The 143,233-nt window shown below is 43.4% G+C and overlaps 5 protein-coding genes, 1 long non-coding RNA gene and 2 pseudogenes across 6 annotated transcripts; 5 read left to right on the top strand and 3 right to left on the bottom strand.

Annotated features, from left to right (window-relative positions):
- Positions 1–4,887: 4,887 nt before the first annotated feature.
- Positions 4,888–5,871, bottom strand: LOC100356521 (upstream-binding factor 1-like protein 1). Its single transcript, XM_008267538.2, has one exon. The coding sequence runs from the start codon at positions 5,869–5,871 to the stop codon at positions 4,888–4,890; it is 984 nt and encodes a 327-aa protein (XP_008265760.2).
- A 9,593-nt stretch (positions 5,872–15,464) lies between these two features.
- LOC138846062 (tripartite motif-containing protein 64-like) lies at positions 15,465–24,098 on the bottom strand. Its single transcript, XM_070060622.1, has 6 exons — positions 23,688–24,098; positions 22,621–22,716; positions 20,791–21,021; positions 19,852–19,874; positions 18,851–18,948; positions 15,465–16,253 (listed from the first exon to the last, which is right to left on the bottom strand). Exons 1-6 carry the CDS (start codon positions 24,096–24,098, stop codon positions 15,760–15,762), a joined length of 1,353 nt encoding a protein of 450 aa, XP_069916723.1. The 3' UTR covers positions 15,465–15,759.
- A 13,477-nt stretch (positions 24,099–37,575) lies between these two features.
- Positions 37,576–46,209, top strand: LOC100356259 (tripartite motif-containing protein 64). Its single transcript, XM_008267532.4, has 6 exons — positions 37,576–37,986; positions 38,958–39,053; positions 40,653–40,883; positions 41,800–41,822; positions 42,726–42,823; positions 45,421–46,209. The coding sequence occupies exons 1-6, from the start codon at positions 37,576–37,578 to the stop codon at positions 45,912–45,914; spliced, it is 1,353 nt and encodes a 450-aa protein (XP_008265754.3). The 3' UTR covers positions 45,915–46,209.
- A 9,747-nt stretch (positions 46,210–55,956) lies between these two features.
- Positions 55,957–63,266, top strand: LOC138846063 (tripartite motif-containing protein 64-like). The gene is made up of 6 exons (XM_070060627.1): positions 55,957–56,367; positions 57,351–57,446; positions 58,428–58,658; positions 59,577–59,599; positions 60,503–60,600; positions 62,645–63,266. Exons 1-6 carry the CDS (start codon positions 55,957–55,959, stop codon positions 63,136–63,138), a joined length of 1,353 nt encoding a protein of 450 aa, XP_069916728.1. The 3' UTR covers positions 63,139–63,266.
- A 10,479-nt stretch (positions 63,267–73,745) lies between these two features.
- On the top strand, positions 73,746–81,513 carry LOC138846065 (tripartite motif-containing protein 64-like). Its single transcript, XM_070060631.1, has 6 exons — positions 73,746–74,117; positions 75,374–75,469; positions 76,451–76,681; positions 77,601–77,623; positions 78,527–78,624; positions 80,670–81,513. Exons 1-6 carry the CDS (start codon positions 73,746–73,748, stop codon positions 81,161–81,163), a joined length of 1,314 nt encoding a protein of 437 aa, XP_069916732.1. The 3' UTR covers positions 81,164–81,513.
- Positions 81,514–90,581: 9,068 nt separating this feature from the next.
- Positions 90,582–92,061, top strand: LOC138846066 (upstream-binding factor 1-like protein 1; annotated as a pseudogene).
- A 12,646-nt stretch (positions 92,062–104,707) lies between these two features.
- LOC138846575 (tripartite motif-containing protein 51-like) lies at positions 104,708–110,042 on the top strand (annotated as a pseudogene).
- Positions 110,043–128,650: 18,608 nt separating this feature from the next.
- LOC127484149 (uncharacterized) lies at positions 128,651–142,916 on the bottom strand. The gene is made up of 3 exons (XR_011390018.1): positions 141,255–142,916; positions 137,791–137,893; positions 128,651–137,544 (listed from the first exon to the last, which is right to left on the bottom strand). It is a non-coding gene; the product is annotated as an uncharacterized lncRNA (long non-coding RNA).
- Positions 142,917–143,233: the final 317 nt, after the last annotated feature.

Here is a 143,233-nt window from a genome sequence, read left to right on the forward strand (position 1 = left end):
TCAGATCAGGCACATTGGGAGGCTCGCATGCCATGGCTATCTCCAAGGCCCCTGGGAGCCTGGTGTCCTATTTGTTGCCAGCAAACTTGCCTTGGCATTTCCCTGGAAGCTTGGAACCACCGCTGCCGCTGAGTTTGAAAACACAGGGTTTTTTCACGGGGGATAGCAGCTTTCTTTGAAGGAGGCTTCTTCATCTCCAGATCCCTAAACCCAGAAGGGGAGCTGCTGCCAGTCTTATCTCAGAGCCTGGAGCAGCCTAGGAGTCTCATTTACATATCTCTTTGGTCTCTGTCGCTCCCGCTCTTCATGGAGGAACAACACTAAACCCTGCCTAGGCTTCATATCCAAGTCACGGCACCATTATGTCGCTCCCCGTCTTTGTGGAGGAACGACACAGGACCCTGCGCTGTTCTTTTGTCTGCTCGGCCCTCCCCAGGTTTGCTGCTGGTTCTTCCTGGGTTGGCTACCAACCCTTCCACCTCTGTGGAAGGGCGGTTCCCCCTGCCACTTTCCCCACTTCCGTAGGGGAGCGGCACACCGCCGGCCGGCTCTCTTGGGGGCTGCTCAGGTGTTCCTTCAGATAGATGTTCCTGGTGCATGTTGTCTCTCTCCTCCTTTATAGTCCTCTTCCACCAATCCCAACTCTGCTACCCACACGCCGAGTACGCTGCTCTCCTCCAATCAGGAGCAGGATCAGCTCCTGCAGATCATCACTCAAGTTGGCGAGAGGCACTGCGTAGAAGTTGTTACTCCCTTCTCAGCGCCATATTGTGGGAGAGAAGATGCATAGAATAAGTCTTAATTCCAGTAACAGTCTAGTCCGAGTTGCTCCCCACAGTCTCTAACCAGCACCTGGAGCTGCAGGAGTCCCTGGCTGGAGTCTGTATAGCTACCAGGTCCCAGGGTCTGTGGGAGCCCTCAGACCTTGGCTCCACCCCTGGTGGCATGGACTTCAGGGTTAAGCCAGAACCCAGGATCAGAATCTTTTATGCTCTGTCTCTATTGATTCAGTGTTTTCTTCATAGATGGATTTAGTACTTTGTATTGGATACATTTAATTTATTCAAAATGACAAGAACAGCTGTGCCTTGTGCTACAGCATCATTGAGAGTTATTGGTTTCATAACTAATGGGGTCCCCAATGCTTTCTGTGTAATGTTTTTGGATTGTGTCTTTCTTTTTCTCTCTCTTAGAAACAGGTAGAAAAGAGGATGTCAGCCATCAAGGATTTTAATCCGTGTCTTAGGAAACTTATAAATCCTTTTGACAAGGTTATATTTATATTTTGTCATGTCTACAATGGTTGGCTTTATTCATTGGTGTATGTTTATATAGTGGTGTAAGAACTTGGCCAGAACAGCCTTGGCTCTCATCCCAGAATGGAGATTTCTCCTGCCCAGCACACTCCACGTCAAGCCTCCAGAGCTGTCCCAGAACACACTGGTCAAGTGCACTGGTGCTGGGACCTCCCCTGGGCCAATTGGAAACCTGCTCCTGGCAAGCACTCAGTTGGGACTTCCCTGCTGCATAGCTCTTCCCTCTGGACACTCCTCCCAGGCTGGGGAGGGGAATGGAAATCCTGTGGCTCAGACCAGTGGGAGGCAGAGCCATGAGACTTTAGACTCCGCCCCAGTCAGGAAAGGAAGCATCAGGACAGCAGAGAAGGTCTGTGGAATCCTTGCCATTAATTTCCTCCAGGTTTGGTTCACTTTTTTTATGATTTTATTTATTTATTAGAGAGGTAGAGGCACAGAGAGGGAGAGCTAGAAAGGTTTTCCATCCCCTGGTTCACTCCCTAAATGGCTGCAACAGCCAGAGCTGGACTGGCCAGAAGCCAGGCATCAGGAGATTCTTCCAGATCTCCTACAGGTACAGGGGCCTAAGCATTTGGGCCAACTTCTACTGCTTTCCCAGGCCATAACAGAGAGCTGGATCAGAAGAGGAGCATCCAGGACAAGTACCGGTGCCTATGTGGGATGCCAGCACCACAAGCAGAGTCTTAGGGCACTAAGCCACAGTGTGGCCCCATGGTCTACTTCTTGTCTCTGGGCTGAGCCTCATTGCCTGTGGGAAGGTGGGGACAGATTCTGCCGCTGCTCTGAAGCTCTTCTATGGAAAACAACAGATGGAGAAAATGGAAAGAAGAGATAGCAGCTATTGTGTGGATTTGGAGTTTTTTCCTCATTCTGGCTGTCCACAGTGTCTGCATTCCTGAAGAAATGTGTGTGGTTCTCGAGTTGTGAGGAGCCAGTATAACCACCATAGAGGGCACCTGTTTGAGTCCAGGTTGCTCCACTTCTAATGCAGCCCCCGTTAACGACCCTGGGAAAGCAGCCAAGGATGGTTCAAGTCCTTGGGCCGCTGCACCTATGTGGGAGACCCAGAAAGAAACTTCTGACTCCTGGCTTCAGCTTGGCACAGCTATGGCCATTGAAGTCATTAGGGGAGTTAATAGGCAGGTGGGAGATCTCTCTTTGTCTCTGCTTCTCTCTCTCTAACTTTGCCTTTCCAAGAAATAAATAAATCTTAAACTAAAACAGGCATGTGAGGGCGAATTGGAACTATGTGTGTCTCATGTCCCTGCCCCCATCTTGCAAACAAATTAGTAAATGAATTAACTTTGTATTTATACCAAAGTGAATGCCCGCTATCCGCATGTTCAGGGACAAGAAGAGCAATTAGGCAAGTTTTATTGTAGGAGAATCCCTGCCTCTGAAAATGTCCTGCAGTCTAGGCAGAGTCGTGAGAAGAAACTGAATTATTTTCCTCCTGCTGATTTATTGCTTTCCTCCTTTCTCTCTCTGAATTCCCTTTGTAAGAGTGTCACCAGTTGCTGAAAGTGAGGGAAATTCCCTGTGATAAAGCAGTGTTGTCAAATGCTGGACCCCAGAATGCAAATGTTTCCCCAACAGTGAGTATTCCAGAAGTATGAAAGGTTTACATCTAAGTGAATAGGTGACTGGTATCAAAATTCCAAAGTAATAACAAGGCTATGTTAGGGACCAACTGAATGTGTCTCTGGGAACCACTGGTTGAAACTGAATGCAAGACACAGCATTCCTCTCCATGCAGCTTGTCCCAGGAGCTCTCATTCCATGGCCCTGCCCTTGGAGCAGCTGTTCCCAGGGACACTGTCCTCACCTGCTGAATGCATGTCTGTCCTAGCTTCACCACACACTGCACCCACCCCAGCCTGTGGCCATTGTACTTTAGAATTCATTATTTTGGAGGGTACACAAGTCTGTGTTCTGGCAACCCACAATTCATTCTGCCTCTTTTAATGGCCCTGTCTGCTCTCCCCTCTGATGTAGATAAACAAGGTCCTGCTATTTCTGGTTGTGTCTGTGAAGGTGGTATAAGTTGAGATGAGCATTTGAATGACTGTATTCATTTAGAATTCTCCTCCCCAAAACCTATGGATCTCATCCAATCCATTGACTTCCTGAAGAGAGCAAAAGACAGGAGAAAGGAATGCCCTCAGCCACTGTAGTCTTCTGGGGCGTGAGCCCCTCTCTCTCTTTCAGGCCCCTCTTTATTTTGCTGTCAAATAAATAAATATTTTAAAAAACAGCTCATGCTTATAGATAGAAATATTGCTGGTATTTTATTATTTGTTTCAAATAAATTTCATGGTGGAAAATAATGTAGACCTTAACTTCAAAGTGATAAGCAAGAACAAATCATTTCTAGTATTTAGCACTGCTTGCAAAATTCCCAAAGAACATATTTAAATGCAAGCTATAAAAGTTGCAAATATTCCAATTGTATTCTGAAACAAATTTTGACCTAGACAAAGATAAATAACATTTTACTAAGATTTCCAGGAATAAAATAAACATTCAAAAATGGCTTTCATCTGTGAAGCCTACACTACTACTGTGACACAAATATTCTTTTAACAAAATGTAGAAATAGTCAAAAGCAAAGTAGAATGAGATGGGAGGGACTTAAATAGGTTTCCAAAAATGCATTAACCAAAGAGTTTAAAGCAGTATCATCCAGTTGAACTGGCAAGAGTAGAAGTTTGTACCTTTTCAGGATATCCAAATGTGCACGAATCTCTCTATGTCAAATGCTAAGCGGGAGACTCACTGGTACTGAGAGAAGGAAGGATTAGGAGCTTCTGCTCAGGGTAAATGAGGGCTCCACACAGAACAGCAGAACCCAAACTAATAACGTACTGATTCTATGGAGGAGCTCATTTAATTGAAATAGAAATATTTGTTTTTTGTTTTAAAACTTTTACTCTTTGAAATTAGTAAAAAGAGACCCAGGGAGAGCTAAGAAGTAAAGACACACATCAAAGGAAGCGTGATGATGCCCACTGCTCTCCTGGCAACATCAATCCTTACATCAGCAAGAGGGAACACTATGTAGAATCTGACAACTTTCCTAGGTCACCTCTCCTGCTGCCCATCAAACACTCTGGACCCTGGATTCAATGCAGGAGTTGAGGAGCAGCTCCCCAGGCAAGTCAGTGGTCATCCACTCAACCATGTCCCCAACAGAAGATAAGATGACCAACACATCTACCACCGTGTGCCCCACAGCCCAAGCAGTTCCTTGTTTACCAAGAGCTTCAATTACTTGGAATTTCCCAGGGATGGAATTGGGGATGATGATGGGCGGTACCAGCTAGCATTTACATGCATTCCTCAGAAAAGCCATCCCTCCAGATTTACCGACTTGATACAGAGATACAGCACCACCTTCCCCTCATACTAGCGTGGTCTATGTTTATTGAGATAGAAGGTGGGAAGAAGGAAAGGAAAAAAGCAAGAAAATACAAAGAGCAGGGACAAGGGAGTCCTCTCGGTGACATTTGGTCATGAACACTTTTTGTGGAGATCACTGTCACTGTCCAGGCTTCTAGACTGTGAGCAGAGCTCAGTCAGAGTCTGAGGAAGATGAGCTACACACAGCATCCTCGCTCATCCCCATCTTCCCTGCAGCCTCATCTTCATCCTCACTGACAGAGTCTGAAGAGTTACTGCCTTCATCCTCTTCTCCATCTTCCTCCACATCCACGTCTGCTCGCTGTGAGGGAGGAGAATCGACCTCAATATGCTCTGAGTGATCTTTCCCGAGAGCCTGCATCATCTGCTTCTCTATAGGTGCTTCTTGGGAACTCCTTATTGATGTGGGCTGCAGATACCCCTGTCTGAAGTTGGGGTTTGGGCCTCCGGTCATGAGCATATTCCTCCCCTTGCCATAGTTGGCTTCTTTGTAGACAGCATATTCCTCAGGTGACAGACTCTGCAGCCAGAGGTCCAGGTTCACCTTGTACTGTCTCTGCAGCTCCTCCGCCTGTCTGGTAAAGTGCTCCCTCTGGCTTTGTGGAACACGCTGCCAGCGCCTGCTGACCTCCACCATGCGCTCCCTCGGGTGCAGGCTTCGCAGCTCTGGACTGCCCCACAAATCTTGGTGGAATTTGTGGTATGCGTTCATAGGGGGCTTCTTGGGCTCTCCAAGGAAGACCAGCTTCCTGGACAAGCCATACCTCTCTGGAGGAGACCTCACATGTTTCCCATTTCCCGGAGACTTCCTGGAGGCCTGGGCTTGGCCCTTCTTGAAGAAATCCGATTTCTTGGAGTCCTGGACCAGATCAGGGTGATCTTCCCTGAACCGAGCCAGTTTTTCCTCATATTCCTGCTTCTCCCTCTGGAAATCCTGGAAGTATTTCTGCTTCATGTGCTCTGGGAGCTGCTTGTATTTCCCAGATAGGATTTTGGTGAGCTCTTGGTTGCTGAGTTTGGGGTACTTTTGGGAGTAGTGGGGCCGCATCTCCTTGAAATAGCAGATGTAAGCAGTCAGGGGCTTCTTTGGGAAGTCTGGATGTTTCTTGTGGCTTTTCTGTCTGATGTGTTCCATAGTTCCCAGGACAGTTCTGTCAAGTTGTAGAACTTCCTGAAGTGAGAAGAGATCTGTAATTATCTCAGTAGGAGAGCTTCCCCTGCAAATCCTCTCAAATCTAATTTCCCCAGGGCAGATGTGACTGGGTTGTTCTCTGTTTCCGTGGAGTCCGGTGGATGGGAGATTATTCTCTATGCATTCCAGGATGTTCTTTTTTGGAACAGAAAGCGTAGTCTAAATCAGTGCTGTGGACCACTCTTAAAGTCCTTGTTGTGTACCATCCTTGACATGTCTCAAAGTTTTTCTCCCACAAGACTCCAAGAATGTATTTGTGGGCATCCTATCGTCATTCAGCAGGTCAGAGGAGAAAGGGCAGGAACATTATTCTCCTTCACTAAAATTAGTGGGAAAACCACAACTCACGCAGGGTACATCCTTCATACATTTCATGGGCTCTGCAGTGTAACTGGAAAACTGCCACGTCTGAAATGAAATCTAGGCTTGCCTTTGACATGCTGCATTTGTGCTTTTCACAATCTCCACCACACCAGCCTCACCAGCTTTTTACCGAATCTCACCGGAGCTTATTTAAAGGGAACTCAATAAGACAAGCAGCAGACCACACACTCAAGAAGCTGAAGTGTCTAAGCATCCTGAGATCAAAGTAAAAAACACAAAAAGGAAGGAGGCATAATTTATAAAGGAAGGACAATCCCTGTAGTGACTGAATGTGGCCACAGTCTGTGTCGAGTTCAGATACCCTTGACTGAAGGTATGACCGAGGATCAGAAAATGCACACCATGAGTGCTGGCAGGTGATTGCCCAAGTACTAGGATCCCTACCACCCATGTGTGAGGCCCAGAATGAGCTTTAGCCCGACCCAGCCCGAGCCATGCCAGGTATATGGGTAGTAAACCAGCAGATGGAAGAGCTCTCTCTCCTCTTTTCATTCTTCCTTTCTAAAGTATAATTTGAAATATTTTGCATGTTCCCTGATTCACTTTACAGTCTTTTGTAATCTCACGATATCTCAGGTTCCTTTTTGTCCAGATTCTCTCTGTTCTCCGTTACTTCTCTGAAAAGCTGAGCAAGTAAAGCCAGAGACTCTGTCCCAATAGATGCTGGTAGATGCTGTGAAGGAATGTTTCTTCATTGGGTTTGATGTCATATCTGCAGAGGCAGCTGGTACCTTTGTAGAGGTAGCTGCTATGACAACCTGGTTACTGGTCACCAGGGTTCTCTCTCAGTGGTTACCCTGTAGAGCACTGTGTCAGTCACCAGCAGGGTGGTAGCTCTTCTGGTCATGGCTCTGCTCTCTCCATCCTGGGACACCAGCAGTATCATTCCCAGTCAGTTCTGAAGTTCTTCATCAGCAAATGAATACACACACACACACACACCACACAATGCCTAGTAACATTTTTTAGAGATTTTTCAAAATTTATTGGACAGAAAGCATTACAGAGAGAGGGATAGACAGAGAGAAAGATCGTCCATCTGCTGGTTCACTCCCCAAATGGCCACAATGGCAGGAGCAGTGCTCTCCTGTAGCCATCAGCCAGGAGCTTCTTCTGTGTCTCCCATGTGGGTGCAAGTGTCCAAGCACTTGGATCATTCACTGCTGCTTTTCCATGCACATTAGCAATGACTTGGATCAGAAGTGGGGCAGCAGTGACATGAACTAGTGTCTGTATGAGATGCTGGAGCAGTAGGTGGAGGCTTAGCCTAGTATGCCACAGTGCAGGCCCCTTGCTAATATCTTGATCAATTGGAGCTAGTACCATTCCTGAAGCAAGGGAAGATGCCGTTACCCTCTGTTTGGGCATTTCTTTAAATCTTGCCAGTCCAGAGATACTTAAGGAAACACCATTTAATGCTATCCTATGAAAGCACTCAATTGTTGAGAATCAAAACTCTGGTCCTGTATTCTGTAAAATTGGACAATTTGCACTTATGATGATTTGATTTCCAGGTAAAAAAAACAAAAGCTTTGAATTTTTATACTAGAGCTACTCTGCACGACTTAATCAAAATCTTAAAACTGCTAGTATAAAAACAGAATATTATTTTTACTTGGATTCATCAATACATGGATTCCAGGAGTTTATTTGGAGATGGGAACCATCAGTTAGTGTGATAAATGTGCTTGAGCCAGTTTATGCCAATATTTTCTTTTCAGTTACCAAAGAGGGTAGATTCAGACCTAACTCTTCCCTAAAGTATCAGAAGACTAAGGGAAGCTGACTCCATAGAGCAAATGATAATTAAGGAGGTCGGCATCTTCGAAAAAAAAGCCACCAACTGGATCGCAGACACCACTAGATGCAGCCATTATAGACCATGAAGAGCCAAAGAAGACATGAATACCTGTTAGAATTTCCAGACAAAGTGGTCGGTGCTGCGACATAGCGGGTCAAAGCTGCATCCTGCGGTGCTGGCAGACCATATGGGCATTGGATCAAGTCCCAGCTGCTCCACTTCTGATCCAGTTCTCTGCTATGACCTGGGAAAGCAGGTGAAAATGGCCAAAGTCCTTGGGCCCCCGCAACTGTGTGGGAGACCCAGAAGAATCTCGTAGCTCCTGGCTTCTGATCAGTGCAGCTCCAGCCATTGTGACCAACTGGGGAGTGAACCAGCACATGGAAGACCTCTCTCTCTCTCTCTTTCTCTCTCTCTCTCTCTCCTTCTCTCTGTATTTAACTCTCACTTTCATATTAATAAATAAATCCTTAAAAAAAGGAAATAACAAATACATTACCCTAGGCCTGGAGTGATGTAAGACTGCTGTTGGTTCAATACTAAGAAGAAAATTCCTCTATTTTCAAGTTTTAAGGTAAAAAACTTCAATTCATTTCTTTGGACACAGTACTCACCTGGCGATTGGAATTGGTCCTTTGCAACTTCTTGGATTGGATCCTGGGTCAGGTAGGTGGTTCTGAGTTCCCTGGGCTCTGGAGGATCAGAAGGTCTCCACAGCCCAGTCAACACCAAGCCTCAGAACTGAATAAACCTTGACTGGGTGAGACCTTTATACAAGAGGAGCAAGCCCCGCCCTGATGGGGTTACTGTAGCAGAGAGGACTAGGGGGAGGGGCACTATTTCCCATCATTCTTTGGGTGAACTGCTTTCCAGCTGATTTAGTTACAAGCAATCAGATCAATCTCAAATTACACAAAAGTTCTCTTGATTGAAATGAATAATTATTTGAGAGGTGATATTTGTAAATTTTTGAATTCCAGATAGATATTCTCTGAATACACGCATCGAGAGTTTGTATAACTAGGGAAGGCCTTTCTTTCTGTCTCTCTCTTTCTCTTCTTCTCAAATAAGTTAAAAAAAATTTTTTTTTAAAAGGAATGTGCTTGGAATGACAGAGATCATCACAACTTAAACTGGGGGTTGATCACATATGGAAGTGCCTGTTCAATCCTTGCTGCTCCACTTCAGATTCCTGCTAATGCAACTGAGAAAGCTGTTGAAGATGGTCCAAACATTTGGACACCTGCATCCAAATGGGATTCCCTGATGAAACTTCTGGGTCAGCCTGACCCAGCCCAAACTGTCTGGCAGTTTGGAGAGTGAAACAGCTAGTGGAAGATCTCTTTCTCTCCCTCTCTCCTTCACTCTGCCATCTTCTACTGCTTGCCCAGGCCATAGCAGAGAGCTGGACGGGGAGGGGAGCAGCCGAAATGAAACCGGCAATATTTGTTAATTTTAGAAATCCAGATAGATATTCTCTGAATAAACCCATCGAGATAGTGTGTATAAAAGCCTAAATTAATAGATGGGTGAGTTACATTTTTACACTCACAAATCAATACAAGTCAGTAATGTATAGGGTTAGACATATCAATAAGTATCAAAGGAAGAATATCTGGAAATATAATTCTTAGAATTAATAGCAGTAAAACCTGCTGGGATAATTTTTGAAATTCTGATAGATATTTTCTGAATGCACTCATCAAGGGGATATTATGCATAAAAGCCTAAATTAATAGAATGTTGAAGTACATTTTTACATTCACAAATTGATACATGATGCAGAATATAATTGTGTTGAAGTTATAACTTTAGTGATAACTTTCAAATTAAAACTTTAATATGTTGAAGTTATATATAGGACTGGCCATATCAATAAATACCAATTGAAGTATACCTGGAGACATGATTCTCAGAATTAATATTTGAAATTTGAAAACCTGCTGGTTAATTTTACCATTTCCTGTTTTATTTCTTTAAGTGTTTTGATTATCCGGAAAAGAGAATTAACCACTGTTTCAAGACAGTTGTAGTAAGGCATGTATATCTCATAGAAGTTTCAAAAGAAGACAGGCCCAGCCAGTGCTGTGGCAATGTAGGCTAAGCTTCCTCTTGCAGTGCTGCCATATGTTTGCCACTTCGTGGCACAGCTGCTCCTCCTTGGATGTGGATTTCTGCATTGTCCCGGGAAAGAAGTAGAAGATGACCCAACTGCTTGGACCTCTGCACCCAGCTGGGAGAGCTGGAAGAAATTCCTGGCTTCATAATGGACTCAGCTCTGGTCATTGCAGCCATTTCAGGAGTGAAGCAGCAGATCTAAGACCCTTTTCTCTGGCTCTCCTTCTGTCTGTAATTCCAACTCTCAAGTAATAAACTCTCAAAAAATAGGTTCACAAAGAAAAGGCTACTTAGTTATATTGTTTCAATAACAGGAACATTCTATGAATTGTCTTTTGTCAGCTATAATTTGTTTAAAATTCAATGAATGTTAATATTATTGCTGATAATAACGATGAACCTAGGAAACACAGTTATGTGAAAGAAAAATAGAAAATGCCGTATATTCTGTAATTTCAGTTCCATGAACCTATAGATGAAAGGATTAGGAGAATTAGAGTGGCTCATTTGTCTGGTGCCTGAGGAGTGATGATTGGCAGATCACATACAGGTGAGGAGTCACACAATAAGCCAGGAAGCCCAGAGAACTCACACATGCCCCACCCTAATTCTATCTCCCAGCCCCCAAAGAACAAAACTTTTAGTGCAGGGTTTGAGAAATGTTCCTCTGTTATATAGGAGAGATACAAAACTAGAAGAGAATGAAACATTTTTCCACCGTGATTCAGGTTGTTTTAGAAATCAAAGGTACATATTCGAACTGGTGTCCCTCATCTCTACAGCACAGTGTACATTTCCCCTGCACGTCACCCCACTGTTTGTAAGCAAACACTATGTCCCAGGACCTCTTCCTCGCCTAAATGAGACAATGCAACTCATTACTGAACACCAATAAACAACACCAACAGCTTTCACAAGAATTATCTTGTTCTCGGTTCTATTAGTCAGAGCCTCCGATGACATTTAATATATGCAGATGTATTTTTATAAATGCAGAGAAGATGCCACAAATGATGTTATAAACAGCCAGAAAGAAAATTCCCTATCCCTGGGTAGAGTGTGCCACTCTGTAATCTGCACCATACTTTACACTGTATGCCGATTCTTCACTGATTTGCAGGCATGTTTCCAAAGAGTGCAGAGAAACAGAGAAGAAGAGCAAAAGAACTTGAATCAACAAGTGACTAAAAGAGAATGTGTATTGCCAGGGATGGTTGAGGTGTAAAATGTGCATTGCACACAAAATTAGCATATAAATATGTAAAATACATTAGTAATATTTATAAAAATAGCTATTTAAAATGTTTAGTGTGTAAGAAATTTAATAATATCATTAATGTTAATTTTATTTGTTTATTTTTTTGTGTTCACTAGAAAATTTAAAATTAGATATGTGACTCTTATTGCTATTTGGTATTTAACATTTTTTAAACTTTTATTTAATGAATATAAATTTCCAAAGTACAGCTTATGGATTACAATGGCTTTTCCCCCCCATAACTTCCCTCCCACCTGCAACCCTCCCCTCTCCCGCTCTCTCTCCCCTTCCATTCACATCAAGATTGTATTAATGGTTTAAGAAGTCAGGCTGGTGCTGCGGCTTGCTAGGCTAATCCTCCGCCTGCTGCATCAGCACTCCAGGATCTACTCCCAGTTGGGGAGCCGGAATCTGTCCTGGTTGCTCCTCTTTCAGTTCAGGTTTCTGCTGTGGCCCGGGCAGGCAGTGGAGGATGGCCCAGGTGCTTGGGACCTGCCAAAGCATGTTAGGCCAGGAGGAAGCACCTGGCTCCTGGCTTCAGATTGGCACAGTGTACGGCTGTGGCAGTCATTTGGTGGGGGTGTTGGTAAACCAACAGAAGGAAGACCTTTCTCTCTCTCTCTCTCGCTGTCTCTGTTAAAAAAAAAAAAAAAGTCTGTTACTAAGTCCTATGATTATTATAGGTATACCTCCAAAATTATTTTATTTGTCTTATTGTCGCCATTATTGACAAATGTCCTTAGGAAAAAGCTTGGTTTTCCTGTTTGAATTCTTCCCAGACAACTAAAATTGTAGAAAAGATGAAGAAAGTGTCCATAGAATTGGATGATGATTGGTGAAGACAAGTGGTAGAATGTAGTACCCATGAATTTTTAAAATCTTCAAATTGTAGCTAACCCTGTTTCTTTCTTTCTTTCTTTCTTTCTTTCTTTCTTTCTTTCTTTCTTTCTTTCTTTCTTTCTATAGACTGAGAGAGAGAGAGAGCTCCCATAGGGGCATTTCCTGCCAGGTATTTGATATGGGAGTGAAGGAAGACTTGAAAAACCAAACATGAGACAGTGAAACAACCCAGAAAGTAACATCTGAAAGAGCCGTGACCACCCTAACTATGGGTGAAGGAGGTTTGTGATATAAACTACAACAGGACCAGAGTTCTGCAAGGAGGGTGGCAGCGGGGAAGAGGTGGTTCCTCTAAGGCAGAGGAGAGGCACAGAGACTTCTGCCATCCTCCTGCCCTCTAACGTCCTGCCAGTGTCAGCTTGTGCAAAAGCCTGGCACTCTCAGCCCTCAGTGTAAAATAAAGTTTTAAGGTTCTAAGGCATTATCATGGACATCTGAGCACAGTGTAGGGCTTGGATTTGTACACAACAATCGATGTGCTGGTAATCTGTAGTCGAGATTCAACTGCACAGATTTGGGATGTGAGAACAAGCACCAGTGTACACACATTTTCTGGACATACAAATGCAGCTGCTACAGTGAAGTGTTAAGCTGCAGAACCACAAATTATTACAGGAAGCCATGACACTACAATACGATTATGGGATCCGGTGGCTGGGAAGATGAGAGTGCCATTAACAAATCATAAAGGATCAGTGACAGCTGGAGTGTTACATCCCAGACATTATACATTTGCTCTGGTTCGCCACAGAACATCAAACAGTGGAAATTCCCTGATGGATGTTTCATTCAAATTGTGTCTGGACATAAAGCTATTATTAACACATTGACTGCAAATTCTGATGGAGTACTTGTATGTGGAGCTGACAAGGGCACTATGCACCTTTGGGACTGGAGAACTGGCTCCAATTTTCAGAGTCCACGCAGGGGTGCAGCCTGGGTCATTGGACAGTGAATCTGGAATATTCGTTTGTGCTTTTGATCAATCTGAAAGTTAATTACTAACAGCTTCAGCTGATAAAACCATTCACGTGCACAGAAAGGATGATACAGTGAGAGAAGAAATTCATCAAGGGGCTGGCGCTGGGGGAAGCAGGTAAAACTGCCACCTACAGTGCCAGCATCCTATATGAGCGCTAGTTCGAGTCCCGACTACTCCACTTCTGATGCAACTCTCTGCTATGGCTTGGGAAAACAGTGAAGATTGCCCAAGTGCTTGGACCCCTGTGCCCTGTGTGGGGGATCCGGAAGAAGTTCCTGCCTCCTAGCTTGGGAGCTCTGACCTTGGCGGCCAATTAGGAAGTGAACCAGTTGATGGAAATCTCCTTCTCTCTGCCTCTCCACTCTGTGTAACTCTGACTTTCAAATAAATAATAAAATGAATCTCTTTTAAAACAGAAGAAGAACAACCTATCTGGTCAGCTGGAAACCAGAAATTATCAAGAGAAAGAGTTTGTAATGTGATGCTGTCTCCATGGTGGTTCTTTTTTGTTTGTGTGTGAGTATTTATTTATTCTGAGCTTGGCATTGATGAGGAAATCCTGTCGTCTTGTGTTCTGGCTGGGAGTATAAAGCAGAAACTCACTTTTGGTATGATTGCTGCTTTGTATTTTCAACAAACTGCCCCCCCACACCCACACACACGCACACACTTCTCACGGTGTTTTTATTTCTAAAACAAAGAGTTTGTGCTGTTGGGGAAAGATAAAACTAGTTTCATCTTCTAACACTTTGAGAGACTCACCCAGAAATAGTGTTGATTTTGGACATTTGAGACAGAATTGACCATCACAGTTAGTTGAATTAGTAGTGACTTGAGTTAGTAGATTACATAATATTAAGCCTACAGAGTTTCCACCTGCCAATTCACTACCCAAAATAGCTAGGATTGGGCAAGGACAAAGCTAGGATCCAGAAATGTATTTCTGGGTCTTGCATGAGGGTGGGAGAAACCAAGTACTTGAGCCATCACCTGTGGTTGCCCACAGTGCCCGTTGTTACCCTGAAGCTAGAATATGCAGAGGAGCAGGACATGTCCCCAAGTGCTCCAGAAAGAGATGTGGCCATTCCAAGTGGATCTGAAACCACTGAGCCAAACATGAATGTTCTTGATGTTAGAATAACTTTGCTAATACTAACTCTCTCTCTCTCTCTTTTTTTTTTGGGGGGGGGTGAGGGGGCAGGTAGAGTTGTAGACAGTGAGAGAGAGAGACAGAGACAAAGCATTTCCTTCCATTGGTTCATTCCCCCAGTGGTCGCTAGGGTTGACGATGCACTGATCTGAAGCCAGGAGCCAGGTGCTTCCTCCTGGTCTCCCATGCGGGTGCAGGGCCCAAGCACTTGGGTCATCCTCCACTGCCCTCCTGGGCCACAGCAGAGAGCTGGACTGGAAGAGGAGCGAGGAGCAACAGGGACAGAACCAGCGCTGGTGGCGGAGGATTAACCAAGTGAGCCACGGCGCCGGCCCCAATACTAACCTCTTATTTGTTCTTTAGTCCACTCATTGACTACATTTGTTTTGCCTGATATGTCCAAAACAGTGCTCTGGGTAATAGCAATACAGCACCAGGAAAGATTTTCCATTTGGAAAATTGGGAATTTGTACTGAGCAGTTATCATTAACTACCAGTTGGTTGAATTTATGTTGGATGTTATTGGTGATGTTGGATGTTATGCTTAGAGTGTGTGATCTCTGCAGTCGTGAAGGGCTTCCTGAAAAAAAACTGAGCTGAAATGTAATGAATGACCAGGACTTGATGAAGTGATTGGTTGTCAGGCATTTGCATCTACCCCAAAAGGCCAGATTTGAGGAAAAACCTTTGCAAACTTCATTTTCTTTAGTAAAGTGAGAGAAGAGACTTCACTCCACTACCCAAGACATAGTCAACTATGGGAATAAAAGGCTGTTTGCATGATGATGTGCCTTGGTGGCATTCAGCTAAATGGGAAAACAAGATGCCACAGCCACATATTTCATCATTTTATTAGCACATGATGCTTAGAATATACAACCCCACAAATGTCAAAGTAGAAAAGGATTTTTCAGGTGTTGGAGTTAGGAGGTATGCCCACGGGGAGTGTACACTAATAGACACTGAATTTCTTTACAGCATGATGAAAAAGTACTGGGGTCAGATAACTGTGAAAGTTTCAAAGTTCTTTACTAAAATAAATTTTAATAGAAAACGTTCATATATTCATTGCAGTTGTATGCTGTGTGGTTTCTAACCAAGCTCTAATTATGACTACACTGTGCTCATGAAGTTACAACGTGCTCCAAAACAATCCTGCTGTCTCACATAAAAATATCCCAGGGTGGCGAGCTCCTCCATATGGGAGTTCACAAAGAATCATCCTCAAACCTGACATGTCATGGGGGACCAAGCCAAAACAAGGGATTCAGAGGAGAAGTAAACTGGGTTGGAACGTTACAATGTATGAGGGCACCTTTGTCAACATCATAGAAACCCACTGTTCCATGGTCACAATCCAGAAACACCCCAACCATACTCAGGGGCCTCTTCACATAGTGAGTTAAGGGTGGAACACTGGTGTAGAGGATGTAATGGTTGTTACTCTTCAGGGAGGCCAGGAGAAATGCTTCTTCAAAATGAATAATGTTGCTGGTATCACTTGTGCTGGAATCATAACAGACTCCCAAAATCCAGTTGGAAGAGGATGACACATCCACCTCCCAGTAATGTTGGCCAGAGGTGAAGGTCTGAGCACCCCACACAGCAAAGCTCTCTGCTCTCTGGGAATGGTTGGGAGCACTGCGATGTTCTTCTCCAAATATTGTTCTTCTGAGATCTTCAGAGAAGCTTACATAGCGGCGGGCCACTTCCCTCCTCAGACCATTATCCACTGTAGAAAGAGAACAATCTGATCAATGAATGTTGTTTCCATGGCCTGAAGACAAAACTTTGCTGCCCGTGGATTCACTTCACTCGACTTTGCAAGGAAAACTAACAGAAGAAAGGTAGCATAATGAATTGAGATTCACTCAACTGAGAAAATCAAAGGTTCAAGTGCATTTCCAGGAAAAAAAAATAATCAAACAACAGAGAAAAATAAGAAAAGGAGCTTAAACATATCACACACTGTGTGAAGTAGGGTTATGGTTGATCTAGAGTGTTAATTATTTCAATAGTTTTGAATATATATGTTTAATTATATGTCTTTGAATAGAGACACAGAGACAGAGAAATGTTACATCTGCTCGCTCACTCTCCATATACCCACGACCAAGGCTGGGCCCGGCCTGTGCCAGGAGCCAGCATCCAAACATGGTCTCCCACATGGATGGCAGGGATCCAGACATTGGGGATAACATCTGCTGCCCCCCAAGGTGTGCATTAGCAGGAAGCTGGATGGAAGCTGAGGTGGGACTGATTCCCAGGCACTGTGCTATGGGGTAAGGATGCCCAAGACACTTTACTGCTGAGCCAAATGCCTACCACTCGATAGCATGTATTGAGACAACGATGCAACTTCTACTTTCTTGGCTAGGAAAGTATCCTTTAGTGTTTTACTTAATTCCATTTGTAAATACAATACTTTGAAATGTGATAGATCTTAAATGGGAAATCAGCTACACATCTGAATATTTCCAAAATAAAACTCATGCTCCAGTAAGTAGTATACTTAAAGAATGTTCTGACTTCAGCTTATCTGTTCAGGATGTGGATTTAGCCCAATCTGGGTTTCAACCGTCTGTCCCTGAACTCTCTCTACTGCAGGCCTAACATCATTGCACTGTGTTCACAGATCTCTCATCATTTAATTGTTTTCAGAATCATTGATAGTATTGGAATGGTTCTGCTCTTTTTTTACAGGCAGAGTTAGACAGTGAGAGAGAGAGAAACAGAGAGAAAGGTCTTCCTTTCCATTGGTTCACCCATCAAATGGCCACTACGGGTGGTACGCTGTGGCTGGTGCACTCCGTCGATCCCAAGCCAAGAGCCAGGTGCTTCCTCAGGTCTCCTATGTGGGTGTAGGGCCCAAGCACTTGGGCCATCCTCCACTGCCTTCCTGGGCCACAGCAGAAAGCTGGCCTGGAAGAGGAGCAATCAGGACAGAATCCAGAGCCCCAACCGGACTGGAACCCGGGGTGCTGGGGCCGCAGGCAGAGGATTAGCCAAGTGAGCCGCGGTGCCAGCCGGAATGGTTCTGCTTGTGAGAATTTCTCCTTTTTTGGGTTGGTCAAATACTTCTGAGTTTATCAATGATAATAGCTATATTAGCAGTGCAGCATAAATGTACTTGGCATATAGAACAAATTAAAAACCACAAGTTGTGGGGAGCAACTCGGACTAGACTAAGTTACTGGAATTAAGACTTATTCTATGCATCTGCTCTCCCACAATATGGCGCTGGGAGAGGAAGAAACAGCTTCTACACAGCTGCCTCCAGTTCAACCAATAAGCAGCAGGAGCTGCTCCTGATTGGAGGAGAGCAGCATACTCGGCGTGTGGGTAGCAGAGTTGGGATTGCTGGAAAAGGACTATAAAGGAGGAGCGAGACAACATGCACCAGGAACATCTAAGGGGAACATCTATCTGAAGGAACACCTGTGCAGCCCCCGAGAGAGCCGGCCGGCGGTGTGCCGCTCCCCCGCAGAAGTGGGGATAGTGGCTAGGAGGAACCGCCCTTCCACGGAGGTGTAAGGGACGGTGGCCAACCCGGGAAGAACCAGCAGCAAACCCAGGGAGGGCGGAGCAGACAAAAAGAACAGCGCAGGGTCCTGTGTCATTCCTCCACGAAGAGGGGGAGCGACATAATGGTGCCGTGACTCGGATAGGAAGCTTAGGCAGGGTTTAGTGTCGTTCCTCCACGAAGAGGGGGAGCGACACAAGTGCCAAATTTAAACTTTAAGATCTGGCCAGTATTACAGCATAGTGGTTAAGGCTGATGGCTCTGACACGGGCATCCCATATGGTAGCTGCTTCATGTCCCAGTTGTTCCACTTCCAATCCAGCTCCCTGAGAATGGCCTGGGGAAGCAGCAGCAGATGACCCAAATATTTGAGCCTCTGCTACCCTTGTGGGAGTAGCAGAAGAAGCTCCTGGCTCCTGGCTTTGGCCTGTGCTAGCCATGGCCATTGCGGCCTTCTGGGGAGTAAAGCAGCAGGTGGAAGAGCTCCCTTTCTCTCTATTTCTCCCTAAAAACCTGCAGTGGATGGAGTAAACACACAGTTTTGACTGCTGCTCTAAGAAGTGAGCATTGTACCCCTTCTTAATCAAATGACCTGGATACTCTTCCTGTAGTTTGCTTACATCAGCATGCTCATTACAAATTTCAGTTTCGATCATTGCAATGTGATGAAACAAAGTGAGAAGGCACAGTTTCAAAAAATCCTATAACATTTTCAGGGACACAAAATGAAATAAAATAGGAAATGGCTCAGGCACAAAAGCCGTGAAGAAGGAAATTAGGGCTGGAAGGATGGAGGCTGAGCTCACCTCTGAAGTTGTTTAGCATCTCTCTGAGTCCAGTGATGTTCCGCAATGTCAGCTCTGGGTTCACCCCCTGGAGACGGAGCGTCTGCACCAGCTCTGCTCTGTAAGGAATCACACGAGTGACACTCCAGGTCAAAGGGCAATAGCAGGGTCAAATCAAAAGTACCAGCTGTAAATCCAAGATATTTCATTGGGAATTTTCCCATTATCATCTAATAAGAATAAATGTATTCACTACCTTAGGTGAGATAAAATTAGTACTTCTCTCTAAATTTCACATCACATCCATTTGCCTCTTTCTTCTCAGACATTATTCAACCTCTCAAATGACAGTGGCTGCCCCCTGTATCCCTCACTTGACTTCAGGTAAAACAGAAATCCTGAGTAGCTACAGAGAGCAGGGCTTTTAGGTAGAATCTATGGGAATTCAGTCAACAGACATCCCCAACAGTACAGTCAGGAGGATCTGCACTGAGCCAGGAGGCTGTGAGCTTTTCTGCCAAGCAAGGGAATGGAAATCCAAACTGGCAGCCATGGTCCTGAGGGAGCTGAGGTGGCTGATGCCCCTGATCCAGCCAGCAACTGGGACAGACTCAGAGGGCAGGACCTGCTCACTGCTGCTCCCAGGAGTGAATCCTCCCTCCTCCTTCCCTGCTGTGGGAATTGCTCTTTCCTGTGTGTTTTTCACTTTCCCTCTTTCAAGGGTGGGGCCTCCTCTGGGATTTCTCAGAATAATATGAACATAAGGGTTGGTTGGGATAGTTTCAAAGGAAGGGGAGGAGAGAAAAGGTGAAATAAAGCCCAGAAAGTCAAATCTTTTTTTGTATATTTTGGTTCACCCACACCTCATCTGGCACCAAAGAGTAGAAGACCTCAGAATCCCTTATCCAACAACTTGGTAAATAGTCAGGAAGATCAAAGGAAATCATGCAAAACAGAAGCATCTGCTGCATCAGCAAGAACACAACTTTCTTACACATTGCAGATTCTCATTGTAAACTTACCTTTCTAATACACTCTGCATATCCTGCAAAAAAAAAAAACCATTCAGTTATGATAATTCTCTCCTCTGATCTCTATGAAATACTTGCATTGTTAATTTGTAGTAATATATTTTCTCCTTATGATTTTGTAAAGAGGGATCAGAGTCTGTTAATAACAGACTATGACCTGATCCATGAGGAACTTCCTCTGTGTGAATTAAGAAGGTGGTACTCAGGATGAAGATGTGCAGCTGTAAAAAGATTAGGTTGTAGGTTCCCTCATGCCCACTCACATTCCAGAGAGAGGTCTGACTGCTGCTAACATTATTGCAAAGCAGGGAAACCTCCGAACATCGGAGTTCACTGCAAATGATTATCAAAGCTTTCTTAGGCAAAGGCAAGGCCTCAATGTCATCAGATAATTGTTCTCAGTTTTGTACCCCAGTGACGATGGAGGCAAGAGTAGGGAATATTATTTCTGTGAAAGGCAATTGGATAGTTACAACATCATTCATGGACACAACAAATTATCACCAAAAATAAATATCCTTCAGATTTATTGAATATTCTGGGGTTGCCTAGGCAGGGCCAAACCGATTGATATCACAGGCCTTATATAACCCTCTGGACAATCAGCACCCCTGGAGGGGAGAATAAATTGAGAATTAATCGAAGATGTAACCCTTGTGTGGTCGTTGAGTTCCTGGATAATTTTCTCTAGAGTAGTTTTCCTGCTTACAATGCAGGGACTTTTATCTTATCTGAATTGTGACAAAGAAAAGCACCCAAAAGATTATCAGACTATGCAGAACCAAGCGATCGGGCAAAAATAAAGATACAGGGCAGTAGACCTGAATCATGCAGCTTAAAGTAGTGATAGGTGCAGGTATCATTTTTTGGTTCTTACGCCCTTGCCCAGAAAAGCACTTCTTTCCCATAACATGGACTCTCCCTGCTCACCTGGAGTAACTCCATGTCAGGCTTGTGACACACCTCAGCCAGCTCTCTGTACGTGTTTATCACCTGGTGTTTCTGTTGGGTCATTCTCATTTCACTACCCTGGAGCTGTTGGGAAATCTCCTGTGCTTCTCTGTGCAGGGCCTGCAGCTGCAGTTGCTCCTCCTCATGGAGAAATATACGCAACTTCTGGTACTGAGCTTTGATCATCAGCTCCCTTAAGGACACATATTCCTGCAGAGATATTAGGTAAAAAGTTTACATATCTCATGCTGAACAGAACATTGAAATGGCCAATATTATTTCCAGAGTTGCCTGAGACACTGACATCCCATAGGAGTGCCTCTTCAAGTCCCTGCTGTTCCACTTCCCATCCATCTGCTTGCTAACATGCCTGGGAAGGAGGCAGATGAAGGCCCAAGTGTTTGGACCCTTACTTTCCACAATGGAGACCCTGATGATGTTTCAACCTCCTCTTCTCAGCCTGGTCCAGCCATTATAAGCTGGGGAACATACAAGTACATGGATGCTCCCCTCACCTCATCACTCTATCTTTCAACTAAATAAAACATTTCAAAACGTACTTTGCAGACTTTCTGCCTCACCCATGCAACACCTCTTGAGTATATGCAAGTCTTTTCTGTGCGTGCCTCCTGTAGGTTCTTAGTCTTTTTCTATGTTTAAATCAAGATTCACCAAATGATCTCAGGTGATTCTCCCCCTTCCCCCCCTCTGCCACCACCTCTCTGAAGCTTCTTCAGTATTTGTACCCCATCAACTCTTTTGACTGTAATGTAAGCCTACTTAAGTTTGTTCTGTTCCTTTGCCTGATTCTTCTAAATAATTAGAACTATTTAGGTAGAGTCTGTTGGGAGCAACCCGGACTGGACTGAGTTACTGGAATTAAGACTTATTCTATGCATCTGCTCTCCCACAATATGGCGCTGGGAGAGGAGGCAACAGCTTCTACCCAGCTGCCTCTCACCAACTTGACAAGCTGCAGGACCTGCTCCTGATTGGAGGAGAGCAGCGTACTCGGCATGTGGGCAGCCCAGTTAGGATTGGTGGAGGAGGACTATAAAGGAGGAGAGAGACGGCATGCACCAGGAACATCTAAGGGGAACACCTGTGCAGCCCCCGAGAGAGCCGGCCGGCGGTGTGCCGCTCCCCCGCGGAAGTGGGGAATGTGGCAGGGGGAACCGCCCTTCCACGGAGGTGGAAGGACCAGCAGCCAACCCGGGAAGGACCAGCAGCAAACCCGGGGAGGGCCGAGCAGACAGAAGAACAGCGCAGGGTCCTGTGTCGTTCCTCCACGAAGACGGGGAGCGACATAATGGTGCTGTGACTCGGATAGGAAACCTATGCAGGGTTTAGTGTCGTTCCTCCACGAAGAGGGGGAGCGACATAATGGTGTGGTGACTCGGATATGAAGCCTAGGCAGGGTTCAGTGTTGCTCCTCCACGGAGACGGGGAGCGACAGAGTCCACGTCACACAGTTTTCTTTAATGACTTCATTTTCTTAATTGATACGATTCTACTTTTCACTGCTTCTTCATAGCCATACTTAATGCTATCTTTAGTGTTGGATAAGGTTTGTGTAAACCTTCAGGGTTGGACTTGGAGTATCTGGGGTGACCTGTTTTCCATACACCAGGGTATGCTTCTCACTAGGTGTCTTGGCTGGCACAGGATTTGTGATCACTGAGTTACCATTTGAAACCACCACTGCTTCTGGGAGGAAATCACAAACTCTTCATGGTAAACGGAATTTGCCAAAGCAGTATAGTGATTGTAAGCATTATAGTAATTGAAGAACATCTTTTTCATTCTTACCTTGAATGAATGAGTCTTTTTAATTTCCTCTGTCACATTGTTTTTCAATTCCTGGATCAGTTCCCATAAAGTATTCATTTCCTTTAAAAGCTTTTCCTGCAGAATAATGATAAGATTTAGCAACATGGAATATATTCTTGTATATTTTACCTCCGTACTTATTAGAAATGGTGGTGGTTGAGAGAATGGTATTGAGACTACTAATTGTTGTATTCTGACTTCTTTTTCTGATGTAAGTGATTGTGACTAAAGTGGAGTGGTCATATTTTCACAAGTTGACCTAATTTGAGTCTTAGATTTGGGATACTGAGTGTGGTAGAAAATTACAAGGATGTCATTGCAGTGTAATGAGTTCATTGGCCTCCTGCTAAACCAGTATGCCATGTGGGCTGCAGTTCATGTCCTGCCCCCCCCACCTCTGCTCCATCTCCCTTCTGATGGTCTGTGAAAGCAACGGAAGATGTCCCAAGTGCTTTGGCCTTTGACACCCACAGGAAAGTTCCAAAAGAATATCCTGACTCCCAGCTACAGCCTGGCCCAGCCCTGGTCATGTGAGCATTTGTGGTGGAACCCACAAACTGTATGGCACATCTCTCTCTCTCTCTCTCTCTCTCTTTTGCTTTCTGTGTTTGCATATAAAACTACCTTTGAAATAAGTAAATCTTAAAAATAAAAGATGAAACTTACAATAGAAAATGTGAATAAAGTCAATAAAATTTGCTTCCTTAGAAACGGTGTTTATGTTACTTGGCTGTGAAGCAGTCACAGTTGCAGCACAAGCCCAAGTTTCTGCTGATGACCACTTGCACTGCACCTTACCAACTGGCCTTGCATGGACAGTGCTTCTAAGCTGGCTCCCCCTCATGACAACTCAACCCAATTGTGAATATGGGGTCCATTGAGTAACAACATGGAAGGACACATTTACATCTTGGGATTCACAGGGAAAAATCACTACCATCACAGTCTCCATTCTCACCCACTTCCACTGCATTTCCACAAATCCCCACCTTTCTCTCTAGTTCAGGATCCCAGAGAATCCACATGGCTCTGGAGGCATTACTCACCCGGGACTCCTCAGCAGCACATTCCATCATGGTGTGGTCATGTATCTCGGGCTGTGGGCATCCAGAGAGAGGCTGATAGTGCAGGCTCTTGTCCACCTCTGTGAGGAGCCCTGCTGCTTCTGTCTGCTCACCAGGAACCTGCTCCTGCAACCTGGTGACCTGGTTCAATTGGTACTTTCTGGCAGCAGAAGCCAGCTTCTTGAGCACGACATTGGTTTTGAAGTTTGTCTTCTCTGACATCTCCTTACACATTGGGCAGCACATGGGAGTCTCGGCTTCCTCCCAGCTCAGAGAAAGGCAGGATCTACAAAAGTTGTGTCCACAGTCTATCCTAACTGGGTCTAGGAAGAAGTTCATGCAAATTGGGCATGTGAGTTCCTGCTGGAAGACTTGCAACGTGGCTGGATCCATGTCTCGATGAAGATCCTTTAAAAACAGAGAGAAATAAAGTGGTCTTCCCTGAAGAGAGAAAGCATGCACTGTGTACCGTTTTCTTCCCCTACTTGCCTGCATACAAACCTACACATCATGAGTATAAACATGCTGGGTCTACAATCTAACAGAAATAAGAAAGTAATACATGTATTATGGTTGTTTAAAGGAAGTAACCTGGGTCGGTGCTGTAGTGCAACAGATTAAAACCATGGGCTGCAGGGCCCACATCCTGGCTGCTCTACTTCTGAACAGCTCCCTGCTGATGTGCCTGAGAAGCTAGCAGAGGATGACCAATGTCCTTGGGCCACTGAGCATACCCATGGGGAGTCCCAGAAGAAGATCCTGGCTCCTGGCTTCTGATTGGGTCAGTGCTGGCCTTTGGGAACATTTGGAGAGTGATCTAGAGAATCAAAGACCTGTCTCTCTCTCTGTCTCTACCTCTAAGAATTTCTCTTTCAAATAAATAAATAAATAAACCTTTCAACTACATAATAAACAGTACGTAACAAATTTATTTGGAGAAATTTAAGGTGATGGTAAAAGATGAGATGATTCCAAGGTTTGTTTTCATTTTCTTATTGGCCTAGAAGCAACACAAGATCAGTATTTCTTTCTGCATCTCCCCTCCTCCTCATCCTCTTCCTCTCTCTCTCTTCTCTGAGTTCCTACGCTATTCATTTCCTGCAGGACTGCTCAGCTTTAACACACACCAAAACAGTGGAACTCCATACTATGGGTCTATCCTCTCTGCCTTGCAACTCAGAGGTACTTTTCTGAAATCAGTTATGAGACCAGGCTTAATCGAAGATTATTTGATTTAATCAGTGTTAAGTTGAATGCTCAGCTTCTAAAACAATAAGCAGGTGAGTTTCCTTTTCAACCTCAACCTGAACATTTTCTTCAAGTAATAAACTACACAAATCATTTCCAGTTTGAGAAAATATCATTTTCCCAGAGTTAGTTCATGTCATCAGAGGGATGGTCACATTCTGAAAAGGTGAACAGTCAACCACAGCAATGGGCAACAACTGGCCAATTGTCCTTTAAATCAAGTAGAAGATGGCTCAAGTGCTTGGGCAACTGCACCCATGTGGGAGACTGGGATGAAGCTCCTGCCTCCTGGTTTTAAATCAGTGCAGTTCTGGCTGTTGTGGCCAAGTGGGGAGTGAACCGTTGGAGGGAAGACTTCTCTCTCCCTCCCTCTCTCTCTCTGTCTCTCTCACTAACTCTACCTCCCAAATAAATAAATAAAATCTTAAAAAAAATTAGTAGAAAAGACACATTTGCTTTGATAAAACATCCGTAATCTGATCATTAAACTTCAAGTATATTTGTAAAAGAAACTGAACATGAAGGCCTGTCCTCTAAATTCTATACTCAAAGTGTGTGTGATGAGTAGTCTCACCTTTGGAAGTGCAGATGTGATTGGTCGTTTCAGTTCTATGCACAGCCGTTTCCAGTTCAGGATTCTCTCTTCTGATCTCAACTCCTCTGGGTGTGTCCCCTTTGACAGGATTTCACCAGACCCACCCACCAAATCCACTCAATGAGAGAGCTTCTGTCTTCAGAACTAATTGGATTTGCATCATGAGGTTACAGGGAAGGTGGAAAAGTGATTCATTGGATTTACAAGGTGCAGAAAATAGTACCCAGGGGCTAAGAGACAAGCAAACTGTAGACTGGGTTTGGGAGATGTGGGGAAGTTGACCAGATGTAAATTGTTCCAAGAAATTTTCACTGAGGGCTGAGAGCACCAGGCTTTTGCACAAGCTGACACTGGCAGACGTTAGAGGGTGGGAGGATGGCAGAAGTCCCTGTGGCTCTCCTCTGCCTTAGAGGAAACACCTCCTCCCTGCTGCCACCCTCCTTGCAGAACTCTGGTCCTGTTGTAGTTTACACCACAAACCTCCTTCACCCATAGTTACACTCTTTTAGATGCTGCTCTCTGGGTTGTTCCAACACTGTGAATATCTGCCATTATGTTTTTTTTTTTTTTTTCCCAAAGTGGCCCCAAGACCTTGTTCCATGGTCTCAGATGTTTTCTTGAATGGTTAACTTAGGGGCTGGCCTAAGGGTTAGGCCACAGCTCACAATGCTGGCATTCCATGTGGGAGCTGTGGTGTAATCCAAGCTGCTCCACTTCCAATCCAGCTCCCCACTTTCATGCCTGAGAAAGCATTGGCAAATGGCTCAAGAGCTTGGCCCTGTGCCTTTCACTGGAGACCTGGAATAAGCTCTGGCTCCTTCCTAGCTTAGATTAAACCATCATTAGACAACCTGGCTGCACTGTAAAATTTCTGTAGAGAAATCATTTTACAGATTCCACAAGAAGATTTTCTATGGCAACCTTGCCAGAACTTCAGCATTTGATGCATATGGCATCAGAAAATTACAGAAAATATATTAATTTATAAGATACAAAATTATAATAGGCAAAAACTTTTATACATATTTCTATTTTTTGGATAGGCAGAGTTAGTGAGAGAAAGAAAGAAAGGTTTTCCTTCCATTGGTTCACCCCCCAGATGACTTATATATATTTCTTAGACACATGAACATATGCCTGAAAGCAACAGAAGACTGCTTATTGCCAAGTCATAAAATGAAAATTCCTCTGTTTTCAAGGTTTAAGGTAAAAATCTTCAATTCATTTCTTTGGACCCAGTACTCACCTGACGATTGGAATTGGTCCTCTGCAACTTCTTGGATTGGATCCTGCGTCAGGTAGGTGGCTCTGAGTTCCCTGGGTTCTGGAGGATCAGAAGGTCTCCACAGCCCATTCAACACCAAGCCTCAGAACTGAATACACCTTGACTGGGTGAGACCTTTATACAAGAGGAGCAAGCCCCGCCCTGATGGGATTACTGTAGCAGAGAGGACTAGGGGGAGGGGCACTGTTTCCCATCATTCTTTGGGTGAACACCTTCTCAGGTGATTTAGTTAAAAGCAATTGGATCAATCTCAAATTACACAAAAGTTCTCTTGATTGAAATGAATAATTATTTGGGAGGTGACAGTTGTAAATTTTTGAATTCCAGATAGATATTCTCTGACTACACCCATCGAGATAGTTTGTATAACTATGGAAGGCCTTTCTTTCTGTCTCTCTCTTTCTCCTCAAATAAGTTAAAAAAAATTTTTTTTTTAAATGGAATGTGCTTGGAATGACAGAGATCATCACAACTTAAACTGAGGGTTGATCACATATGGAAGTGCCTGTTCAATCCTTGCTGCTCCACTTCAGATTCCTGCTAATGCAACTGAGAAAGCTGTTGAAGATGGTCCAAACATTTGGACACCTGCATCCAAATGGGATTCCCTGATGAAGCTTCTGGGTCAGCCTGACCCAGCCCAAACTGTCTGGCAGTTTGGAGAGTGAAACAGCTAGTGGAAGATCTCTTTCTCTCCCTCTCTCCTTCACTCTGCCATCTTCTACTGCTTGCCCAGGCCATAGCAGAGAGCTGGATGGGAAGGGAGCAGCCGAAATGAAACCGGCAATACTTGTTAATTTTAGAAATCCAGATAGATATTCTCTGAATAAACCCATTGAGATAGTGTGTATAAAAGCCTAAATTAATAGATGGGTGAGTGACATGTTTACACTCACAAATCAATACAAGGCAGTAATGTATAGGGTTAGACATATCAATAAGTATCAAAGGAAGAATATCTGGAAATATAATTCTTGGAATTAATAGCAGTAAAACCTGCTGGGATAATTTTTGAAATTCTGATAGATATTTTCTGAATGTACTCATCAAGGGGATATTATGCATAAAAGCCTAAATTAATAGAATGTTGAAGTACATTTTTACATTCACAAATTGATACATGATGCAGAATTTAATTGTGTTGAAGTTATAACTTTAGTGATAACTTTCAAATTAAAACTTTAATATGTTGAAGTTATATATAGGATTGGCCATATCAATAAATACCAATTGAAATATACCTGGAGATATGATTCTCAGAATTAATAGTAGTAAAACCTGCTGGGATGATTTTACCTGATTGCTGTTTTATTTCTTTAAGTGTTTTGATTATCCGGAAAAGAGAATTAACCACTGTTTCAAAACAGTTGTAATAAGGCATGTATATCTCATAGAAGTTTCAAAAGAAGACAGGCCCAGCCGGTGCTGTGGCAATGTAGGCTAAGCTTCCTCTTGCAGTGCTGCCATATGTTTGCCAGTTTGTGGTGCAGCTGCTCCTCCTTGGGTCAGGATTTTGCATTGTCCCGGGAAAGAAGTAGAAGATATGCAAGTGGCCGGCAGCCACGGCTCACTAGATAATCCTCTGCCTTGCGGCGCCGGCACACTGGGTTCTAGTCCCGGTCGGGGCACCAGATTCTGTCCCGGTTGCCCCTCTTCCAGGCCAGCTCTCTGCTGTGGCCAGGGAGTGCAGTGGAGGATGGCCCAAGTGCTTGGGCCCTGCACCCCATGTGAGACCAGGAGAAGCACCTGGCTCCTGCCATTGGATCAGCGCGGTGCGCCAGCCGCAGCACGCAGTCAAAACAGCCATTGGAGGGTGAACCAACGGCAAAGGAAGACCTTTCTCTCGTCTCTCTCTCTCACTGTCCACTCTGCCTGTCCAAAAAAAAAAAAAAAAAAAAAAAGAAGAAGAAGATGACCCAAGTGCTTGGACCTCTGCACCCAGCTGGGAGAGCTGGAAGAAACTCCTGGCTTCATAATGGACTCAGCTCTGGTCATTGCAGCCATTTCAGGAGTGAAGCAGCAGATCTAAGACCCTTTTCTCTGGCTCTCCTTCTGTCTGTAATTCCAACTCTCAAGTAATAAACTCTTAAAAAAATAGGTTCACAAAAAAAAAGGCTACTTAGTTATGTTGTTTCAATAAAAGGAACATTCCATGAATTGTCTTTTGTCAGCTATAATTTGTTTAAAATTCAATGAATGTTAATATTATTGCTGATAATAACGATGAACCTAGGAAACACAGTTATGTGAAAGAAAAATAGAAAATGCCATATATTTTGTAATTTCAGTTCCATGAACCTATAGATGAAATGATTAGGAGAATTAGAGTGGCTCATTTGTCTGGTGTCTGAGGAGTGATGATTGGCAGATCACATACAGGTGAGGAGTCACACAATAAGCCAGGAAGCCCAGAGAACTCACACATGCCCCACCCTAATCCTATCTCCCAGCCCCCAAAGAACAAAACTTTTAGTGCAGGGTTTGAGAAATGTTCCTCTGTTATATAGGAGAGATACAAAACTAGAAGAGAATGAAACATTTTTCCACCGTGATTCAGGTTGTTTTAGAAATCAAAGGTACATATTCGAACTGGTGTCCCTCATCTCTACAGCACAGTGTACATTTCCCCTGCACGTCACCCCACTGTTTGTAAGCAAACACTATGTCCCAGGACCTCTTCCTCGCCTAAATGAGACAATGCAACTCATTACTGAACACCAATAAACAACACCAACAGCTTTCACAAGAATTATCTTGTTCTCGGTTCTATTAGTCAGAGCCTCCGATGACATTTAATATATGCAGATGTATTTTTATAAATGCAGAGAAGATGCCACAAATGATGTTATAAACAGCCAGAAAGAAAATTCCCTATCCCTGGATAGAGTGTGCCACTCTGTAATCTGCACCATACTTTACACTGCATGCTGATTCTTCACTGATTTGCACATCTGAGCAGGCATGTTTCCAAACAGTTCAGAGAAACAGAGAAGAAGAGCAAAAGAACTTGAATCAACAAGTGACTAAAAGAGAATGTGTATTGCCAGGGATGGTTGAGGTGTAAAATGTGCATTGCACACAAAATTAGCATATAAATAAGTAAAATACATTAGTAATATTTATAAAAATAGCTATTTAAAATGTGTAGTGTATAAGAAATTTAATAATATCATTAATGTTAATTTTATTTGGTTTATTTTTTTGTGTTCACTAGAAAATTTAATATTAGATATGTGACCCATATTGCTATCTGGTATTTAACATTTTTTAAACTTTTATTTAATGAATATAAATTTCCAAAGTACAGCTTATGGATTACAATGGCTTTTTCCCCCCCATAACTTCCCTCCCACCTGCAACCCTCCCCTCTCCCGCTCCCTCTCCCCTTCCATTCACATCAAGATTGTATTAATGGTTTAAGAAGTCAGGCTGGTGCTGCGGCTTGCTAGGCTAATCCTCTGCCTGCTGGGTCAGCTCTCCAGGTTCTTGTCCTGGTTGGGCCACCGGATTCTGTTCCAGTTTCTCCTCATCCAGTGCAGCTTTCTGCTGTGGCCCGGGCAGGCAGTGGAGGATGGCCCAGGTGCTTGTGCCCTGCACCTGTGTGGGAGGCCAGGAGGAAGCACCTGGCTCCTGGCTTCAGATTGGCACAGTGCACCAGCTGTGTCGGTCATTTGGCGAGGGGGGGTGAACCAACAGAAGGAAGACCTTTCTCTCTGTCTCTCTCTCTCTCTCGCTGTCTAACTCTGTCAAAAAAAAAAGTCTATTACCAAGTCCTATGATTATTATAGGTATACCTCCAAAATTATTTTATTTGTCTTATTGTCGCCATTATTGACAAATGTCCTTAGGAAAAAGCTTGGTTTTCCTGTTTGAATTCTTCCCAGACAACTAAAATTGTAGAAAAGATGAAGAAAGTGTCCATAGAATTGGATGATGATTGGTGAAGACAAGTGGTAGAATGTAGTACCCATGAATTTTTAAAATCTTCAAATTGTAGCTAACCCTGTTTCTTTCTTTCTTTCTTTCTTTCTATAGACTGAGAGAGACAGAGAGCTCCCATAGGGGCGTTTACTGCCAGGTATTTGATACAGGAGTGAAGGAAGACCTGAAAAACCAAACATGAGACAGTGAAACAACCCAGAAAGTAACATCTGAAAGAGCCGAGACCACCCTAACTATAGGTGAAGGAGGTTTGTGATATAAACTACAACAGGACCAGAGTTCTGCAAGGAGGGTGGCAGCGGGGAAGAGGTGGTTCCTCTAAGGCAGAGGAGAGGCACAGAGACTTCTGCCATCCTCCTGCCCTCTAACGTCCTGCCAGTGTCAGCTTGTACAAAAGCCTGGCACTCTCAGCCCTCAGTGTAAAATAAAGTTATAAGGTTCTAAGGCATTATCATGGACATCTGAGCACAGTGTAGGGCTTGGATTTGTACACAACAATCGATGTGCTGGTAATCTGTAGTCGAGATTCAACTGCACAGATTTGGGATGTGAGAACAAGCACCAGTGTACACACATTTTCTGGACATACAAATGCAGTTGCTACAGTGAAGTGTCAAGCTGCAGAACCACAAATTATTACAGGAAGCCATGACACTACAATACGATTATGGGATCCGGTGGCTGGGAAGATGAGAGTGCCATTAACAAATCATAAAGGATCAGTGACAGCTGGAGTGTTACATCCCAGACATTACACATTTGCTCTGGTTCACCACAGAACATCAAACAGTGGAAATTCCCTGATGGATGTTTCATTCAAATTGTGTCTGGACATAAAGCTATTATTAACACATTGACTGCAAATTCTGATGGAGTACTTGTATGTGGAGCTGACAAGGGCACTATGCACCTTTGGGACTGGAGAACTGGCTCCAATTTTCAGAGTCCACGCAGGGGTGCAGCCTGGGTCATTGGACAGTGAATCTGGAATATTCGTTTGTGCTTTTGATCAATCTGAAAGTTAATTACTAACAGCTTCAGCTGATAAAACCATTCACATGCACAGAAAGGATGACACAGTGAGAGAAGAAATTCATCAAGGGGCTGGCGCTGGGGGAAGCAGGTAAAACTGCCACCTACAGTGCCAGCATCCCATATGAGTGCTAGTTCGAGTCCCGACTGCTCCTCTTCTGATGCAACACTCTGCTTGGGAAAGCAGTGAAGATTGCCCAAGTGCTTTGCCCCTGTGCCCTGTGTGGGGGATCCGGAAGAAGTTCCTGCCTCCTAGCTTGGGAACTCTGCCCCTTGCAGCCAATTAGGAAGTGAACCAGTTGATGGAAATCTCCTTCTCTCTGCCTCTCCACTCTCTGTGTAACTCTGACTATCAAATAAATAATAAAATGAATCTCTTTTAAAAAAGTAGAACAACCTATCTGGTCAGCTGGAAACCAGAAATTATCAAGAGAGAGTTTGTAATGTGATGCTGTCTCCATGGTGGTTCTATTTTGTTTGTGTGTGAGTATTTATTTATTGTGAGCTTGGCATTGATGAGGAAATCCTGTCGTCTTGTGTTCTGGCTGGGAGTATAAAGCAGAAACTCACTTTTGGTATGATTGCTGCTTTGTATTTTCAACAAACTGCCCCCCCCCACACACACACATGCACACACTTCTCACGGTGTTTTTATTTCTAAAACAAAGAGGTTGTGGTCTTGGGGAAAGCTAAAACTAGTTTCATCTTCTAACACTTTGAGAGACTCACCCAGAAATAGTGTTGATTTTGGACATTTGAGACAGAATTGACCACCACAGTTAGTTGAATTAGTAGTGACTTGAGTTAGTAGATTACATAATATTAAGCCTACAGAGTTTCCACCTGCCAATTCACTACCCAAAAATAGCTAGGATTGGGCAAGGACAAAGCTAGGATCCAGAAATGTATTTCTGGGTCTTGCATGAGGGTGGGAGAAACCAAGTACTTGAACCATCACCTGTGGTTGCCCACAGTGCCCCTTGTTACCATGAAGCTAGAATATGCAGAGGAGCAGGACATGTCCCCAAGTGCTCCAAAAAGAGATGTGGCCATTCCAAGTGGATCTGAAACCACTGAGCCAAACATGAATGTTCTTGATGTTAGAATAACTTTGTTAATACTAACTCTCTCTCTCTCTTTTTTTTTTGGGGGGGGGTGAGGGGGCAGGTAGAGTTGTAGACAGTGAGAGAGAGAGAGAGACAGAGACAAAGTATTTCCTTCCATTGGTTCACTCCCCCAGTGGTCGCTAGGGTTGACGATGCACTGATCTGAAGCCAGGAGCCAGGTGCTTCCTCCTGGTCTCCCATGCGGGTGCAGGGCCCAAGCACTTGGGCCATCCTCCACTGCACTCCCTGGCCACAGCAGAGAGCTGGCCTGGAAGAGGGGCAACCGGGACAGAATCCGGCGCCCCGACCGGGACTAGAACCCGGTGTGCCGGCGCCACAAGGCGGAGGATTATCTAGTGAGCCGTGGCTGCCGGCCACTTGCATATCTTCTACTTCTTTCCGGGGACAATGCAAAATCCTGACCCAAGGAGGAGCAGCTGCACCACAAACTGGCAAACATATGGCAGCACTGCAAGAGGAAGCTTAGCCTACATTGCCACAGCACCAGCTGGGCCTGTCTTCTTTTGAAACTTCTATGAGATATACATGCCTTATTACAACTGTTTTGAAACAGTGGTTAATTCTCTTTTCCGGATAATCAAAACACTTAAAGAAATAAAACAGCAATCAGGTAAAATCATCCCAGCAGGTTTTACTACTATTAATTCTGAGAATCATATCTCCAGGTATATTTCAATCAGTATTTATTGATATGGCCAGTCCTATATATAACTTCAACATATTAAAGTTTTAATTTGAAAGTTATCACTAAAGTTATAACTTCAACACAATTAAATTCTGCATCATGTATCAATTTGTGAATGTAAAAATGTACTTCAACATTCTATTAATTTAGGCTTTTATGCATAATATCCCCTTGATGAGTACATTCAGAAAATATCTATCAGAATTTCAAAAATTATCCCAGCAGGTTTTACTGCTATTAATTCCAAGAATTATATTTCCAGATATTCTTCCTTTGATACTTATTGATATGTCTAACCCTATACATTACTGCCTTGTATTGATTTGTGAGTGTAAACATGTCACTCACCCATCTATTAATTTAGGCTTTTATACACACTATCTCAATGGGTTTATTCAGAGAATATCTATCTGGATTTCTAAAATTAACAAATATTGCCGGTTTCATTTCGGCTGCTCCCTTCCCATCCAGCTCTCTGCTATGGCCTGGGCAAGCAGTAGAAGATGGCAGAGTGAAGGAGAGAGGGAGAGAAAGAGATCTTCCACTAGCTGTTTCACTCTCCAAACTGCCAGACAGCTTGGGCTGGGTCAGGCTGACCCAGAAGCTTCATCAGGGAATCCCATTTGGATGCAGGTGTCCAAATGTTTGGACCATCTTCAACAGCTTTCTCAGTTGCATTAGCAGGAATCTGAAGTGGAGCAGCAAGGATTGAACAGGCACTTCCATATGTGATCAACCCTCAGTTTAAGTTGTGATGATCTCTGTCATTCCAAGCACATTCCATTTAAAAAAAAAATTTTTTTTAACTTATTTGAGGAGAAAGAGAGAGACAGAAAGAAAGGCCTTCCATAGTTATACAAACTATCTCGATGGGTGTAGTCAGAGAATATCTATCTGGAATTCAAAAATTTACAACTGTCACCTCCCAAATAATTATTCATTTCAATCAAGAGAACTTTTGTGTAATTTGAGATTGATCCAATTGCTTTTAACTAAATCACCTGAGAAGGTGTTCACCCAAAGAATGATGGGAAACAGTGCCCCTCCCCCTAGTCCTCTCTGCTACAGTAATCCCATCAGGGCGGGGCTTGCTCCTCTTGTATAAAGGTCTCACCCAGTCAAGGTGTATTCAGTTCTGAGGCTTGGTGTTGAATGGGCTGTGGAGACCTTCTGATCCTCCAGAACCCAGGGAACTCAGAGCCACCTACCTGACGCAGGATCCAATCCAAGAAGTTGCAGAGGACCAATTCCAATCGTCAGGTGAGTACTGGGTCCAAAGAAATGAATTGAAGATTTTTACCTTAAACCTTGAAAACAGAGGAATTTTCATTTTATGACTTGGCAATAAGCAGTCTTCTGTTGCTTTCAGGCATATGTTCATGTGTCTAAGAAATATATATAAGTCATCTGGGGGGTGAACCAATGGAAGGAAAACCTTTCTTTCTTTCTCTCACTAACTCTGCCTATCCAAAAAATAGAAATATGTATAAAAGTTTTTGCCTATTATAATTTTGTATCTTATAAATTAATATATTTTCTGTAATTTTCTGATGCCATATGCATCAAATGCTGAAGTTCTGGCAAGGTTGCCATAGAAAATCTTCTTGTGGAATCTGTAAAATGATTTCTCTACAGAAATTTTACAGTGCAGCCAGGTTGTCTAATGATGGTTTAATCTAAGCTAGGAAGGAGCCAGAGCTTATTCCAGGTCTCCAGTGAAAGGCACAGGGCCAAGCTCTTGAGCCATTTGCCAATGCTTTCTCAGGCATGAAAGTGGGGAGCTGGATTGGAAGTGGAGCAGCTTGGATTACACCACAGCTCCCACATGGAATGCCAGCATTGTGAGCTGTGGCCTAACCCTTAGGCCAGCCCCTAAGTTAACCATTCAAGAAAACATCTGAGACCATGGAACAAGGTCTTGGGGCCACTTTGGGAAAAAAAAAAAAAAAACATAATGGCAGATATTCACAGTGTTGGAACAACCCAGAGAGCAGCATCTAAAAGAGTGTAACTATGGGTGAAGGAGGTTTGTGGTGTAAACTACAACAGGACCAGAGTTCTGCAAGGAGGGTGGCAGCAGGGAGGAGGTGTTTCCTCTAAGGCAGAGGAGAGCCACAGGGACTTCTGCCATCCTCCCACCCTCTAACGTCTGCCAGTGTCAGCTTGTGCAAAAGCCTGGTGCTCTCAGCCCTCAGTGAAAATTTCTTGGAACAATTTACATCTGGTCAACTTCCCCACATCTCCCAAACCCAGTCTACAGTTTGCTTGTCTCTTAGCCCCTGGGTACTATTTTCTGCACCTTGTAAATCCAATGAATCACTTTTCCACCTTCCCTGTAACCTCATGATGCAAATCCAATTAGTTCTGAAGACAGAAGCTCTCTCATTGAGTGGATTTGGTGGGTGGGTCTGGTGAAATCCTGTCAAAGGGGACACACCCAGAGGAGTTGAGATCAGAAGAGAGAATCCTGAACTGGAAACGGCTGTGCATAGAACTGAAACGACCAATCACATCTGCACTTCCAAAGGTGAGACTACTCATCACACACACTTTGAGTATAGAATTTAGAGGACAGGCCTTCATGTTCAGTTTCTTTTACAAATATACTTGAAGTTTAATGATCAGATTACGGATGTTTTATCAAAGCAAATGTGTCTTTTCTACTAATTTTTTTTAAGATTTTATTTATTTATTTGGGAGGTAGAGTTAGTGAGAGAGACAGAGAGAGAGAGGGAGGGAGAGAGAAGTCTTCCCTCCAACGGTTCACTCCCCACTTGGCCACAACAGCCAGAACTGCACTGATTTAAAACCAGGAGGCAGGAGCTTCATCCCAGTCTCCCACATGGGTGCAGTTGCCCAAGCACTTGAGCCATCTTCTACTTGATTTAAAGGACAATTGGCCAGTTGTTGCCCATTGCTGTGGTTGACTGTTCACCTTTTCAGAATGTGACCATCCCTCTGATGACATGAACTAACTCTGGGAAAATGATATTTTCTCAAACTGGAAATGATTTGTGTAGTTTATTACTTGAAGAAAATGTTCAGGTTGAGGTTGAAAAGGAAACTCACCTGCTTATTGTTTTAGAAGCTGAGCATTCAACTTAACACTGATTAAATCAAATAATCTTCGATTAAGCCTGGTCTCATAACTGATTTCAGAAAAGTACCTCTGAGTTGCAAGGCAGAGAGGATAGACCCATAGTATGGAGTTCCACTGTTTTGGTGTGTGTTAAAGCTGAGCAGTCCTGCAGGAAATGAATAGCGTAGGAACTCAGAGAAGAGAGAGAGAGGAAGAGGATGAGGAGGAGGGGAGATGCAGAAAGAAATACTGATCTTGTGTTGCTTCTAGGCCAATAAGAAAATGAAAACAAACCTTGGAATCATCTCATCTTTTACCATCACCTTAAATTTCTCCAAATAAATTTGTTACGTACTGTTTATTATGTAGTTGAAAGGTTTATTTATTTATTTATTTGAAAGAGAAATTCTTAGAGGTAGAGACAGAGAGAGAGACAGGTCTTTGATTCTCTAGATCACTCTCCAAATGTTCCCAAAGGCCAGCACTGACCCAATCAGAAGCCAGGAGCCAGGATCTTCTTCTGGGACTCCCCATGGGTATGCTCAGTGGCCCAAGGACATTGGTCATCCTCTGCTAGCTTCTCAGGCACATCAGCAGGGAGCTGTTCAGAAGTAGAGCAGCCAGGATGTGGGCCCTGCAGCCCATGGTTTTAATCTGTTGCACTACAGCACCGACCCAGGTTACTTCCTTTAAACAACCATAATACATGTATTACTTTCTTATTTCTGTTAGATTGTAGACCCAGCATGTTTATACTCATGATGTGTAGGTTTGTATGCAGGCAAGTAGGGGAAGAAAACGGTACACAGTGCATGCTTTCTCTCTTCAGGGAAGACCACTTTATTTCTCTCTGTTTTTAAAGGATCTTCATCGAGACATGGATCCAGCCACGTTGCAAGTCTTCCAGCAGGAACTCACATGCCCAATTTGCATGAACTTCTTCCTAGACCCAGTTAGGATAGACTGTGGACACAACTTTTGTAGATCCTGCCTTTCTCTGAGCTGGGAGGAAGCCGAGACTCCCATGTGCTGCCCAATGTGTAAGGAGATGTCAGAGAAGACAAACTTCAAAACCAATGTCGTGCTCAAGAAGCTGGCTTCTGCTGCCAGAAAGTACCAATTGAACCAGGTCACCAGGTTGCAGGAGCAGGTCCCTGGTGAGCAGACAGAAGCAGCAGGGCTCCTCACAGAGGTGGACAAGAGCCTGCACTATCAGCCTCTCTCTGGATGCCCACAGCCCGAGATACATGACCACACCATGATGGAATGTGCTGCTGAGGAGTCCCGGGTGAGTAATGCCTCCAGAGCCATGTGGATTCTCTGGGATCCTGAACTAGAGAGAAAGGTGGGGATTTGTGGAAATGCAGTGGAAGTGGGTGAGAATGGAGACTGTGATGGTAGTGATTTTTCCCTGTGAATCCCAAGATGTAAATGTGTCCTTCCATGTTGTTACTCAATGGACCCCATATTCACAATTGGGTTGAGTTGTCATGAGGGGGAGCCAGCTTAGAAGCACTGTCCATGCAAGGCCAGTTGGTAAGGTGCAGTGCAAGTGGTCATCAGCAGAAACTTGGGCTTGTGCTGCAACTGTGACTGCTTCACAGCCAAGTAACATAAACACCGTTTCTAAGGAAGCAAATTTTATTGACTTTATTCACATTTTCTATTGTAAGTTTCATCTTTTATTTTTAAGATTTACTTATTTCAAAGGTAGTTTTATATGCAAACACAGAAAGCAAAAGAGAGAGAGAGAGAGAGAGAGAGATGTGCCATACAGTTTGTGGGTTCCACCACAAATGCTCACATGACCAGGGCTGGGCCAGGCTGTAGCTGGGAGTCAGGATATTCTTTTGGAACTTTCCTGTGGGTGTCAAAGGCCAAAGCACTTGGGACATCTTCCGTTGCTTTCACAGACCATCAGAAGGGAGATGGAGCAGAGGTGGGGGGGGCAGGACATGAACTGCAGCCCACATGGCATACTGGTTTAGCAGGAGGCCAATGAACTCATTACACTGCAATGACATCCTTGTAATTTTCTACCACACTCAGTATCCCAAATCTAAGACTCAAATTAGGTCAACTTGTGAAAATATGACCACTCCACTTTAGTCACAATCACTTACATCAGAAAAAGAAGTCAGAATACAACAATTAGTAGTCTCAATACCATTCTCTCAACCACCACCATTTCTAATAAGTACGGAGGTAAAATATACAAGAATATATTCCATGTTGCTAAATCTTATCATTATTCTGCAGGAAAAGCTTTTAAAGGAAATGAATACTTTATGGGAACTGATCCAGGAATTGAAAAACAATGTGACAGAGGAAATTAAAAAGACTCATTCATTCAAGGTAAGAATGAAAAAGATGTTCTTCAATTACTATAATGCTTACAATCACTATACTGCTTTGGCAAATTCCGTTTACCATGAAGAGTTTGTGATTTCCTCCCAGAAGCAGTGGTGGTTTCAAATGGTAACTCAGTGATCACAAATCCTGTGCCAGCCAAGACACCTAGTGAGAAGCATACCCTGGTGTATGGAAAACAGGTCACCCCAGATACTCCAAGTCCAACCCTGAAGGTTTACACAAACCTTATCCAACACTAAAGATAGCATTAAGTATGGCTATGAAGAAGCAGTGAAAAGTAGAATCGTATCAATTAAGAAAATGAAGTCATTAAAGAAAACTGTGTGACGTGGACTCTGTCGCTCCCCGTCTCCGTGGAGGAGCAACACTGAACCCTGCCTAGGCTTCATATCCGAGTCACCACACCATTATGTCGCTCCCCCTCTTCGTGGAGGAACGACACTAAACCCTGCATAGGTTTCCTATCCGAGTCACAGCACCATTATGTCGCTCCCCGTCTTCGTGGAGGAACGACACAGGACCCTGCGCTGTTCTTCTGTCTGCTCGGCCCTCCCCGGGTTTGCTGCTGGTCCTTCCCGGGTTGGCTGCTGGTCCTTCCACCTCCGTGGAAGGGCGGTTCCCCCTGCCACATTCCCCACTTCCGCGGGGGAGCGGCACACCGCCGGCCGGCTCTCTCGGGGGCTGCACAGGTGTTCCCCTTAGATGTTCCTGGTGCATGCCGTCTCTCTCCTCCTTTATAGTCCTCCTCCACCAATCCTAACTGGGCTGCCCACATGCCGAGTACGCTGCTCTCCTCCAATCAGGAGCAGGTCCTGCAGCTTGTCAAGTTGGTGAGAGGCAGCTGGGTAGAAGCTGTTGCCTCCTCTCCCAGCGCCATATTGTGGGAGAGCAGATGCATAGAATAAGTCTTAATTCCAGTAACTCAGTCCAGTCCGGGTTGCTCCCAACAGACTCTACCTAAATAGTTCTAATTATTTAGAAGAATCAGGCAAAGGAACAGAACAAACTTAAGTAGGCTTACATTACAGTCAAAAGAGTTGATGGGGTACAAATACTGAAGAAGCTTCAGAGAGGTGGTGGCAGAGGGGGGGAAGGGGGAGAATCACCTGAGATCATTTGGTGAATCTTGATTTAAACATAGAAAAAGACTAAGAACCTACAGGAGGCACGCACAGAAAAGACTTGCATATACTCAAGAGGTGTTGCATGGGTGAGGCAGAAAGTCTGCAAAGTACGTTTTGAAATGTTTTATTTAGTTGAAAGATAGAGTGATGAGGTGAGGGGAGCATCCATGTACTTGTATGTTCCCCAGCTTATAATGGCTGGACCAGGCTGAGAAGAGGAGGTTGAAACATCATCAGGGTCTCCATTGTGGAAAGTAAGGGTCCAAACACTTGGGCCTTCATCTGCCTCCTTCCCAGGCATGTTAGCAAGCAGATGGATGGGAAGTGGAACAGCAGGGACTTGAAGAGGCACTCCTATGGGATGTCAGTGTCTCAGGCAACTCTGGAAATAATATTGGCCATTTCAGTGTTCTGTTCAGCATGAGATATGTAAACTTTTTACCTAATATCTCTGCAGGAATATGTGTCCTTAAGGGAGCTGATGATCAAAGCTCAGTACCAGAAGTTGCGTATATTTCTCCATGAGGAGGAGCAACTGCAGCTGCAGGCCCTGCACAGAGAAGCACAGGAGATTTCCCAACAGCTCCAGGGTAGTGAAATGAGAATGACCCAACAGAAACACCAGGTGATAAACACGTACAGAGAGCTGGCTGAGGTGTGTCACAAGCCTGACATGGAGTTACTCCAGGTGAGCAGGGAGAGTCCATGTTATGGGAAAGAAGTGCTTTTCTGGGCAAGGGCGTAAGAACCAAAAAATGATACCTGCACCTATCACTACTTTAAGCTGCATGATTCAGGTCTACTGCCCTGTATCTTTATTTTTGCCCGATCGCTTGGTTCTGCATAGTCTGATAATCTTTTGGGTGCTTTTCTTTGTCACAATTCAGATAAGATAAAAGTCCCTGCATTGTAAGCAGGAAAACTACTCTAGAGAAAATTATCCAGGAACTCAACGACCACACAAGGGTTACATCTTCGATTAATTCTCAATTTATTCTCCCCTCCAGGGGTGCTGATTGTCCAGAGGGTTATATAAGGCCTGTGATATCAATCGGTTTGGCCCTGCCTAGGCAACCCCAGAATATTCAATAAATCTGAAGGATATTTATTTTTGGTGATAATTTGTTGTGTCCATGAATGATGTTGTAACTATCCAATTGCCTTTCACAGAAATAATATTCCCTACTCTTGCCTCCATCGTCACTGGGGTACAAAACTGAGAACAATTATCTGATGACATTGAGGCCTTGCCTTTGCCTAAGAAAGCTTTGATAATCATTTGCAGTGAACTCCGATGTTCGGAGGTTTCCCTGCTTTGCAATAATGTTAGCAGCAGTCAGACCTCTCTCTGGAATGTGAGTGGGCATGAGGGAACCTACAACCTAATCTTTTTACAGCTGCACATCTTCATCCTGAGTACCACCTTCTTAATTCACACAGAGGAAGTTCCTCATGGATCAGGTCATAGTCTGTTATTAACAGACTCTGATCCCTCTTTACAAAATCATAAGGAGAAAATATATTACTACAAATTAACAATGCAAGTATTTCATAGAGATCAGAGGAGAGAATTATCATAACTGAATGGTTTTTTTTTTTTGCAGGATATGCAGAGTGTATTAGAAAGGTAAGTTTACAATGAGAATCTGCAATGTGTAAGAAAGTTGTGTTCTTGCTGATGCAGCAGATGCTTCTGTTTTGCATGATTTCCTTTGATCTTCCTGACTATTTACCAAGTTGTTGGATAAGGGATTCTGAGGTCTTCTACTCTTTGGTGCCAGATGAGGTGTGGGTGAACCAAAATATACAAAAAAAGATTTGACTTTCTGGGCTTTATTTCACCTTTTCTCTCCTCCCCTTCCTTTGAAACTATCCCAACCAACCCTTATGTTCATATTATTCTGAGAAATCCCAGAGGAGGCCCCACCCTTGAAAGAGGGAAAGTGAAAAACACACAGGAAAGAGCAATTCCCACAGCAGGGAAGGAGGAGGGAGGATTCACTCCTGGGAGCAGCAGTGAGCAGGTCCTGCCCTCTGAGTCTGTCCCAGTTGCTGGCTGGATCAGGGGCATCAGCCACCTCAGCTCCCTCAGGACCATGGCTGCCAGTTTGGATTTCCATTCCCTTGCTTGGCAGAAAAGCTCACAGCCTCCTGGCTCAGTGCAGATCCTCCTGACTGTACTGTTGGGGATGTCTGTTGACTGAATTCCCATAGATTCTACCTAAAAGCCCTGCTCTCTGTAGCTACTCAGGATTTCTGTTTTACCTGAAGTCAAGTGAGGGATACAGGGGGCAGCCACTGTCATTTGAGAGGTTGAATAATGTCTGAGAAGAAAGAGGCAAATGGATGTGATGTGAAATTTAGAGAGAAGTACTAATTTTATCTCACCTAAGGTAGTGAATACATTTATTCTTATTAGATGATAATGGGAAAATTCCCAATGAAATATCTTGGATTTACAGCTGGTACTTTTGATTTGACCCTGCTATTGCCCTTTGACCTGGAGTGTCACTCGTGTGATTCCTTACAGAGCAGAGCTGGTGCAGACGCTCCGTCTCCAGGGGGTGAACCCAGAGCTGACATTGCGGAACATCACTGGACTCAGAGAGATGCTAAACAACTTCAGAGGTGAGCTCAGCCTCCATCCTTCCAGCCCTAATTTCCTTCTTCACGGCTTTTGTGCCTGAGCCATTTCCTATTTTATTTCATTTTGTGTCCCTGAAAATGTTATAGGATTTTTTGAAACTGTGCCTTCTCACTTTGTTTCATCACATTGCAATGATCGAAACTGAAATTTGTAATGAGCATGCTGATGTAAGCAAACTACAGGAAGAGTATCCAGGTCATTTGATTAAGAAGGGGTACAATGCTCACTTCTTAGAGCAGCAGTCAAAACTGTGTGTTTACTCCATCCACTGCAGGTTTTTAGGGAGAAATAGAGAGAAAGGGAGCTCTTCCACCTGCTGCTTTACTCCCCAGAAGGCCGCAATGGCCATGGCTAGCACAGGCCAAAGCCAGGAGCCAGGAGCTTCTTCTGCTACTCCCACAAGGGTAGCAGAGGCTCAAATATTTGGGTCATCTGCTGCTGCTTCCCCAGGCCATTCTCAGGGAGCTGGATTGGAAGTGGAACAACTGGGACATGAAGCAGCTACCATATGGGATGCCCGTGTCAGAGCCATCAGCCTTAACCACTATGCTGTAATACTGGCCAGATCTTAAAGTTTAAATTTGGCACTTGTGTCGCTCCCCCTCTTCGTGGAGGAACGACACTAAACCCTGCCTAAGCTTCCTATCCGAGTCACGGCACCATTATGTCGCTCCCCCTCTTCGTGGAGGAATGACACAGGACCCTGCGCTGTTCTTTTTGTCTGCTCCGCCCTCCCTGGGTTTGCTGCTGGTTCTTCCCGGGTTGGCCACCGTCCCTTACACCTCCGTGGAAGGGCGGTTCCTCCTAGCCACTATCCCCACTTCTGCGGGGGAGCGGCACACCGCCGGCCGGCTCTCTCGGGGGCTGCACAGGTGTTCCTTCAGATAGATGTTCCCCTTAGATGTTCCTGGTGCATGTTGTCTCGCTCCTCCTTTATAGTCCTTTTCCAGCAATCCCAACTCTGCTACCCACACGCCGAGTATGCTGCTCTCCTCCAATCAGGAGCAGCTCCTGCTGCTTATTGGTTGAACTGGAGGCAGCTGTGTAGAAGCTGTTTCTTCCTCTCCCAGCGCCATATTGTGGGAGAGCAGATGCATAGAATAAGTCTTAATTCCAGTAACTTAGTCTAGTCCGAGTTGCTCCCCACAACTTGTGGTTTTTAATTTGTTCTATATGCCAAGTACATTTATGCTGCACTGCTAATATAGCTATTATCATTGATAAACTCAGAAGTATTTGACCAACCCAAAAAAGGAGAAATTCTCACAAGCAGAACCATTCCGGCTGGCACCGCGGCTCACTTGGCTAATCCTCTGCCTGCGGCCCCAGCACCCCGGGTTCCAGTCCGGTTGGGGCTCTGGATTCTGTCCTGATTGCTCCTCTTCCAGGCCAGCTTTCTGCTGTGGCCCAGGAAGGCAGTGGAGGATGGCCCAAGTGCTTGGGCCCTACACCCACATAGGAGACCTGAGGAAGCACCTGGCTCTTGGCTTGGGATCGACGGAGTGCACCAGCCACAGCGTACCACCCGTAGTGGCCATTTGATGGGTGAACCAATGGAAAGGAAGACCTTTCTCTCTGTTTCTCTCTCTCTCACTGTCTAACTCTGCCTGTAAAAAAAGAGCAGAACCATTCCAATACTATCAATGATTCTGAAAACAATTAAATGATGAGAGATCTGTGAACACAGTGCAATGATGTTAGGCCTGCAGTAGAGAGAGTTCAGGGACAGACGGTTGAAACCCAGATTGGGCTAAATCCACATCCTGAACAGATAAGCTGAAGTCAGAACATTCTTTAAGTATACTACTTACTGGAGCATGAGTTTTATTTTGGAAATATTCAGATGTGTAGCTGATTTCCCATTTAAGATCTATCACATTTCAAAGTATTGTATTTACAAATGGAATTAAGTAAAACACTAAAGGATACTTTCCTAGCCAAGAAAGTAGAAGTTGCATCGTTGTCTCAATACATGCTATCGAGTGGTAGGCATTTGGCTCAGCAGTAAAGTGTCTTGGGCATCCTTACCCCATAGCACAGTGCCTGGGAATCAGTCCCACCTCAGCTTCCATCCAGCTTCCTGCTAATGCACACCTTGGGGGGCAGCAGATGTTATCCCCAATGTCTGGATCCCTGCCATCCATGTGGGAGACCATGTTTGGATGCTGGCTCCTGGCACAGGCCGGGCCCAGCCTTGGTCGTGGGTATATGGAGAGTGAGCGAGCAGATGTAACATTTCTCTGTCTCTGTGTCTCTATTCAAAGACATATAATTAAACATATATATTCAAAACTATTGAAATAATTAACACTCTAGATCAACCATAACCCTACTTCACACAGTGTGTGATATGTTTAAGCTCCTTTTCTTATTTTTCTCTGTTGTTTGATTATTTTTTTTTCCTGGAAATGCACTTGAACCTTTGATTTTCTCAGTTGAGTGAATCTCAATTCATTATGCTACCTTTCTTCTGTTAGTTTTCCTTGCAAAGTCGAGTGAAGTGAATCCACGGGCAGCAAAGTTTTGTCTTCAGGCCATGGAAACAACATTCATTGATCAGATTGTTCTCTTTCTACAGTGGATAATGGTCTGAGGAGGGAAGTGGCCCGCCGCTATGTAAGCTTCTCTGAAGATCTCAGAAGAACAATATTTGGAGAAGAACATCGCAGTGCTCCCAACCATTCCCAGAGAGCAGAGAGCTTTGCTGTGTGGGGTGCTCAGACCTTCACCTCTGGCCAACATTACTGGGAGGTGGATGTGTCATCCTCTTCCAACTGGATTTTGGGAGTCTGTTATGATTCCAGCACAAGTGATACCAGCAACATTATTCATTTTGAAGAAGCATTTCTCCTGGCCTCCCTGAAGAGTAACAACCATTACATCCTCTACACCAGTGTTCCACCCTTAACTCACTATGTGAAGAGGCCCCTGAGTATGGTTGGGGTGTTTCTGGATTGTGACCATGGAACAGTGGGTTTCTATGATGTTGACAAAGGTGCCCTCATACATTGTAACGTTCCAACCCAGTTTACTTCTCCTCTGAATCCCTTGTTTTGGCTTGGTCCCCCATGACATGTCAGGTTGGATGATGATTCTTTGTGAACTCCCATATGGAGGAGCTCGCCACCCTGGGATATTTTTATGTGAGACAGCAGGATTGTTTTGGAGCACGTTGTAACTTCATGAGCACAGTGTAGTCATAATTAGAGCTTGGTTAGAAACCACACAGCATACAACTGCAATGAATATATGAACGTTTTCTATTAAAATTTATTTTAGTAAAGAACTTTGAAACTTTCACAGTTATCTGACCCCAGTACTTTTTCATCATGCTGTAAAGAAATTCAGTGTCTATTAGTGTACACTCCCCGTGGGCATACCTCCTAACTCCAACACCTGAAAAATCCTTTTCTACTTTGACATTTGTGGGGTTGTATATTCTAAGCATCATGTGCTAATAAAATGATGAAATATGTGGCTGTGGCATCTTGTTTTCCCATTTAGCTGAATGCCACCAAGGCACATCATCATGCAAACAGCCTTTTATTCCCATAGTTGACTATGTCTTGGGTAGTGGAGTGAAGTCTCTTCTCTCACTTTACTAAAGAAAATGAAGTTTGCAAAGGTTTTTCCTCAAATCTGGCCTTTTGGGGTAGATGCAAATGCCTGACAACCAATCACTTCATCAAGTCCTGGTCATTCATTACATTTCAGCTCAGTTTTTTTTCAGGAAGCCCTTCACGACTGCAGAGATCACACACTCTAAGCATAACATCCAACATCACCAATAACATCCAACATAAATTCAACCAACTGGTAGTTAATGATAACTGCTCAGTACAAATTCAAAATTTTCCAAATGGGAAATTTTCCTGGTGCTGTATTGCTATTACCCGGAGCACTGTTTAGGACATATCAGACAAAACAAATGTAGTCAATGAGTGGACTAAAGAACAAATAAGAGTTCAGTATTGGGGCCGTCATTGTGGCTCACTTGGTTAATCCTCCACCACCAGTGCTGGTTCTGTCCCCGTTGCTCCTTGCTTGTCTTCCAGTCCAGCTCTCTGCTGTGTCCCAGAAGGGCAGTGGAGGATGGCCCAAGTGTTTGGGCTCTGCATCCGCATGGGAGACCAGGAGGAAGCACCTGGCTCCTGGCTTCAGATCAGTGCATCGTCAACCCTAGCGACCACTGGGGGAGTGAACCAATGGAAGGAAATGCTTTGTCTCTGTCTCTCTCTCTCACTGTCTACAACTCTACCTGCCCCCTCACCCCCCCCCCAAAAAAAAGAGAGAGAGAGAGTGTTAGTATTAACAAAGTTATTCTAACATCAAGAACATTCATGTTTGGCTCAGTGGTTTCAGATCCACTTGGAATGGCGACATCTCTTTCTGGAGCACTTGGGGACATGTCCTGCTCCTCTGCATATTCTAGCTTCAGGGTAACAACGGGCACTGTGGGCAACCACAGGTGATGGCTCAAGTACTTGGTTTCTCCCACCCTCATGCAAGACCCAGAAATACATTTCTGGATCCTAGCTTTGTCCTTGCCCAATCCTAGCTATTTTGGGTAGTGAATTGGCAGGTGGAAACTCTGTAGGCTTAATATTATGTAATCTACTAACTCAAGTCACTACTAATTCAACTAACTGTGATGGTCAATTCTGTCTCAAATGTCCAAAATCAACACTATTTCTGGGTGAGTCTCTCAAAGTGTTAGAAGATGAAACTAGTTTTATCTTTCCCCAACACCACAAACTCTTTGTTTTAGAAATAAAAACACCGTGAGAAGTGTGTGCGTGTGTGTGTGGGGGGGGGGGCAGTTTGTTGAAAATACAAAGCAGCAATCATACCAAAAGTGAGTTTCTGCTTTATACTCCCAGCCAGAACACAAGACGACAGGATTTCCTCATCAATGCCAAGCTCAGAATAAATAAATACTCACACACAAACAAAAAAGAACCACCATGGAGACAGCATCACATTACAAACTCTTTCTCTTGATAATTTCTGGTTTCCAGCTGACCAGATAGGTTGTTCTTCTTCTGTTTTAAAAGAGATTCATTTTATTATTTATTTGAAAGTCAGAGTTACACAGAGTGGAGAGGCAGAGAGAAGGAGATTTCCATCAACTGGTTCACTTCCTAATTGGCCGCCACGGTCAGAGCTCCCAAGCTAGGAGGCAGGAACTTCTTCCGGATCCCCCACACAGGGCACAGGGGTCCAAGCACTTGGGCAATCTTCACTGTTTTCCCAAGCCATAGCAGAGAGTTGCATCAGAAGTGGAGCAGTCGGGACTCGAACTAGCGCTCATATAGGATGCTGGCACTGTAGGTGGCAGTTTTACCTGCTTCCCCCAGCGCCAGCCCCTTGATGAATTTCTTCTCTCACTGTATCATCCTTTCTGTGCACATGAATGGTTTTATCAGCTGAAGCTGTTAGTAATTAACTTTCAGATTGATCAAAAGCACAAACGAATATTCCAGATTCACTGTCCAATGACCCAGGCTGCACCCCTGCGTGGACTCTGAAAATTGGAGCCAGTTCTCCAGTCCCAAAGGTGCATAGTGCCCTTGTCAGCTCCACATACAAGTACTCCATCAGAATTTGCAGTCAATGTGTTAATAATAGCTTTATGTCCAGACACAATTTGAATGAAACATCCATCAGGGAATTTCCACTGTTTGATGTTCTGTGGCGAACCAGAGCAAATGTGTAATGTCTGGGATGTAACACTCCAGCTGTCACTGATCCTTTATGATTTGTTAATGGCACTCTCATCTTCCCAGCCACCGGATCCCATAATCGTATTGTAGTGTCATGGCTTCCTGTAATAATTTGTGGTTCTGCAGCTTGACACTTCACTGTAGCAGCTGCATTTGTATGTCCAGAAAATGTGTGTACACTGGCGCTGTTCTCACGTCCCAAATCTGTGCAGTTGAATCTCGACTACAGATTACCAGCACATCGATTGTTGTGTACAAATCCAAGCCCTACACTGTGCTCAGATGTCCATGATAATGCCTTAGAACCTTAAAACTTTATTTTACACTGAGGGCTGAGAGTGCCAGGCTTTTGCACAAGCTGACACTGGCAGGACGTTAGAGGGCAGGAGGATGGCAGAAGTCTCTGTGCCTCTCCTCTGCCTTAGAGGAACCACCTCTTCCCCGCTGCCACCCTCCTTGCAGAACTCTGGTCCTGTTGTAGTTTATATCACAAACCTCCTTCACCCATAGTTAGGGTGGTCTCGGCTCTTTCAGATGTTACTTTTTGGGTTGTTTCACTGTCTCATGTTTGGTTTTTCAGGTCTTCCTTCACTCCCGTATCAAATACCTGGCAGTAAACGCCCCTATGGGAGCTCTCTGTCTCTCTCAGTCTATAGAAAGAAAGAAACAGGGTTAGCTACAATTTGAAGATTTTAAAAATTCATGGGTACTACATTCTACCACTTGTCTTCACCAATCATCATCCAATTCTATGGACACTTTCTTCATCTTTTCTACAATTTTAGTTGTCTGGGAAGAATTCAAACAGGAAAACCAAGCTTTTTCCTAAGGACATTTGTCAATAATGGCGACAATAAGACAAATAAAATAATTTTGGAGGTATACCTATAATAATCATAGGACTTAGTAACAGACTTTTTTTTTTTTTAACAGAGACAGCGAGAGAGAGAGAAAGGTCTTCCTTCTGTTGGTTTACCAACACCCCCACCAAATGACTGCCACAGCCGTACACTGTGCCAATCTGAAGCCAGGAGCCAGGTGCTTCCTCCTGGCCTAACATGCTTTGGCAGGTCCCAAGCACCTGGGCCATCCTCCACTGCCTGCCCGGGCCACAGAAGAAACCTGAACTGAAAGAGGAGCAACCAGGACAGATTCCGGCTCCCCAACTGGGAGTAGATCCTGGAGTGCTGATGCAGCAGGCGGAGGATTAGCCTAGCAAGCCGCAGCACCAGCCTGACTTCTTAAACCATTAATACAATCTTGATGTGAATGGAAGGGGAGAGGGAGCGGGAGAGGGGAGGGTTGCAGGTGGGAGGGAAGTTATGGGGGGGAAAAGCCATTGTAATCCATAAGCTGTACTTTGGAAATTTATATTCATTAAATAAAAGTTTAAAAAATGTTAAATACCAAATAGCAATAAGAGTCACATATCTAATTTTAAATTTTCTAGTGAACACAAAAAAAAACCAAATAAAATTAACATTAATGATATTATTAAATTTCTTACACACTACACATTTTAAATAGCTATTTTTATAAATATTACTAATGTATTTTACATATTTATATGCTAATTTTGTGTGCAATGCACATTTTACACCTCAACCATCCCTGGCAATACACATTCTCTTTTAGTCACTTGTTGATTCAAGTTCTTTTGCTCTTCTTCTCTGTTTCTCTGAACTGTTTGGAAACATGCCTGCTCAGATGTGCAAATCAGTGAAGAATCAGCATGCAGTGTAAAGTATGGTGCAGATTACAGAGTGGCACACTCTATCCAGGGATAGGGAATTTTCTTTCTGGCTGTTTATAACATCATTTGTGGCATCTTCTCTGCATTTATAAAAATACATCTGCATATATTAAATGTCATCGGAGGCTCTGACTAATAGAACCGAGAACAAGATAATTCTTGTGAAAGCTGTTGGTGTTGTTTATTGGTGTTCAGTAATGAGTTGCATTGTCTCATTTAGGCGAGGAAGAGGTCCTGGGACATAGTGTTTGCTTACAAACAGTGGGGTGACGTGCAGGGGAAATGTACACTGTGCTGTAGAGATGAGGGACACCAGTTCCAATATGTACCTTTGATTTCTAAAACAACCTGAATCACGGTGGAAAAATGTTTCATTCTCTTCTAGTTTTGTATCTCTCCTATTTAACAGAGGAACATTTCTCAAACCCTGCACTAAAAGTTTTGTTCTTTGGGGGCTGGGAGATAGGATTAGGGTGGGGCATGTGTGAGTTCTCTGGGCTTCCTGGCTTATTGTGTGACTCCTCACCTGTATGTGATCTGCCAATCATCACTCCTCAGACACCAGACAAATGAGCCACTCTAATTCTCCTAATCATTTCATCTATAGGTTCATGGAACTGAAATTACAAAATATATGGCATTTTCTATTTTTCTTTCACATAACTGTGTTTCCTAGGTTCATCGTTATTATCAGCAATAATATTAACATTCATTGAATTTTAAACAAATTATAGCTGACAAAAGACAATTCATGGAATGTTCCTTTTATTGAAACAACATAACTAAGTAGCCTTTTTTTTTGTGAACCTATTTTTTTAAGAGTTTATTACTTGAGAGTTGGAATTACAGACAGAAGGAGAGCCAGAGAAAAGGGTCTTAGATCTGCTGCTTCACTCCTGAAATGGCTGCAATGACCAGAGCTGAGTCCATTATGAAGCCAGGAGTTTCTTCCAGCTCTCCCAGCTGGGTGCAGAGGTCCAAGCACTTGGGTCATCTTCTTCTTCTTTTTTTTTTTTTTTTTTTTTTTTGGACAGGCAGAGTGGACAGTGAGAGAGAGAGACGAGAGAAAGGTCTTCCTTTGCCGTTGGTTCACCCTCCAATGGCTGTTTTGACTGCGTGCTGCGGCTGGCGCACCGCGCTGATCCAATGGCAGGAGCCAGGTGCTTCTCCTGGTCTCACATGGGGTGCAGGGCCCAAGCACTTGGGCCATCCTCCACTGCACTCCCTGGCCACAGCAGAGAGCTGGCCTGGAAGAGGGGCAACCGGGACAGAATCTGGTGCCCCGACCGGGACTAGAACCCAGTGTGCCGGCGCCGCAAGGCAGAGGATTATCTAGTGAGCCGTGGCTGCCGGCCACTTGCATATCTTCTACTTCTTTCCCGGGACAATGCAAAATCCTGACCCAAGGAGGAGCAGCTGCACCACAAACTGGCAAACATATGGCAGCACTGCAAGAGGAAGCTTAGCCTACATTGCCACAGCACCGGCTGGGCCTGTCTTCTTTTGAAACTTCTATGAGATATACATGCCTTATTACAACTGTTTTGAAACAGTGGTTAATTCTCTTTTCCGGATAATCAAAACACTTAAAGACATAAAACAGCAATCAGGTAAAATCATCCCAGCAGGTTTTACTACTATTAATTCTGAGAATCATATCTCCAGGTATATTTCAATTGGTATTTATTGATATGGCCAATCCTATATATAACTTCAACATATTAAAGTTTTAATTTGAAAGTTATCACTAAAGTTATAACTTCAACACAATTAAATTCTGCATCATGTATCAATTTGTGAATGTAAAAATGTACTTCAACATTCTATTAATTTAGGCTTTTATGCATAATATCCCCTTGATGAGTACATTCAGAAAATATCTATCAGAATTTCAAAAATTATCCCAGCAGGTTTTACTGCTATTAATTCCAAGAATTATATTTCCAGATATTCTTCCTTTGATACTTATTGATATGTCTAACCCTATACATTACTGCCTTGTATTGATTTGTGAGTGTAAACATGTCACTCACCCATCTATTAATTTAGGCTTTTATACACACTATCTCAATGGGTTTATTCAGAGAATATCTATCTGGATTTCTAAAATTAACAAGTATTGCCGGTTTCATTTCGGCTGCTCCCTTCCCATCCAGCTCTCTGCTATGGCCTGGGCAAGCAGTAGAAGATGGCAGAGTGAAGGAGAGAGGGAGAGAAAGAGATCTTCCACTAGCTGTTTCACTCTCCAAACTGCCAGACAGCTTGGGCTGGGTCAGGCTGACCCAGAAGCTTCATCAGGGAATCCCATTTGGATGCAGGTGTCCAAATGTTTGGACCATCTTCAACAGCTTTCTCAGTTGCATTAGCAGGAATCTGAAGTGGAGCAGCAAGGATTGAACAGGCACTTCCATATGTGATCAACCCTCAGTTTAAGTTGTGATAATCTCTGTCATTCCAAGCACATTCCATTTAAAAAAAATTTTTTTTTAACTTATTTGAGGAGAAATAGAGAGACAGAAAGAAAGGCCTTCCATAGTTATACAAACTATCTCGATGGGTGTAGTCAGAGAATATCTATCTGGAATTCAAAAATTTACAACTGTCACCTCCCAAATAATTATTCATTTCAATCAAGAGAACTTTTGTGTAATTTGAGATTGATCCAATTGCTTTTAACTAAATCACCTGAGAAGGTGTTCACCCAAAGAATGATGGGAAACAGTGCCCCTCCCCCTAGTCCTCTCTGCTACAGTAATCCCATCAGGGCGGGGCTTGCTCCTCTTGTATAAAGGTCTCACCCAGTCAAGGTGTATTCAGTTCTGAGGCTTGGTGTTGAATGGGCTGTGGAGACCTTCTGATCCTCCAGAACCCAGGGAACTCAGAGCCACCTACCTGACGCAGGATCCAATCCAAGAAGTTGCAGAGGACCAATTCCAATCGTCAGGTGAGTACTGGGTCCAAAGAAATGAATTGAAGATTTTTACCTTAAACCTTGAAAACAGAGGAATTTTCATTTTATGACTTGGCAATAAGCAGTCTTCTGTTGCTTTCAGGCATATGTTCATGTGTCTAAGAAATATATATAAGTCATCTGGGGGGTGAACCAATGGAAGGAAAACCTTTCTTTCTCTCTCTCACTAACTCTGCCTATCCAAAAAATAGAAATATGTATAAAAGTTTTTGCCTATTATAATTTTGTATCTTATAAATTAATATATTTTCTGTAATTTTCTGATGCCATATGCATCAAATGCTGAAGTTCTGGCAAGGTTGCCATAGAAAATCTTCTTGTGGAATCTGTAAAATGATTTCTCTACAGAAATTTTACATTGCAGCCAGGTTGTCTAATGATGGTTTAATCTAAGCTAGGAAGGAGCCAGAGCTTATTCCAGGTCTCCAGTGAAAGGCACAGGGCCAAGCTCTTGAGCCATTTGCCAATGCTTTCTCAGGCATGAAAGTGGGGAGCTGGATTGGAAGTGGAGCAGCTTGGATTACACCACAGCTCCCACATGGAATGCCAGCATTGTGAGCTGTGGCCTAACCCTTAGGCCAGCCCCTAAGTTAACCATTCAAGAAAACATCTGAGACCATGGAACAAGGTCTTGGGGCCACTTTGGGAAAAAAAAAAAAAACATAATGGCAGATATTCACAGTGTTGGAACAACCCAGAGAGCAGCATCTAAAAGAGTGTAACTATGGGTGAAGGAGGTTTGTGGTGTAAACTACAACAGGACCAGAGTTCTGCAAGGAGGGTGGCAGCAGGGAGGAGGTGTTTCCTCTAAGGCAGAGGAGAGCCACAGGGACTTCTGCCATCCTCCCACCCTCTAACGTCTGCCAGTGTCAGCTTGTGCAAAAGCCTGGTGCTCTCAGCCCTCAGTGAAAATTTCTTGGAACAATTTACATCTGGTCAACTTCCCCACATCTCCCAAACCCAGTCTACAGTTTGCTTGTCTCTTAGCCCCTGGGTACTATTTTCTGCACCTTGTAAATCCAATGAATCACTTTTCCACCTTCCCTGTAACCTCATGATGCAAATCCAATTAGTTCTGAAGACAGAAGCTCTCTCATTGAGTGGATTTGGTGGGTGGGTCTGGTGAAATCCTGTCAAAGGGGACACACCCAGAGGAGTTGAGATCAGAAGAGAGAATCCTGAACTGGAAACAGCTGTGCATAGAACTGAAATGACCAATCACATCTGCACTTCCAAAGGTGAGACTACTCATCACACACACTTTGAGTATAGAATTTAGAGGACAGGCCTTCATGTTCAGTTTCTTTTACAAATATACTTGAAGTTTAATGATCAGATTACGGATGTTTTATCAAAGCAAATGTGTCTTTTCTACTAATTTTTTTTAAGATTTTATTTATTTATTTGGGAGGTAGAGTTAGTGAGAGAGACAGAGAGAGAGAGGGAGGGAGAGAGAAGTCTTCCCTCCAACGGTTCACTCCCCACTTGGCCACAACAGCCAGAACTGCACTGATTTAAAACCAGGAGGCAGGAGCTTCATCCCAGTCTCCCACATGGGTGCAGTTGCCCAAGCACTTGAGCCATCTTCTACTTGATTTAAAGGACAATTGGCCAGTTGTTGCCCATTGCTGTGGTTGACTGTTCACCTTTTCAGAATGTGACCATCCCTCTGATGACATGAACTAACTCTGGGAAAATGATATTTTCTCAAACTGGAAATGATTTGTGTAGTTTATTACTTGAAGAAAATGTTCAGGTTGAGGTTGAAAAGGAAACTCACCTGCTTATTGTTTTAGAAGCTGAGCATTCAACTTAACACTGATTAAATCAAATAATCTTCGATTAAGCCTGGTCTCATAACTGATTTCAGAAAAGTACCTCTGAGTTGCAAGGCAGAGAGGATAGACCCATAGTATGGAGTTCCACTGTTTTGGTGTGTGTTAAAGCTGAGCAGTCCTGCAGGAAATGAATAGCGTAGGAACTCAGAGAAGAGAGAGAGAGGAAGAGGATGAGGAGGAGGGGAGATGCAGAAAGAAATACTGATCTTGTGTTGCTTCTAGGCCAATAAGAAAATGAAAACAAACCTTGGAATCATCTCATCTTTTACCATCACCTTAAATTTCTCCAAATAAATTTGTTACGTACTGTTTATTATGTAGTTGAAAGGTTTATTTATTTATTTATTTGAAAGAGAAATTCTTAGAGGTAGAGACAGAGAGAGAGACAGGTCTTTGATTCTCTAGATCACTCTCCAAATGTTCCCAAAGGCCAGCACTGACCCAATCAGAAGCCAGGAGCCAGGATCTTCTTCTGGGACTCCCCATGGGTATGCTCAGTGGCCCAAGGACATTGGTCATCCTCTGCTAGCTTCTCAGGCACATCAGCAGGGAGCTGTTCAGAAGTAGAGCAGCCAGGATGTGGGCCCTGCAGCCCATGGTTTTAATCTGTTGCACTACAGCACCGACCCAGGTTACTTCCTTTAAACAACCATAATACATGTATTACTTTCTTATTTCTGTTAGATTGTAGACCCAGCATGTTTATACTCATGATGTGTAGGTTTGTATGCAGGCAAGTAGGGGAAGAAAACGGTACACAGTGCATGCTTTCTCTCTTCAGGGAAGACCACTTTATTTCTCTCTGTTTTTAAAGGATCTTCATCGAGACATGGATCCAGCCACGTTGCAAGTCTTCCAGCAGGAACTCACATGCCCAATTTGCATGAACTTCTTCCTAGACCCAGTTAGGATAGACTGTGGACACAACTTTTGTAGATCCTGCCTTTCTCTGAGCTGGGAGGAAGCCGAGACTCCCATGTGCTGCCCAATGTGTAAGGAGATGTCAGAGAAGACAAACTTCAAAACCAATGTCGTGCTCAAGAAGCTGGCTTCTGCTGCCAGAAAGTACCAATTGAACCAGGTCACCAGGTTGCAGGAGCAGGTTCCTGGTGAGCAGACAGAAGCAGCAGGGCTCCTCACAGAGGTGGACAAGAGCCTGCACTATCAGCCTCTCTCTGGATGCCCACAGCCCGAGATACATGACCACACCATGATGGAATGTGCTGCTGAGGAGTCCCGGGTGAGTAATGCCTCCAGAGCCATGTGGATTCTCTGGGATCCTGAACTAGAGAGAAAGGTGGGGATTTGTGGAAATGGAGTGGAAGTGGGTGAGAATGGAGACTGTGATGGTAGTGATTTTTCCCTGTGAATCCCAAGATGTAAATGTGTCCTTCCATGTTGTTACTCAATGGACCCCATATTCACAATTGGGTTGAGTTGTCATGAGGGGGAGCCAGCTTAGAAGCACTGTCCATGCAAGGCCAGTTGGTAAGGTGCAGTGCAAGTGGTCATCAGCAGAAACTTGGGCTTGTGCTGCAACTGTGACTGCTTCACAGCCAAGTAACATAAACACCGTTTCTAAGGAAGCAAATTTTATTGACTTTATTCACATTTTCTATTGTAAGTTTCATCTTTTATTTTTAAGATTTACTTATTTCAAAGGTAGTTTTATATGCAAACACAGAAAGCAAAAGAGAGAAAGAGAGAGAGAGAGAGCAAGAGAGAGAGATGTGCCATACATTTTGTGGTTTCCACCACAAATGCTCACATGACCAGGGCTGGGCCAGGCTGTAGCTGGGAGTCAGGATATTCTTTTGGAACTTTCCCGTGGGTGTCAAAGGCCAAAGCACTTGGGACATCTTCCGTTGCTTTCACAGACCATCAGAAGGGAGATGGAGCAGAGGTGGGGGGGGCAGGACATGAACTGCAGCCCACATGGCATACTGGTTTAGCAGGAGGCCAATGAACTCATTACACTGCAATGACATCCTTGTAATTTTCTACCACACTCAGTATCCCAAATCTAAGACTCAAATTAGGTCAACTTGTGAAAATATGACCACTCCACTTTAGTCACAATCACTTACATCAGAAAAAGAAGTCAGAATACAACAATTAGTAGTCTCAATACTATTCTCTCAACCACCACCATTTCTGATATGTAAGGAGGTAAAATATACAAGAATATATTCCATGTTGCTAAATCTTATCCTTATTCTGCAGGAAAAGCTTTTAAAGGAAATGGATACTTTATGGGAACTGATCCAGGAATTGAAAAACAATGTGACAGAGGAAATTAAAAAGACTCATTCATTCAAGGTAAGAATGAAAAAGATGTGCTTCAATTACTATAATGCTTACAATCACTATACTGCTTTGGCAAATTCCGTTTACCATGAAGAGTTTGTGATTTCCTCCCAGAAGCAGTGGTGGTTTCAAATGGTAACTCAGTGATCACAAATCCTGTGCCAGCCAAGACACCTAGTGAGAAGCATACCCTGGGGTATGGAAAACAGGTCATCCCAGATACTCCAAGTCCAACCCTGAAGGTTTCCACAAACCTTTTCCAACACTAAAGATAGCATTAAGTATGGCTATGAAGAAGCAGTGAAAAGTAGAATCGTATCAATTAAGAAAATGAAGTCATTAAAGAAAACTGTGTGACGTGGACTCTACCTAAATAGTTCTAATTATTTAGAAGAATCAGGCAAAGGAACAGAACAAACTTAAGTAGGCTTACATTACAGTCGAAAGAGTTGATGGGGTACAAATACTGAAGAAGCTTCAGAGAGGTGGTGGCAGAGGGGGGGAAGGGGGAGAATCACCTGAGATCATTTGGTGAATCTTGATTTAAACATAGAAAAAGACTAAGAACCTACAGGAGGCACGCACAGAAAAGACTTGCATATACTCAAGAGGTGTTGCATGGGTGAGGCAGAAAGTCTGCAAAGTACGTTTTGAAATGTTTTATTTAGTTGAAAGATAGAGTGATGAGGTGAGGGGAGCATCCATGTACTTGTATATTCCCCAGCTTACAATGGCTGGACCAGGCTGAGAAGAGGAGGTTGAAACTTCATCAGGGTCTCCATTGTGGAAAGTAAGGGTCCAAACACTTGGGCCTTCATCTGCCTCCTTCCCAGGCATGTTAGCAAGCAGATGGATGGGAAGTGGAACAGCAGGGACTTGAAGAGGCACTCCTATGGGATGTCAGTGTCTCAGGCAACTCTGGCAATAATATTGGCCGTTTCCATTTTCTGTTCAGCATGAGATATGTAAACTTTTTACCTAATATCTCTGCAGGAATATGTGTCCTTAAGGGAGCTGATGATAAAAGCTCAGTACCAGAAGTTGCGTATATTTCTCCACGAGGAGGAGCAACTGCAGCTGCAGGCCCTGCACAGAGAAGCACAGGAGATTTCCCAACAGCTCCAGGGTAGTGAAATGAGAATGACCCAACAGAAACACCAGGTGAAAAACACGTACAGAGAGCTGGCTGAGGTGTGTCACAAGCCTGACATGGAGTTACTCCAGGTGAGCAGGGAGAGTCCATGTTATGGGAAAGAAGTGCTTTTCTGGGCAAGGGCGTAAGAACCAAAAAATGATACCTGCACCTATCACGACTTTACGCTGCATGATTCAGGTCTACTGCCCTGTATCTTTATTTTTGCCCGATCGCTTGGTTCTGCATAGTCTGATAATCTTTTGGGTGCTTTTCTTTGTCACAATTCAGATAAGATAAAAGTCCCTGCATTGTAAGCAGGAAAACTACTCTAGAGACAATTATCCAGGAACTCAATGACCACACAAGGGTTACATCTTCGATTAATTCTCAATTTATTCTCCCCTCCAGGGGTGCTGATTGTCCAGAGGGTTATATAAGGCCTGTGCTATCAATCGGTTTGGCCCTGCCTAGGCAACCCCAGAATATTCAATAAATCTGCAGGATATTTATTTTTAGGTGATAATTTGTTGTGTCCATGAATGATGTTGTAACTATCCAATTGCCTTTCACAGAAATAATATTCCCTACTCTTGCCTCCATCGTCACTGGGGTACAAAACTGAGAACAATTTTCTGATGACATTGAGGCCTTGCCTTTGCCTAAGAAAGCTTTGATAGTCATTTGCAGTGAACTCCGATGTTCGGAGGTTTCCCTGCTTTGCAATAATGTTAGCAGCAGTCAGACCTCTCTCTGGAATGTGAGTGGGCGTGAGGGAACCTACAACCTAATCTTTTTACAGCTGCACATCTTCATCCTGAGTACCACCTTCTTAATTCACACAGAGGAAGTTCCTCATGGATCAGGTCATAGTCTGTTATTAACAGACTCTGATCCCTCTTTACAAGATCATAAGGAGAAAATATATTACTACAAATTAACAATGCAAGTATTTCATAGAGATCAGAGGAGAGAATTATCATGAATGAATGTTTTTTTTTTTTTTGCAGGATATGCGGAGTGTATTAGAAAGGTAAGTTTACAATGAGAATCTGCAATGTGTAAGAAAGTTGTGTTCTTGCTGATGCAGCAGATGCTTCTGTTTTGCATGATTTCCTTTGATCTTCCTGACTATTTACCATGTTGTTGGATAAGGGATTCTGAGGTCTTCTACTCTTTAGTGCCAGATGAGGTGTGGGTGAACCGAAATATACAAAAAAAGATTTGACTTTCTGGGCTTTATTTCGCCTTCTCTCTCCTCCCCTTCCTTTGAAACTATCCCAACCAACCCTTATGTACATATTATTCTGAGAAATCCCAGAGGAGGCCCCACCCTTGAAAGAGGGAAAGTGAGAAACACACAGGAAAGAGCAATTCCCACAGCAGGGAAGGAGGAGAGAGGATTCACTCCTGGGAGCAGCAGTGAGCAGGTCCTGCCCTCTGAGTCTGTCCCAGTTGCTGGCTGGATCAGGGGCATCAGCCACCTCAGCTCCTTCAGGACCATGGCTGCCAGTTTGGATTTCCATTCCCTTGCTTGGCAGAAAAGCTCACAGCCTCCTGGCTCAGTGCAGATCCTCCTGACTGTACTGTTGGGGATGTCTGTTGACTGAATTCCCATAGATTCTACCTAAAAGCCCTGCTCTCTGTAGCTACTCAGGATTTCTGTTTTACCTGAAGTCAAGTGAGGGATACAGGGGGCAGCCACTGTCATTTGAGAGGTTGAATAATGTCTGAGAAGAAAGAGGCAAATGGATGTGATGTGAAATTTAGAGAGAAGTACTAATTTTATCTCACCTAAGGTAGTGAATACATTTATTCTTATTAGATGATAATGGGAAAATTCCCAATGAAATATCTTGGATTTACAGCTGGTACTTTTGATTTGACCCTGCTATTGCCCTTTGACCTGGAGTGTCACTCGTGTGATTCCTTACAGAGCAGAGCTGGTGCAGACGCTCCGTCTCCAGGGGGTGAACCCAGAGCTGACATTGCGGAACATCACTGGACTCAGAGAGATGCTAAACAACTTCAGAGGTGAGCTCAGCCTCCATCCTTCCAGCCCTAATTTCCTTCTTCACGGCTTTTGTGCCTGAGCCATTTCCTATTTTATTTCATTTTGTGTCCCTGAAAATGTTATAGGATTTTTTGAAACTGCCTTCTCATTTTGTTTCATCACAATTCAATGATCTAAACTGAAATTTGTAATGAGCATGCTGATGTAAGCAAACTACAGGAAGAGTATCCAGGTCATTTGATTAAGAAGGGGTACAATGCTCACTTCTTAGAGCAGCAGTCAAAACTGTGGGTTTACTCCATCCACTGCAGGTTTTTAGGGAGAAATAGAGAGAAAGGGAGCTCTTCCACCTGCTGTTTTACTCCCCCAGAAGGCCGCAATGGCCATGGCTAGCACAGGCCAAAGCCAGGAGCCAGGAGCTTCTTCTGCTACTCCCACAAGGGTAGCAGAGGCTCAAATATTTGGGTCATCTTCTGCTGCTTCCCCAGGCCATTCTCAGGGAGCTGGATTGGAAGTGGAACAACTGGGACATGAAGCAGCTACCATATGGGATGCCCGTGTCAGAGCCATCAGCCTTAACCACTATGCTGTAATACTGGCCAGATCTTAAAGTTTAAATTTGGCACTTGTGGTTTTTCATTTGTTCTATAAGCCAAGTACATTTATGCTGCACTGCTAATATAGCTATTATCATTGATAAACTCAGAAGTATTTGACCAACCCAAAAAAGGAGAAATTCTCACAAGCAGAACCATTCCGGCTGGCACCGCGGCTCACTTGGCTAATCCTCTGCTTGCGGCCCCAGCACCCCAGGTTCCAGTCCGGTTGGGGCTCTGGATTCTGTCCTGATTGCTCCTCTTCCAGGCCAGCTTTCTGCTGTGGCCCGGGAAGGCAGTGGAGGATGGCCCAAGTGCTTGGGCCCTACACCCGCATAGGAGACCTGAGGAAGCACCTGGCTCTTGGCTTGGGATCGACGGAGTGCACCAGCCACAGCGTACCACCCGTAGTGGCCATTTGATGGGTGAACCAATGGAAAGGAAGACCTTTCTCTCTGTTTCTCTCTCTCTCACTCTCTCTCACTGTCTAACTCTGCCTGTAAAAAAAGAGCAGAACCATTCCAATACTATCAATGATTCTGAAAACAATTAAATGATGAGAGATCTGTGAACACAGTGCAATGATGTTAGGCCTGCAGTAGAGAGAGTTCAAGGACAGACGGTTGAAACCCAGATTGGGCTAAATCCACATTCTGAACAGATAAGCTGAAGTCAGAACATTCTTTAAATATACTACTTATTGGAGCATGAGTTTTATTTTGGAAATATTCAGATGTGTAGCTGATTTCCCATTTAAGATCTATCACATTTCAAAGTATTGTATTTACAAATGGAATTAAGTAAAACACTAAAGGATACTTTCCTAGCCAAGAAAGTAGAAGTTGCATCGTTGTCTCAATACATGCTATCGAGTGGTAGGCATTTGGCTCAGCAGTAAAGTGTCTTGGGCATCCTTACCCCATAGCACAGTGCCTGGGAATCAGTCCCACCTCAGCTTCCATCCAGCTTCCTGCTAATGCACACCTTGGGGGGCAGCAGATGTTACCCCCAATGTCTGGATCCCTGCCATCCATGTGGGAGACCATGTTTGGATGCTGGCTCCTGGCACAGGCCGGGTCCAGCCTTGGTCGTGGGTATATGGAGAGTGAGCGAGCAGATGTAACATTTCTCTGTCTCTGTGTCTCTATTCAAAGACATATAATTAAACATATATATTCAAAACTATTGAAATAATTAACACTCTAGATCAACCATAACCCTACTTCACACAGTGTGTGATATGTTTAAGCTCCTTTTCTTATTTTTCTCTGTTGTTTGATTATTTTTTTTTCCTGTAAATGCACTTGAACCTTTGATTTTCTCAGTTGAGTGAATCTCAATTCATTATGCTACCTTTCTTCTGTTAGTTTTCCTTGCAAAGTCGAGTGAAGTGAATCCACGGGCAGCAAAGTTTTGTCTTCAGGCCATGGAAACAACATTCATTGATCAGATTGTTCTCTTTCTACAGTGGATAATGGTCTGAGGAGGGAAGTGGCCCGCCGCTATGTAAGCTTCTCTGAAGATCTCAGAAGCACAATATTTGGAGAAGAACATCGCAGTGCTCCCAACCATTCCCAGAGAGCAGAGAGCTTTGCTGTGTGGGGTGCTCAGACCTTCACCTCTGGCCAACATTACTGGGAGGTGGATGTGTCATCCTCTTCCAACTGGATTTTGGGAGTCTGTTATGATTCCAGCACAAGTGATACCAGCAACATTATTCATTTTGAAGAAGCATTTCTCCTGGCCTCCCTGAAGAGTAACAACCATTACGTGCTCTACACCAGTGTTCCACCCTTAACTCACTATGTGAAGAGGCCCCTGAGTATGGTTGGGGTGTTTCTGGATTGTGACCATGGAACAGTGGGTTTCTATGATGTTGACAAAGGTGCCCTCATACATTGTAACGTTCCAACCCAGTTTACTTCTCCTCTGAATCCCTTGTTTTGGCTTGGTCCCCCATGACATGTCAGGTTTGATGATGATTCTTTGTGAACTCCCATATGGAGGAGCTCGCCACCCTGGGATATTTTTATGTGAGACAGCAGGATTGTTTTGGAGCACGTTGTAACTTCATGAGCACAGTGTAGTCATAATTAGAGCTTGGTTAGAAACCACACAGCATACAACTGCAATGATATATGAACGTTTTCTATTAAAATTTATTTTAGTAAAGAACTTTGAAACTTTCACAGTTATCTGACCCCAGTACTGTTTCATCATCCTGTAAAGAAATTCAGTGTCTATTAGTGTACACTCCCCGTGGGCATACCTCCTAACTCCAACACCTGAAAAATCCTTTTCTACTTTGACATTTGTGGGGTTGTATATTCTAAGCATCATATGCTAATAAAATGATAAAATATGTGGCTGTGGCATCTTGTTTTCCCATTTAGCTGAATGCCACCAAGGCACATCATCATGCAAACAGCCTTTCATTCCCATAGTTGACTATGTCTTGGGTAGTGGAGTGAAGTCTCTTCTCTCACTTTACTAAATAAAATGAAGTTTGCAAAGGTCTTTCTTCAAATCTGGCCTTTTGGGGTAGATGCAAATGCCTGACAACCAATCACTTCATCAAGTCCTGGTCATTCATTACATTTCAGCTCAATTTTTTTCAGGAAGCCCTTCACGACTGCAGAGATCACACACTCTAAGCATAACATCCAACATCACCAATAACATCCAACATAAATTCAAACAACTGGTAGTTAATGATAACTGCTCAGTACAAATTCCAAATTTTCCAAATGGAAAATCTTTCCTGGTGCTGTATTGCTATTACCCAGAGCACTGTTTAGGACATATCAGGCAAAACAAATGTAGTCAATGAGTGGACTAAAGAACAAATAAGAGGTTAGTATTGGGGCCGGCGCCGTGGCTCACTTGGTTAATCCTCCGCCACCAGCGCTGGTTCTGTCCCCGTTGCTCCTCGCTCCTCTTCCAGTCCAGTTCTCTGCTGTGGCCCAGGAGGGCAGTGGAGGATGACCCAAGTGCTTGGGCCCTGCACCCGCATGGGAGACCAGGAGGAAGCACCTGGCTCCTGGCTTCAGATCAGTGCATCGTCAACCCTAGCGACCACTGGGGGAGTGAACCAATGGAAGGAAATACTTTGTCTCTGTCTCTCTCTCTCACTGTCTACAACTCTACCTGCCACCTCACCCCCCCCCAAAAAAAAAGAGAGAGAGAGAGAGAGTTAGTATTAACAAAGTTATTCTAACATCAAGAACATTCATGTTTGGCTCAGTGGTTTCAGATCCACTTAGAATGGCCACATCTCTTTTTGGAGCACTTGGGGACATGTCCTGCTCCTCTGCATATTCTAGCTTCATGGTAACAGTGGGCACCATGGGCAACAACAGGTGATGGCTCAAGTACTTGGTTTCTCCCTCCCTCATGCAAGCCCCAGAAATACAACAGCCTGAGCTCCCAAGCTAGGAGCCAGGAACTTCTTCCGGATCCCCCACACAGGGCACAGGGGTCCAAGCACTTGGGCAATCTTCACTGCTTTCCCAAGCCATAGCAGAGAGTTGCATCAGAAGCAGAGCAGTTGGGACTCGAACTAGCACTCATATGGGATGCTGGCACTGTAGGTGGCAGTTTTACCTGCTTCCCCCAGCGCCAGCCCCTTGATGAATTTCTTCTCTCACTGTGTCATCCTTTCTATGCACGTGAATGGTTTTATCAGCTGAAGCTGTTAGTCATTAACTTTCAGATTGATCAAAAGCACAAACGAATATTCCAGATTCACTGTCCAATGACCCAGGCTGCACCCCTGCGTGGACTCTGAAAATTGGAGCCAGTTCTCCAGTCCCAAAGGTGCATAGTGCCCTTGTCAGCTCCAGATACAAGTACTCCATCAGAATTTGCAGTCAATATGTTAATAATAGCTTTATGTCCAGACACAATTTGAATGAAACATCCATCAGGGAATTTCCACTGTTTGATGTTCTGTGGCGAACCAGAGCAAATGTGTAATGTCTTGGATGTAACACTCCAGCTGTCACTGATCCTTTATGATTTGTTAATGGCACTCTCATCTTCCCAGTCACCGGATCCCATAATCGTATTGTAGTGTCATGGCTTCCTGTAATAATTTGTGGTTCTGCAGCTTGACACTTCACTGTAGCAACTGCATTTGTATGTCCAGAAAATGTGTGTACACTGGCGCTTGTTCTCACATCCCAAATCTGTGCAGTTGAATCTCGACTACAGATTACCAGCACATCGATTGTTGTGTACAAATCCAAGCCCTACACTGTGCTCAGATGTCCATGATAATGCCTTAGAACCTTAAAACTTTATTTTACACTGAGGGCTGAGAGTGCCAGGCTTTTGCACAAGCTGACACTGGCAGGTTTTAGAGGGCAGGAGGATGGCAGAAGTCTCTGTGCCTCTCCTCTGCCTTAGAGGAACCACCTCTTCCCAATGCCACCCTCCTTGCAGAACTCTGGTCCTGTTGTAGTTTATATCACAAACCTCCTTCACCCATAATTAGGGTGGTCACGGCTCTTTCAGATGGTACTTTCTGGGTTGTTTCACTGTCTCATGTTTGGTTTTTCAGGTCTTCCTTCACTCCCATACCAAATACCTGGCAGGAAACGCCCCATGGGAGCTCTCTGTCTCTCTCAGTCTATAGAAAGAAAGAAAGAAAGAAACAGGGTTAGCTACAATTTGAAGATTTTAAAAATTCATGGGTACTACATTCTACCACTTGTCTTCACCAATCATCATCCAATTCTATGGACACTTTCTTCATCTTTTCTACAATTTTAGTTGTCTGGGAATAATTCAAACAGGAAAACCAAGCTTTTTCCTAAGGACATTTGTCAATAATGGCGACAATAAGACAAATAAAATAATTTTGGAGGTATACCTATAATAATCCTAGGACTTGGTAATAGTCTTTTTTGTTGTTGTTGTTGACAGAGTTAGACAGCGAGAGAGAGAGAGAGACAGAGAGAAAGGTCTTCCTTCTGTTGGTTCACCCCCCTTCGCCAAATGACCGCCACAGCTGGTGCACTGTGCCAATCTGAAGCCAGGAGCCAGGTGCTTCCTCCTGGCCTCCCACACAGGTGCAGGGCCCAAGCACCTGGGCCATCCTCCACTGCCTACCCGGGCCATAGCAGAAAGCTGCACTGGATGAGGAGAAACTGGAACAGAATCCGGTGCCCCAACCAGGCCAAGAACCTGGAGTGCTGACGCAGCAGGCAGAGGATTAACCTAGCAAGCCGCAGCACCAGCCTGACTTCTTAAACCATTAATACAATCTTGATGTGAATGGAAGGGGAGAGGGAGCGGGAGAGGGGAGGGTTGCAGGTGGGAGGGAAGTTATGGGGGGAAAAAGCCATTGTAATCCATAAGCTGTACTTTGGAAATTTATATTCATTAAATAAAAGTTTAAAAAATGTTAAATACCAGATAGCAATATGAATCACATATCTAATACTAAATTTTCTAGTGAACACAAAAAAATAAACCAAATAAAATTAACATTAATGATATTATTAAATTTCTTATACACTAAACATTTTAAATAGCTATTGTTATAAATATTACTAATGTATTTTACATATTTATATGCTAATTTTGTGTGCAATGCACATTTTACACCTCAACCATCCCTGGCAATACACATTCTCTTTTAGTCACTTGTTGATTCAAGTTCTTTTGCTCTTCTTCTCTGTTTCTCTGAACTGTTTGGAAACATGCCTGCTCAGATGGGCAAATCAGTGAAGAATCGGCATACAGTGTAAAGTATGGTGCAGATTACAGAGTGGCACACTCTACCCAGGGATAGGGAATTTTCTTTCTGGCTGTTTATAACATCATTTGTGGCATCTTCTCTGCATTTATAAAAATACATCTGCATATGTTAAATGTCATCGGAGGCTCTGACTAATAGAACCGAGAACAAGATAATTCTTGTGAAAGCTGTTGGTGTTGTTTATTGGCGTTCAGTAATGAGTTCCATTGTCTCATTTAGGCGAGGAAGAGGTCCTGGGACATAGTGTTTGGTTACAAACAGTGGGGTGACGTGCAGGGGAAATGTACACTGTGCTGTAGAGATGAGGGACACCAGTTCCAATATGTACCTTTGATTTCTAAAACAACCTGAATCACGGTGGAAAAATGTTTCATTCTCTTCTAGTTTTGTATCTCTCCAATATAACAGAGGAACATTTCTCAAACCCTGCACTAAAAGTTTTGTTCTTTGGGGGCTGGGAGATAGGATTAGGGTGGGGCATGTGTGAGTTCTCTGGGCTTCCTGGCTTATGTGTGACTCCCCACCTGTATGTGATCTGCCAATCATCACTCCTCAGGCACCAGACAAATGAGCCACTCTAATTCTCCTAATCCTTTCATCTATAGGTTCATGGAACTGAAATTACAGAATATATGGCATTTTCTATTTTTCCTTCACATAACTGTCTTCCCCAGGTTCATCGTTATTATCAGCAATAATATTAACATTCATTGAATTTTAAACAAATTATAGCTGACAAAAGACATGGAATGTTCCTTTTATTGAAACAACATAACTAAATAGCCTTTTTTTTTTGTGAACCTATTTTTGTAAGAGTTTATTACTTGAGAGTTGGAATTACAGACAGAAGGAGAGCCAGAGAAAAGGGTCTTAGATCTGCTGTTTCACTCCTGAAATGGCTGCAATGACCAGAGCTGAGTCCATTATGAAGCCAGGAGTTTCTTCCAGCTCTCCAAGCTGGGTGCAGAGGTCCAAGCACTTGGGTCATTTTTTTTTTTTTTTTTTTTGGACAGGCAGAGTGGACAGTGAGAGAGAGAGACAGAGAGAAAGGTCTTCCTTTGCCGTTGGTTCACCCTCCAATGGCTGTTCTGGCAGCGCGCTGCAATCGGCGCACCACGCTGACCCAAAGGCAGGAGCCAGGTGCTTCTCCTGGTCTCCCATGGGGTGCAGGGCCCAAGCACTTGGGCCATCCTCCACTGCACTCCCTGGCCAGAGCAGAGAGCTGGCCTGGAAGAGGGGCAACCGGGACTAGAACCAGTGTGCTGGCGCCGCAAGGCGGAGGATTAGCCTAGTGAGCCATGGCTGCCGGCCACTTGCATATCTTCTACTTCTTTCCCGGGACAATGCAAAATCCTGATCCAAGGAGGAGCAGCTGCGCCACAATCTGGCAAACATATGGCAGCACTACAAGAGGAAGCTTAGCCTACATTGCCACAGCACCAGCTGGGCCTGTCTTCTTTTGAAACTTCTATGAGATATACATGCCTTATTACAACTGTTTTGAAACAGTGGTTAATTCTCTTTTCCAGATAATCAAAACACTTAAAGAAATAAAACAGCAATCAGGTAAAATCATCCCAGCAGGTTTTACTACTATTAATTCTGAGAATCATATCTCCAGGTATACTTCAATTGGTATTTATTGATATGGCCAATCCTATATATAACTTCAACATATTAAAGTTTTAATTTGAAAGTTATCACTAAAGTTATAACTTCAACACAATTAAATTCTGCATCATGTATCAATTTGTGAATGTAAAAATGTACTTCAACATTCTATTAATTTAGGCTTTTATGCATAATATCCCCTTGATGAGTACATTCAGAAAATATCTATCAGAATTTCAAAAATTATCCCAGCAGGTTTTACTGCTATTAATTCCAAGAATTATATTTCCAGATATTCTTCCTTTGATACTTATTGATATGTCTAACCCTATACATTACTGCCTTGTATTGATTTGTGAGTGTAAACATGTAACTCACCCATCTATTAATTTAGGCTTTTATACACACTATCTCAATGGGTTTATTCAGAGAATATCTATCTGGATTTCTAAAATTAACAAATATTGCCGGTTTCATTTCGGCTGCTCCCTTCCCATCCAGCTCTCTGCTATGGCCTGGGCAAGCAGTAGAAGATGGCACTTCCACTAGCTGTTTCACTCTCCAAACTGCCAGACAGTTTGGGCTGGGTCAGGCTGACCCAGAAGCTTCATCAGGGAATCCCATTTGGATGCAGGTGTCCAAATGTTTGGACCATCTTCAACAGCTTTCCCAGTTGCATTAGCAGGAATCTGAAGTGGAGCAGCAAGGATTGAACAGGCACTTCCATATGTGATCAACCCTCAGTTTAAGTTGTGATAATCTCTGTCATTCCAAGCACATTCCATTTTTAAAAAAATTTTTTTTAACTTATTTGAGGAGAAACAGAGAGACAGAAAGAAAGGCCTTCCATAGTTATACAAACTATCTCGATGGGTGTAGTCAGAGAATATCTATCTGGAATTCAAAAATTTACAACTGTCACCTCCCAAATAATTATTCATTTCAATCAAGAAAACTTTTGTGTAATTTGAGATTGACCCAATTGCTTTTAACTAAATCACCTGAGAAGGTGTTCACCCAAAGAATGATGGAAAATAGTGCCCCTCCCCCTAGTCCTCTCTGCTACATTAACTGCATCAGGGCGGGGCTTGCTCCTCTTGTATAAAGGTCTCACCCAGTCAAGGTTTATTCAGTTCTGAGGCTTGGTGTTGACTGGGTTGTGGAGACCTTCTGATCCTCCAGAGCCCAGGGAACTCAGAGCCACCTACCTGACCCAGGATCCAATCCAAGAAGTTGCAGAGGACCAATTCCAATCGTCAGGTGAGTACTGGGTCCAAAGAAATGAATTGAAGTTTTTTACCTTAAACCTTGAAAACAGAGGAATTTTCATTTTATGACTTGGCAATAAGCAGTCTTCTGTTGCTTTCAGGCATATGTTCATGTGTCTAAGAAATATATATAAGTCATCTGGGGGGTGAACCAATGGAAGGAAAACCTTTCTCTCTTTCTCTCTCTCACTAACTCTGCCTCTCAAAAAAATAGAAATATGTATAAAAATTTTTGCCTATTATAATTTTGTATCTTATAAATTAATATATTTCTGTTATTTTTCTGATGCCATATGCATCAAATGCTGAAGTTCTGGCAAGGTTGCCATAGAAAATCTTCTTGTGGAATCTGTAAAATGATTTCTCTACAGAAATTTTACAGTGCAGCCAGGTTGTCTAATGATGGTTTAATCTAAGCTAGGAAGGAGCCAGAGCTTATTCCAGGTCTCCAGTGAAAGGCACAGGGCCAAGCTCTTGAGCCATTTGCCAATGCTTTTTCAGGCATGAAAGTGGGGAGCTGGATTGGAAGTGGAGCAGCTTGGATTAAACCACAGCTCCCACATGGAATGCCAGCATTGTGAGCTTTGGCCCAACCCTTAGGCCAGCCCCTAAGTTAACCATTCAAGAAAACATCTGAGACCATGGAGCAAGGTCTTGGGGCCACTTTGGGAAAAAAACATAATGGCAGATATTCACAGTGTTGGAACAACCCAGAGAGCAGCATTTGAAAGAGTGTAACTATGGGTGTAGGAGGTTTGTGGTGTAAACTACAACAGGACCAGAGTCCTGCAAGGAGGGTGGCAGCAGGGAGGAGGTGTTTCCTCTAAGGCAGAGGAGAGCCACAGGGACTTCTGCCATCCTCCCACCCTCTAACGTCTGCCAGTGTCAGCTTGTGCAAAAGCCTGGCGCTCTCAGCCCTCAGTGAAAGTTTCTTGGAACAATTTACATCTGGTCAACTTCCCCACATCTCCCAAACCCAGTCTACAGTTTGCTTGTCTCTTAGCCCCTGGGTACTATTTTCTGCACCTTGTAAATCCAATGAATCACTTTTCCACCTTCCCTGTAACCTCATGATGCAAATCCAATTAGTTCTGAAGACAGAAGCTCTCTCATTGAGTGGATTTGGTGGGTGGGTCTGGTGAAATCCTGTCAAAGGGGACACACCCAGAGGAGTTGAGATCAGAAGAGAGAATCCTGAACTGGAAACAGCTGTGCATAGAACTGAAATGACCAATCACATCTGCACTTCCAAAGGTGAGACTACTCATCACACACACTTTGAGTATAGAATTTTGAGGACAGGCCTTCATGTTCAGTTTCTTTTACAAATATACTTGAAGTTTAATGATCAGATTACGGATGTTTTATCAAAGCAAATGTGTCTTTTCTACTATTTTTTTTAAGATTTTATTTATTTATTTGGGAGGTAGAGTTAGTGAGAGGGGGAGAGAGAGAGAGAGAAAGAGAGAGAGAGAGAGAAGTCTTCCCTCCAATGGTTCACTCCCCACTTGGCCACAACAGCCAGAACTGCACTGATTTAAAGCCAGGAGGCAGGAGCTTCATCCCAGTCTCCCACCTCCCATGTGGGTGCAGTTGCCCAAGCACTTGAGCCATCTTCTACTGTTTTCCCAGGCTGTATCAGAGAGCTGGATTGGAAGAGGAGCAGCCGGGCCTAGAACCAGTGCACATATAAGATGCCGGTGCTGCAGGCGGGGATTAACCTACTGCAGTATTGAAAGTATCCATGATTAGAACATTTGTATACATTGATTTTTATAATAAATTGTTTGACTTTTTATTCTACTTTTTATACATTACTCGATTTTAAGTTGTTAAGGATTTTTTTCCATTTTTGCACAAGTCATAAAGCACCTGATCCCTTCAATTCAGGAATGCATGCAGTGTGCTGTGCATATATGAAGCTTCAGAATCCATGGATTCTACCAACTATAGAGAGAAGACATTCAGAAAAAAATTGCATGTGTTTTGACCATTTAGACGTTTCTCTTGAAACGAGGCCTTAACATTACTCTAGCCATCTACAAAACATTTACTTTGGATTAGTTTTATCTTAAGTAATCTAGTGGTGATATTAAGGACATAGGAGTATGGCTTAGGTTTTAGACAAATACCATACCATTTTTTTTTTAATTTTCTAATGATTTATTTATTTATTTGAAAGATAGAGTTATAGAGAGGCAGAGGCAGAGAGAGTGACAGGGTTCTTCCATTCGCTGGTTCACTCCCAAGTAGCTGCAATGGCCGGCGCTGGGCCGATCTGAATCAAAGAGTCAGGAGCTTCCTCCAGGTCTCCCACTTGGGTATAGGGGCCCAAGGACTTGGGCCATCTTCTACTTCTGTCACAGGCCATAGCAGGGAGCTGGATCAGAAGTGGAGCAGCGGGACTCGAACCAGCGCCAGATTGGTTTTGCTGGCACTGCAGTCTGAGGCGTTAACTGCTAAGTCACAGCAAGTTCCCCACCATACCACTTATGTAATAGATTGAGCATCTGTGAAGTTTGGGATCTGCCCAGGTCTTGTGGAACCAATTTCCTGTGGTCACTGAGAAATGAGTAGTAGCTTTTATACAAATCAAAATAATCCTAAATGTTTGGAAATAATTTGAAAACCCTTATTCAAGAGTCTACTAACTATGCCTTAAAAAAACTTTGATTTGTAGACTAATTGTGAAAAATGTTCAAAATAGAGCCACCAACACAAAAGTGTTCCCAAGTTACGACATGTGTAACTTTGGGAAAATAAGGATGAAGCATTCATGCCTCCATTACCTGCATCTGTGGATATTCTAGAATAGGAAGGAACCCCAGTGTTCATGATCATTTTGGGGGCTTGATTTAAAGGACAATTGGCCAGTTGTTGCCCATTGCTGTGGTTGACTGTTCACCTTTTCAGAATGTGACCATCCCTCTGATGACATGAACTAACTCTGGGAAAATGATATTTTCTCAAACTGGAAATGATTTGTGTAGTTTATTACTTGAAGAAAATGTTCAGGTTGAGGTTGAAAAGGAAACTCACCTGCTTATTGTTATAGAAGCTGAGCATTCAACTTAACACTGATTAAATCAAATAATCTTAGCTTAATCCTGGTCTCATAACTGATTTCAGAAAAGTACCTCTGAGTTGCAAGGCAGAGATGGTAGACCCATAGTATGGAGTTTCACTGTTTTTGTGTGTGTTAAAGCCGAGCAGTCCTGCAGGAAATGAATAGCGTAGGAACTCAGAGAAGAGAGAGAGAGGAAGAGGAGGAGGCAGGGAGATGCAGAAAGAAATACTGATCTTGTGCTGCTTCTAGGCCAATAAGAAAATAAAAACAAACCTTGGAATCATCTCATCTTTTACCATCATCTTAAATTTCTCCAAATAAATTTGTTACATACCTTTGTATTATTTAGTTGAAAGGTTTATTTATTTATTTTTTTGAAAGAAAAATTCTTAGAGGTAGAGACAGAGAGAGAGAGACAGTTCTTTGATTCTCTAGTTCACTCTCCAAATGTTCCCAAAGGCCAGCACTGACCCAATCAGAAGCCAGGAGCCAGGATCTTCTTCTGGGACTCCCCATGGGTATGCTCAGTGGCCCAAGGACATTGGTCATCCTCTGCTAGCTTCTCAGGCACATCAGCAGGGAGCTGTTCAGAAGTAGAGCAGCCAGGATGTGGGCCCTGCAGCTCAGGGTTTTAATCTGTTGCGCTACAGCACCGACCCAGGTTACTTCCTTTAAACAACCATAATACATGTATTACTTTCTTATTTCTGTTAGATTGTAGACCCAGTATGTTTATACTCATGATGTATAGGTTTGTATGCAGGCAAGCAGGGGAAGAAAACGGTACACAGTGAATGCTTTCTCTCTTCAGGGAAGACTACTTTATTTCTCTCTGTTTTTAAAGGATCTTCATCGAGACATGGATCCAGCCACGTTGCAAGTCTTCCAGCAGGAACTCACATGCCCAATTTGCATGAACTTCTTCCTAGACCCAGTTAGGATAGACTGTGGACACAACTTTTGCAGATCCTGCCTTTCTCTGAGCTGGGAGGAAGCCAAGACTCCCATGTGCTGCCCAATGTGTCGTGCACGAGAAGCTGGCTTCTGCTGCCAAACAGGACCGATGGAACCAGGTCACCAGGTTGAGGAGCAGGTCCCTGGTGAGCAGACAGAAGCAGCAGGGCTCCTCACAGAGGTGGACAAGAGCCTGCACTATCAGCCTCTCTCTGGATGCCCACAGCCCGAGATACATGACCATACCATGATGGAATGTGCTGCTGAGGAGTCCCGGGTGAGAAGTGCCTCCAGAGCCATGTGATTTTTCCCTGTGAATCCCAAGATGTAAATGTGTCCTTCCATGTTGTTACTCAAAGGACCCAATATTCACAATTGGGTTGAGTTGTCATGAGGGGGAGCCAGCTTAGAAGCACTGTCCATGCATGGCCAGTTGGTAAGGTGCAGTGCAAGTGGTCATCAGCAGAAACTTGGGCTTGTGCTGCAATTGTGACTGCTTCACAGCCAAGTAACATAAACACCGTTTCTTTTTTTTTTTTTTTTTTTTTTTTTTTGACAGGCAGAGTGGACAGTGAGAGAGAGAGACAGAGAGAAAGGTCTTCCTTTGCCGTTGGTTCACCCTCCAATGGCCGCCGCTGCAGCCGGCGCACCGCGCTGATCCTGGCAGGAGCCAGGAGCCAGGTGCTTTTCCTGGTCTCCCATGGGGTGCAGGGCCCAAGCACCTGGGCCATCCTCCACTGCACTCCCTGGCCATAGCAGAGAGCTGGCCTGGAAGAGGGGCAACCGGGACAGAATCCGGCGCCCCAACCGGGACTAGAACCCGGTGTGCCGGCGCCGCAAGGTGGAGGATTAGCCTATTGAGCCACGGCGCCGGCTAAACACCGTTTCTAAGGAAGCAAATTTTATTGACTTTATTCACATTTTCTATTGTATGTTTCATCTTTTATTTTTAAGATTTACTTATTTAAGGTAGTTTTATATGCAAACACAGAAAGCAAAAGAGAGAGAGAAAGAGAGAGCGAGAGAGAGAGAGAGATGTGCCATACATTTTGTGGTTTCCACCGCAAATGGTCACATTACCAGGGCTGGGCCAGGCTGTAGCTGGGAGTCAGGATATTCTTTTGGAACTTTCCTGTGGGTGTCAAAGGCCAAAGCACTTGGGGCATCTTCTGTTGCTTTCACAGTCCATCAGAAGGGAGATTGAGCAGAGGTGGGGGGGAGGCCAGGACATGAACTGCAGCCCACATGGCATACTGGTTTAGCAGGAGGCCAATGAACTCATTACACTGCAATGACATCCTTGTAATTTTCTACCACACTCAGTATCCCAAATCTAAGACTCAAATTAGGTCAACTTGTGAAAATATGACCACTCCACTTTAGTCACAATCACTTACATCAGAAAAAGAAGTCAGAATACAACAATTAGTAGTCTCAATACTATTCTCTCAACCACCACCATTTCTAATAAGTGCGGAGGTAAAATATAGAAGCGTATATTCCATGTTGCTAAATCTTATTATTATTCTGCAGGAAAAGCTTTTAAAGGAAATGAATACTTTATGGGAACTGATCCAGGAATTGAAAAACAATGTGACAGAGGAAATTAAAAAGACTCATTCATTCAAGGTAAGAATGAAAAAGATGTGCTTCAATTACTATAATGCTTACAATCACTATACTGCTTTGGCAAATTCCGTTTACCATGAAGAGTTTGTGATTTCCTCCCAGAAGCAGTGGTGGTTTCAAATGGTAACTCAGTGATCACAAATCCTGTGCCAGCCAAGACACCTAGTGAGAAGCATACCCTGGGGTATGGAAAACAGGTCATCCCAGATACTCCAAGTCCAACCCTGAAGGTTTCCACAAACCTTTTCCAACACTAAAGATAGCATTAAGTATGGCTATGAAGAAGCAGTGAAAAGTAGAATCGTATCAATTAAGAAAATGAAGTCATTAAAGAAAACTGTGTGACGTGGACTCTACCTAAATAGTTCTAATTATTTAGAAGAATCAGGCAAAGGAACAGAACAAACTTAAGTAGGCTTACATTACAGTCGAAAGAGTTGATGGGGTACAAATACTGAAGAAGCTTCAGAGAGGTGGTGGCAGAGGGGGGGAAGGGGGAGAATCACCTGAGATCATTTGGTGAATCTTGATTTAAACATAGAAAAAGACTAAGAACCTACAGGAGGCACGCACAGAAAAGACTTGCATATACTCAAGAGGTGTTGCATGGGTGAGGCAGAAAGTCTGCAAAGTACGTTTTGAAATGTTTTATTTAGTTGAAAGATAGAGTGATGAGGTGAGGGGAGCATCCATGTACTTGTATATTCCCCAGCTTACAATGGCTGGACCAGGCTGAGAAGAGGAGGTTGAAACTTCATCAGGGTCTCCATTGTGGAAAGTAAGGGTCCAAACACTTGGGCCTTCATCTGCCTCCTTCCCAGGCATGTTAGCAAGCAGATGGATGGGAAGTGGAACAGCAGGGACTTGAAGAGGCACTCCTATGGGATGTCAGTGTCTCAGGCAACTGTGGCAATAATATTGGCCGTTTCCATTTTCTGTTCAGCATGAGATATGTAAACTTTTTACCTAATATCTCTGCAGGAATATGTGTCCTTAAGGGAGCTGATGATAAAAGCTCAGTACCAGAAGTTGCGTATATTTCTCCACGAGGAGGAGCAACTGCAGCTGCAGGCCCTGCACAGAGAAGCACAGGAGATTTCCCAACAGCTCCAGGGTAGTGAAATGAGAATGACCCAACAGAAACACCAGGTGATAAACATGTACAGAGAGCTGGCTGAGGTGTGTCACAAGCCTGACATGGAGTTACTCCAGGTGAGCAGGGAGAGTCCATGTTATGGGAAAGAAGTGCTTTTCTGGGCAAGGGCGTAAGAACCAAAAAATGATACCTGCACCTATCACTACTTTACGCTGCATGATTCAGGTCTACTGCCCTGTATCTTTATTTTTGCCCGATCACTTGGTTCTGCATAGTCTGATAATCTTTTGGGTGCTTTTCTTTGTCACAATTCAGATAAGATAAAAGTCCCTGCATTGTAAGCAGGAAAACTACTCTAGAGACAATTATCCAGGAACTCAATGACCACACAAGGGTTACATCTTCGATTAATTCTCAATTTATTCTCCCCTCCAGGGGTGCTGATTGTCCAGAGGGTTATATAAGGCCTGTGCTATCAATCGGTTTGGCCCTGCCTAGGCAACCCCAGAATATTCAATAAATCTGCAGGATATTTATTTTTAGGTGATAATTTGTTGTGTCCATGAATGATGTTGTAACTATCCAATTGCCTTTCACAGAAATAATATTCCCTACTCTTGCCTCCATCGTCACTGGGATACAAAACTGAGAACAATTTTCTGATGACATTGAGGCCTTGCCTTTGCCTAAGAAAGCTTTGATAGTCATTTGCAGTGAACTCTGATGTTCAGAGGTTTCCCTGCTTTGCAATAATGTTAGCAGCAGTCAGACCTCTCTCTGGAATGTGAGTGGGCGTGAGGGAACCTACAACCTAATCTTTTTACAGCTGCACATCTTCATCCTGAGTACCACCTTCTTAATTCACACAGAGGAAGTTCCTCATGGATCAGGTCATAGTCTGTTATTAACAGACTCTGATCCCTCTTTACAGATCGTAAGGAGAAAATATATTACTACAAATTAACAATGCAAGTATTTCATAGAGATCAGAGGAGAGAATTATCATGAATGAATGTTTTTTTTTTTTTTTTGCAGGATATGCGGAGTGTATTAGAAAGGTAAGTTTACAATGAGAATCTGCAATGTGTAAGAAAGTTGTGTTCTTGCTGATGCAGCAGATGCTTCTGTTTTGCATGATTTCCTTTGATCTTCCTGACTATATACCATGTTGTTGGATAAGGGATTCTGAGGTCTTCTACTCTTTGGTGCCAGATGAGGTATGGGTGAACCGAAATATACAAAAAAAGATTTGACTTTCTGGGCTTTATTTCACCTTCTCTCTCCTCCCCTTCCTTTGAAACTATCCCAACCAACCCTTATGTACATATTATTCTGAGAAATCCCAGAGGAGGCCCCACCCTTGAAAGAGGGAAAGTGAGAAACACACAGGAAAGAGCAATTCCCACAGCAGGGAAGGAGGAGAGAGGATTCACTCCTGGGAGCAGCAGTGAGCAGGTCCTGCCCTCTGAGTCTGTCCCAGTTGCTGGCTGGATCAGGGGCATCAGCCACCTCAGCTCCCTCAGGACCATGGCTGCCAGTTTGGATTTCCATTCCCTTGCTTGGCAGAAAAGCTCACAGCCTCCTGGCTCAGTGCAGATCCTCCTGACTGTACTGTTGGGGATGTCTGTTGACTGAATTCCCATAGATTCTACCTAAAAGCCCTGCTCTCTGTAGCTACTCAGGATTTCTGTTTTACCTGAAGTCAAGTGAGGGATACAGGGGGCAGCCACTGTCATTTGAGAGGTTGAATAATGTCTGAGAAGAAAGAGGCAAATGGATGTGATGTGAAATTTAGAGAGAAGTACTAATTTTATTTCACCTAAGGTAGTGAATACATTTATTCTTATTAGATGATAATGGGAAAATTCCCAATGAAATATCTTGGATTTACAGCTGGTACTTTTGATTTGACCCTGCTATTGCCCTTTGACCTGGAGTGTCACTCGTGTGATTCCTTACAGAGCAGAGCTGGTGCAGACGCTCCGTCTCCAGGGGGTGAACCCAGAGCTGACATTGCAGAACATCACTGGACTCAGAGAGATGCTAAACAACTTCAGAGGTGAGCTCAGCCTCCATCCTTCCAGCCCTAATTTCCTTCTTCACGGCTTTTGTGCCTGAGCCATTTCCTATTTTATTTCATTTTGTGTCCCTGAAAATGTTATAGGATTTTTTGAAACTGTGCCTTCTCTCTTTGTTTTATCACATTGCAATGATCTAAACTGAAATTTGTAATAAGCATGCTGATGTAAGCAAACTACAGGAAGAGTATCCAGGTCATTTGATTAAGAAGGGGTACAATGCTCACTTCTTAGAGCAGCAGTCAAAACTGTGTGTTTACTCCATCCACTGCAGGTTTTTAGGGAGAAATAGAGAGAAAGGGAGCTCTTCCACCTGCTGTTTTACTCCCCAGAAGGCCGCAATGGCCATGGCTAGCACAGGCCAAAGCCAGGAGCCAGGAGCTTCTTCTGCTACTCCCACAAGGGTAGCAGAGGCTCAAATATTTGGGTCATCTGCTGCTGCTTCCCCAGGCCATTCTCAGGGAGCTGGATTGGAAGTGGAACAACTGGGACAGGAAGCAGCTACCATATGGGATGCCCGTGTCAGAGCCATCAGCCTTAACCACTATGCTGTAATACTGGCCAGATCTTAAAGTTTAAATTTGGCACTTGTGGTTTTTAATTTGTTCTATATGCCAAGTACATTTATGCTGCACTGCTAATATAGCTATTATCATTGATAAACTCAGAAGTATTTGACCAACCCAAAAAAGGAGAAATTCTCACAAGCAGAACCATTCCGGCTGGCACCGCGGCTCACTTGGCTAATCCTCTGCCTGCGGCCCCAGCACCCCGGGTTCCAGTCCGGTTGGGGCTCTGGATTCTGTCCTGATTGCTCCTCTTCCAGGCCAGCTTTCTGCTGTGGCCCAGGAAGGCAGTGGAGGATGGCCCAAGTGCTTGGGCCCTACACCCACATAGGAGACCTGAGGAAGCACCTGGCTCTTGGCTTGGGATCGACGGAGTGCACCAGCCACAGCGTACCACCCGTAGTGGCCATTTGATGGGTGAACCAATGGAAAGGAAGACCTTTCTCTCTGTTTCTCTCTCTCTCACTCTCACTCACTGTCTAACTCTGCCTGTAAAAAAAGAGCAGAACCATTCCAATACTATCAATGATTCTGAAAACAATTAAATGATGAGAGATCTGTGAACACAGTGCAATGATGTTAGGCCTGCAGTAGAGGGAGTTCAGGGACAGACGGTTGAAACCCAGATTGGGCTAAATCCACATTCTGAACAGATAAGCTGAAGTCAGAACATTCTTTAAATATACTACTTATTGGAGCATGAGTTTTATTTTGGAAATATTCAGATGTGTAGCTGATTTCCCATTTAAGATCTATCACATTTCAAAGTATTGTATTTACAAATGGAATTAAGTAAAACACTAAAGGATACTTTCCTAGCCAAGAAAGTAGAAGTTGCATCGTTGTCTCAATACATGCTATCGAGTGGTAGGCATTTGGCTCAGCAGTAAAGTGTCTTGGGCATCCTTACCCCATAGCACAGTGCCTGGGAATCAGTCCCACCTCAGCTTCCATCCAGCTTCCTGCTAATGCACACCTTGGGGGGCAGCAGATGTTACCCCCAATGTCTGGATCCCTGCCATCCATGTGGGAGACCATGTTTGGATGCTGGCTCCTGGCACAGGCCGGGCCCAGCCTTGGTCGTGGGTATATGGAGAGTGAGCGAGCAGATGTAACATTTCTCTGTCTCTGTGTCTCTATTCAAAGACATATAATTAAACATATATGTTCAAAACTATTGAAATAATTAACACTCTAGATCAACCATAACCCTACTTCACACAGTGTGTGATATGTTTAAGCTCCTTTTCTTATTTTTCTCTGTTGTTTGATTATTTTTTTTTCCTGGAAATGCACTTGAACCTTTGATTTTCTCAGTTGAGTGAATCTCAATTCATTATGCTACCTTTCTTCTGTTAGTTTTCCTTGCAAAGTCGAGTGAAGTGAATCCACGGGCAGCAAAGTTTTGTCTTCAGGCCATGGAAACAACATTCATTGATCAGATTGTTCTCTTTCTACAGTGGATAATGGTCTGAGGAGGGAAGTGGCCCGCCGCTATGTAAGCTTCTCTGAAGATCTCAGAAGAACAATATTTGGAGAAGAACATCGCAGTGCTCCCAACCATTCCCAGAGAGCAGAGAGCTTTGCTGTGTGGGGTACTCAGACCTTCACCTCTGGCCAACATTACTGGGAGGTGGATGTGTCATCCTCTTCCAACTGGATTTTGGGAGTCTGTTATGATTCCAGCACAAGTGATACCAGCAACATTATTCATTTTGAAGAAGCATTTCTCCTGGCCTCCCTGAAGAGTAACAACCATTACGTGCTCTACACCAGTGTTCCACCCTTAACTCACTATGTGAAGAGGCCCCTGAGTATGGTTGGGGTGTTTCTGGATTGTGACCATGGAACAGTGGGTTTCTATGATGTTGACAAAGGTTCCCTCATACATTGTAACGTTCCAACCCAGTTTACTTCTCCTCTGAATCCCTTGTTTTGGCTTGGTCCCCCATGACATGTCAGGTTTGATGATGATTCTTTGTGAACTCCCATATGGAGGAGCTCGCCACCCTGGGATATTTTTATGTGAGACAGCAGGATTGTTTTGGAGCACGTTGTAACTTCATGAGCACAGTGTAGTCATAATTAGAGCTTGGTTAGAAACCACACAGCATACAACTGCAATGAATATATGAACGTTTTCTATTAAAATTTATTTTAGTAAAGAACTTTGAAACTTTCACAGTTATCTGACCCCAGTACTTTTTCATCATGCTGTAAAGAAATTCAGTGTCTATTAGTGTACACTCCCCGTGGGCATACCTCCTAACTCCAACACCTGAAAAATCCTTTTCTACTTTGACATTTGTGGGGTTGTATATTCTAAGCATCATGTGCTAATAAAATGATAAAATATGTGGCTGTGGCATCTTGTTTTCCCATTTAGCTGAATGCCACCAAGGCACATCATCATGCAAACAGCCTTTCATTCCCATAGTTGACTATGTCTTGGGTAGTGGAGTGAAGTCTCTTCTCTCACTTTACTAAATAAAATGAAGTTTGCAAAGGTCTTTCTTCAAATCTGGCCTTTTGGGGTAGATGCAAATGCCTGACAACCAATCACTTCATCAAGTCCTGGTCATTCATTACATTTCAGCTCAATTTTTTTCAGGAAGCCCTTCACGACTGCAGAGATCACACACTCTAAGCATAACATCCAACATCATCAATAACATCCAACATAAATTCAACCAACTGGTAGTTAATGATAACTGCTCAGTACAAATTCGAAATTTTCCAAATGGAAAATCTTTCCTGGTGCTGTATTGCTATTACCCAGAGCACTGTTTAGGACATATCAGACAAAGCAAATGTAGTCAAAGAGTGGACTAAAGAACAAATAAGAGATTAGTATTGGGGCCGGTGCCATGGCTCACTTGGTTAATCCTCTACCACCAGTGCTGGTTCTGTCCCTGTTGCTCCTCGCTCCTCTTCCAGTCCAGCTCTCTGCTGTGGCCCAGGAGGGCAGTGGAGGATGACCCAAGTGCTTGGGCCCTGCACCCGCATGGGAGACCAGGAGGAAGCACCTGGCTCCTGGCTTCAGATCAGTGCATCGTCAACCCTAGCGACCACTGGGGGAGTGAACCAATGGAAGGAAATACTTTGTCTCTGTCTCTCTCTCTCACTGTCTACAACTCTACCTGCCCCCTCACCCCCCCCAAAAAAAAAGAGAGAGAGAGAGAGTTAGTATTAACAAAGTTATTCTAACATCAAGAACATTCATGTTTGGCTCAGTGGTTTCAGATCCACTTGGAATGGCCACATCTCTTTCTGGAGCACTTGGGGACATGTCCTGCTCCTCTGCATATTCTAGCTTCATGGTAACAACGGGCACTGTGGGCAACAACAGGTGCTGGCTCAAGTACTTGGTTTCTCCCACCCTCATACAAGACCCAGAAATACATTTCTGGATCCTAGCTTTGTCCTTGCCCAATCCTAGCTCTTTTGGGTAGTGAATTGGCAGGTGGAAACTCTGTAGGCTTAATATTATGTAATCTACTAACTCAAGTCACTACTAATTCAACTAACTGTGATGGTCAATTCTGTCTCAAATGTCCAAAATCAACACTATTTCTGGGTGAATCTCTCAAAGTGTTAGAAGATGAAACTAGTTTTATCTTTCCCCAAGACCACAAACTCTTTGTTTTAGAAATAAAAACACCGTGAGAAGTGTGTGCGTGTGTGTGTGGGGGGGGGGGGGGGCCGTTTGTTGAAAATACAAAGCAGCAATCATACCAAAAGTGAGTTTCTGCTTTATACTCCCAGCCAGAACACAAGAGGACAGGATTTCCTCATCAATGCCAAGCTCAGAATAAATAAATACTCACACACAAACAAAAAAGAACCACCATGGAGACAGCATCACATTACAAACTCTTTCTCTTGATAATTTCTGGTTTCCAGCTGACCAGATAGGTTGTTCTTCTTCTTTTTCAAAAGAGAATCATTTTATTATTTATTTGAAAGACAGAGTTACACAGAGTGGAGAGGCAGAGAGAAAGAGATTTCCATCAACTGGTTCACTTCCTAATTGGCCGCAACGGCCAGAGCTCCCAAGCTAGGAGCCAGGAACTTCTTCCAGATCCCCCACACAGGGAACAGGGGTCCAAGCACTTGGGCAATCTTCACTGCTTTCCCAAGCCATAGCAGAGAGTTGCATCAGAAGTGGAGCAGTCGGGACTCGAACTAGCACTCATATGGGATGCTGGCACTGTAGGTGGCAGTTTTACCTGCTTCCCCCAGCGCCAGCCCCTTGATGAATTTCTTCTCTCACTGTATCATCCTTTCTGTGCACATGAATGGTTTTATCAGCTGAAGCTGTTAGTAATTAACTTTCAGATTGATCAAAAGCACAAACGAATATTCCAGATTCACTGTCCAATGACCCAGGCTGCACCCCTGCGTGGACTCTGAAAATTGGAGCCAGTTCTCCAGTCCCAAAGGTGCATAGTGCCCTTGTCAGCTCCAGATACAAGTACTCCATCAGAATTTGCAGTCAATGTGTTAATAATAGCTTTATGTCCAGACACAATTTGAATGAAACATCCATCAGGGAATTTCCACTGTTTGATGTTCTGTGGCGAACCAGAGCATATGTGTTATGTCTTGGATGTAACACTCCAGCTGTCACTGATCCTTTATGATTTGTTAATGGCACTCTCATCTTCCCAGCCACCGGATCCCATAATCGTATTGTAGTGTCATGGCTTCCTGTAATAATTTGTGGTTCTGCAGCTTGACACTTCACTGTAGCAACTGCATTTGTATGTCCAGAAAATGTGTGTACACTGGCGCTTGTTCTCACATCCCAAATCTGTGCAGTTGAGTCTCGACTACAGATTACCAGCACATCGATTGTTGTGTACAAATCCAAGCCCTACACTGTGCTCAGATGTCCATGATAATGCCTTAGAACCTTATAACTTTATTTTACACTGAGGGCTGAGAGTGCCAGGCTTTTGCACAAGCTGACACTGGCAGGACGTTAGAGGGCAGGAGGATGGCAGAAGTCTCTGTGCCTCTCCTCTGCCTTAGAGGAACCACCTCTTCCCAATGCCACCCTCCTTGCAGAACTCTGGTCCTGTTGTAGTTTATATCACAAACCTCCTTCACCCATAGTTAGGGTGGTCACGGCTCTTTCAGATGTTACTTTCTGGGTTGTTTCACTGTCTCATGTTTGGTTTTTCAGGTCTTCCTTCACTCCCGTATCAAATACCTGGCAGGAAACGCCCCTATGGGAGCTCTCTCTCTCTCTCAGTCTATAGAAAGAAAGAAAGAAAGAAAGAAAGAAAGAAAGAAAGAAAGAAAGAAAGAAAGAAAGAAAGAAAGAAAGAAAGAAAGAAAGGAAGGAAGGAAGGAAGGAAGGAGAAAGAAAGAAACAGGGTTAGCTACAATTTGAAGATTTTAAAAATTCATGGGTACTACATTCTACCACTTGTCTTCACCAATCATCATCCAATTCTATGGACACTTTCTTCATCTTTTCTACAATTTTAGGTGTCTGGGAAGAATTCAGACAGGAAAACCAAGCTTTTTCCCTAAGGACATTTGTCAGTAATGGCGACAATAAGACAAATAAAATAATTTTGGAGGTATACCTATAATAATCATAGGACTTGGTAATAGAGCTTTGTTTTTTTTTTTTTTGACAGAGTTAGACAGAGAGAGAGAGAGAGACAGAGAGAAAGGTCTTCCTTCTGTTGGTTCACCCCCCTTCGCCAAATGACCGCCACAGCTGGTGCACTGTGCCAATCTGAAGCCAGGAGCCAGGTGCTTCCTCCTGGCCTCCCCCACAGGTGCAGGGTCCAAGCACCTGGGCCATCCTCCACTGCCTGCCCAGGCCACAGCAGAAAGCTGCACTGGATGAGGAGAAACTGGAACAGAATCCAGTGCCCCAACCAGGCCAAGAACCTGGAGTGCTGACGCAGCAGGCGGAGGATTAGCCTAGCAAGCTGCAGCACCAGCCTATCTTCTTAAACCATTAATACAATCTTGATGTGAATGGAAGGAGAGAGGGAGCGGGAGAGGGGAGGGTTGCAGGTGGGAGCGAAGTTATGGGGGGGAAAAAGCCATTGTAATCCATAAGCTGTACTTTGGAAATTTACATTCATTAAATAAATTTTAAAAAATGTTAAATACCAGATAGCAATATGGGTCACATATCTAATACTAAATTTTCTAGTGAACACAAAAAAATAAACCAAATAAAATTAACATTAATGATATTATTAAATTTCTTATACACTAAACATTTTAAATAGCTATTGTTATAAATATTACTAATGTATTTTACATATTTATATGCTAATTTTGTGTGCAATGCACATTTTACACCTCAACCATCCCTGGCAATACACATTCTCTTTTAGTCACTTGTTGATTCAAGTTCTTTTGCTCTTCTTCTCTGTTTCTCTGAACTGTTTGGAAACATGCCTGCTCAGATGTGCAAATCAGTGAAGAATCGGCATACAGTGTAAAGTATGGTGCAGATTACAGAGTGGCACACTCTACCCAGGGATAGGGAATTTTCTTTCTGGCTGTTTATAACATCATTTGTGGCATCTTCTCTGCATTTATAAAAATACATCTGCATATGTTAAATGTCATCGGAGGCTCTGACTAATAGAACCGAGAACAAGATAATTCTTGTGAAAGCTGTTGGTGTTGTTTATTGGCGTTCAGTAATGAGTTCCATTGTCTCATTTAGGCGAGGAAGAGGTCCTGGGACATAGTGTTTGGTTACAAACAGTGGGGTGACGTGCAGGGGAAATGTACACTGTGCTGTAGAGATGAGGGACACCAGTTCCAATATGTACCTTTGATTTCTAAAACAACCTGAATCACGGTGGAAAAATGCTTCATTCTCTTCTAGTTTTGTATCTATCCTATATAACAGAGGAACATTTCTCAAACCCTGCACTAAAAGCTTTGTTCTTTGGGGGCTGGGAGATAGAATTAGGGTGGGGCATGTGTGAGTTCTCTGGGCTTCCTGGCTTATTGTGTGACTCCTCACCTGTATGTGATCTGCCAATCATCACTCCTCAGGCACCAAATGAGCCACTCTAATTCTCCTAATCCTTTCATCTATAGGTTCATGGAACTGAAATTACAGAATATATGGCATTTTCTATTTTTCTTTCACATAACTGTGTTCCCCAGGTTCATCATTATTATCAGCAATAATATTAACATTCATTGAATTTTAAACAAATTATAGCTGACAAAAGACAATTCATGGAATGTTCCTTTTACGGAAACAACATAACTAAGTAGCCTTTTTTTGTGAACCTATTTTTTTAAGAGTTTATTACTTGAGAGTTGGAATTACAGACAGAAGGAGAGCCAGAGAAAAGGGTCTTAGATCTGCTGCTACACTCCTGAAATGGCTGCAATGACCAGAGCTGAGTCCATTATGAAGCCAGGAGTTTCTTCCAGCTCTCCCAGCTGGGTGCAGAGGTCCAAGCACTTGGGTCATCTTCTTCTTCTTTTTTTTTTTTTTTTTTTGGACAGGCAGAGTGGACAGTGAGAGAGAGAGATGAGAGAAAGGTTTTCCTTTGCCGTTGGTTCACCCTCCAATGGCTGTTCTGGCAGCGCGCTGTGGCCGGCGCACCGCGCTGAGCCAATGGCAGGAGCCAGGTGCTTCTCCTGGTCTCACATAGGGTGCAGGGCCCAAGCACTTGGGCCATCCTCCACTGCACTCCCTGGCCACAGCAGAGAGCTGGCCTGGAAGAGGGGCAACCGGGACAGAATCCGGCACCCCGACTGTGACTAGAACCCAGTGTGCCGGCGCCGCAAGGCGGAGGATTAGCCTAGTGAGCCGTGGCTGCCGGCCACTTGCGTATCTTCTACTTCTTTCCCGGGACAATGCAAAATCTTGATCCAAGGAGGAGCAGCTGCGCCACAAACTGGCAAACATATGGCAGCACTGCAAGAGGAAGCTTAGCCTACATTGCCACAGCACCGGCTGGGCCTGTCTTCTTTTGAAACTTCTATGAGATATACATGCCTTATTACAACTGTTTTGAAACAGTGGTTAATTCTCTTTTCCAGATAATCAAAACACTTAAAGGAATAAAACAGCAATCAGGTAAAATCATCCCAGCAGGTTTTACTACTATTAATTCTGAGAATCATATCTCCAGGTATACTTCAATTGGTATTTATTGATATGGCCAATCCTATATATAACTTCAACATATTAAAGTTTTAATTTGAAAGTTATCACTAAAGTTATAACTTCAACACAATTAAATTCTGCATATGTATCAATTTGTGAATGTAAAAATATACTTCAACATTCTATTAATTTAGGCTTTTATGCATAATATCCCCTTGATGAGTACATTCAGAAAATATCTATCAGAATTTCAAAAATTATCCCAGCAGGTTTTACTGCTATTAATTCCAAGAATTATATTTCCAGGTATTCTTCCTTTGATACTTATTGATATGTCTAACCCTATACATTACTGCCTTGTATTGATTTGTGAGTGTAAACATGTCACTCACCCATCTATTAATTTAGGCTTTTATACACACTATCTCAATGGGTTTATTCAGAGAATATCTATCTGGATTTCTAAAATTAACAAATATTGCCGCTTTCAGTTCGGCTGCTCCCCTTCCCATCCAGCTCTCTGCTATGGCGTGGGCAAGCAGTAGAAGACGGCAGAGTGAAGGAGAGAGGGAGGAAAGAGATCTTCCACTAGCTGTTTCACTCTCCAAACTGCCAGACAGTTTGGGCTGGGTCAGGCTGACCCAGAAGCTTCATCAGGGAATCCCATTTGGATGCAGGTGTCCAAATGTTTGGACAGCTTTCTCAGTTGCATTAGCAGGAATCTGAAGTGGAGCAGCAAGGATTGAACAGGCACTTCCATATGTGATCAACCTTCAGTTTAAGTTGTGATAATCTCTCTCATTCCAAGTACATTCCTTTTTTTTAAAAAAAAAAGTTTTTTAACTTATTTGAGAAGAGAAAGTGAGAGACAGTAAGAAAGCCTTTCATAGTTATACAAAATATCTTGATGGTTGTAGTCAGAGAATATCTATCTGGAATTCAAAAATTTACAAATATCACCTCCCAAATAATTATTCATTTCAATCAAGAGAACTTTTGTGTAATTTGAGATTGATCTGATTGCTTTTAACTAAATCACCTGAGAAAGTGTTCACCCAAAGAATGATGGGAAACAGTGCCCTTCCCCCTAATCCTCTCTGCTGCAGTAATCCCATCAGGGCGGGACTTGCTCCTTTTGTATAAAGGCCTCGCCCAGTCAAGGTTTATTCAGTTCTGAGGCTTGCTGTTGACTGGGCTGTGGAAACCTTCTGATCCTGCAGATCCCAGGAAACTCAGAACCACATACCTGACCCAGGATCCAATCCAAGAATTGCAGAGGACCAATTCCAATCGTCAGGTGAGTACTGGGTCCAAAGAAATGAATTAATGTTTTTTTTACCTTAAAACTTGAAAATAGAGGAATTTTCTTCTTAGTATTGAACCAACAGCAGTCTTACATCACTCCAGGCCTAGGGTAATGGGTTTGATATTTCCTTATTTAAGAATTTATTTATTAATATGAAAGTGAGAGTTAAACAGAGAGAGAAGGAGAGAGAGAGAGAGAGAGAGAGAGAGAGGTCTTCCATGTGCTGGTTCACTCCCCAGTTGGTCGCAATGGCTGGAGCTGCACTGATCAGAAGCCAGGAGTCAGGAGATTCTTCTGGGTCTCCCACACAGTTGTGGGGGCCCAAGGACTTTGGCCATTTTCCACTGCTTTCCCAGGCCATAGCAGAGAGCTGGATCAGAAGTGGAGCAGCTGGGACTTCAACCAATGCCCATATGGTCTGCCAGCACCGCAGGATGCAGCTTTGACCCGCTATGCCGCAGCACCGACCACTTTGTCTGGAAATTCTAACACCTATTCATGTCTTCTTTGGCTCTTCATGTTCTATAATGGCTGCATCTAGTGGTGTCTGTGATCCAGTTGGTGGCTTTTTTTTCTAAGATGCCGACCTCCTTAAATATCATTTGCTTTATGGAGTCAGCTTCCCTTAGTCTTCTGATACTGGAGGGAAGAGTTAGGTCTGAATCTACCCTCTTTGAAAACTGAAAAGAAAATATTGTCATAAACTGGCTCAAGCACATTTATCACACTAACTGATGGTTCCCAATTCCAAATAAACTCCTGGAATCCATGTATTGATGAATCCAAGTAATAATAATATTCTGTTTTTATACTAGCAGTTTTAAGATTTTGATTATGTCATGCAGTGCAGCTCTAGTATAAAAATTCAAAGCTTTTGTTTTTTTTTACCTGGAAATCAAATCATCATATGTGCAAACTGATGGCTACTGATGAGCACTGCTCCAGCCATTATGACCATTTGGGGAGTGAACAAGCAGATGGAAGATCTTTCTCTCTGTCTATCCCTCTCTCTGTAATGCTTTCTGTCCAATAAATTTTGAAAAATCTCTAAAAAATGTCACTAGGCAGTGTGTGTGTGTCTATTCATTTGCTGATGAAGAACTTCAGAACTGACTGGGAATGATACTGCTGGTGTTCCAGGATGGAGAGAGCAGAGCCATGACCAGAGGAGCTAGCACCCTGCTGGTGACTGATACAGTGCTCTACAGGGCAACCACTGAGAGAGAACCCTGGTGACCAGGAACCAGGTTGTCATAGCAGCTACCTCTATCAAAGTACCAGCTGCCTCTACAGATATGACATCAAACCCGATGAAGAAACATTCCTTCACAGCATCTACCAGAAGCTGTTGGGACAGAGTCTCTGGCTTTACTTGCTCAGCTTTTCAGAGAAGTAATGGAGAACAGAGAGAATCTGGACAAAAAGGAAACTGAGATATCGTGAGATTACAAAAGACTGTAAAGTGAATCAGGGAACATGCAAAATATTTCAAATTATACTTTAGAAAGGAAGAATGAAAAGAGGAGAGAGAGCTCTTCCATGTGCTGGTTTACTACCCATATACCTGGCATGGCTCGGGCTGGGTCGGGCTAAAGCTCATTCTGGGCCTCACACATGGGTGGTAGGGATCCTAGTACTTGGGCAATCACTTGCCAGCACTCATGGTGTGCATTTTCTGATCCTCGGTCATACCTTCAGTCAAGGGTATCTGAACTCGACACAGACTGTGGCCACATTCAGTCACTACAGGGATTGTCCTTCCTTTATAAGTTATGCCTCCTTCCTTTTTGTGTTTTTTACTTTGATCTCAGGATGCTTAGTCACTTCAGCTTCTTGACTGTGTGGTCTGCTGCTTGTCTTATTGAGTTCCCTTTAAATAAGCTCCGGTGAGATTCGGTAAAAAGCTGGTGAGGCTGGTGTGGTGGAGATTGTGAAAAGCACAAATGCAGCATGTCAAAGGCAAGCCTAGATTTCATTTCAGACGTGGCAGTTTTCCAGTTACACTGCAGAGCCCATGAAATGTATGAAGGATGTACCCTGCGTGAGTTGTGGTTTTCCCACTAATCTTAGTGAAGGAGAATAATGTTCCTGCCCTTTCTCCTCAGAGCTGCTGAATGACTATAGGATGCCCACAAACACATTCTTGGAGTCTTGTGGGAGAAAAACTTTGAGACATGTCAAGGATGGTACACAACAAGGACTTTAAGAGTGGTCCACAGCACTGATTTAGACTACGCTTTCTGTTCCAAAAAACAACATCCTGGAATGCATAGAGAATAATCTCCCATCCACCAGACTCCACGGAAACAGAGAACAACCCAGTCACATCTGCCCTGGGGAAATTAGCTTTGAGAGGATTTGCTGGGGAAGCTCTCCAACTGAGATAATTACAGATCTCTTCTCACTTCAGGAAGTTCTACAACTTGACAGAACTGTCCTGGGAACTATGGAACACATCAGACAGAAAAGCCACAAGAAACATCCAGACTTCCCAAAGAAGCCCCTGACTGCTTACATCCGCTATTTCAAGCAGATGCGGCCCCACTACTCCCAAAAGTACCCTAACCTCAGCAACCAAGAGCTCACCAAAATCCTGTCTGGGAAATACAAGCAGCTCCCAGAGCACATGAAGCAGAAATACTTCCAGGATTTCCAGAGGGAGAAGCAGGAATATGAGGAAAAACTGGCTCGGTTCAGGGAAGATCACCCTGATCTGGTCCAGGGCTCCAAGAAATCGGATTTCTTCAAGAAGGGCCAAGCCCAGGCCCCCAGGAAGTCTCAGGGAAATGGGAAACATGTGAGGTCTCCTCCAGAGAGGTATGGCTTGTCCAGGAAGCTGGTCTTCCTTGGAGAGCCCAAGAAGCCCCCTATGAACGCATACCACAAATTCCACCAAGATTTATGGGGCAGTCCGGAGCTGCGAAGCCTGCACCCGAGGGAGCGCATGGTGGAGGTCAGCAGGCGCTGGCAGCGTGTTCCACAAAGCCAGAGGGAGCACTTTACCAGACAGGCGGAGGAGCTGCAGAGACAGTACAAGGTGAACCTGGACCTCTGGCTGCAGAGTCTGTCACCTGAGGAATATGCTGTCTACAAAGAAGCCAACTATGGCAAGGGGAGGAATATGCGCATGACCGGAGGCCCAAACCCCAACTTCAGACAGGGTTATCTGCAGCCCACATCAATAAGGAGTTCCCAAGAAGCACCTGTAGAGAAGCAGATGATGCAGGCTCTCGGGAAAGATCACTCAGAGCATATTGAGGTCGATTCTCCTCCCTCACAGCGAGTAGACGTGGATGTGGAGGAAGATGGAGAAGAGGATGAAGGCAGTAACTCTTCAGACTCTGTCAGTGAGGATGAAGATGAGGCTGCAGGGAAGATGGGGATGAGCAAGGATGCTGTGTGTAGCTCATCTTCCTCAGACTCTGACTGAGCTCTGCTCACAGTCTAGAAGCCTGGACAGTGACAGTGATCTCCACAAAAAGTGTTCATGACCAAATGTCACCGAGAGGACTCCCTTGTCCCTGCTCCTTGTATTTTCTTGCCTTTTTTCCTTTCCTTCTTCCCACCTTCTATCTCAATAAACGTAGACCACGCTAGTATGAGGGGAAGGTGGTGCTGTATCTCTGTATCAAGTTGGTAAATCTGGAGGGATGGCTTTTCTGAGGAATGCATGTAAATGCTAGCTGGTACCGCCCATCATCATCCCCAATTCCATCCCTGAGAAATTCCAAGTAATTGAAGCTCTTGGTAAACAAGGAACTGCTTGGGCTGTGGGGCACACGGTGGTAGATGTGTTGGTCATCTTATCTTCTGTTGGGGACATGGTTGAGTGGATGACCACTGACTTGCCTGGGGAGCTGCTCCTCAACTCCTGCATTGAATCCAGGGTCCAGAGTGTTTGATGGGCAGCAGGAGAGGTGACCTAGGAAAGTTGTCAGATTCTACATAGTGTTCTCTCTTGCTGATGTAAGGATTGATGTTGCCAGGAGAGCAGTGGGCATCATCACGCTTCCTTTGATGTGTGTCTTTACTTCTTAGCTCTCCCTGGGTCTCTTTTTACTAATTTCAAAGAGTAAAAGTTTTAAAACAAAAAACAAATATTTCTATTTCAATTAAATGAGCTCCTCCATAGAATCAGTATGTTATTAGTTTGGGTTCTGCTGTTCTGTGTGGAGCCCTCATTTACCCTGAGCAGAAGCTCCTAATCCTTCCTTCTCTCAGTACCAGTGAGTCTCCCGTTTAGCATTTGGCATAGAGAGATTCGTGCACATTCGGATATCCTGAAAAGGTACAAACTTCTACTCTTGCCAGTTCAACTGGACGACACTCCTTTAAACTCTTTGGTTAATGGATTTTTGGAAACCTATTTAAGCCTCCTCCCGTCTCATTCTACTTTGCTTTTGACTATTTCCACATTTTGTTAAAAGAATATTTGTGTCACAGTAGTAGTGTAGGCTTCACAGATGAAAGCCATTTTTGAATGTTTATTTTATTCCTGGAAATCTTAGTAAAATGTTATTTATCTTTGTCTAGGTCAAAATTTGTTTCAGGATGCAACTGGAATATTTTCAACTTTTATAGCTCGCGTTTCAATATGATCTTTGGGAAGTTTGCAAGCAGTGCTAAATACTAGAAATGATTTGTTCTTGCTTCTCACTTTGAAGTTAAGGTCTACATTATTTTCCACCATGAAATTTATTTGAAACAAATAATAAAATACCAGCAATATTTCTATCTATAAGCATGAGCTGTTTTTTAAAATATTTATTTATTTGACAGCAAAATAAAGAGGGGCCTGAAAGAGGAGAGGGGCTCACGCCCCAAAAGACTACAATGGCTGAGGGCATTCCTTTCTCCTGTGTTTTGCTCTCTTCAGGAAGTCAATGGATTGGATGACATCCATAGGTTTTGGGGAGGAGAATCCTAAATGAATACAGTCATTCAAATGCTCGTCTCAACTTATACCACCTTCACAGACACAACCAGAAATAGCAGGACCTTGTTTATCTACATCAGAGGGGAGAACAGACAGGGCCATTAAAAGAGGCAGAATGAATTGTGGGTTGCCAGAACACAGACTTGTGTACCCTCCAAAATAATGAATTCTAAAGTACAATGGCCACAGGCTGGGGTGGGTGCAGTGTGTGGTGAAGCTAGGACAGACATGCATTCAGCAGGTGAGGACAGTGTCCCTGGGAACAGCTGCTCCAAGGGCAGGGCCATGGAATGAGAGCTCCTGGGACAAGCTGCATGGAGAGGAATGCTGTGTCTTGCATTCAGTTTCAACCAGTGGTTCCCAGAGACACATTCAGTTGGTCCCTAACATAGCCTTGTTATTACTTTGGAATTTTGATACCAGTCACCTGTTCACTTAGATGTAAACCTTTCATCTTCTAGAATACTCACTGTTGATGAAACATTTGCATTCTGGGGTCCAGCATTTGGCAACACTGCTTTATCACAGGGAATTTCCCTCACTTTCAGCAACTGGTGACACTCTTACAAAGGGAATTCAGAGAGAGAAAGGAGAAAAAGCAATAAATCAGCAGGAGGAAAATAATTCAGTTTCTTCTCATGACTCTGCCTATACTGCAGGACATTTCCAGAGGCAGGGATTCTCCTACAATAAAACGTGCCTAATTGCTCTTCCTGTCCCTGAACATGCTGATAGCAGGCATTCACTTTGGTATAAATACAAAGTTAATTCATTTACTAATTTGTTTGCAAGATGGGGGCAGGGACATGAGACACACACAGTTCCAATTTGCTGGTTCACTCTCCAAATGCTGGGAGAGGAAGCTGGAAGATGGAAGTGAAGACTCAATCCAGGTCACCCATGTAGCTGGCAGGGAGCCACCTGTCTGAGACATATGTGCTGGATCTCAGGGTCCCCATTCGCAGAAAGCTGGACTTGGGAGTGAAGCTGAGACTTGAACCCGGAAACTCTGGTAGAAGAGGGAAGCACCCCTTCTGAACATCTGTGGTGTCTTCAGTGCCAGGTTTGATGCCCTCACATGCCTGTTTTAGTTTAAGATTTATTTATTTCTTGGAAAGGCAAAGTTAGAGAGAGAGAAGCAGAGACAAAGAGAGATCTCCCACCTGCCTATTAACTCCCCTAATGGCTTCAATGGCCATAGCTGCGCCAAGCTGAAGCCAGGAGTCAGGAGTTTCTTTCTGGGTCTCCCACATAGATGCAGGGGCCCAAGGACTTGAACCATCCTTGGCTGCTTTCCCAGGGTCGTTAACAGGGGGCTGCATTAGAAGTGGAGCAGCCTGGACTCAAACAGGTGCCCTCTATGGTGGTTTTACTGGCTCCTCACAACTCGAGAACTACACACATTTCTTCAGGAATGAAGACACTGTGAACAGCCAGAATGAGGAAAAAAACCCAAATCCACACATTAGCTGCTATCTCTTCTTTCCATTTTCTCCATCTGTTGTTTTCCATATATTTTTAGATCTGTATTTCTCAACTTCTATTTTTGACAGTGTGCTTTTGCGCAAAATTTTTTTTACGATCTAGATCATTCTTAGGATATTATTTACCAATTTAAAGTGTACAGTTGGACAATTTTGATTTTCATTAAGTAGCATGGAAAGGCAAATAGAATACTTTGACTGATATTTCATGGAAAATCGCAAGAGAGATGATTATCCATTGTATAAAAAATATTTATTTTTAGGGACAGTGCCCTAGCACACTTGGTTATTCCTCCACCTGCATCCCATGTGGGCACCGGGTTCTAGTCCTGGCTGCTCCTCTTCTAGTCCAGCTCTCTGCTGTGGCCCAGGAGGGCAGTGCACCATGGCCCAAGTGCTTGGGCCCCTGCACCTGCATGGGAGACCAGGAAGAAGCACCTGGCTCCAGGCTTGGGATTGGCGCAGCGCCAGCCATAGCAGTCATTTGGGGAGTGAACCAACAGAAGGAAGACCTTTCTCTCTGTCTCTCTCTCTCACTGTCTGTAACTCCACCTGTCAAATAAATAAAAAATACAATAAATGTTTATTTTTATATATGTGAAAAGCAGGGAAAGGTAGAAAGTCCAATTTTACTAATAAAAATAAATAAACAAAGACAGGAATCAAAACTTCAGATCCTGAGATCTGGCTAAACCCCAAAGTCCACACCACCTGGTTAGGGCCAAGGGATGATGTCTGTCCCAGACCCCTGGAACCTTGCAGGTGTGTAGACTCCAGCCAGCTGCTCCTATAGGTCAAGGTCGCAACTTAGCAAGGCAACTTAGGTGGAAATGAGACTCATTGTGGCTGCTCCAGGCCCCAGCTAAGACTCCAGCAGCAGCTAGCCTTGTGAGCTTAGGGATCTGAGAATGGAGCAGCCTCCTTCAAGGAAATATCCATGGATTTCCCTCACAACAGTGGTCCTTCTAAGCTTCCACGGCAAAGCCAAGTCAAGTTTGCTGGGCGTCTCCCTGAGACATGCTGGGTGTTCTGGGCCCAGGGAGATGCTGTGGGGAGTCCAATGAACTTGGACACTAAGCTGCCAGGGACTGGTGGATCCTTGGGACATAGGGTCCCCTCATGTGCTGAAATCCCAGGTAGGTGACAGATGGAGACTTCTGCTCAGGGCACAGGGCGGCCCTGCAGTGCTTGGAGTTAGAAGGAAGGATGTGAGAACCGTCAAGGGCTTGGTGATTCAATGGACTGTGCTCAAGGACCCGGAAATCTTCCTTCATCCAAAGATATCCAGCAGTGCCAAGGAGTCCTATGCTTCCCCTCAAGTGTGGGTGCAGGAGGAGGAAGAGCTTCAGAGCAGCGGCAGAATCTGTCCCCACCTTCCCACAGGCAATGAGGCTCAGCCCAGAGACAAGAAGTAGACCATGGGGCCACACTGTGGCTTAGTGCCCTAAGACTCTGTTTGTGGTGCTGGCATTCCACATAGGCACCGGTACTTGTCCTGGATGCTCCTCTTCTGATCCAGCTATCTGTTATGTCCTGGGAAAGCAGTAGAAGTTGGCCCAAATGCTTAGGCCCCTGTACCTGTAGGAGATCTGGTAGAATCTCCTGATGCCTGGCTTTTGGCCTGTCCAGCTCTGGCTGCTGCAGCCATTTGGGGAGTGAACCAGGGGATGGAAAACCTTTCTATCTCTCCCTCTCTGTGTCTCTACCTCTCTAATAAATAAATAAAATCATAAAAAAGTGAACCAAATCTGGAGGAAATTAATGGCAAGGATTCCATAGACCTTCTCTGCTGTCCTGATGCTTCCTTTCCTGGCTGGGGTGGAGTCTAAAGTCTCATGGTCTGAGCCACAGGATTTCCATTCCCCTCCCCAGCCTGGGAGGAGTGTCCAGAGGGAAGAGCTGTGCAGCAGGGAAGTCCCAGCTGAGTGCTTGCCAGGAGCAGGTTTCCAATTGGCCCAGAGTTAGAAACCAGATATTACTTGTGACTCTTCCCTAAAATGCTGCATTCCTGTAGCTCATCTGATGAGAAACACATCCTGAAAGGAATGCGTCTTCCTTTAGTTATTAAATCACACTTGAGTGGGAAGATCAGGTTAAAGAATTGTTCTCTCTGGTCATTTCTACTGTCCTTTTTTCTTATCCCAGTGTTGAGCAGAGAGACTCTGAGTTGGGTTCCCTGCCTTTCTGTCTTGTGCTCTGGGTGACAGATCAGGCAGTGCCACACAGAGACTCATCTTTCCTTCCTTTGCTGGGACAGCTCTGGAGGCTTGATCTGGAGTGTGCTGGGCAGGAGACATCTCCATTCTGGGATGAGGGCCAAGGCTGTTCTGGCCAAGTTCTTACACCACAATGTAAACATACACCAATGAATAAAGCCAACCATTGTAGACATGACAAAATATAAATAAAGATAACCTTGACAAAAGGATTTATAAGTTTCCTAAGACACGGATTAAAATCCTTGATGGCTGACATCCTCTTTTCTACCTGTTTCTCAGAGAGAAAAAAAGAAAGACACAATCCAAAAACATTACACAGAAAGCATTGGGAAACCCATTAGTTATGAAACCAATAACTCTCAATGATGCTGTAGAACAAGGCACAGCTGTTCTTGTCATTTTAAATAAATTAAATGTATCCAATACAAAGTACTAAATCCATCCATGAAGAAAACACTGAATCAATAGAGACAGAGCATAAAAGATTCTGATCCTGGGTTCTGGCTTAACCCTGAAGTCCACGCCACCAGGGGTGGAGCCAAGGTCTGAGGGCTCCCACAGACCCTGGGACCTGGTAGCTATACAGACTCCAGCCAGGGACTCCTGCAGTTCCAGGTGCTGGTTAGAGACCAAAGAGATATGTAAATGAGACTCCTAGGCTGCTCCAGGCTCTGAGATAAGACTGGCAGCAGCTCCCCTTCTGGCTTTAGGGATCTGGAGATGAAGAAGCCTCCTTCAAAGAAAGCTGCTATCCCCCGTGAAAAAACCCTGTGTTTTCAAAACTCAGCGGCAGTGGTGGTTCCAAGCTTCCAGGGAAATGCCAACGCAAGTTCACTGGCAACAAATAGGACACCAGGCTCCCAGGGGCCTTGGGAATAGCCATGACATGTGAGCCTCCCAATGTGCCTGATCTGAGATAGTGAAAAATCATGGCTTCTCCTAGGTGCACCCTGTGCCAGCAGCACAAGAAGTCAGAAAGGAGAACTTAGAAAATGGTCAAGGACCTGGTGGTTCAGTGAGCTGCACTCAAGCCCCCATAACGTCCTTTGTCCAAAGTCATCTGGTGGTTCCAATGGGGCCTGGGTGTCCCCTCAGGGAATGGCTGGGACCAACTTCAGAGTGGATGCAGGATCTGTCCCATCTTCCAGAGTGCAGCAAGGCTCAGCAGGCAGACAAGACCACACCTGAGGACGCTGATGGGGAGGTTCTGGATTCCTTTGGGGCTGTGATCCTGGTGCTCTCTTACCCAGCTCCAGTGCAGACTGAGCCTTAATGGCTCTGCTTGCTCCTGTCCCTGTGCTGCCTGGGAAGAGCACATGGTGGGGTGCCCCACAGGCAGTCTCCCCAGAAGCAGCTGCCAAGCTGCCCTGGTACACTCTGGGAAGCAGTCCATGTGGCCAGTGTGTTCCTGGATCTCCAGGTATGCAGACCTGGGTAGCAGGGTTAAGGACAGCGCTTGCATCCAGTGACTGGTGTGCCACAGGGCAAGAGCCCGGAAATGCACACCAGCTTCAGCCTCTCTGCTATAATCAAGTAAGGAAAACTAAATTAATGATCAACTGGGAAGTTGCTATTAACAATAGGGGCTGTATGTGCACACCTCATGACACAAGAAAGCCCCATAAATAAAATAACAGTGAGATAATACCGTGTAGAAAGCTAATATCTTTCTGCAAAGATGTAGAAAAAATGAAATGCCTTTAATCTGGAAGGAGTGTATATTGAAAAACAACCATTTTGGCAAACTCTAAAAACTCCCTATGGTTGGGAGATGTGGGGCCGCTGGTTAATCCGTGGCTTTCAACACCAGCATCCAATATCCTGAAGTAACAGCATTCCCTGACTCGGAACCTGTTATTGACTGTTGATGTGTGAGGACACAGGTTAACTACCTATCCAGGTTTAACTTGTTGCTTGCTCTGATGGCAACCCAGCACAGTGCTGGGTGGGGTCCTGGCTGCACCAATCATCACCCGACTTCCTGCTATATACACCTGGGAGGGCAGCAAAAGAACTCCCAAGTACTTGGCTGCAGGCCTTGCCTTTGCAACACAGTTAAATCCGGCATCGTGTATCAATTTGTGAATATAAAAATATACTTCAGCTTTCTATTAATTTAGGCTTTTATACATAATATCCTTTTTATGGGTGTATTCAGAGAATATCTATCTGGATTTCAAAAATCAACAAATATTCCCTCTCAAATAGTTATTCATTTCAATCAAGAGAACGTTTGTGTAATTTGAGATTGATCCAATTGCTGTTAACTAAATCACCTGGAAAGGAGTTCACCCAAAGAATGATGGGAAATAGTGCCCCTCCCCCCAATCCTCTCTGCTACAGTAACCCCATCCGGGCCAGGCTTGCTCCTCTTGTATAAAGGCCTCGCCCAGTCAAGGTTTATTTTGTTCTGAGGCTTGGTGTTGACTGGGCTGTGGAGACCTTCTGATCCTTCAGAGCCCAGGGAACTCAGAACCACCTACCTGACCCAGGACCCATTCCATTTGCCAGGTGAGTACTGGGTCCAAAGAACCGAATTCATGTTTTTTACCTTAAAACTTGAAAATAGAGGAATTTTCATCATAGAATTTAACTTTCCGCAGTCTTAGATCCCTCCCAGGCCCAGGGAAATGTACCTAAGAAATAGGTACAAAGTTTCATCTCTATCATACTTTTGCACTTTAAATTCATAGAATTTATTCTGTTATTTTTCTGATGCCATATGCAGAAAACTGCTGAATTTCTGGTGAGGAAGCCCTTGGGAAATCTTGTCGTGGAATGTGAAAGTTGATCTCTCTACAAAAATTTTAGATTTTTGCTTGTGTTGTTAGAGTCGACCACCCGAAAAACGTCACCAAGAGACACGTCTCTTATGCAAACAGCAAGGGGAAGCTTTATTGATTATCCAGCATGCTGGGGCTGTCTGTTCATACAAGAGCAGAGCAGCCCCGAATAACCAAAGGTTAGGGTTTATAAAGGCAAAAACCGCAAAACCGGGAAGGGGGGAATACACGGTTGCTATGCACAGTTGCTATACACAGTTGCTAAGATCAAAAGAGAGTACATAAAATCAAAAGAGAGTATATGGTTACTGGGGTCAACATAACCTAAAACCTAAGTGAAATTAATATTCATCATAATTTTGACAATACCAGTTACAATCTTACAATTAGCAATTAGGACTTGACATTAATGTAAGACACAGACAAATCACATCTTCATTATTAGCCCAGGTTACCCAGGTGCAACCTTTCTACTTTTAAGCTTGAGCAATCATGCTAGGGGTTTTTTGTGCTCTGCCAAGAGTAATGTAGTGCACTGCTATTGTCCGACTATTTGAGATCATATTTTCAGAACAGAGTCTCACGGTGGGGGGGTGCATTTTCAGAATGGAGTCTCAAGTGCTCCAAAATGGAGTCCCTACTGTCAAGGTGCTACTTCACTCTTATTTTCACAGCTGTACCAGGAAGGTTTAAACCTGCAAGCTTAAGCTTAACTTTTTACACCCACACACATATACAATTTTAACTCTTCAGTGTGTTTATCATGGAATAGCATTTTGGAATATATTTTTAATATTTTGTAGAAATTATTTACGTTATAAAATTTTAATATACACATTTAAAAGCATATGGTGTTGGGGCTGGTGCTGTGGCACAGTGAGTTAACACCCTGGCCTGAAGCACCGGCATCCCATATGGGTGCCAGTTCGAGTCCCGGCTGCTCCACCTCCAATCCAGCTCTCTGTTATGACTTGGGAAAGCAGTGGAAGATGGCCTAAGTCCTTGGGCTAATGCTTCCACGGGGGACCTGGAGGAGGCTCCTGGCTTTGGATAGGTACAGCTCCGACCATTGCAGTCAATTGGGGAGTGAACCATTGGATGAAGACCTTTCTCTCTCTCTCTCTCTCTCTCTCTCTCTGTGCCTCTGACTTTCAATAAAAGTAATTAATCTTTAAAAAAATAAAAAATGAAAACATATGATGAGGGGGCCAGCAGCCCATATGGACAACGTTTTGAGTCCCAAATGATCCACTTCCAATCCAGCTCTCTACTATCTCTGGGAAAAGCAGTGGAAGATGCTTAGGCCCCTGTCTCCACATGGGAGAACTAGAAGAAGCTCCTGGCTCCTGGCTTCAGATCAGCCAAGCAGTGGTCATTGCGGCTATTTGGGGAGTGAACCAGCAGATGGAAGACCATTCTCTCAGTCTCTCCCTCTATTTGTCTGTAACCCTACCTCTCAAAGAAGCAATAAATGAAATCTTAAAAATAAACTGATATTCCACACTCTACCATCCCTCCTGCCTGCTCTCCAACTCTTCTTTCTCCTCCATCTACTGTTCTGACTCTTAATTTTTACAAAAATCTGTTTTCAGTTTATTTAATGATCATGAGGGCAACCCTAAACTAGGTAAAGAGTTCAAGAAAGAGCATTTTTGTTTTGACAGGCAGAGTTACTGAGAGAGAGAGAGAGAGAGAGAGACAGAGGGAAAGGCCGTCCTTCTGTTGGTTCACCCCCCCAAATTGCCATTACAGTTGCTGTGCTATACCGATCTGAAGCCAGGAGCCAGGTACTTCCTCCTGGTGTCCCATGCAGGTGCAGGGCCCAAGCACTTGGGCCATCCTTTGCTTCCCTCCCGGGCCACAGCAGAGAGCTGGCCTGGAAGAGGAGCAACCAGGACAAGAAACAGCAGTGCCGGTGCCACATGTGGAGGATTAGCCAAGTGAGCCGTGGGGCACGCCAAGAAATAGTATTAAGTAAAACACTCTTCCTCAACAGGAGACAAGGGCTGTAAACAGTCATCAAATCTCAAAATGTGCATTTAATTCCAATACATTACCTTTATGGTACTGTATTAGTTACTCCAGATCAGGGAAGAGATTTTGAAAAGCCATTTCTGTATAATAAACTCTTATATGTGGGATGACAATCCTTCCCTCTTCTATCTGATTTATGATAATTATGCCCTAACAGTCTTTGAACATATAACTCTTTGTGAGTCATTCATTATGATTTAAAGCTATTTATTTATTTATCTTTAAAGATACCTTTATGGGATAGTCAGAGTTAGAGACTGAGAGAGGGCTTCCATTTGCTGGTTTACTTTTTAATTTTTTTTTTATTTTTGAAAGCTTTAAATAATTATATATTTCATAGGTACAGTTTGTGGATTATAGCAGTTCTTCACCCCATACCCGCCCTACCACCTCCAAAGTGCACCACCGCCTACTCCCTCTCTCATCCCATTCTTCATAAAGATTCCGTTTGAATTATCTTTATATACAGAAGGTCAACTCTGTATTGAATAAAGATTTCAACAGCTCATACCCTCATAGACATAAAATATAAAGTACTTTTTTACTTGGCTTTCTCTTCAAATGGCCACATCAACCAGGCCTGAGCCATGCCAAAGACAGGAACCAGGTGCCTCATCCAGGTCTCCCACAACGGTACTGGGGCACAGCGACTTGGGCCTTCTTAAGCTTCTGTTCCAGGCATATGAGCAAGGAGCTGAATCAGAAGTGAGGCAGCAGGGACTAGAACTGGCACCCATATGGAATATTTGCTTTTCAGATAGTGAGTTAACTCACTGTAACACAATGTTGATCCCTTCTAAAAGATATTTGCAATTCTTTTTTAATAAGTTATTTATTTATATTTGAAAGACAGAGAGAGAGAGAGAGATGTTCCATCCATTGTTCCACTACCCAAATGGCAGCAAAGTCCTGAGCTGAGTGCTTGCAAAGCCAGGGCCATGAGGTGCTTTTGGTTATCCCATGTGGATGTAGAGCCCCAAACACTTGGGCCACCTTCCACTGTTTTCCCAGGCCATAGCAGAGAGGTGGATGCGAAGTGAAGCAGGCGGGGCTTGAACCTGCACCCATTTGGGATGCTGACGTTGCAGACAGCAGCTTAACTCGCTATGCCACAGCACCTGCCCCAGTTTTCTGCAATTCTAAAGTTGTCCCACTTCCCCATAAATCCATTAGTGTTATTAGGAAATTAGAGGATAGTTGACTACTTAGAACTGCCAAAATAAAGATTGCAATTAACTCAAGATTCTCTCAGAGCTGGCATTGTGGACCATTGGGTTAAACTGTCTCATTAGATGTCAACATGCAGTATACCCTGCCAGTTCAAGTCCCAGCTGCTTCAAGTCCTGTCCAGCCTCCCGCTAATGAGCATCTTAAGGCAGCAGAAAATGCTACAAGTACGTGGAACAACTGCATGGAGTTACAGCTCCTGGCTTCGGCCTTGCCTTGTCCCATGAACTGCAGCCATTTGAGGAGTGAACCACTAAATGGATGATTTCTCCCTCCCTCCTTCTCTCCCTCTTTCTCTACCTCCACTCCCTGCACTTTTGCCTTCAAATAAATTGACCTAAACAAAACAAAGGTATTTCTACTGTGGATTAAAATGAGTCGATTCTTTTATCTTCAGAAAATAAAGAAGAATGTGTTTTCAAACAGTCCTTTTTAAAAAATTTTGGACACTAAATTTGGACACTAATTAGGGCTAATGCAGACTACTTAACCATTAGAGTTATGATCAAAATATATATGTTCACTTAAGACAACGCATGGGTGCAGAGTTTGGATGGTTCCAGAGAGAAATTTCTGTCATGTTAAGAGAGGTTAAATAAACCTCACGTTGTATCATTCCATCTTTCTATGAATCTAGATTGCTTCCATCTGATTTGAGTTTCGTTGATTAAGAGGTGAGCTATTGTATCGAACCCTGCCCCCACCACCAAGGACTTCTATAAAAATTTCTCACCATCTCATCCTCATAGTTTATGACTAAATTAGAAAGATCCTCCCCCACTCCTGAGACAATTTTCCAGCCATTGTATGGGACGAGGATTGGGAAAATTAGGATAGGTTTTTGGTTTTGTTTTTTTTTTTTTTTTTTTTTGACAGGCAGAGTGGACAGTGAGAGAGAGACAGAAAGGTCTTCCTTTTGCTGTTAGTTCACCCTCCAATGGCCGCTGCACTGCGGCCGGCACACCACGCTGATCCAAAGGCAGGAGCCAGGTGCTTCTCCTGGTCTCCCATGGGGTACAGGGCCCAAGGACTTGGGCCATCCTCCACTGCATTCCCGGGCCACAGCAGAGAGCTGGCCTGGAAGAGGGGCATCTGGGACAGAATCTGGCGCCCCGAGCAGGACTAGAACCCAGTGTGCCGGCGCCACAAGGCGGAGGATTACCCTAGTAAGCCTAGGAGTCCTCTCTATGTCCCATTCTGAAGCTCTGTTCTGAGTATTCTCAGGCTCACATGTGACAAATGTCTGACATGAACATGCAAGTACTATGATGTTATTATTGTCAGTGAGGCAGACTTGCCTCTCCTTGGCAGCCCCAGTTCTTGTTGCAATGTGCATCTTACACTATCCTCTTCACTAGTGTTCAATGAATGATTGTATCTGTGTCTGCAGGAGACCCTCCTGAAGACAATGGAGTGTTTATGGAAAAACTTCTGTGAAAATAGCAGAAACATGAATATGGAAATAATCAAAACCAGATCATGGGAGGTTAGTGTGCTGCCACCTTTACCTTTGCCAAAACTTGAGATGAACATAGGGACAATGTTTAAAATAGAAACTTGATCTGAAATGACAAAGTATCGGATTTCATTCTAAAGAGGGTGAGGTCATAGGAAATGATGTCCTCAGTTACTCCACAGGGAAGTATGGCCCTTGCCTAGGAGTTCTGGTTGCACCACAGATGTGCTGACTTACCCCCATAATAGGACATTCGGTACCACATATCAACTACAAGAAATGGGGTTGTCTCACAGAGAGTCATGTGTGCTGAGGTGTTGCAAAACCCAGGTAAGTATGACATCTGGCAGGCATGGGACAGTCAAGTCAAGCTTCCTGGCATAGTCAGCTTGCATTTGAATTAAATAGTACTTGGAGGTGGGTAGAAACCTTTCAACAAACACAGCACTGACTCAAATCTGAGGAAACGCTAAAAGGAGTACCCTAAGCAATTAATGTGAATCTTTAACATTATAATGAATTGTGTGTAAATATGATAGGAGATGTAGTTTCAATCTCTTGAAGGATACATAGAAACCTACCAAAATATGGGACTGGTTTGCAACCTAAGTGTAGGACTCAGCCTTTAAGAGAGGAATATAAGTGTGTCTTGGCAGATGGTTTTCTTGGGGGTATACTAATTTGAAAGAAGACAAATTCCTTTAACCAATATGTCAAGAGCAGGTATTCTATACAAAATTGTGACAAAAAAATGTGACAGCATGCAAGACTGAAAAAAATCCTTTGCTAAATGAGGCTAAAATCGGAATCAGAGAGGCAAATGGTAAACATCGAAGTAAAATGCATTGTAGGTGCGAATGTGGCAAAGTTTTAGGGAAACATTTGAATAAGGAGTTTGTGAAGCAGTACAAGAGAATACAGACTGGAGATGAGAGTATGAGTTTAAATGTCTACATCAGAGAAAGGCTTACAAAAAGATGACACTGAAATAAAGAAGGCCACTGAATGATAAGGCCAGGAAGAGAATTCTTGGTGGAGAAAACTGTCCGTGCAGAAGTGTGTCAGTTGTGTATATTGGGTGGGGTTGATGAGCTTGAGAGTCCACAACAAAATCTCTGGGCACAGTGAGTGATGTAGGAGGCTAGAAGTAAATGAGATGAAGTGGTAAAGAGGGTCAGATAGAGAGGAAAGCTTAGGAGGTCAGGTTTATGGGAGAAGTAATTGCATGAGAATGAGTATGCCAGTCTGATGTACTGCACACATAATGGTTTTCATAACTGGAAGTAACTCTGAGAAACAGTGCTAAGGAATGGATTCCAATCCAGTCACTACTGCCACAAAGGGCATTTTCTACTCATGAGTTTTGTTGCCTTCCGATAGATATATATGCATGTATATGTGTTGCATGTTAGAAAACACGAATCAAATCAATAGATTTATTGTTTTCTCATGAAAACTTCATGATGAATCATCTGAATGTAGTTAATGAGATAACATGATGTTGATCCTCAAACAGGAGAAAAAAACAAGAATGAAGTTTTGTAGATGTTGAGAAACGGAAGTGATGGGGGTTATAGGTAATTGATGTGTACGAGACAAAATCAAATTCACGAGATAAAGCAGAATAGAGATAAATGGGTTCTTGTTTTGAATAACTGAATGTGATTGCAGGATTATGTCGATTCGAGGAGAGAAGCAATCAGAAATGTATTTCAGAAGATGCCTCTGTATCTCCAGGAGGAGGAGGAACACCATTGGGAGATCCTGTACAAAGAGCACAGGGAAATTTTTGAGCAACTCAATGAAAGTCAAGCCAGAATGGCTCACAAGAGGGAGACTTTAAGAGGAATGTATAAGGAACTGAAGGAAATGTGTCATAAACCAGATGTGTAGCTACTTCAGGTAACAACTGACAAGCCAGGCATCAGCATGTTAGACATTCATACGTAGCTCCTCATTCTCTCTGCTGACATCTGCCTCTCCCTTTCCTTCCAGTATTTGTTCCTGACTCCTATTTCCACACTGAAGCTACCTTTTGGAATTTTATGGACCAAAGGTCCCTCAGACGTTCTCCACGAGTGGCCAAACTTGTGTAATGGTTATGAAAATCGCTCCAAAGATAATCACCTTACAAACATCAATAAACTATTTTGGCTTTTTGAAAATTCACAACAAGTAAATAGTTTATTGACAGCTAGGCTAATTCATAACAAGGCTGATGGGGAGATCTGAGGATCTGGGTGTATTGCTGTCATTCTCTGCTCCTGTCCCTTGGGAAGAGGGCCTGGGAAAGACAGCTGCCTCCTTTCTTTATGGCTACAGCAGAGCACACAGCTCTCCTGCCCGCTCTCCCCTTCATTCCCATAGAAAATGTCCTCCACTTTCTGAACTTAGGAGGACTACAATTAATGAAAATGTGATAGGCCAGGTTTTTAAGAAGAAAAAATAGGAACTGCACCCTGGAAGGAAAACGGTGTGGAAATAATGATGAGAACCATCTCAAATTCCCACCCTGGACACAGGTTTAGAGCTGTCTTGGGAAATTCACTAAGCCTTTTTCTTTTTCTTCTCACAGGCTTTTGGAGACATCCTGCCCAGGTGAGTGTGTACCTGCATTCCCACAGGGGCTTTCCCAGGGTCTCCCCCAGTAAGCCCTTGGATCCTCTGGAGTGAGAGCAGAGCTTCTTAGGAAACTGACTGAATAGTTTCCTGAATCCTCTTTGCTCCCCACCTGCACATACACACTTTTTGTGGTTGTACCCAAGTGACTTTATTAGGCAGTCTTCATTTCAGTTCTAAAAATCTCCACAGGTAGAAGAGAAGGGCTGGAAGTCCCTAGGAGTGAGATGTCAGATCCCTCCAGGGACCATCAGTGGCAGCTGAGGCAAGAGAGGGATAGCATATTCCAGCAGTGAGAAAATCCTGGTGTTGTGTTGATCCTGCATTTATGAGTTCACAGCTTTGGGAAGAACACAAAGGAAACCTCGAATGATTTAGAACACTGTGGGGCAGAGGGTAGCTCTGCTCTGGGACACAGATCTCCCTTATGGGACAAGGTTCACAGCCTTTAGCCACAGAAGGAAGCAGCACACATGCCAGGTTTCAGAGAACCACACATGGCCAGGTAGAGCGTTTTCAGGGAGGTCTGGCAGTTGAACACCAGACTCCCCCTCCTGATTACTCTTTGGAGCATCAGGGATGTAACATCTACCCAGATTCTTGAGCAGTAAGAAGCACTGGACTCAATTCTGATTGACTTTTGTATTCTATTTGGAAATTCAGGAGTTAAAAATAGAATTAGTTAGACAATGTGGTGATTTCTCAAATTCCAGATGGGTTTATTAAGAGTCTGGTTTCTTTTCAATGAAAATGATTTCTTTTGGCTCCACTCATGTGAACTTTATCTTGTTCTTGCAGGTGTGAATCCATGCTGCTGCACATGCCCCAGCCTGTGAATCCAGAGCTGAGTGCAGTGCCTATCACTGGACTGATAGAAACCCTCAGATACTTCCAAGGTGAATTTCAGCCCACTGACCGTATTCTTGACGCCCTTGGCTTGTTGTGCAGATCACATAGGTGACCTTTTCCAATTTATCAACTGTTACACACATTTTGGCATGTGAGGGAACCATAGGCTTATCTACATACATCACAGGCTTTTCTATATAGTCAGCTTTTATAATGTGAAGAGGGAAAAAGCTATTGAAAAATATAAATGTGATCCAAGATCATACTTAGTTATCATATAGAGAAAGGAATGAGGAAGTGTGGGCAGATTGAGCAAATGAAGGTTAGTTATTTAGTGTAAAACATACAAAAGGATACTTTTGTTCACGATATTTAAGCTGGCTTGGAAGAAGATGCTTCAAAGGTTTCAGAGTTTATTGGATCTTAATTTTTTTATATATATAATGGGCATAAGAGAGTACATATAGAAGTTTGTGGGAAAAGAAGTTCATTTTGGAGCAAACAGTTTTTAAACCCATCCCTAGTTTTTCTACAATTAGCATTTCCCATGAACACTGTGAAAACTGTGAATCTTAAATTTGACATCTTTGAAGCTTAATCTTGTCTGTGTGTACATATATATATATACACATATATATATATATATACACTAGAGTTTCAATGCTAGAATAAGAGAAATTTTGTATAAAATATATTAAAAGAAATGAATAATAATCTGTTTGTCCTCATCATAGGTATGTGCCTGTCTACTTTCAAAGTGCAAGGTGTTCCAGAAGACTTACAAAACTCCAGTGCACATTTAACATTAAATGTTAAGTAACATCCGCAATGGACATAGAGAGATTTACATAAATATATATGTCTACAGTGGAAATATGTAGTTTTTTTTTCCTACAGAAGTGCTTTAACTAGGACAAAATCTTCAATCTTAACCCACATGACATTCTTATTAGAAACATGAAATCTGTTTCTGACAGTGATGTTGGACAACTGGAGACAGTTCCGGGCACATTGTCCATGGGTACATTGCTTTGAAAATTGAGTTGTAAGGTATTGGATTTACATTTGATTCCAATATTTGAATTCTGAAACTATTTCAGTTTCTGTAGTTAGGTCTTTGTTCTGTGGTGTGTATTGGGCCCTCTCTTCTATTAGGTGTTACAACCCAAATTCTGCTCACTGTGGTAACCTCTGACTTCCCAGGAGATTAGCTTCTGGGAGATGTTTTCCCTCTGGAGGTTAAACTTTCATTGTTGACATGTGTGTCTACTTCTGTTCTTTTGTTTTACAGTGACTGTCAGTCTGGATCCTGAAAGATTCAACTAGCACATGTTCCTACAGGGAGATCTCTGAAGCCTGCACATTGGTTGTTTCCCTCATGATGTGCCCTGTCTCCCGGAGAGGCCTGGATGTTTTCTGGCATGGGGTGGTCAGACTTTTACTTCTGGCAGATATTACTGGGAGGTAGAAGTGGGAAACTCTTGCAATTGGGCTGTAGGTGTTTGTAATGGCTTTTGGAAAACTAAGTACAGGAATACCAAGATATTTGTTGATGAGGGACTCTTTCTTATTGCATGTGTTAAGGAAGATGTCCATAACAGTTTCTTCACCACCTCTCCACTTTTAGTGCAATATGTAGCAAGGCCGATTAACCGCATAGGACTATTCCTGGATTATGAAGCTAGAACTATGAGCTTTCTTGATGTTGATCACAGTTCCCTGATATATACCATCCCTTCTTGTTCCCTTTCTATTCATCTCAAGCCTATCTTCTGCTGCTGTCATTTATGAACAGACACGGGGGAAATCCACTCTCTGAAACCCTCGTCCTTGAGCCTCATCAGATAGTAAAAATAGGTGGCATTTTATGAAATTTCAATTCCTCCTACTATCATGAAATCCCATTTACTGTGTTCTTATCAATTGTAGTAACAATAAAATTATGTATGCTGTACATGTTGTTGTTTATTCAATATTTTCTCATGATGCATTGAAAACAACACATTGTCTGATTCTCACTTTATTTATGAACTTTGAGAAAGTGAAAGAATAGATTATGGTGGTGTTCCAGTAATGTCCAAATCCAATTCAATAAAGGACGAATCAAACAAACATGGTTGTAAACATCCAATGGAGATATGGAAATAGTTTGTCCTTTCTCTTTATTTAACAGTAACTACTTGTCATTTTCCATTTTATAGTGTAATAGCAAATAAGTGAAATGGCTTTAAGTCCTCAAAAGCACTGTTTTTAGCTCACAACTCTTGAGAGTGAGCCAAGGCATTTCACAATCATGGTGTCAGCATCAACTGAGCTTCTGCTGAAACCTCTTGAAGCATCAACTCATGGCAGAAAAGCTGAAGGGAGAATTGTGTGCAGAAAGAACCATGTGGTTGGGTGGTCCCTAGTTGAAACAACCCAGTCTTGGGTCGGCACTGTGGCGCAGTGGGTTAGCACCCTGGTCTGAAGCGCCGGCATCCCATATGAGTGCCAGTTCTAGTCCCAGCTGCTCCTCTTATGATTCAGCTCTGTGTTGGCCTTGGAAAGCAGTGAAAGGTGACCAATTCCTTGGTCCCTGTGCCCACGTGGAGGATCCAGAAGAAGCTCCTGGCTCCTGCATCAGATCGGCGTAGCTCCGGCCTTTGTGGTCATCTGGAGAGTGAACCCGCAGATGGAAGACCTCTCTGTCTGTCTCTGCCTCTCTCTGTAATTCTTTCACAAACAACTCTTTAAAAAAGAAAAAAAAAAGTCTTGCCAGAAATAATCCATTCCCCCAAGGACAAGAATTTATTAACCTTCCACCTTTGCCCAATAGATACGTAGGATCCCTCTTAAGGACTGAATTCCCACCTTTTAAAAGCGTTTTCATCCAGTGGAAAGGTAGACATTTGGAGAGAGAGAGAGCTTTCATCCACAGATTCACACCCTAAATACTCCGAAGAGCCATGCCTGGGGCAGGCCAACTGGAGGACCCAGGAGCTATGTGCTGGTCTCATGTGGCTGACAGGGACCAAAGCACTTCAACCATCATTGGATGCCTGCCAGAGTGCTGCATTAGCAGGAAGCTGGATTGGAAGTGGAGAAGCTAGGTCTGAACCAGGAGGTTGTACGGTATGCAGGTGTCCCAGGTGACATCCCTACCTCTGCACCAAATTCCCTGTCCTTTATCACCTCTTCAAGGCTCCATTTTACAACAGTGCTGCTTGGTGGGATTAGGCCACAACATGAGTTTTGATGGGAACAGCCCAGATTCAGAATACAGCACTACCTACCCATCTTGACTCAGTTTAATCATCTAAACTTGGCTGTATTCAAATTTAAAATCAGGTGGGGTGCTTTTCCTTGCAATTCTCATGACACATCTATCTATTCATTACCAGTGTTCTCTTTGTCTCTCTTGTTTGAAAGATTTATTTATATATATAGAAGACAGGTCTCCCACATGGGCTTAGGAGCCTAACCACTTGGGCCATCCTTCACTGCTATCCCTGGCACCATAACAGGGAGCTGGATTGGAAGTGAAGCAGCTGGAAATCAAGTCTGCCTTTATGGGATGTGGGTACTGCAGAGAGCCTCCCCACTTGTTTTCTCTTCTACTTTGAAAATCACAAGCTCATCAGGCCAGTATGGGTATCAAGTTGATATAAAATTCAACAGTTTTAGTACAGAACTACTGTACTGAATGTCTGACACCTGATGGACTTAAGCTCTAAAGGTGAACAGGAAAACAATGGGAGAATATTCTCATAGAGGAAGTTTGCCTGAACAGGACATAAAACAGTAACCAAGAAGGTAAAAAAAATCATCGGCCTCTATTAAAACTAGTGACTTCCGTATTTTGAAAGATACTCTTTCACAGGACAGAAATGCAATTCAAGATGTGAAGACATTACCAAATATATATGAAATAAGATATCATGTTTATATGCCTACTTAATGTTTGTCATTTAGTAACTACAGAATGCCAGCCTGCTATAAAATTAGGTAAGATTTTAGAGCAGACATTCACAAAGACAGAATATACATACATATAGAGAGAGATGTGGGTATATGCAATAAAATATAGAAATGTTCTCATGTAATCATTAAATTAATACAAATTAAACCTCAGATTGAGTCACTAAATCCCATCAAAAGAAACAAAACAAAGTGAGATATTACTGTATGTTGTCAGCAAATTTTATCATGTTAAGCAAAATTTGAAGTGAGATAGTGCTGTGTGGTGCAGAATAAATGGATAGTATTCAAGTATGGGTGATTTTAGATTTAAAGAAATCTTTAGGGCAGCCTCTTTAAAGACATTCCTGGGGGTGGGGTGCATTGTGGCACAGTGGGTTAAGCTGCAACTTGAAGCACTAGCACCCAAAATGGGGATGCTTGGACCCCAGCTGCCCACCCCCAGCCAGAGACTGCATTTGAGTCCTGTAGTCTGTTCTGCTTTGCTGGACATAATCACTATTTCTGATTTAAACCTAGTTAATTTTGAATTTCTTTTCTTTAAGATTTATTTAGTTATTTATAAGACAGAGAATCCCAGTTGATATCAGGAGAGTCCTTGGCTTCAGTGAGAGACAGAATTCAATCAAAAGGCAGGAAAGTAAAAGCCTGAGAGTTTGATGAAAGAAAGTGGCAAACAGCAGGCTACACCACAGTCAGAGCAGCCCTGGGTACTGTTGGGCTGTGACATTTATGGGGTCCTGGAAATATAAGACAATACCTGGGCAGACTGTTCAATGTATTTCTGGGAAAGAGGCTGTGACTTTCTGCAATTAGAGATCCACCTCTCAGTTTCTCTGTGATAGTAACTAAGATTCACACAGTGGCCTGTGAAATTTTTAGATGACTGCATTTATTACTGGACAGCAGAGTTTAGTTTGGATTTGGTGTGTTTTCGTTTGTTTTGTTTTTTTTTTAAACTTTTATTTAATGAATATAAATTTCCAAAGTACGACTCATGGGTTACAATGGCTTCCCCCACATACCGTCCCTCCCACCCACTACCCTCCCCTTTCCCACTCCCTCTCCCCTTCCATTCACATCAAGATTCATTTTCGATTATCTTAATATACAGAAGATCAGCTTAGTATACATTAAGTAAGGATTTCAACAGTTTGCTCTCACACAGAAACATAAAGTGAAAAATAATAGATGATTTTTTTTAAGTGATGATGAAATCAGATCAGACCTATTGTCATGTTTAATCCCAGTGAGAGTCAAGTTTATTGGGGAACAACCTACAGACCGGAGTGAAGGGGCGGCGAAGGAAAAAGGGAGAAGGAGACTGTAAAAGAGAGACACAGAGGAGGAGAGAAGCCGAGAGTGCAGGAGAGAAGGACCAAGAGCCAAGAGACCAGAGGAGGAGGCTAGAGAGAGGAACCGAGAGAGAGAGCAGGAGAGAAGGGGCAAGAGAGCACGTGTTCCGGAACATGCCCTTTTGAAACTTTGCCTGAGGGCGGGCAGGAAGCAGAAGCAGCCAATCCCATTAGGATGGGGGTGGAGCCTGGCTCAGGTAGCTGGGCCATGCGGCCAACTGCGCCAGTTTCCTAACATTCCCCCCTTTTGTTTTTTATAAAGCAGGGTTTGTATGGTATTACATTAGTCCCAAAAGTCCAAGAGGGGTAGAGGGATGATGATCTGTCTTTAGAGCTACTTCCTGCTGACATGGGGCGATGATGTACTCTTCGCTGGCATGGGGCGATGTCTCAAGCCAGTGTCTCCTGTGTGGGGAGCCGAGTACATCCCTGTAGCAACATTTGGTTGACTGCCTGGTTGCTGAAGGTCTTCCTTTGTTCTATTATCACCTGCTGTAAACACTTAGACACTGTAGTATAGAAAACAGGGTGAGAATAGTAACCAATGATCCTAAGAGTAGCATTAACCAGGTAATAAGGGGATTTTATAGAGAGGAAATGGAGGGGGTCTCTGGACCCTTTTGGGGACAGTTTGATGGATGGTGTTAATGATTAATGATGGGGATGTTGGATGTCAATCAGCCCACAGACCTCTAAGTGCCTTGGTGAATGACGCATGTGGAGGTCACACATTGACATATTAAAGGCAGACCTAACATTATCTCAGCCTGCAATGTCAGTGCAGCTTTGCTATCAGTTTTCCCTGGCATTGTTTCTCTACATCAAACATCTAAACCTGCTTCTCTTGGCATCTGAGGCTCTTGCTTTGGTTCTGTCTCTGGTCACCAGCTCCCACTTCTCTCTCCCTCTTTCCTCCTCTCCTTCTCCAACTAAGGAGGTCAACCCAGGAGGGCATGTGAACCAAAACCATCTGTTTTCTCCTTCATTGTTACGAAAGAAACAGGACCACACAGCCCAGCCTTGGAAGCCTTTCCTGTTTTGGCCAATGGGCTTCATTAACTGTGTTTAGTTGACCCAAAGTTTTTCTTTCCTCCTGGACTAGACTTCTGGGCCCCTCTCTGTCCTGATGACAACCTAGAACCAGATCCTCAGAGCATCCAAAAGGCCTTCTCACTGTGTCCCAATGCTAAGGTTCACAGCTTTTCATGGCACTTGGTGGGCTGTGCACCCCAGGCCCTGGGCACAAGAACTGTCCTTGATCAGGCTCCCCTGAATCTGCCTGCCTGGAGGACTGGGAACACACTGGTTCAGTTGACTGGTGCTGGGACCTCCCCTCAGCCACTTGCACACCTGCTCCTGCAGTGCACTCTGCTGGGACTTCCCTGTTGCACAGGCTCTTCCCTCCTCACACTCCCCCCAGGCTGGCCATGGGAATGGGAATTACCTGGCTCCCCTCTCAAGGGCAGGAGCTGGCTTAGGACAGTGGCAAATGGAGCCTTGAGAATTGAGGCTCCACCCCAGACAGAATAGGGACCAGCAGGAGGACACTCACAGAGGTCTATGGAATCTTCGCTGTTAGTGTCCTGCAGGTCTGGCGCTGCTGCTGCTTATTCTGCTTTTTCTTCTCCTTCTCCTTCTCCTTCTCCTTCTCCTTCTCCTTCTCCTTCTTCTTCTCCTTCCTCTTCCATTCCATCTGTTTGAGAGGTAGAGTTGCAGACAGAAAGAGGGAGAGACAGAGAAAAAGTTCTTCCATCAGCTGCTTCAGTCCCCATATGGCTTCAATGGCTGCAGCTGGGCTGATCTGAAGTCAGGAGCTTCTTCTGGGTCTCCCCGTTGGGTGCATGGGCCCAGGCACTTGAACTATCCTGTACTGCTTTTCCAGGCCTTAGCAAAGACCTAGAATAGAAGAAGAGCAGCCAAGACAAGAACCAGCGACAATACCTTAGAGGACATACAGGACCCCTTGGCACAACCAGATATCTTTGGACAAAGGAAGATATCTTTTTTTTTTTTTTTTTTTGACAGGCAGAGTAGACAGTGAGAGAGAGAGACAGAGAGAAAGGTCTTCCTTTGCCGTTGGTTCACCCTCCAACAGTTGCCACAGCCATTGGATAGACCACAGCATATCTTGCTGATCCAAAGGCAAGAGCCAGGTGCTTCTCCTGGTCTTCCATGGGATGCAGGGCCCAAGCACTTGGGCCATCCTCCACTTCACTCCCTGGCCACAGCAGAGAGCTGGCCTGGAAGAGGAGCAACCGGGACAGAATCCGGCGCCCCAACCGGGACTAGAACCCAGTGTGCCAGCGCTGCAAGGCAGAGGATTAGCCTACTGAGCCACGGCACTGGCAGGAAGATTTCAGTTCCTTGGGCACACCCCATTGAATGACCAGGACCTGATGGTTCTCACACCCTTCCTTCTAACTCCATGCCCTGCACCCTGCACATAAGTTGCCATCTGTCACAAAGTTCCAGCAACCAAGATTCTGTGACTCACCACAGCGTCTCCCTGGGCTGGGTACACACAGGGAGACAAGCAGAATACTTGACTAGCATTTGCCATGGAAGCTTGGAACTACCACTCTCTCAAGGGAAATCTGTGGGTATTTCCTTGAGGGAGTCCGCTCCATCCTCAGATCCCTAAGCCTAGAAGGCCAGCTGCTGCAGGAGTCTTATCTTAGTTGGAAGCTGGAGCAGCCAAGGAGTCACATTTCCACAAGTTCCGATGCTAAGCTGAGATGTTGACCTGGAGGAGCACCTGGCTGCAGTCTTCACACCTGCGAGATCCCAGAGTTCTGAGGCAGCTGTCACTCCTTGGCCTTGCACCAGGTGGCATGGACCTTGGGGTTTTAAATTTCTCCAGGACCTGAATCCTTTATTTCCTGACTTTATTTTTTGCCATTGCTGAGCTTTCTATCCTTCTCTGCCTTTCAAGTATTTGAAAAATAAACACTTTTTAATAGCAAGGATAATCATCTCTCTTGCTGTTTTACATGAACTATCAGTCATAGTATGCCATTTGCTTTTCCATGCTACTTAGTGAAAATCAAAATTATCACACTGTACATTTATAATTTGTAAATGATATCATATAAATTATATAGAGCAAAAAAAATATTTTTGCGCAAAAGCACACTACCTAAAATTGAAGTCCAGAAAAGATGGTCTAGAAATATAGAGGAAACAACAGATGGAGAAAATTGAAAGAAGAGATAGCAGCTGTTATCAGGACTTGGGGGCTTTTCCTGATACTGGACTGTCTGCAGGGTCTGAATGGATTTACAAAGAGGGGCGGTGGTCCTTGGTGTTGCGGCAGAGTGGTAAAGCCACCATTTGGGCAACTGTTCAAGTCCAGGCTGCAACACTTCTAATGCAGCCCCCTGTTAATGAACCTGGGAAAGCAGCCAAGGATGACACAAGTCCTTGGGCCCCTGCACCCACATGGGAGATCCAGAAAAAGCTCCTGGCTCTTGGTTCTGACTTCATCTTGGCTCAGTTATAGCCATGCAGCCATTAAAGGAGTGAACCAGCAAATGGCAGATCTCTCTCTGTCTCTGCTTCTCTCTCTCTCACTCTGCATCTCAAGGAAACAAATAAATCTTAAAATAGAGGTGGGTGGGGAGGTGTGTGAGTGCATCTGGCCTGGTAGTGAAGACACCACAGAAGTTCAGATGGGGTGCTTCCCTCCTCCATCAGAGTTCTGGGTTCAGGTCTCAGCTTCACTCCCAATTCCAGCTTTCTGCTTATGGGGATCCTGAGATCCAGCATGTATCTCAGACAGGTGGCTCCCTGCCAGCCACCTGTGGGACCTGGATTGAGTCCTCAGCTTCCATCTTCACTGCAGGCCTGCAGCCTCTCCCAGCATTTGGAGAGTGAACCAGCAAATGGGAACTATGTGTGTCTCATGTCCCTGCCCCATCTTGCAAATCAATCAGTAAATAAATAATATCACACTTAATCCAAAGGGAATACCTCCTATAAGCATGTTCATGAACATGAAGAGCAATTTTGGAAGTTTTATTTCCTGCAGTCTAGGCAGTTTTGATAAAGAAACTGCAGATTATTTCCCTCCTGATGATTCACTGCTTCTCTCTCCTTACTCTCTGAATTACCCTTAGTAACAGTGTCACCTTAGCTTTAAGAGAGGGAAATTCCCAGTGATAAAGCAGTGTTGCCAAATGCTAGTCACCAAAAAGCTAATCTCCATCCCAACATGACTGAAGGTTTGTTCTGAAATGTATATTTTTCCCAGAGTGCATTTTTAAAATGACACATTTATAACTAAGTGAATGGTATCAAAACTCAAAAGTAACAACAGGGATATGTTTGGGACCAACTGCATATATCTCTGTGACCACTGGTTGACATTGTCTACAGACTCAGAGTTCCCCTCCACAGAGCTTGTCCCAGGAGCTCTCACTCCATGGCCCTGCCCTTGGAGCAGCTGTTTCAGGGTGACCCTGTCCCCACCTGCTGAATGGACGACCATCCTAACTTCACCACACACGGCAGCAGCCCCAGCCTGTGGCCATTGTAGTTTTGGGATTCATTATTGTGGGGAGAATAGAAGTCTGTTTTCTGACAACCCACAATTCATTCTGCCTCTTTTAATGGCGCCTACTTGCTCTCAATCTCTGATGTACACAAGTAAGGTCCAAATATTCCTGGTTGTGTCTGTGAAGTTGGTACAAGAGAGACTAGCATTTGAATGACTGTATTCAGTTTGGATTCCCCTCCCTAAACCTTATGATGTCATCCAATCCACTGACTTCCTGAAGAGAGCAAAAGGCAGGAGAAAGAGGAATGCCTGTCCACTGCAGGCTTTTAGGTGTGAACCAGCAGAAAAAAGTCTCCCTCTCTCTATTATTGTGCCTGTCAAATAAATAAATTGTAAAAAAAAAAAATTAGTACACTTAAATAGGCATCTCCTTAGTATTTTATTATTTATTTCAAATAATTTTGAAAGTTAGAAAAGAAGAATAATTCATCATTAGTATTTAGTACTATTTCCAATATTCCCAGGGAACATATTTAACCTTGAGCTATAAAAATTATAAATATTCCAACAGTCATCCTGAAACTGAATTTGACCTAGAAAAACACAAATAAATCTTTAGGAAGTTTTCTAGGAATAATATAAACATTCAATAATGGCTTTCATCTTTAAAATCTACACTTCTCATGTGATGCAATATTCCTTAAACAAAATGTAGAAATAGTCAAGAATAGTAGAATGAGAAAGGAGGAGGCTTAAATAGGTTTTCAAAGACTCCATTAAGCTATAATGTTTGGAGGAGTCTCATCCAGGTAAGCTGGGAAGAGTAGAAGGTCATATCTTTCCAGGATATCCAAATGTGCATGAATCTCTCTATGCCAAATGCTCATAGTGAGACTCACTTGCACTGAGAGAAGGAAGGAGTAGGAGCTTCTACTCAGTGTAAATGAGCATACCACACAGAACAGCAGAGTCCACAGTCATCAAGCACTGATTCTATGGAGGAACTCATTTAAACAAAATGGGAATTTTTTATTTCTTCTTTTAAGTTTAACTCTTTAAAATTAGTAAGAAGAGAGTCATTGAGAGCTAAGAGGCAGAGACAACATGGAAACTTGCCATCTCCATGAAGATGCCCACTCCTGGCCTGGCAACAACAATCCTTACTTCTGCAAGAGGGAGCACTATCCAGAGTCTGACAACTTTCCTAAGTCACCTCTCCTGCTTTCCATCAGGCAGCAGGTGACGGCCCATGTGCTAGGATCCCTGCAACCTATGTGGGAGGCCCAGAATGAGCTCTGGGCTCCTGGCTTCAGCCCGGCCCAGACTAGGCTATTCCAGGTTCTTTGGAGTAAACCAGCAGATGGAAGAGCTCTCTCTCTTCCTCTTCTTCATTTTCTGCTATTCTAAATTATTTAATTTAAAATTTAATGCACACGCTCCCACATTCCTTTTACAGTCTATTGGGTTCTAATGATATCTTGGTTTGTGTTTTTGTCCAGACTCTTTCCTTCTCCACTACTCTGAAAACCTGAGCAAGTAGAGCCAGAGACTCTGTCCTAACAGCTGCAGGTAGATGCTGTGAAGGAATGTTTCTTCATTGTATGATGGCACATCTGCAGAGGCAGCTGATACCTTTGTAGAGGTAGCTGTTATGACAACCTGGTTCCTGGACACCAGGGTTCTCTCTCAGTGGTTGCCCTGTAGAGCACTGTGTCAGTCACCAGCAGGGTGGTAGCCCTTCTGGTCATGGCTCTGCTCTCTCCATCCTGGGACACCATCAGTATCATTACCAGTCGGTTCTCAAGTTCTTCATTGGCAAATGACAATCTATATATACATACTGCCTACTAACTCCTTGATAAATTGGAGCTAGTACCATTCCTGAACCATTGGTAGATGCTGCTGTCTCCTATTCAGGCATTTTTTTTTAAATCTTGCCAGTCCAGATACATTTAAGGAAACACCATTGAAAGTTATCCTATTGAAAGCACTCAACTGTTAAGAATCAAAATTTCATGTCCTGGGGGTCAGTGCTGTGGCTTAGCGGGTAAAGTTGCTGCCTGCACTGCTGGCATCCCATATGAGTGCCGGTTCAAGTCCTGACTGCTCCACTTCTGATCCAGCTCTCTACTGTGGCCTGGGAAAACAGTACAAGATGGCCCAAGCCCTTGGGCCCCTGCCCTCACATGGGAGACTGGGAGGAGGCTCCTGGCTCCTGGCTTCAGATCGGCTCAGCTCTGGCCATTGTGGCCATCTGGGGAGTGACACAGCAGAGGGAAGACCTCTCTCTCCCTCTCTCTTGCTCTCTCTCTCTCTCTCTCTCTTTGCCAATGCCTCTGCCTGTCTGTAACTCTGACTTTCAAATAAATAAGTAAATATTTTAAAAAATATCATGTCCTGTATTCTGCGAATTTGGAAAATTTGCAATTATGAAGATTTGAGTTCCAGAAAGAAAAAAAAAACTTTGAAATTTTTTACTAGAGCTCCTTTGGCCCACTCTCTGCAAATCTTAAAGCTACTAGTTTAAGAACAGAAAATTAGTTTTTCTTAGGTTCATCAATATATAGATCCCAAGAGTTCATGTGGAAATGGAGACCATCTGTTACTGTCATAAATGTGCTTGAGCCAACTAATGCCAATGTTTTCTTTTCAGTTCTCAAAGAAGGTAGATTCAGGCCTTACTCTTTCCTGCTACTCCTGTTGACAAAGTATCCTATGACTAAGGGAACCTGACTCCACAGACTAAATGGTATCTAAGGAGGTCGGCATCTTAGAAAGAAAAGCCACAACCTGGATCACAAATGCCACTAGAAGCACCAGCTTTTGAACTTGAAGAGCCAAAATGTGATATGCATGGAATACACCAAGTAGACAGCATAGATGTTAAAAAATATCAGACGAAAAGCAAAAGCACACAAAAGAGCAGCTAGATCCTTAGATATGAATAATACCTAAAATAGGGCTAGGTGTTTGGTGCAGCAGCTAAGTCACCAGGTGGAAAACCTGCATACTCTATTGGAATGTCTGGCCCAGCTTCCTGTTATTTGGCATTCCAGGAGTTAACTGATGATGGCTCAGGTACATGGGTCCTTGCCTCCTACATAGAGGACCTTGAAGGAGTTTTAGGCCCTTGACTTTGGATGAGCTTTTTCAGGTATTTGAGAAGTGAGCCAGTGGATGCAAGATAACCACCCCCCTCAGGTAGAATGAAAATAAATTTTCAAAATAATAGCTAAAATTAAGAAAAAATATATGTGATCATTTGTACAGTAGAAACAGTCCAAAAAAAAAAAAAAAAACCCGCCACACTGAAAACTCACAATGAGGAACTCTGTTATAGGAAGTCAACAGTGAATACAGATGCTTTTCAAATTGCTTTAAAAATGAAAAATGCTGTGGAGGATAATAGTAAAGAACAATGTCCAGCTAAAAGATACCCTGGAGGCCGGCGCCATGGCTCTCTTGGCTAATCCTCCACCTGCAGAGCCGGCACCCTGGTTCTAGTCCCAGTTGGGGTGCCGGGTACTAGTCCCGATTGCTCTTCTTCCAGTCCAGCTCTCTGACGTGGCCCAGGAGGGCAGAGGAGGATGACCCAAGTGCTTGGGTCCCTGTACCTGCATGGGAGACCGGGAGGAAGTACCCGGCTCCTGGCTTCGGTTCGGTGTGGCGCCAGCCATGGTGGCCATTAGGGGAGTGAGCCAACGGAGGGAAGACCTTTCTCTCTGTCTCTCTCTGACTGTCTATAACTCTCTTTCTGTCCCTCTCTCTCGCTGTCTAACTCCGCCTGGCAAAAAGAAAAAAAAAGAAACCCTGGAAAAAAAGAGATAGGGAACGTGAAATATGGACTGCTATGCATAGAATTGAAAATAATATACTTGAAAGTGAAAAAGAAAAGATCTTAGAATTTGAGTCCAGACAGTGCAAAATGGATGGATGATGGAAAGAAAAAAAAAAAAACTATGATTTAATTTTGTTGCTAAAAATATTGTGCTGAATTGTATGAATATAAAAAAATAGGAAATGTATACCTGCATCTACAGAAACAGAATTCATCTGATGAGAACAACAATTAGAAAAATTTACTGTTGGTCAAAAAATGTTAACCATACATCAAAGCCAAGAAAAGCATCATATATATGTGTGTTTTGTGTGTATAAATTTAAAATGTGCAGTTCTTTATTTAAAACACAGGGTATAGTGAGTTTTTGTTGAAAGGAAAATAAACATGAGTGCTTGGGCTGAAATCCCAGATCAGCTGCTCACTCAAGAGTCTTGCTAATGAAGAGCCTGAAAACAGTCAGCCACATAGAGACCTGTAGTGGGCTCTAGACTTCTGGCTTATGTATAGCCCAGCTCTGCTTCTTTGATCTTGGGGAATGAATCAGCAGATGGAAGATCTCTGTCTTTCAGCATTTCAAATGCATTAAACTTTTTAAAAGGTTAAGAAGTAACAATGACTCCAGTTATGTCAACACCTAAAAGAAAACACATTGATTAGATTTTTCTAGTTAAGACATTTGGGACTGGCAGGTAATGCCACCACCTGCAATGCTGGCATCCTTATGGGAACTGGTTCAAATCCTGGCTGCTCAGCTTCCAAACCAGCTCAATGATAATGTACCTAGGAAATCAGCATAAGATGACCAAGATTTTTTGGCTCCTGCACCCACACAGGAGACTCCGAGGAAGCTCTTGGCTCCTGGATTCTGCTGCCCCAGCCATAGCTGTTGCAACAATTTGGGGAGTGAACCAGAGAATGGAAGATCTCTCTCCATTTGTCTCTTCTTTCTGTAAATATGCCTTTCAAATAAGCAAGTAAATCTTATGAAAAAAATAAAGGTATGTGGGGGGGTCGCCACTGTGGCATAGTAGATTAATCCTCTCTCTCTCTCTCTCTCTCCTTTCCTTTCTGTAGCTCTGACTTTTTTTTTTTCAAATAAATAAATCAATCTTTTGTTATAAAAGGACAATATTTCTGTTTTATCATGTTAGCTATATTTTCATAAACTTAAAAAAAGGTTTATTTATTCAAAAACAGAGAGAGAGAGGCAAATAGAAAAACCTCCCATATGTTCTTTCAATCTTCAAATGCCTGCAATGGCCATGGCTGGGCCAGGACCAAGTGAGAATCCAGGAACTGAATTCTGCTTCTCTCACATAGATGACAAGGACTCAAGTACTTCAGCCATCACCTTCTGCCTCCCAGGGCAGCCATTAGTGGGAAGCTTAGAAAACGTAGAGTAGAGCTGACCTTGAACCCAGGCACTCCAATATCAGATGGAATGGTCACAAGTGGCATCTTATTCACCATGCCAAATACCTACCTCCAGTTTTCATGAACTTAATGTTCAAATAAATGTATGTACATTAACTCCTTTATTCATATATTTGTCCACTCATTCATTACCTTTGGTTTGTGTAATATGTTCAAAGGTCTACAATGGGTACTAGCAGTACAATATTAAGTAAGACTAATACTGCCCTTTCCATCTTGGAATTTGCAGACTAGTAGTAGTAGTAGTCCTAAATACCTCTCAATGACGAGAGTTTTTTGGATATTATTGATGGGTTAATATACTAAGCTCAGAGTGTGTAATAATTGGACCCCCCTGGTCTATGGAGTCAGATAGGACTTCTCTAAAAGCAGTTCAAGCTGAGAGGTGATGAATGACCAGTACATGGAGAAATGATCACCTGTCTACCCAAAGAGGTAGAATTTGAAGAGAAATATATTCACTCTCCCTTTCATTTAGTAAACTGAGATAGACACTATTCCATTCTTCCAACCCAGCCAAGTTCAAATATATGACTAAAACATTGTTTGCCTGGAGGATGTGGCTTGTTTAATTAAACTAAATGAAAGAAATAAGGCTCAAAAGTCAGAAACCTTGTAATGTTATTTGAACAAAATATCTAAAATACACAAATTTACAAATATCAAAAGTAGAAAAAGAATTGTCCAGTGATGCAATAGGAGAGATAAATTATGGGGAAATATTAATAGGTATTGAGTTTCTTTGGGAGTAATGAAAATGTGCTGGAATCAGATAACTATAATGGTTGCAAAATTCTTTATTAAAGTTTAATGGAATATTCATACATTGAATGTGGTTATGTCACTTGATAACCATAAAAATTATACTTCCTTCAGTTTCAAGGTGCCTGAAGACTGTCCTGAAGCCTCACATAACAAGGTCTTAGGACTGTACCCTCCTCCATCCTATGAGCTCACCAATAAATTCTCATGAATCCTGACATTTCATGAGGAACGAAAGCAAAGAACAGCCTTCAAGAGGTGATGAAGATTCCAACAAGACACAAAAAATTTTTATGAGGAAAGCTTTGTCAGCATTATTGAAGCACATAGATCCATTGTGATGATCTAGAAATACCCAACCAGCAGACTTTGCACATAGTGATTTAAGGGTAGAGTATTGCTGGACAGTGTAGTGATTGCTCCTTTTTAGTGGAAATGGGAGAAATGCTTCTTGAAGATTAGTAATGAGAAGGGAATCACTCATGCTGGAATCATCACATACTCCCAGGATCCAAGTGGAGAAGTTGGATATCTGTCTCCCAATGATGGCTGTCGGAAGTGAAGGCAGGAAGTGAAGGCTTGAGCAACCCATATAGTAAAGGTCTCTGCGCTCTGAGAATGACTAGGAGCACTGCAATGGTATTTTCCAAACACTGCCCCTCTAAGATCCTCAGAAAGGCTCATGTAATGAATGGCCACTTCCTTACTCAGCCCGTTATTCACTGCAGAAAGAGGCAAAAACCATGGCAGTCAGTGATATTGGACATACATGGCACATGAAATTGAGATTTGTAGTCTATCTTTGGATAGTTGTCTTTTGTGCAGTTTTGAATTTTTATTTAGTTTTATATATTTGAAAGGCAGGGGTTTACAGACAAAGGCAGACAGATTATCCAAACTGTTGGCTGCCTGCACAGCCAGAGCTGGGTCAGGCTAAAGCCAGAAGCCAGGAACTCAGTCCAGGTGTAATGGGGACCCTTGAACTGGAGCCACCATGTGTTGCCTCTCAGGGTTGCATTAGCAGGAAGCTGGAGTGGGAGGAGGAGCCAGAATTTAAGCACAGGGACTCAGATTTGGGATGTCAGCATCCCAGGCCTTCTTCACCACAGGACCAAGTGCCTACCCCAGGATAGTTTGCTTGAAGACACCTAAAACTTTTTCTTTATTTATTAGAAAGTTCTCCTTTGATTTATTTATTTATTTATGTATTTATTTTGGTCTTTAGTGGCAATAATGGATAAATATTGTTTTGCTACAATGTAGATATTTATTTGGGATTAATACACCTATTGCATTTTCTTTTTTTCTTAATATTTATTTTAAAGTCAGAATTACACACAGAGAGAAAGAGAGGCAGAGGGAGAGTGAGAATGAGAGCAAGAGTGAGAGTGAAAGTGAAAGAAAGAGAGAGAGAAAGGTATTCCATCTGCTAGCTCACTCCCCACTTGGCTGCAAGGCAGAACTGTGCTGATCTGAAGCCAGGATCTAGGAGATTTTCCAGAGCTCCCACAGGGGTGCAGAGACCCAAGGAGTTGAGCCATCTTCTACTGCTTTCCCAGGCCATAGCAGAGAGCTGGATTGGAAGCGCAGCAGCCGGGACTCGAAGCATTGCCCATATGGGTTGCTGACACTGCAAGAGGTGGCTTTACCTGCTATGCCACAACACCAGCCCCATATTGCATTCTCAAATGTCAAAAAATTTGATGGAAATCTATAAAATCACAAGTGAGAAATTTCTGAAAAGAATGTTCTGACTTGAATTTATCTATTCAGTCCTGGGATTCAAGTTAATCTGGGTTTGAGTCTATTTTCTATACCTGTGCTGTAGACAGGCCTAACACAGCTAGGACTGTTTCCATAGAGCCTTCTAATTGCTTTCATGGTTCTGCTATCAGATGCTTACGATGATTTTAGTCATTTACTAGGTCCATAAAAACTTCCTGATTTTATAAATGATAATTAATATGTGTACAATATATGATAAATGCACTTGGAATATAAAACAAATTATAAACCTGAAGTAACTCATTTGAGCTTTTGAATTGCATTGAGCTTTTGAATTGCATTGAACTGAGTAAGCATACAATACTGACTTCTGCTCCCAGTAGTGAGAATTGTATTTCTTCCTAATAAAATGACCTGAATACTCCTCTTACTCTGTCTGTGTCACCGAACTGAGTTACAAAGCTAGGTCTTGATCATTGTAATGTGATTATACAAGGAGAGAAATTCTAGAAAATCAGGTACCAAGTTCATGTTAGAAAAATTAAATTAAAATGGGAAATGGCTCATTCACAAAAACACTGAAGAAGGAAACGAGGGCTAGACTGATGGAGGCTGAGGCTTACCTCTGGAGTTGTTCAACAACTCTGTGATTCAGGTGATGCTCTGTGAAATCAGCTCTGGGTTCACTGGCTGGGGACTGAGCATATGCACCAGCTTTGCTCTATAAAGAACACCACCAGCCAAAGGGCAACACACAGTCAAGACAAAAATATCAGTTGTTGGCTCAAGATATTTCACCAAAAACCTTTCCCACTTTGGTCTAATATGTGGTAAATTTTATTCATTACTTTTGGTGATATAAAATTGGTACTTTTATCTAAATTTCACATCAGTTGCCTCTTTCTTGTCAAACATTATCCAACCCCTGAAACGACTGTCATTCCCCCCCTGTATACCCCACTTCTCTTCAAGTGAAGAAGAGATCCTTAGAGCAGGAATTTTAGACAAAATCTATGGGAATTCAATCAGCAGGAGTCCCTAACACTATAGTCTCATTCTCTGGTTCCTCAAATGTCTGCAAAGGCCAGGAGTGGGCCAGGCCAAAGCCAGGAGCCTGCAACCCTATCTAAGTTTTCCACATGGGTGGCAAGGGCCCAAGTAATTGGGCCAGCATCAGCTGCTTCCTCAGGCACATTAGCAGAGGGGTGTATAAAAAGCACTGTAGCTGCACTCAAACTTGCACTCTGATATAAGGGGCTATCCTTTCAAGCTTCAGCTTAACCTGCTTTGCTACAACTGCAGCTCATGTTATGAGTATGAAATAAGCCAAGCATAATCCATCACTTGTATCAAAATAAGTGCCAATTAGTAACTAATCCCAAAAGATTTACAAAGCCATCTGTTTACAGATTCAAAATCTCTTGTAATTTATGTGATCCGCTTATGATTCTGGGCCTAGAGCAATGATCCTTTCTTCGTGGTGGAACAAAAGCTTATAGAGGTATTGCTGGGGGTTGCTTCTCAAACTTAGCCATTCTTCCTTGGCTGATTCTGAGTTTTCCTCACTGAGAATCTGTGCTACATTAAACCACTGCTGTTTATGTGAGTGGGATGCTCACTCACACTGTCTGCGTGGGGGAAAACTGAGACTTAGCAGCAATAGGGTAAAGCATTTCACCTCACTTAAGGCAGGAAGGTTCCTACAGTTGTCACTGAATCACAGTCCTTTGGCTTGGCAGTTTGCCTGGGTGGAGGGTGGAAACCCTTGAAAGATACGGAAATACGTGATAGGAAGGTGCTGGTGCATGAAACTTCTTGAAGAATTTATTTCCTGGGGCCAGCGCCGTGGCTCACTTGGTTAATCCTCTGCCTGCAGCGCCAGCATCCCATATAGGTGCTGGGTTCTGGTCCCGGTTGCTCCTCTTCCGGTATAGTTCTCTGCTGTGGCCCCGGAAGGCAGTGGAGAATGGCCCAAGTGCTTGGGCCCCTGCACCCACATGGGAGACCAGGAGGAGGCACCTGGCTCCTGGTTTCGGATCAGTGCAGCGCCAGCCATGGTGGCCATTTGGGGAGTGAACCAATGGAAAGAAGACCTTTCTCTCTGCCCTCTCTGTCTCTCTCTATGTCTATAATTCTACCTGTCAAAAAAAGGGTGTTCCCCAATAAACCCTTTCCCTTACTCCGGTGGAGTATAGGGAGCATAGGGAGATTACTGATGCCATAGACAGGAGTGTCAATTGGTAAAGTCAATTGGTAAAGCGACTCTACTTGTCTACTGAGTTGTGGTTTACTCTCATGTGCACTTACTCCTCATGTAGGATCTCTGTCCTTAATGTGCTCTGCATTGAAATTTAATGCTATAATGAGTACTCAAACAGTATATTTCACTTTGTGTTTCTATGGGGGTGCAAACTGTTGAAATCTTTACTTAATGCATACTAAACTGATCCTCTGTAAAAAAAAAAAAAAAAAAAAAAAAAGAAAAGAAAAGAAACTATCAACTCCCAACTTGACTCTCACTGGGATTAAACATGACAATAGGTCTGATCTGATTTCATCATCATTAAAAAAAAATCATCTATTATTTTTCACTTTATGTTTCTGTGTGGGAGCAAACTGTTGAAATCCTTACTTAATGTATATTAAGCTGATCTTCTGTATATTAAGATAATCGAAAATGAATCTTGATGTGAATGGAAGGGGAGAGGGAGTGGGAAAGGGGAGGGTTGTGGGTGGGAGGGACGGTATGGGGGGGAAGCCATTGTAATCCATTATTCGTACTTTGGAAACTTATATTCATTAAATAAATAAATAAATAAATAAAAAAGGGTGTTCCCCAATAAACCCTTTCCCTTACTCCGGTGTCCGGTGTGTTTTGCGACGGCTGACATTAATATAAAACATTGGTGCCGTGACTCGGATAGCCTCATATTGGTAATCCAGTGTCCCCCAGTGCTCTGGGGTCCTGGATTTCTGCCAGTCACAAAGCACACCTCCAGAACTCTTTCCAAGCCACCGAACGCTCTGCGATCTCCATCCACACATCGGCCTTCCAAATTTTGAGGTAAGGCATGGAACGGGAAACTCTCATGGCGACTCTACTTGTCTACTGAGTTGTGGTTTACTCTCATCTACATTCGTCTGAGGCTTTTCTACTCAAGTCTAAGGTCGTAGTGCTAGACACCACAACTCCTACTTAAGGCCTTTAGCCTCTACGGACACTGTGTCCAGTGGGTGCGAGTGACGACTCCATCTCTGTTCGCCTCTTTACAGGTGAGGCCCTGGGCTCCAGCGGGCGCTTGGGTGATGACCCCACCTTCTGCTCCCATGTTATCTCGCTAGTCAGACAGCCGGGATGCAAGGACGCTTGCAGTCCACGGATCTGACTCTACAGGTCGCAATGGGAACTTTTCTCTAACCGCATTCCGTCTGATGGTCCCTCTCAAATTGGCCCCAGCCCTCAAAAGCGGCCCCTCCGTGGTGGCACATTTGGCCCTGAGGGATCAGAAGTCGGAATAGTTTGACCCTGATAACATCTTTATCACTTCTGTGAGCGTTCGGGAAAATGGAAGGAGATTCCATACGTTCAAGTCTTTTCCTATCTTCAAACTAAACCTTCCCTGTGTACTTCTTGCTCTCCCACTCAAGTCCTTCTGGTCTCCAAGATTCGCACTAGGGGGCAGAAGCCTGAGCAAAAAATCCTTTCTTCTGCCCCATCCTGTTCCCGCCACTACCACAGCCTCCTTTGATCCTGCAGATCAACCTCCCCCTTATCGCTCCAATCTACAGGCACCGGCTCAGCCGCTGAAGTTCCAGTGCCATTGTCTCCCATGCGGCAGATGGGTCCTCACCTTCCCCTCCTGCCGAATTCCAGGGGGCGGTGTCAACCTCTTCTGTCCTATCTGAAATCCCTTGCTCAACTATTCCTCAAAGCCATTCTCATGCCCGCATGTACTTCCTCCCTAGCTGCTACCCCCACTCTCACTGTATCTCCCCCTCCCACCTAGGAATTCTTTATCTCAGAACCAGTCGGGGCCCAAAGTCTACCATCTCTGTCTTATTGGTTTGGGAATGGCGTTTTCCATGGTTTCCAACTGGTCTTTTGTCCCTCTCTTGTCCCAGTCTTACCATAAGAATAGCAAGGGAATGGTAGTCCCAGCCTTTTGGGCTCCCTGCTTATTGAGAAACAAATTAGGTATCCCACCCTTCTGAGGGCTCTTTTGTTTTAACAAGCCAGACAGGAAAATCAACTTTCCTGCATGGACCTGGCCCACTGTAACTAATTTTTCTTTGAATCTAAGATCACTACCTTTGAAACTATTGCTTTGTAAAATGCTGAACTTATTTTGCAATTTATTTTAACAGGTTTCTGGGTAATCAGTACTCAATGAAACAGCAATGGGTAATTAGCACTTGTTTTAGATGAATGCAATTTTAATTTAAATTAAATTCAGATAGAGATATAATATAATATCAGCATCATAATTCATTTAGATGTAACTGCTAATTTAAATTGGGTAAAGAGGAATAAAATAAATGTGTCTAAATGTGAACTTCTATATACTCAACATGTTATATTCTATAAAACTATTTGGGTTAGTTCATAAACTGTCTATGAAAATAGTTCAACACCGTTTAAAGTAACTCAGGCTAAAATTTGATGCGTTACCTTAATCCTAATTTGAAGATTTTTAACAGTTTATCTCAAAATGTAAATCAAGGACATTGGCAGATGGAAAACACACAAGTATACTAATCTATTTCTCTTTGACATAGAATTAAATCTGATCCTCTGTTAAAGCAATGTGTTAAAGTAATCTATTATGTTCTTGATGTCTGTTAAATTCTAATTGCTTTAAAACAGCTGAGTTTTTATTAAAAGCTATGGGCTATTTAAATATGTGCTTATTTTCAAACATTCAAATAATTACCTTGTAACAGTGATCAAATTTGGTCTATATGTCATGATGTTAAATCTCATTTCAACCAGATATTTTGTATTTTGAGCCTTCTTGACATTCTTGACAGGCATTCAAAAAATCAAAAATCAAAGTTCCAAAGAATTTGGACTCTGAAATTTCCAGTAAATTTTGGACTTAAGTTTTTCCAGTTTGGGCCCAACTGAAAAAATCGAAGGACCTATGTCTCTCATCTTGTAGAGACACCAACTAATCAGGCTATTTGGATTATATTAGAAGTACTGTCAAGATGTGAAGTGGTGCTAAATTTTAAGTTTCTATAATATAAAATGGCACTAATACAAACGTCTGAGAATTAAAAAGTCTAATAATCTTGTGTTACTAGACATAATGGTTATCTTAATGAGAAAGCCCCCAGAGGCCTAAAAGAGTTACGTGCTTTGTAAAATCCTACAGGTGCTTTCAGAAATACTGTGTGCAGTAAGCAAATACCTCTTGTTGGTTAATGAGTTTATAATTTTAAATGTGGCAACTTAAAGTCTTTTGTCATCCACAGTTTGGTATATCAGATTTGTTGCTCATAAAACTAAAGCATTGTTGGTTCTGTGTTTAGCTGTCCTATAGGTTCTGATGAACTTTTTCCAGCCACATCTATTGTATTGAGTACTTTGGGATGGCTCTGTAAACAGATGAAGCCAGTAATGTATTAAAGGTACCAACTGAGAGAAAGTATGGTTAACTGAGGTTACTAAAAACAAAAGTAATTCAAATCAATTGGTAATTTACAAACAGGAGTTAATTTAAAAAAAAAAACTATTTTCTCTCTGTCTCTGTCTCTCTTGCTGTCTCTGTTTCTCTTGCTGTCCACTCTGTCAAAACAAAACAAAAAAAAAACTATTAAAACTGCTATATTGGTATATTATGTTACATGTGTATACATACTGTATGTCTACATGGGAAAATTTAAGAGTTTTATTTTAATTGGCTTATAGATAAAAGATTGCCCATAAATTTAAGCTGTTAAAATTAATCAAAGATACATTTTAATTCGTGTGACCTGAATCTCTGTATCATATGTTTTAAATGTGTTGGTAGAAAAAACTAGAAACATTTTATATGCTTGTGCTGAAATTTGCTGGTTAAATAAGCTACACCATGTTAGATATTTAAGAGATGTTTCCAAATATATGTATTCTTAATATTTATGGAAGGCATTGGACCTTCTGGTAAATGTTTTCTTAAGTTGTTATCTAATGGTTGACACTGCTTTCTAAGTTTTGATGTGCTATTGCTATTGTCAGTAAGCGATCTGGGACTGGCAACCCCATTTCTCTATTCTAAGCCCGACTTGTTCTCTCATTTCTCTATTCTCTTCGAGGTAGGAAACTATTTGTATTATGAAGGAATCTCCAAGATTCAAAATTTGATTTTAGATCTTATAAAAGAGATGGCTAACATTTTTCTGTAATAGCATAGCCAAAATAAGAGCTTAAATTATAATTTCTTAGCTAGATTTACTTCACCATCAGTGAGGTAAACAGAAACAGGAAAGCCTCCCTTTCAGAACAAAGGGAAAGAAAGTTTTAAAGTGAGAATATAGTTTTCCTCATGGGCATTGTCTGCCTCAACATAAACTACTACAGAACATGCCTGTGACTATAGGCTTCTAGTTTAGGCCACCAAGATTAGAGATGGGACTTGAGCACCCCCTTGACTTGCATCCTCTGGTCTGCTTTAAAAAAACCCAGGAGGAAAAGAAAGCTAGGCATCAGAAGCAATGGGTGGCAGCCTATTAATGGCTGCTCTGTACAGTGATCTGCCCTCAAGGAGACCCAACAGGCCAGTCAACTGCAGTGGTTTCCACTGTAGAAAGCCTGGGCTTCAGCAGAAGTCAGCTTGTGAAGATCCCTGGCAGCTCTGTCAAGAGTTGCATCACTGGAAATGGACCTGCCCTGGAGTCGAAGGACTTCAGGTCAGAGCCACGGATCTTATTGGCTCTAAGCTGAAAAGCCCTTCACTCAGTCCAGCTTCCAAGGTGACCACTGCAGCTGAGGGGACGGCCAAGTAGGGTCAGTAACATTGCAAGCAGAACTGTAAATTTCCTGTTAGAGAAGCCACATGCATTTACCTGGCCAGCTCTTCTCCCAGGCCAGCTAGGGAATGGAAGTCAACAGGGTGCCTTCCCAAGGAGGCTCACACCTCCCCTAGGTTGTAGGCTATATGAAGAGACAGATGAGTCTGAGGCTTATAATTTACAAGGCCTAAAGCCCACCTGACTATTATTAAGCCCCTTCTGTCAGGTTCTATTTGCCTCTCAATCAGAAAACTTATTTGTAGCTTAGCACCTTTCTTAGGTTTTCTAATAACAACTCTGTCCTCTGTATCTAGCCCACTTGGGCCTCATTCCTTTGTAACCATAGCCTCTACTCTACCGCCAATGGCTCTACTCCCAACCTGTGTGTACTGATGGTCCTCTTCCCCACTTAATGTTGTATGATTGTTCAGAATTTCTCTACAAACCCCACTACCTACAAAAGTTAAGTGGCCTTTCTCCCAGTCTTGGCTGGAATCAGCTGAAAGCACATCCTGTCCCCATAAGGGTCCAGAGACACCCCACCCCCATTTCCTCTCTATAAAATCCTCTCATTACCTAGTTAATTAAAAGTCTCACCATGTCTTTTATACTACAGTGTCTAAGTGCTTACAGCAGGTTATAATGGAACAAACGAAGGCCTTCAGCAACCAGGCGGTCAACCAAATGTTGCTACAAGGATATACTCAGCTCCCCACCCAGGAGACAGCAGCTTGAGACATCGCCCCTTGCCAGCGAAGAGTACTTCATTGCCCCGTGTCAGTAGGAAGTAGCTCTAAAGACAGATCATCGTCCCTCTACCCCTCCTGGACTTTTGGGACTAATGTAATCCCATACAAACCCTGCTTTATAAAAAACAAAAGGGGCAGTTTTAGCCAGGTGGCCACATGGCCCAGCTACCTGAGCCAGGCTCCACCCCCATCCTAAGGGGATTCCCTGCTCCTGCTTCCCTGCCCGCCCTCAGGGGAAGTTTTAAAAGGGCCTGTTCCTGAACATGAGCTCTCTTGGCTCTGCTCTCCTCTTCTCTGCTCTATCTTCTCTCCTTGCTAGCTCCTCTCCTCTCTGTTTCTCTCTTATATTCTTTCTCTCTTTTTCTTTCACTGCTCCTTCACTCGGGTCTGTAGGGTGTTCCCCAATAAACCCTTTCCCTTAAAAAAAAATTTTAAAAAATAATTTATTTCCAATTCTGTACTTAAAGTTACCTAGAACCATTAATACTTATATTAATACTTAGGGAGGATTAAATGAGCATTAATCAAATCAATCACTGTGTAGTGAAGCCTCTGTCTCTTCCTTCCAAAATTTGACCTCAGGTGTAATAATCACCCCATACTGCAAAGATTGATTATTGAGCTTTTTAGCAAATCTAGTGATGCATGACTTAAGATTACCACTGTTGAGGGTTTGCACTGTGGCATAGCAGGTTAACCCTCCAGCTGTGAGGCTAGCATCACAGATGGGCACTGGTTCAAGACCCAGCTGCTCTACTTCCAATCCAGCTCCCTGCTAATGTGCCTGGGGAAACAGCAGAGGATGGTCCAAGTGCTTGGGCCCCTCTACCCATGTGGGAGACCCTGAAGAAACTCCAGGTTCCTGGCTTTGGGCTGACATAGCCCCGGCTGTTGCACTATTTGAAAAGTGAAACAGTGGATTGAAGATCTCTCTCTCTCTCTCTCTCTGTAACTCTGTATTTCAAATTAATAAAAAATAAATCTTTTAAAAAACAGATTATCATTTTATACAATGTAGTCCCTCAAATTCCTCCCATGCTCTCTGACACAAATTATCCTGTTTTTGCTGTCTTCAGTCAGAATCACTAGACTTCTCCTGAGTCATAGATTAATTTCTGCCTTAAAAACTGTGGTTCCATGGCCTTGATATAGTTTTATTTTAAATTAAAATTTTCTATGGGTGAAGAACAAAAATTGAAAGCAATTCTGGGGGTTTGAAAAGGACACTGGCAGGCAAAATGGTGAACTTGGCCTCCCTGCAGGAGGTACACGCTGTGTAGTGCCCTCTTCCCTACTTGCTTGAACCTGGAGTTAAAGGATGTGGCCACTTGACTTCAAAGGATTCCAGGACACAGACTCTACTCTTTAGGAGGTTCTTGCCTCTGACTTCTCCCTTTCCCTCCAACAGGAAGTGATAGATGCTTGCCTGGTCCCAGGGTGAAAGTCAGGTCCAATGCTAACTTTCAAGGATCACTAGAAGTGCCTCTAAATTCCTGCCTAACTTTGTCCCCCATCCCTTCTGCATCATCCTAGGTCATATCCCTGAGCTCACACTGCACTTGCCTAAGGGAACGTCTTGGTACTCAGCCAGGCTCTGCAGACCTGGAGCCCCTCTTCTGATGATTTGGGATGGAAGTGGGGGAAATGTGAATGGCACTGTTGTAGGAGTCTCTGGAGACTCGAGGGCCTCTCTCATGTTTGCCTTTGTCAATCTGAAGAGAACTTAAAGCCATGGAGCCCCTGAGCATTTCTGTAGCCATCTAGGGCAGCTGCTGTTACCGAGACTTCCAATAACCTGGCTGTCAGGAAAGGATGTGGCAGTGGCAATTTGAGACTGATGTTTCCACACCACTCTTTCTACTTTGATGTAATTTTTAAAGTTATTGTTTGTACATCTTAAAATCATCTTGGATACGTACTGCCGAATCAGCTTTTCCATCACTCAGTATAAAAAAAGAAGTTTTACAAGACACCATCCAAAGTAGAAGGAGCCCTAGAGGCTGAAGAGGGGCACCTTTTCCTCTGGACTGCTCTTAGTGGTTGGTGCTGAAGATGAGGTATTCCTTAAAGAGCAATCTCAAAGGAGGGCTATGGATATCTTGAGTGAAAGCATGAGCAAGAGCTGAGAAAAATGTAATTTCCATACCAGACACTTGGGGTCTTGTGCATTGTTGACTTCTACCACCCACCCACCCAGAATTCTTACCAAAGTTTAGTTTAAGGGTCTCAAAGTTACAGGTTTACTGGAAAAGATAATAGATCAAGGACTTTTGAGAACATTGCTCTCAAGCAGTCCTATCTTATTTTAACTGGACAGTGGCAAGGATCACAATTGACTAGCCCAAAGAAAGCTGAAACTCAAAATTGCAGCCTTCTGCTCACCTTAATCTCATCTACCAGAACTATCTCTGTAGACCCCAGCATTGTTTTTCCTCTGGGAAAGTGTTGATGGTTATTTCTCTATACAGCACTAGAAGTTAGCATAAAAGGCTTTGAAAACAGAGACAGTAAGCTATCCTTGTTTCCTATCGAAAAACTATATATTATTAGCTGCCAAGGCTATGGAAGCCTGTTCATCAACTCCGATCTTGTTTAGACGAGGCCATATTCAATATGGAAGTCCTCTCCTCCCTGAAGAGAAAGGTACTGCCTTATTTGATGGCCCATTCTTTCCGCTGGGATCTCACTCACAAGGATCTTCCAATTAAGTCATTTTTTTTTTTTTTGCCATAGTGTCTTGGCTTTCCGTGCCTGAAAAACTCTGATGGGCTTTTTAGCCAGATCTGAATACTTTAAGACCTGATTCTGAGGTCAGACCTCTCTCTCTCTCTCTCTCTCTCTCTGCCTCTCCTCTCTTTGTGTAACTCTGACTTTCAAATAAATAAATATTTAAAATTATATCTTTCTCACATTTTTCTAAGGTATTTCTGTTTTGCTACAATGAAGTTTCAGTTATGTTGATCCAAGGAGTCCCTGAGTTGCACTTCTTGGATTTTCTCTCCTGTACTCTCTGAGACTCTTTGGTAGTGCCAGGCAGAGACTCTAGCTTCTTACCTAGCTGTGAGGCCTTGGAGGCTTAGTCTAGAATGTGGGGTGCAGGATTATCATTCTGTGTTGAAGGACAAGGGTGTTGTCAGTACAAAAAATAAATCAATAACTGACAAGTATCAACATGAAAGAATAGAATTAAAGCCACTCTCAGGCTAAAGTATTCTAAATTTTCTGACTTTCTTTTTTTTTTTTTTTTTTTTTTTTTTTTTATTTTATTTTATTTATTTTTTTTTTTTTTTGACAGGCAGAGTGGACAGTGAGAGAGAGAGAGACAGAGAGAAAGGTCTTCCTTTGCCGTTGGTTCACCCTCCAATGGCCGCCGCGGCCGGCGCGCTGCGGCCGGCACACCGCGCTGATCCGATGGCAGGAGCCAGGAGTCAGGTGCTTTTCCTGGTCTCCCATGGGGTGCAGGGCCCAAGCACCTGGGCCATCCTCCACTGCACTCCCTGGCCACAGCAGAGGGCTGGCCTGGAAGAGGGGCAACCGGGACAGAATCCGGCGCCCCGACCGGGACTAGAACCCGGAGTGCCGGCGCCGCTAGGCGGAGGATTAGCCTAGTGAGCCACGGCGCCGGCCATGTGACTTTCATTAGTGTATTATATTAACAACATCCTCTTTTGTACACTTTTATTAAAGATTTCTTTATTTATTTGAAAGTATGAGCTACACAGAGAGAGGAGATGCAGAGAGAGTGAGAAAGGTCTACAATCCGCTGGTTCATTCCCCAATTGGCAGCAATGGCCAGAATGGCGGTGATCCAAAGCCAGGAGCCAGGAACCAGGAGCTTCTTTTGGGTCTCCCACACAGGTTCAGGGGCCTGAGGACTTGGGTCATCTTCTACTGCTTTCTCAGGCCATAGCAAAGAGCTGGATCAGAAGTAGAGCAACTGGGACTGCAGGCAGCGCCTTTACTCACTATGACACAGCTGGCCCCTCTTTTGTACACTTTTATAAAAAAAATTTATAAAAAATTCAAATATAAAATTAGTGTTTTGGAGTATAATGTTGAATCACTGTTGATGGGATGAGGCTTATTGATGTTTGTTTATGGAAATTAGGGAAACTGTTAAACCAATCTTTTTATCCTGTCAAAGAAATCTATTTATCCATTGTAATGGAAACAAAACTAATGGGATTAATTGGGTGTGGTTTTCTGAGACTACATAAAGACCCACAAGGAGCTAAACTCACATTTCCACAGAACAGACAGGGTGGCTTTGGAAGTAGCTCTGGAGACTTGTGAAAGCTGCCACCACCACCTGGAGAGCCCTGAGCAGACTTCATGTCCTTACTTCTACAAGAAGAAGTTGGGGATCACAGAAAGAGTCCTTGGGTGAGTCCACAGCCCTGTTACTTTCCCAAAACAAAACAAAAAAATTTCCAAATTTCAATTTCTCAGCACACTGAATGTATTCCTATGAAATTATGCTATTTTCTTATTTAGGAAAATGATTCCAATTCTCACCGCTCCTCTCCTTCTTAAAAATCTTGTCTTGGTCTATGTTTTGGAGTTAGAGAGGTGATTAAATTCTATCACTGCAGTACTTAGGTGTTTCTGTGTATTACAGCTCAGAAAGTTGTTGTCAGATGCATGTAAGTTTTAAAAAATATGTGTTTATTTATTTGAAAGACAGAACTACTGAGAGAGCAAATAAAAGACACTTCCATCTTTGGTTCTCTCTCAAAATGGCAACAATGTCCTAAGGCAGGCCTCATGGAAGCCAGGAAACTGGACTCCACCTGGGTCTCCCACATAGGTAGCAGGGGCCCAAGTACTTGGCGCATCCTCTGCTACTTTCCCAGACATATTAGCAGGGAGCTGTATTGGAAGTGGAGCACGCAAGAACTGAACCATCACTCATATGGGATGCTGGTGTCCCAGGAAGTAGCTTAACCCAATGTAACACAGTGCTAGCCCAATGTGTAAATTCTTGTTTGCTGCAGAGCCTTCATTTTTATTGAAATTAGTTGGTTCTATTTTCTAGATATATGTTGTATTCTAGCCGGATTCTGTCCTGGTTGCCCCTCTTCCAGGCCAGCTCTCTGCTATGGCCCGGCAGTGCAGAGGAAGATGGCCCAAGTGCTTGGGCCCTGCACCCACATGGGAGACCAGGAGAAGCACCTGGCTGCTGCCTTCGGATCAGTGCGGTGTACCGGCCGCAGCACGTCGGCAGCAGCGGCCATTGGAGGGTGAACCAACGGCAAAAGGAAGACCTTTCTCTCTGTCTCTCTCTCTCACTGTCCACTCTGCCTGTCAAAAAAAATACCTAAAATATATTAAATCATTTGATGAAAGTATTATTGATTTTGAAGAAAATGATATTTTATAAGAAATTTCTTATTTATTCAAAATGCAGAGTGACAGAGAATGAGAGATAGAGTGATACCTCCATCCATTAGTTCATTTGCCAAATGGCCTCTGGAGCAGGGCTGACCCAGGATGAAGCCAGGAGCCCAGTTCTATCTGGGTCTCCCACATTGGTAGCAGGGGTCCAAGTGCTTGGGCCATTTTCTGCTGCTTTTGAGATTCACTAACAGGGAGCTGTGTTGGAAGCAGTCTGATAACTCCAGTCGGGACTCCAATATGGGGTACCCGGGTTGCAAGCAGTACTCAACCTACTACACCCACAATGCTGGCCTCAAATTTTCAGTTTTATGACTTAAAGAATCCAGAAATTGACTGGCTGTGCAGAATAGTAACAGTGGTGACCATGAAAAGTATTAGAAATGAAAGGAACATTAACAGTCATGTGCAGCATAACCATATTCCAGTCAATGAGAGCCACATACATTATGATGCCTTCAGATTATGAAGCAGCTGAAAGTTCCTGTCACCTGGTTTACCCACTGCAGACATCTTCACATTCTATCAAAACACATCACTTGTGTATGTGATGTAGTTGGTGTAAAGAAACACTATATGAAAGTACAGGTCATTATGTACAATAACATATGATAAGGATAACAAATCACAGTTCCAGGCTTATGTACCATACTATACTTTCTACCATTATTATGCTGAGTGCTCCTTCTGTGCATAAATGAAAACTGCACTGGAAAACAGCCTGCTGTCTTACCCTGGCAGCAGCTTCCTGCATCTCATGTTTACCTTATTCCTTGATTGCATCAATAGGCCATGTGGAATGATTGTCTAAACCACCAAGGTGATGTAAATTTATAATGTTCACAGTGACATCATGACCTAAATAGACACTTCTCAGATCATTGACCTGTGATTAGAAGACTCCTGATTTTACTTACTGGTACCAATATGAGGACCCAGGGGCCAACATTGCGGCATAGCAGGTAAAGCTGCTGCCTCCCATAGGGGAGCCAATTTGTTTCCAGGATGCTCCATTTCTGGTCTAGCTTCCTGCTAATGACCTGGGTAAAGCAGTGGAAGATTGCCCTGATTTTCAGGCTCCAACTATCCACATGGCAGACTTGGAGAAAGCTCCTGGCTTCCACCTGGCTTAGTCCTGGCCATTATAGCCATTTGGGGAGTAAACCAGCAGATGGAAGATCTCTCCCCCTCTCTCTGAAGGACCACATATTAGGAAAATACATAGTTAAAACCACGGTCTATTTTCTGGTGCTCATTGTGATAATAGATTTAGTACTGTGAAGTGGTGCTTGGTATTAGTTTTACAAACTTAGAAATATAGCTATGGGGCTGGTACTGTAGCACAGTGGGTTAATGCTCTGGTCTGCAGCACCAGCAATCCTTATGGGTGCCGGTTCAAGTCTTTGCTGCTCCACCTTCAATCCAGCTCTCTGCTATGGCCTGGGAAAGCAGCAGAAGATGGCCCAAATCCTTGAGCCCTGGAACCCATGTGGGAGACCCAGAAAAAGCTTCTGGCTCCTAGCTTCAGATCAGCTCAGCTGTAGCTATTGTGGTTATTTGGGTAGTGAACCAGCAGATGGAAGACCTCTCTCTTTATAGTTCTACCTCTCTCTGTAACTCTTTCCTTCCTTCCTTCCTTCCTTCCTTCCTTCCTTCCTTCCTTCCTTCCTTTCTCTTTTTCTCTTTCTTTTTCTTTCTCTCTCTCTTTCTCTCTCTTTCTTTCCTTCCTTCCTTCCTTCTAGATTTTTATTTATTTATTTGAAAGTCAGAGTTACAGAGAAAGAGAGAAAGAAAAAGTGGTCTTCCATCTGCTGGTTCACTCCCCGGTTGGCTGCAACAGCTGGACTGTGCCAGCCCCTATAATTGACTTTCAGAGCATGCAGAGACCACTCTATAAGTCAGAATTGGGTCAAAGTCTCAAGCTCAGAACATTTGGATGAAAGTCCACCTCAACAAAACGGAATTTCTTTTTAATCTGAGAGACAAGGGTAGGATGTATGGTGCCTACTCTTAGGCAAAATCAGACCTGAGAGCTCTCTGTATATCAAGTTTCGCTCTTCCCCATGCAAAATTCAAACCCTTTGACATCACACAAACTAATGACTGAACAAGCACCTGTTTCAGATTTTCCTTTGGTCTCTGTGTAACAAAGTAGAATAAACTTTGAATTCATTTCCCTTAGGAAAATGGACTCAGGCTTCCCACACATCTTACAAAAAGAACTCTCTTGCTTCATCTGCCTAAACTTCATGATGGACCCGGTCACCATCAGCTGTGGGCACAGCTTTTGTAGGCCCTGTGTCTGCCTTACCTGGGAAGAAGCCCAAATTCCTGCCCGCTGTCCAGTATGCAGGGAACCTTCACGACGGGAAGATTTCAAAACCAATATTCATTTGAAGAACCTAGTTTCCATTGCCAGACAAGCTAGTCTCCAGCAGTTCTTCGACTCTGAGGAGGGCATGTGTGGGACACATAAGAAGATGAAGAAGATATTCTGTGAAGAGAACCAGAGCCTGCTCTGTGTGCACTGCTCTGATTCCCCCGAGCATGAGGCTCACAGGCACCGCTCCATTAGCGTGGCTGCTGAGGACTACAGGGTAAGTGATGCTTCTGGGAGCACTTTGAGTGCTGGAGGATGGCAGGCTCAACTCGTAATGAAAATGAAGTTCGTGACGAGGATTAACTCACTCTTCTCTGAATGCCAGGTTCTGTTCTAGATAACAACAAAGAAATCAAAATAAAAATGTGTTTACAGATGGATATTTAGCCTCATGGTTAAGACACCCACATCCCATATTTGAGTACCTGATTCAATACCTTGCGCTGTCTCTTAATTCCAGCATTCTGCTAATATGACCATGGGAAGCAGCAGTAAAGGCTCAATTAGTGGGGTCCCTCTAACCCAAGTGGCAACATGGATGGAATTCCTGGCTTCTAGCTTCTGTCACACTTATGCCTATCTGTGTTGGAGATCTAGGCTTTGAAGCAGTGAACAGGAATACTCTTTATCCCTCATTGCCTCTTAAAAAATTTTTTTTTAAATTGAATATTGTTGCTAGAGTCAGCTGGGGGACAGACACTCAATTGTCATTATAATATTTTGGTAAAACACAATGGTCAAGGCAGTGAAAAGAAGTCAAGATCAGAGAAGAGTATTAGGCTACTAAAGCAAGTTCCAAAAGATTCAATAGTATTTACGAATCCTCCTGAAATAAATAGGATCATATGCTTCGGAATAACAGGGGAAAAGCATTAGTAGATCCAAATTCTGATGTAAGATGCCATATTAAATATTAACATTGCTTTTTTTATCAACTTATTTGTGAACATACTTGCATTACATTTTGTGCATCTGTAGTTTGAAATATAACATTGACAATTACAAAGGCAAAAAGGGAGGTATTATGATCCTTTTACTTTCACTAATGTTCTTTTCTCTAAAAGTAGTTGATTTTCTCCCTTATTATGGGTCCCAAATACAAGTCTGCTTGCTTCTCTGGTGTTCAAATTCAATTCTTTCACAGGAGGAGCTGGTAAAGAAAATGAGACTCTTATGGGAAAAGATCCAAGAAAACAAGAAAAATCTGAATGAGGAGAGCAGAATAATCACCCAGTGGATGGTGAGTATTGAGTATGCCTCAGAGGCAACCTGAGACAGATCTGTTAGAAACTTGGACATTCATCAAAGAGCTAAAAGTTTCTCAGGGAAGATTTTATGATGATCTGGTGGTGAGTACCCTGCTGATCAGATAGAATGGTGGAGCTATGCAGTAGAAAGGTTTCATACTTAAAAATTATTAAAAAGAACTTCAAAATATATACTTATTTTTTTAATTTGAAATACAGAGATCATCAATTCCTTGTTCACTCCTCAAATGCTGACAACAACTGGAGTTCCCTGGGTTATGACAAAACTGGGAGCCCAAAACTCAATCTGGATTCTCCACATGGGTGGCAGGAACCAAAGTAATTGGATCATTACCTTCTGCCTCCCAAGGTGGTCATTAGCAGGAAGCTGGAGCCCAAAGTGTAACTTGCTTGAATTTCAACCCAGGCACTTGATAGAAGATGTAGGTGTCTACCTCTTCCTCCTAAAGATTTTTTCACTAGTGCAGAGATCTGAATGTTGCATATAATTACTTATGGATAAACGATAAATCTGAACAACTTGCACACAGTCTATCAGACCTGAGAGAATATATTTTAAAGAAATTATCAATGAACTTATGGCCTATGAGAGGTGAAGGACATCAACTTATGTACATAGCTTATTGGCAGAAGTTTTGTGTA

This window comes from Oryctolagus cuniculus, chromosome 1 (genome assembly GCF_964237555.1).
Source record: "Oryctolagus cuniculus chromosome 1, mOryCun1.1, whole genome shotgun sequence".
Classification (NCBI taxonomy): domain Eukaryota; kingdom Metazoa; phylum Chordata; class Mammalia; order Lagomorpha; family Leporidae; genus Oryctolagus; species Oryctolagus cuniculus.

What these genes read in the sequence shown, in the direction of transcription:
- LOC138846063 (XM_070060627.1), top strand. Translation starts at nt 55,957, where the DNA reads ATGGATCCAGCCACGTTGCAAGTCTTCCAGCAGGAACTCACATGCCCA. An exon ending in CTGACATGGAGTTACTCCAG is followed by an intron (nt 58,659 to 59,576) that starts GTGAGCAGGGAG and finishes TTTTTTTTGCAG; the next exon opens with GATATGCGGAGTGTATTAGA. An exon ending in GATGCTAAACAACTTCAGAG is followed by an intron (nt 60,601 to 62,644) that starts GTGAGCTCAGCC and finishes CTCTTTCTACAG; the next exon opens with TGGATAATGGTCTGAGGAGG.
- LOC138846062 (XM_070060622.1), bottom strand. Translation starts at nt 24,098, where the DNA reads ATGGATCCAGCCACGTTGCAAGTCTTCCAGCAGGAACTCACATGCCCA. An exon ending in GTGCTGCTGAGGAGTCCCGG is followed by an intron (nt 22,717 to 23,687) that starts GTGAGTAATGCC and finishes ATTATTCTGCAG; the next exon opens with GAAAAGCTTTTAAAGGAAAT. An exon ending in CTGACATGGAGTTACTCCAG is followed by an intron (nt 19,875 to 20,790) that starts GTGAGCAGGGAG and finishes TTTTTTTTGCAG; the next exon opens with GATATGCAGAGTGTATTAGA.
- LOC100356259 (XM_008267532.4), top strand. Translation starts at nt 37,576, where the DNA reads ATGGATCCAGCCACGTTGCAAGTCTTCCAGCAGGAACTCACATGCCCA. An exon ending in CTGACATGGAGTTACTCCAG is followed by an intron (nt 40,884 to 41,799) that starts GTGAGCAGGGAG and finishes TTTTTTTTGCAG; the next exon opens with GATATGCAGAGTGTATTAGA. An exon ending in GATGCTAAACAACTTCAGAG is followed by an intron (nt 42,824 to 45,420) that starts GTGAGCTCAGCC and finishes CTCTTTCTACAG; the next exon opens with TGGATAATGGTCTGAGGAGG.
- LOC100356521 (XM_008267538.2), bottom strand. Translation starts at nt 5,871, where the DNA reads ATGGAACACATCAGACAGAAAAGCCACAAGAAACATCCAGACTTCCCA.
- LOC138846065 (XM_070060631.1), top strand. Translation starts at nt 73,746, where the DNA reads ATGGATCCAGCCACGTTGCAAGTCTTCCAGCAGGAACTCACATGCCCA. An exon ending in AAAAGACTCATTCATTCAAG is followed by an intron (nt 75,470 to 76,450) that starts GTAAGAATGAAA and finishes ATATCTCTGCAG; the next exon opens with GAATATGTGTCCTTAAGGGA. An exon ending in ATGCGGAGTGTATTAGAAAG is followed by an intron (nt 77,624 to 78,526) that starts GTAAGTTTACAA and finishes GATTCCTTACAG; the next exon opens with AGCAGAGCTGGTGCAGACGC.